The sequence below is a fragment of the Staurois parvus genome, unplaced genomic scaffold, assembly GCF_062004578.1.
Source record: "Staurois parvus isolate SC_StPar_1 unplaced genomic scaffold, SC_StPar_1.0 ptg000017l, whole genome shotgun sequence".
Taxonomy (NCBI): Eukaryota; Metazoa; Chordata; class Amphibia; order Anura; family Ranidae; genus Staurois; species Staurois parvus.
This window is the reverse complement of record NW_028317813.1, coordinates 16,609,660-16,727,327: the sequence shown is the minus strand read 5'-3', so window position 1 is coordinate 16,727,327 and position 117,668 is coordinate 16,609,660. Positions and strand designations below refer to the sequence as shown.

General features: G+C 43.2%; 2 protein-coding genes across 51 annotated transcripts; both read left to right on the top strand.

Moving 5' to 3' along the window:
• The first annotated feature begins 10,706 nt into the window (after positions 1-10,706).
• NACA (nascent polypeptide associated complex subunit alpha) lies at positions 10,707-60,568 on the top strand. Of its 50 annotated transcripts, none has more exons than XM_089680490.1 (53): positions 10,707-10,802; positions 13,799-13,870; positions 14,923-15,078; positions 16,478-16,537; positions 20,517-20,567; positions 20,651-20,701; positions 21,116-21,166; positions 21,294-21,344; positions 21,459-21,509; positions 21,635-21,685; positions 21,806-21,856; positions 21,980-22,030; positions 22,797-22,847; positions 22,975-23,025; positions 23,140-23,190; positions 23,316-23,366; positions 23,487-23,537; positions 23,628-23,678; positions 23,806-23,856; positions 23,977-24,027; positions 24,139-24,189; positions 26,065-26,115; positions 26,242-26,292; positions 26,412-26,462; positions 26,557-26,607; positions 26,700-26,750; positions 28,278-28,328; positions 28,455-28,505; positions 28,628-28,678; positions 28,798-28,848; positions 28,963-29,013; positions 29,139-29,189; positions 29,310-29,360; positions 29,484-29,534; positions 29,995-30,045; positions 30,168-30,209; positions 30,660-30,710; positions 30,828-30,878; positions 31,627-31,692; positions 31,779-31,844; positions 34,160-34,216; positions 34,333-34,368; positions 38,612-38,677; positions 38,793-38,828; positions 39,083-39,136; positions 44,203-44,238; positions 52,216-52,548; positions 54,413-54,495; positions 56,369-56,446; positions 58,673-58,819; positions 58,953-59,081; positions 59,805-59,927; positions 60,438-60,568. In XM_089680490.1, the coding sequence occupies exons 2-53, from the start codon at positions 13,801-13,803 to the stop codon at positions 60,450-60,452; spliced, it is 3,336 nt and encodes a 1,111-aa protein (XP_089536616.1). In that variant the 5' UTR covers positions 10,707-10,802; positions 13,799-13,800; the 3' UTR covers positions 60,453-60,568. The 50 variants fall into 50 exon arrangements, with proteins under 50 accessions (XP_089536616.1, XP_089536679.1, XP_089536670.1 ...); XM_089680492.1 differs by having other exon boundaries at positions 10,708-10,802; positions 52,216-52,536; XM_089680553.1 differs by lacking the exon at positions 20,651-20,701.
• LOC149473368 (uncharacterized) lies at positions 44,252-52,211 on the top strand (the record flags this gene model as incomplete). Its single annotated transcript, XM_089681421.1, has 1 exon — positions 44,252-52,211. A coding segment is annotated over exon 1 (3,492 nt), but the record flags the coding sequence as incomplete, so codon positions are not given.
• Positions 60,569-117,668: the final 57,100 nt, after the last annotated feature.

Genomic DNA, 117,668 nt, shown 5'->3' with positions numbered 1-117,668 from the left:
AGAGCAAATTGGATCATGCTTTGCTGGGTTTTTTCCCTTCCTCTGGATTAACTGGGTATAGGATTATAACTTTTTTTTTTAAATGGTTAAACTGCATGAAATTTTGTCTTTCAGCCAGGCTAACTATGTAACTATAAATAACATGTCTTACCTGCTCTGTGCAATGTTCTTGCACAGAGCAGCCCTGATCCTTCTCCAGTCTTCCGTCTCTATTCCAGGCCTCTCTCTTCTACTCAGTGCCCTCAGAGCAAGAGACACACAGAGTGTGGCTAGGCCCTGATCCCTCACTGACTGAGATTGACAGCACTGTGTCTTACCCAGTGAGGCAATTGAGACCCAGGAGAGCTTCTGCTCTCATGCACATCGCTGGATAGGGCTCAGGTAAGTGCTTTGTGTTCTGTGAATAGACAGGGTAAGAGAAGGGGAAGGCAAATGACAGGACAGTTGAAGACTCGGGCCACATCTATTACTCCAATGAAGGAGCTGGTGCCCTCCTGTTATTGTGCATGCTGTTCTGAAACTTGCTGCTGGTACTATCACAGTCTTCAGCACTTACAGGTTCAGTGCTGGTGTGTTAAAGCGGTTCCTAATTACCTGATCGATAATTTCATGTATAAGGACTAGAAATGCCCTGTTTCGTTCTTTCATTTCATTCCCTATCTAATTAATTACTTTATCTTCTGGTGTATGATATTGTTATGGAATGGTCTATGCCCCTAGCAGTAGACCCCCCTGGTTTCTCGATTAAACAAGGTGTCTTCCTTTCAAGGGCCCACAGATAAGACTCAAACACCCTGTCCTGGTCTGTTTGCACTCTGGTTTTGATATAGAGCTTGTACTGATTTTGGTGCTCTTGGCACAGACTCTTGCCAACTGGTCCAAATCCTATTAGTCTACTCCTGTGTCAGCCAAATTATCCTAACAGATGGTGAATCACACAGCTCATGTGGATCTCGTGCTCATTTCCATGCGCGAAGCTGGATGCGTCAGCCATTTGCTTCTGCACGCTAGCCTCATGTCTTTATGGCATTTGTGGTTCGTTGTCTTTAATATTGGGGTAAGAGTACCCATCTCCCTTTTCGAGTCAGAAAAGCAAGAACTAGCCTTGATAACCTGGCTCTGAAAGACCACTGATGCCTCCTGAACCTGCAGAAGTCTTTGACAACCACTGCATCATCTGGTTGATCTGGAGCAAGTCTAGATACAGTGGATATAAAAAGTCTACACACCCCTGTTAAAATGTCAGGTTTCTGTGATGTAAAAAAAAAAAAGAGACAATTGGCAATCAGTTCAGAATTTTTTCCACCTTTAATGTGACCCATAAACTGTACAACTTAATTGAAAAACAAACAAATCTTTTAGGGGAGAAGTAAACATAAAAAAATAAAATAATGTGGTTGCATAAGGGTGCACACCTTCTTCTAACTTCTGATGTAGCTGTGTTCAGAATTAAGCAAACGCATTCAAAATCTTGTTAAATAGGAGTCAGTACACACCTGCCATCATTTAAAGTGCCTTTGATTAACCCCAAATAAAGTTCAGCTGTTCTAGTAGGTCTTTCATGACATTTTCTTATCCTACAGCAAATGCCATGGTCCGCAGAAAGCTTCCAAAGCATCTGGGGGATCTCAATGTTAAAAAGGTATCAGTCAGGAGAAGGGTACAAAATAATTTCCAAGGCATTAGATATACCATGGAACACAGTGAAGACAGTCTTCAAGTGGAGAAAATATGGAGCAACAGTGACATTACCAAGAACTGGACATCTCTCCAAAATTGATGAAGAGAGAAGAAAACTGGTCTGTGAGGCTGCCAAGAGGCCTCCAGCAACATTAAAGGAGCTTCAGGAATATCTGTCAAGTACTGGCTGTGTGGTACATGTTAAAACAATCTCCCGTACTCTTCATATGTCTGGGCTATGGGGTAGAGTGGCAAGACGGAAGCCTTTTCTTACGAAGAAAAACATCCAAGCCTGGCTAAATTTTGCAAAAAACACATCTGAAGTCTCCCAAATGCATGTGGGGAAATGTGTTATGGTCTGATGAAAGCAAGGTTGAACTTTTTGGCCATAATTCCAAAAGCTATGTTTGGCACAAAAACAACACTTCACACTGTCCCCCCTGCTACTGTACAGCGCTGAGCATACCATTTGGCGCTATATAAATACTGTATAATAATAATCACCAAAAGAACACCATACCCACAGGGAAGCATGGTGGTGGCAGCATCATGCTTTGGGGCTGTTTTTCTTCAGCTGGAACTGGGGCCTTAGTCAAGGTAGAAGGAATTCTGAACAGTTCCAAATACCAGTCAATATTGGCACAAAACCTTCAGGTTTCTGCTAGAAAGCTGAACATGAAGAAGAACTTCATCTTTCAGCATGACAACGACCCAAAGCATACATCCAAATCAACAAAGGAATGGCTTCACCAGAAGAAGATTTTAGTTTTGGAATGACCCAGCCCTGAATCCAATCGAAAATCTGTGGGGTGATCAGAAGAGGGCTGTGCACAGGAGATGCCCTCGCAATCTGACAGATTTGGAGTGTTTTTGCAAGGAAGAGTGGGCAAATATTGCCAAGCCAAGATGTGCCATGCTGATAGACTCATACCTAAAATGAGTGCTGTAATCTAATCAAAAGGTGCTTCAACAAAGTATTAGTTTAAGGGTGTGCACACTTATGCAACCATACTATTTTAGTGTTTTAATTTCTATCCACCTAAAAGATTTCAGTTTGTTGTTCAACTGAGTTGTACAATTTATAGGTTACATTAAAAGTTGAAAAAGTTCTGCAGTGATTTATCTTTCTCTCTTTTTTTCTTATTTTTTTTACATCACAGAAACCTTACATTTTTTAACAGGGGTGTGTAGACTTTTTATATCTACTGTAGTTCTACTAAGCACTTGAGCTCTAGATGGTTTTACCCTCTTCATGACCAGAACTTTATTTTTGCTATTCAGCACTGCACTACTTTAACTGCCAATTGTGTGGTCTTGCAACACTACGCAAAAATAATTATCGTTTTGGGTTTTTTTTTTTCCCCACACAAATAGAGCTTTCTTTTGGGGGTATTTGACCACCACTGGGTTTTTTTGGGGGGAGGGGTGGTTTGCAATGTTTTGAGGGAAAAAAAACAATCTTTTCTACTTTTTGTTATAAAACACATCCAATTAAGAAAAAATAATATTCCTCATAAATTTAGGTAAAAATATATTGTCATTGGTAGAAAAAAAAAATCCCAATAAGTGTATATTAACTTGTTTGCATGACAGTTATAGCATCTATGAACCATGGTGTATATATACACTAGAATTTACACAGCTACGACATTATACTGGTAATGGTGGTGATCGGTGACTTATAGTGGGACTGTGCTAATCTAGCAGGCAATCTGGCACTACCGGATGCTGACTGGGAGGTAAACTAATTGACACTGACAATAGTGACACTATTACAGTGACTGGTGCTATTACTGTCACTGTACTAATAACACTGGCTGGGAATGGGTCAACATCTAGGGGAAATCAAAGGGTTAACTGTGTGCCTAACAATGTGTAATATGTGCTGTTTCAACTTCACCGTTTTTCTCCCTGCTTTGCAGGGAGAAGAAACAGCCAGATCAGTGTATACAGAACTGTGTGTGATTGACCACTGGTGCTATTCAGAGATTGCTTTGCATTTACTCAATGAATGTAATGATTTCTTTGATTGGGGAAGACGGGGAGGTGATATCAAACTGGACAAATGTAACAAAATATCCATGCCCTGAATTCTTCATAAAAGCTGTACTAAGTGCTACAAAATACTCACCTCCAACTACTGGTGATGCCAGCGGCCAGCTGTTACATCCTCTTCTCCTGGGGTTACTTCCAGGTGCTGAGTTTGTGGTCTTTTGATCAGCCAGCTGAGGAAGTTCTCATCCTGCATATGTACACAGGAGTCAGTCATTCCGGAACAGCGATGCCAGGAATCCGTGTGCACAGACTACAAGCAGGCAGCTAGATATGTCTTATTGTAGAAGAGACATAGCTAGGGAGATTTACTAAAACTGGAGCACTCAGAATGTGGGCAGCTGTGCATAGTAGCCAACCAGCTTCCGTTAGCTTGTTCAGTTAAAGGATAAGTTCACCGTTTAACAAACGCACTTTTTTCTTTTTTGCAAGTAAAAAAATTTGCATTTATTATATTTTATGTTTCTGGAGCCACTAAGGCATTGCACCAGCGATCAGGAGATCGCAGGTGCAATGCAGGTCTCCTGCAGACCTGTCAGTATATCTGTGTGCCCGTACACCTTGTACAGGGAAGCAGATACCTACTGACAGGAAGACTTAATGAACTACCACAGCGCCATGGTCGTTTATTAAGAACTACAAGCAGACAGCTACAAAGGCTGTCAGGACTTGTAGTTCATTCCTTCACAGGAATGAGCTTGTTCTCTAATTCAAACCTCCACACATGCTCTCCCTCCCCCCTGATGCAGTAACTCTGAGCTCAACATTTGAGAGCTCTCTCCTGTGATGGAGGAGGTGAGCAGTAATAGTTGGGCCTCTCTTGGCAACCTCCTGCGAGTTTTCCTCTAAGGCTTCATGAGGTATGTAAATGGAGTTCACCTATAACATGGGCATTATTCAACTTTAGTCAGCGCTGCACAGTTTGTTTTTTTTATCTACAGACACCCATTATCTGCATAGACAGGTTTATGATAAAGGTGAACTAACCCTTTAACTACTTGTCCACCTGAGAATTTACCCCCCTTCCTGACCAGGCCATTTTTTGCGTTACGGCGCTGCATTACTTCAACTGACAATTGGGCGGTCATGCAACGCTGCACCCAGAGGAAATTTACGTCCTTTATTTTTCCCATGAATTGAGCTTTTTTTTCGGTGGTATTTGATCGCCTGTTTGTTTGTTTTTTTATTTTTTGCACTATATAAAAAAAATGACTGACAATTTGGAGAAAAAAAAACTCTTTTTGACTTTTTGCTATTAAACATGTCTAGTTAAAGCAGGGGTGTCAAAATGGTGGCCCTCCAGTCAGTGGTGTATTTTGGTTTTGTGCTGCCCTAGGCAAGGCTAAAATCGGGCACCCCCCCCGCATCTAAATTTATCCCACCCCTTCCTGTTTAAGATCAACCCCTTCATCTGTAAACTCCACCCCTTCCTCTTTAGGCTCCACCTCTTCCTATTAGAGCTCCGCCTACTGACAATGATGGGGTACTATTCCTTTCAATGAACCAACGGTTGGGCACTATTCCTCTCACTGACAACAACGATGGGGCACTATTCCTCGCACTGATAACAACGATGGGGTACTATTCTTTCCAATGACACCAACGGTTGGGCACTATTTTTCTCACTGACAACAACGATGGGGCACTATTGCTCCCACTGACAACAAAGGTGGGGCACTATTCCTTCCATACTGACACCAAGGTTGGGGCACTATTCCTTCCACTGACACCAACGATGGTGCCCCATCATTAGTGTCAGTGAGAGGAATAATGCCACATCATTGGTGTCAGTGTGGGAGGAATAGTGCCCCATTAGTGGGAGGAAAAATGCCCCCTCATTGGTGTCAGTAGGAGGAATAGTGCCCCATCATTGGTGTCAGTGGGAGGAAAAGTGCCCCCTCATTGGTGTCAGTGACACCAATGATGGGGCACTATTCCTCCCACATTGACACTAATGAGGGTGCACTATTCCTCCCAATGATACCAATAATGGGCACTATTCTTCCCACCGACACCAATGATGGGGCACTATTCCTCCCACTGACACCAATGATGCTTACATTGCTGTGCTGACACCTGCTCCAGCCCGGGCTCCCTCCCTCTCCCATCCACAGCCTGCATACCCGGCTGTAGCAGCACCATCGGCTCTGCCCAGATCCTGGCCGCACGGCACAGATACCGATCAGCTGTCTTCCTTCTCCTGCCGCTCTCCTCCTCTTTACCGGCTCCGGCTGGTCCCTCAATTGATCTTCTTTGATCTTCACGCTACCGCTTGGCTCCTCCTCTCCAAGCTCCGCCTCCTCGCTGGTGATTAGCTGCCTGTGTGCCTTTCCTGAGCTACAGATCCAGCGACCAATCACCAGTGAGGAGACGGAGCTTGCAGAGAGAGGGATAGGCTGCCCAGTGATCCCGGGGGTGTGGCCAGATGAGAGGGGCGGCATGTCATCCCGCCCACATTGCAATCACGATCCAGGGAGATGAAGACACCAGACGGACACCCTCTCTACCCCTCCTCCAGCAGTGGCTCGTGGATTGGATTGAAGTGGGACACAGAGTTGCCGACACAGGTAAGACACAGAAGCCCCTGTCCCTTTCCCACAGAAGTGTCCCTTCCATGGGAAAAGAGGGGGGGACGGCGCCACCTCCCCTGAAAAGTGTCGCCCTATGTTTGCCTTGCAGCAAATATGCCCCTGTCTCCAGTTGTTGCCAATCTACAAATCTCATGAGACATTGCAAAGCTAACAGTTACAAGCATGACTCCCAAAAACAGCGGCATTATGGAACTTGTAGTTTTGCAACAGCTGGAAGGCTGCCAGTTTGACACCCCTGCTTTGAAGGTCTGCCAGGAGGTGGCATAAAAGAGTTAAGGAGATTGTACAGTATATGGCCTTAATAAAAGATATATAAATTGTATGGTCAACTTTAAATCGGAACTACACTGCATCTAAGCACCATAAAGCAAAAATGCTGTTTAATTTTTAATATTCAAAGCAAACTCACCCATCCATCCATGTCTCCATGCTTTATTTTGCAGAGAAATCACTTTGAAAAACAACCCTCTAGCATTTCTGGCTGTGGCCATCTTGAGTAAGGGCAGTTGATTCATGTAGTATTGACTTCCTGGAATCATCTGCCCTTAGTTGAGGCACACAAGCAGGAGGGTGTGCTTAGCTGAGAAAACTCCTCCTGAAGACTCCTGGGATGTATGGCATCATTTGCCTAGGCAGGAAACCAGGAAGTAATTGAAAAATGTGAAAAAAAAGTTTAAAACAAGTAAATATGATATGTTTTCCTATTTGTTTACTAATGCTAGCAGCATAAGGATTAAAAATAGTCCATGCTAATTGAGAGAGGCTTGGTTTGCGCATGATCACATCTAGGGTAGGGTAGCCCATTCATTTAATTGAGAAATGCAGGAAAAGAAGTGCACAAACATTTTTTTTTTTAACTTGGGCCCCAACCGAGTCTCTTGCGAAAATGTGTGGTTGGGGCCATTAAGAAATATTGGTACTCCTTGTCTCTGCTAAAGTGCCCCATGTTTCTCTATACGCTGGGAGCATGTGCAATGCCACACATGTCCACCACCTGCAGAGATGTGAAAAAGAAATTAAAGAGTAACTCCACTTTTGTTGTGAAAAAAACATTGCCCGCTGGATGATCTATATATGGTGCAGGGATTTTAACAAACTTTGTTGCAGATATCTACTTTTTGTTATTCTGATGTAATAGCTGTTTGTTTGTTTGTCTGTGTCCATGTCAGTGGCGTATTTAGGTTTTGTGCTTCCCTAAGCAACACAAAAATCGACTGCTGCTGTCACCCCCCCCCCCCCCATTTCCCTGCTCCAGTGGTGCCACCTCACAGTAAATATGCTCCTGCTCTCCACCAAGTATAGACCCCCCTCCCAACCAGGTATAGTCCCCCCTCAGTACAGAACGCATTCCCTTCTAAGTATAGATCCCCCCCTCCCTCAGTATAGAACACCCTCCCACTAAGTACAGACTTTTCTCCATCATTATAGACCCCTCCTCTTTCAGTACAGACCCCCCTCCAAAACCAACTTCTAGCATAGATCCTCTCCCCTCCCAAAGTGCCCCCCCCCCAGTACATATCCTCTTAACCCTCCCAATCACTATATTTATAACTTGCCCCCCCTTCCCAGTCACTCTGCCCAGAAACAATATAAGGAAATCGGTACAGACCTCAGATCATTACAGACATGCAGAGCGGTGTCTTTCCTCCTCCCGTGTACATGTAGACAGTGGAGGAGAGGAAGGTGGTTTCAGTGCGCTCTGCTGGGAGCCAGCCGGGGGACCGAGCTGCGGATCAGTGTCGTTTGTGCAGTGTCAGCTTCGGTGCCCAACAATAGACCCTTCTTCGGTCCGCCTTCCCATTGCACACACAATGAGCAGTGCTGAGCGCTGGACACTTCCAGTTCCAGTACTTGGATCACTCTGTGTCACCTCTGCCAGGGGAAGGGGGGCGCGACACCCCCCTGAAAAATGCCACCCTAGGCAACTGCCTTGTTTGCCTTGCGGTAAGTACACCCCTGGTCCATGTGCAGAGTGAATTGGTATGGGAGTGATTTTATAATTATCAGTCAACTGCTGCTCCTGCAGGGCTCTAATGAGGAAAGTGCTAAAGTGTGCAGCCCTTTAGATATTATTATTACATCGAGTTTATATAGCGCCAAAGGGTTTGCTCAGAGCTGTACAATAGAGGGGGGGACAATACATGGCACAGTACAACAATAACAAACAGCACACAAGGGGTTAGAGGGCCCTACTCTTTCGAGCTTACAATCCAGCCCAATGGCTGTGGGGGATGGAGTGGTAGGAGGAATGAAGGAGAACGGCTGTTAGGTGAGGGTGGGGTAGGCTTCCCTGAAGAGGTGGGTTTTCAGGGAGCACCTGAAGGTGAGGAGGGAAGGTGACAGTCTGATGGATTGGGGTAGTGAGTTCCAGAGGATGGGGGAGGACCTGGAGAAGTCTTGCAGTCGTGCGTGGGAGGAGGAGACCAGGGAGCAAGATAGAAGGAGGTCCTGTGAAGAGCGAAGGGTACGGGTAGGGTGGTACCTGGGAATCAGGTTGGTGAGGTAGTTAGGAGCAGTGTTGTGAATGGCTTTGTAGGTCAGAGTGAGTAGTTTGAATTTGATGCATTGGGCAATCAGGAGCCAGTGGAGGGATAGGCAGAGGGGGGTGGCAGAGGTGGAGCGGTTGGTGAGGTGGATGAGTCTAGCCACTGAGCTCAGGAGTGTCTGAAGCGGGGAGAGCCTGCACTGGGGTAGGCCAGTGAGGAGGGAGTTGCAGTAGTCAAGGTGTGAGATAATCAGGGATATGATTTCCATTTGGGAGTATCTCACCAAAAATGACATTTTTGTTGGAGGGGATGCCAAAAATCTGACTTGTATCTTAGTGCAGACTACACAAGCAGAAAATGGCCTTTTTAGGGGCATTCTGTAAATCATCTTTGTACAGAACACCTCCAGGTAGCCACGTTGCATTGAATTTTACAGAATATTACAGTGCTGCAGACTGAAAAGGAAACAGTTTTAACCATTTGCTGACCGCCCTGTAACAGATATACTGCTACAGGGTGGCTGCGCTTTGTAAAATCATGTATACAAACGTGATTCTGCACTTCCTGGCTGCGGGCACGCGCATGTGTTGCTTCTGCTGTAATTTGTTACGGCAGAAGTCAATCAGCGGTTGCCAACCAATGGATAAATGCTGGCACACGTTGATTGTCTAAGACAGAGGTCTCTAAACTTTTCAAAGGGCCAGTATACTGTCCTTCAGACTTTAGGAGGGATGGATTAAGGCCAGCGAGGATAGAAAATGTACTGGCCCCAGCTTCAGTGAGAATAAATATGGCCGCAGGGTTGATGTTCAGTAGGAGGAGTAGTGTTCCATCATTGGTATTAGTGGGAAGAATAGTGCCACATCATTGGTATTAGTGGGAAGAATAGTGCCCCATCGTTGGTTTCAATGGAAGAAGTACTGCCCCATTGTTGGTCTCAGTGGGAGGAATAGTGCCCCAAGGGCCAGAGAAAGGCTGTACTGTTCTGACATTCTTGGACCTCAAGAAATTAGATTGGCTGTCAGTACTTCAGGATTGTTCAATATTTAGATCTATACCATAGTTTGTGAACTCTATAACTTTCCTACAAACTAAATAATACATCCTAATTTGGGTTATTTTCACCAAAGACATGTAGCAGAATACATCTTGGCCTAAATTTATGAAGAACAATTATTTGCAAACTTTTATAACAGAAACAAAGAAAAACGTTTTTTGTTTTCAAAATTTTCAATCTTTTTTTGTTAATTTAGCAAAAAATAAAAACCCCAGCGGTGATTAAATACCACCAAAAGAAAGCTCTAGTTGTGTGAAGAAAATGATAAAATTTTAGTTTGGGTACAATATTGTATGACCGCGCAATTGTCATTCAAAGTGTGAGAGGGCTGAAACCTGAAAATTGGCCTGGGCAGGAAGGTGTAAAATTGCCCGGTATTGAATTGGTTAATAACAAAAAGTTTCTCAAACTTGTCGGGCTTTTTTTTTTATAGCTCAAAAAATAAAAACCGTACAGGAGATCAAATACCACCGAAAGAAAGCTCTATTTGGGGGGGGGGGGCACAAATTTAGTTTGGGTACAGTGTGGCATGACCGTGCAATTGTCAGTTTAAGTACCGCAGCACCTTAATGCAAAAAATGGCCTGGTCAGGAAGGGAGGGGGGGTAAATCCTCTGGAGGGCAAGCAGTTAACACAATGTGTATCTCTTGAAGAACGGCAAGGCTGTATGCAGTATTATCCTGTAATGGAAGATCCCTGTTCTGGCCCAATTGGAAGTAAGCATTGTGGAGACCGGGCGCCTGTTGTATCCACGGTAAAGGACGAGCACAGCTGCAGCCACGTCCAAATATAGCTCATAGCACGTGTTCCAGGCAGCAGGTGGAACCTCCTGCAGCGTCTGACCCGGAAGGACTCCCCCTCCTCACTGCACATCCCGGAAGTAGTCGGACCTGAGCGTTCTTTCTTCAGCCATCTTGGACCTGAACTCCTCACACAGTAAGTGTCTCTTTTTGTATCCGTTCTCATCCTGCGTGCTGACAAAGTAAATAATCCCCGGGAGGCCATGTAGGGCTTGAGGAGGGAGCGAGGTGTGGGATGGTGGTCGTATGTCTGTGGTGGAGGAGAAAGAGGACGGGGACGAGGCCGGTGCCGGGAAGTTTATGGAGAGGAGGGTGCTGTGCTATGTACGGGGCAGGCCTGCTCCGTGTGAGGAGTCCGTACTGGCAGGGACCCCAGTGGTAGCTGTGCCCCCTTCTCTCCCCTATCTCTGGCTGTCCTGTTCTCTTCGGTCTCCAGCGTGCCCCTGGTGATGTGCCAGGTCCGTGTGCCTGCCTTGTATGGATCTCCTTCCTAGCCGAGCCTTGTGTGCGGTCTGTGCTCTCACCAGGCCAGGATCCTTCTGTCCGAGCTCACCACCCCTTACAGTCTCCTTTTAGGTCTGCCTTGTAGTGCCAGGGCCTGGCAGGATACATGGATTGGATAGTCTGGGTAGAGGGGCTCACACAGTTTTGGTGGTCCTCCAGTATCTAGTCCAGATATTGTGTGTACTGTGTATGGTGAGGCCCAGCTGACCTCCAGAGCAGTTTTCTGACTTGACTACAACTTGTCCTGAAGTTTGGTTCAGTTGAAGGAAAGATTACAGTTTGATCTTACAGCTAATAAAAGTTTTACCTTGACTTATTACTTCCTGTATTTATACAATACTGGCGTGACACAATTCTCCATTACACTCATCTGTTTACATCAGTCTGTGCCCACTGACGTCCCTACGTCATACAGGCGCGCTTATGCCCTCTGAGGAGAGGTGAGAATCTGGAGTACCAATTCCAGGAGAGGTGAGAATCTGGAGTACCTGGAAATACATATGTGTATGGAATATCAGAAGGAACAGTTTTTTTGCCCCCTACCTTTTGGTCTGTTAAATTTACCATTGGATGTAGTTTGTATAATTGCAAACAATTCCTGTTGATCCTGACAAATTTTTTTTTTTTTGAGCTAAGTCATCAGAGAGCACAGGGAGTTACGTTATATTGCCGAAAGTATTGGGACCCCCCCCCCCCCTTCCAAATCATTGGATTCAGGTGTTCTAATTGCCTCCATGGCCACAGCTGTAAAAAATCAAACGCAAATGCTCCTGCGCTTGGGGATGGACTCGATGCAGGCTACAACCACATAAGGAATGTCCTGAAACATGCACACCTTGCTGCCCTCAAATGGACTGGGGAAATCCAAATATACTGAATGAGGAAAGAAAAAACAGAGGGCGCACAGGCCTAGTGCATTACCATAAAAAATAAAGTATGTGTTGTACTCACAAACGACAATATAGTCAAGGCACATCATAAAGAACAGCTGGGTCAACACCGTGCTGAGTAACAGTCCGTAATAGGGAGTATAGACATCCAAAAGGCTGACGCGTTTTGAGGACTTGCCTCTTCCTCAGAGTTCATGTGTGTGTAAAGGCATGCGTCCCAATACTTTTGGCTTTATAGTGTATCAGCATTGTTTTCAGTTCTCTGTGTAGAACAGACATTCTCAACCAGGGTTCAACAGGTTGCTAGATGTTCCTTGAGCTGTATCTGATTCACCTCCCATCTATAGTTCCCTCTATAGTGGTCCCTGCATAGATCTGGGTCCATCCCCATTCTGTAAAGCCAGCAGCATGATACTGATGATCTTTTTACCTGTCTGTAGGAGGGATATTCTTCCCATTGCTCCCCAATGTAAGGGACATTCTCCCCACTGATCCCTCATAAATTGAACTCAGAAGAGTCCCCTTGAGACCTGAAAAAAAAAAGGGGGATAAGCTGAGAGGTTGTTGTAGACTTGAACTCCACCCCTCAGGCATTCTCCTCCATGGTTACAGTGAGTGAATGTTGTTGCCATAGAACAGGAAGTGTTACTGGCAGGATCACCAATTGAATATAAAGGGTGGTAAAAAACTAATGCAGCCAAATACACTTAAAGGATAAGTTCATCTTTTGAACAAAAAAGTAAACGCACATTTTTATATATATATATATATATATATATATAAAAAAATTTTTGTAAGTAAAAATGTGCATTTACTATTTTTTGTTTTAGGACTCTGGAAAGCATTGTACCAGCAGATCACTTGTGCCATGCAGGTCTCTTGCAGACTGTCAGTGTGATCTGTCTGCTTGTTCGAGCAGACAGTTTTACACCGACAGGAAAAATCCATAAACTACCACAGTGCTCAACAGCGTTGTGGTAGTTCATAGAGAACTACAAGAGGACAGCTGCAAAGGCTGTCAGGACTTGTCTCCCATTCACAGAACTCTGTGACAGAATGATGCGGCTGGGCGGAGACCTGCACAGCCATGTTTTTAAAAATTGTGATAGCTAGCAGAGTAGAGGGGAGATCCCTGCTAGCTATCGCACAGGGGATTGGGGTGGAGGGTGCAGGGGCCTGTCATATAGTTACATGCCCTGAATATGGGTGTAACACGTTACAAAAGGTCAACTTGTCCTTTAAATATCCTGTTAAGTATCTGAAGCATAAAGGAAGCATTTGGTTGATTTTATTTTTCAAGAAACAGTCCATCCCAGATGTGTGTAGTGGGTGGATGGATTGATTCTGGTTTACACCTCTAAAGGGCTACCAGTTGCCAAAGACTCTGTGTTCCATCCACTTCTGTTAGATTTTATATGGTAGGGATATTGCAGTGGATAGCTGAAATCCCTTGTAGTGGCTACAGCAGAAGTGCAGAAATCTATCCACAGAACGTACCACAATTGAGAAATATCAGTGTTCCTTGATTGACCCCTTAATGCAAGCCAAAGTAGATACAAAAGACCAGTCTGTCCAGTCTTGGAGTTTGTAAACATGTATTTCCATTGATAGCACAAAGTGACTGGCACATGTATCAGACCTTTATGTATTTCTAAATTGATAATATATTGAAAATAGCAGGTTTGGATTTCAGATATTACCCACAGGGTCTAAAGAGTGTAATTTTCTTTTCCTTTAGAAATGCCTGGTGAAGCCACAGAAACTGTCCCAGTTGCGGAACACGAACTCCACCAGCCACAGGCTGAGACGGGTAAGCTCCTGAGTGCACCTCAAGTCTTTTGACGTTTCCCTGTGCTCATTCTTCAAGAATCCACTCCTACAGCCAGTATACAATGCTATCCTCAATTGTATTCAGCAAGAAGACCAAAGTCTTGGCTTTAATTTCCAAGAGGGTATTATTGTGCTAGTGTCCATACACATGGAATAAAGGAAAAGGAGTGGTGGTGACGAATGATGGGAAATTGCTGAGTTTGTGGCTTGAGTCCACGTGAAAGCTTTAACACTGGAATGCTTCACTCTCACTGATTCTTTTTTGGTTTTTAAGTTGTGGTTGTTTCTTGTTGCACTCTCACTGGATTATTTGACTTTTCTCTTTGGTGTGGCTTGGTGTACTGTATGCTCAGTAGGTGCCTAGTGAGCAAACCACTCCTGGCTTCTGGAGCTTGGAAAGAGTATTATTAATGCAATCTGTTCGTGCTAACATTTAACAAATAACTGAAGGATTGTCTTCTATAATACTGTCATGGATTCTCAAACCTTAACATAGTTGCTGGGTTTGAATATGACTCAGATTGCATGTAAATGTGGCAACATTTGCCTTCCTTTTCCATGTACTGGCTGCTACTAAGCTAGGTGGGCCTGCTTGTTTCCATGTTGGGCTGTAATTTACTAACAGTGGAGAGGAAGAAACAAAGGGTTTGGAGGTTATCATTGAATGGCAAAAGTTGCTAATGATAGCCTTATGGGTAAAAATGCACAAAGTTGGGAAATTTCCAGTAAACATATAGTGATGTTCCAGGTTTTAGTGGTTTTTTTTGTTTTTTCCTCTGCATAAATACATAATTCTTTTTGGGTTACGTTTGTATATTCACAAGCCATTCTGAAAGGAATATCAAACAGTGAAACAGCTAGTGCTCACCTGTTCATTAACTTGAGTGTTAGTACTACTTTAAGGTCACGCTTTTATGCTTGCGTCTTGGTTCTCACTTAACTTTAAGGGCTTGTGTGTGTTTACAAGCATGTGGTTATGGGAATCATATGGTGTCTTAAACTCATTTTATTCACGTGCTGCTGATATTACAGTAACGTCTCCTTCAACTTCTGGGGAGGAGACTACTGCTGCTGCACCCACAGAAGTGGCGGTAGCAGCTAAGGAGACTGTCACCCAGAATCCCGAGATGGTTAGTGAGGCTTCTCAGACGGCGGCAGCACAGGCTGAAGCAGCTGTGGAATCTTCAGGTGGGTTTCAAACCATGAATTGCTCAGGACAAACACATTTTAAGTAAGGCTGTAAAAGCTCAATTCTTTAAACCTGGATGCTGTTGGTGTTGTTTTTTTTTTTTTTTCTCCCTGAAACAAAACTTACCTAGGTAGTTTAAGGCTACGTTCACACTAGCCTTGTGTGCAGGCGGCAGAGAGGCGTTTGGTAAGCGTTTTTACCGCTTCCCAAACGCCTCTGCCAATTCTGCACATTACAGCACATGGTGCTGTTCTAACGGGAGCGTTTGCGTCGCGTTGCGTCGCGGCAAAACGGACGCCTCTGGACGAGTCAGGAGGCTTTGAAGCCTCCTATTCTCGTCTATGGTGCCGCTCCGCAAACGCCCGGCCGGCGTTTGCGGTGCGGTTGCGACGCGGTTGCTTGCCAAACGCTATAGGGGCGTTTGGCAAGCGTTGGCAAAACAGCCTAGTGTGAACGAGCCCTAACTGACATTTGTAGCATCACAACAGGTTGATGGTTGAACTCTTAACATTTTGTCCATGTTCTGTCTCTGGTGGGGATTTCATATGCATTAAGTAGGGAAACAAAACAGAAGCCCAAGTGGAACAGCTGCCTACTCCGTTTGTTTCAGTATTACACAATCTGATTGCTATACAGATTTTCTACGTTTGCTCCAGTTTTTGTGAATCCACTAGCTTTAGCATTTGTTGATTCTTCCACAAATAGTGACATATTGCAATAATCGGGCCACCGTACTTGGTAACTATAAAGACCCTAAATTAGTTCTAATTTACTGCTCATTAGCCGACTGCCTGATATTTGCAGTCTAATAGTAAGCCCCTGTGGATGTTAAAAGTACAGAGGCTCTGACATGTTCTGTGATGTGCTAGGTATGCTTTCCATGTTCTATTGCAAAGAATACTTAATCCCTTTCCTAAACTGCAGTGTATTTTGTCATAAACTTGTCTTTTCTTTGTGAACTATATACATATGAAATCTTATAATGTAAATTACCATCATGAATACTCTCACGGACTCCACCCATGCCTGCTAATCTGCACTGTGGAAAAGTGCTGAGCCAGTGTTTCAATTGAAGTCGCTTGTTCAGTGCACGGTCTGCTGAGTCCACTTTTCTGAGTGGTTTTGCACTCCTTTGATGTTTTAAATTTTCATGTGTCAAAAAATTTTAGTCCTTTCATTCTAGACAGGTTCAGGTAAATCTCACAAAAGTCACTAAAACACTTTTCCATACTCTCTAGTATATTAGCTAGTTCAAAATACAAACATTTGTACAGTGGTCTCAGGTTCATGTATACTTACGATAGAAAAAAGAAATTCTTATTCCGAGAAATGGCTAATGTCTGCTTGGTTCATGTTGTAAGTTAAGCTTTGTATCATATATGCTATATTACTGTTCAGCTCCAGAGGCTAACCCCCCTCCCTCCGATGCCCCACCAGCTGCGGAAACTCGCCCTGCAGGTATGAAGACTGCGCTATTCCTGCATCACTAACTGTGTGTGGTGTGCATTTTGGCTCTAACCTATTCTAGGATGTAGATTTGGCTTTTAGTAATGGTGCTGAATGCATCTTGGCACTGAATGACTTTATTTTGTATATCACGGTGCAGTGTAAGACCTACAGTTTTGCTTGATGGTACCTAATTACCAATCCAGCTTGTCATTCGTTGTCACTAATGATGTGTTGATTTTGCTGATCTTGATGTATAAAACCTTGCACAGAATTATTCCACCACTTTTATATTACATTATTTTCTAAAAAGAACACATTCCTCACTCGGTAAGGAAGTATGAGGCCTTTTCATAATATTTATGAATTCAGATCTAGAACCTGTATTTACTTCTGTGGTCTACTAGGGATGGTTTGAGCAGAGTGCAGTATTCTATGCAGGCAACATTACAAGCAGGATATGATGTTTCCTGGCATTCAGCTTTAGGGCTCATTTACACCTGTATGTGGTTGCAGATGTTTTACCGCACTGTAAAATGTTTGTCACCATAGGGACACAGGATAATTGTTTTCTGTGTATCCCATTTACACTGCAACGCAGCCTAGTGCTGCGCTGCGGAAAAATTCAGACATGTTGCTCTTTATTGAAGCGCACCGTGCAAAATCTCACTGCAGTGTAAGGTAACGCATCACACTGCCCTATGTACACTTGGTGTAAATTTTATTTAATAAAAAAAAAGTTTGTGATTGGCTGAATAGTCAGTGGAGCTCTATATACTGACTGCAGTTCTATACTGGGTGTTAAGGTTGTTAGTCGCAAAATGCACCACTTAGAAAGTCAGAAGAGGGACTTGCCCCTTCCCTGTCTGTCTGTAAAATGATCAGTTCGGGACAGTCTGCAAGTCAGCAGCTTTGAAAGCCCACAGTGCTTTGCATGTACTGTGTAATGTACGCACACCTCTTTTAAATGTTTTTAAAATGACTATTTTCAATTCCATTACATAAAAATGGATTATGAAATTTCGTTTTCAAAAAAATAAAATTAACAGGAACAGTTACTTTTTTAGCAAATGTGATCACCTGAAAAGAGAGAGCTTTGAGGCAATCAGAAAATATACAGGTGAAACTTGAAAAATTAGAATATCGTGCAAAAGTTCATTTATTTCAGTTATGCAACTTAAAAGGTGAAACTACTAATATATGAGATAGACTCATTACATGCAAAGCAAGATAGTTCAAGCTGTGATTTGTCATAATTGTGATGATTATGGCTTACAGCTCATGAGAACCCCAAATCCACAATCTCAGAAAATTAGAATCTTACATGCAGTCAATAAAACAAGGATTGTACATAGAACAATATCGGACCTCTGAAACGTATAAGCATGCATATGTACTTGGTTTGGGCCCCTTTTGCAGCAATTACTGCCTCAGTGCGGCGTGGCATGGAAGCTATCAGCCTGTAGCACTGCTGAGGTGTTATGGAAGACCAGAATGCTTCAATAGCGGCCTTCAGCTCTTCTGCATTGTTTAGTCTCATGTCTCTCATCTTTCTCTTGGCAATGCCCCATAGATTCTCTACGGGGTTCGGGTCAGGTGAGTTTGCTGTCCAATCAAGCACAGTAATCCCACGGTCATTGAACCAGGTTTTGGTGCTTTTGGCAGTGTGGGCAGGTGCCAAGTCCTGCTGGAAAATGAAGTCGGCATCCCCACAAAGCTCGTCTGCGGAAGGAAGCATGAAATGCTCCAAAATCTCCTGGTAGACGGCTGCCTTGACCCTGGACTTAATGAAGCACAGTGGACCAACACCAGCAGTTGACATGGCTCCCCAAATCAACACAGACTGTGGAAACTTCACACTGGACTCAGTCCACTCCTTGTGAAAGTCCCCAATACTTTTGAATGGCCTTTTCCTGACAATCCTCTCCAGGCTGCGGTCATCCCTGCTGCTTGTGCACATTTTTCTTCCACACTTTTCCCTTCCGCATATCTTTCTATTAATGTGCTTTGATACAGCACTTTGGGAACATCCAACTTCTTTTGCAATTACTTTTTGAGGCTTTCCCTCCTTATGGAGGGTGTCAATGATGGTTTTCTGCACAACTGTCAGGTCAGCAGTTTTTCCCATGATTGTGATTCCTACTGAACCAGACTGAGAGACCATTTAAAGGCTCAGGAACCGTTTGCAGGTGTTATGGCTTAATTAGCTGATTAGAGTGGGACACTTTGAGCCTAGAATATTGCACCTTTTCACAATAATTTTAAATTTTCTGAAATTGCGGATTTGGGGTTTTCATGAGCTGTAAGCCATAAGCATCACAATTATGACAAATCACAGCTTGAACTATCTTGCTTTGCATGTAATGAGTCTATCTCACATATTAGTTTCACCTTTTAAGTTGCATTACTGAAATAAATTAACTTTTGCAAGATATTCTAATTTTTCGAGTTTCACCTGTAGTAGCAGGCTACAAAAAATGGTTGCTTCACCTTCTCACAGGTGGTATTTCACCCCTCATGCCAATAATGGCAGCGATCAGCCATGTCATGGGACTGTCGGAGTGCGGTGGGCAATCTTACACTAACTGCTAGTGACAGCGATAATACTATACACAATCGCTTTACTAATGACTCTGGGAATGGGTTAACATCTAGGGTGATCAAGGGGTTAAATGTGTTCCTAACTATCTGTAAAGTGTGCTGCTTTTACTAAACAATCTGAATTTCTCATCCCTGCAAAGCAGCAATGAGAAACTTACAGATCTCTCTCTGTACAGAGCAACTTATAGATCTCTCTCTGTACAGAGCTCTGTGTCTTTTAACAACACTGAGCTCTGGGCTGTGATCCTAAATCAGCAGGTACCAGCTGTAAATCATTGTCTGGGACTTGCTACGCCACTTTGCTTACAGTGGCCACCTGTCTGCAGTAAATGGTGGGCGTAAAGTGGTTAACCTCTTCACGCCGGCAGCACACAAATGTGCGGCCTCCCGGCGTCTGGGCCTAGACGCCGAGCGGTCGCACATTTGCGTGCAATTAAAAAAAAAAGAGTGCTGAGAGCGCGCACCCTGTGTGCTCCCAGCACACATGTCCGGTACTCACGGAAAGGTCCCTGTCTGCTCTTTCGATCTGGACCTTTCCCGATCATGTGACCACTGTGATGATGCGTCACGGCGGTCACATGATCCCTAAACCCTGCCTCCCGGCTTCTGAAACTCTAAAAGGGCCGGGAGGCGCTGGCGAGAATGGGTTAAGCGAACTAAAGCTAGGTTTTATAGTCATGCTGTAGTGTTGACATACCTTTTTTTTATGATGTAGAAGCTGCAAAAACAGAAGCCCAAGTCATTAAAGTGTTACTAAACGCAGTACCCTGCGTTCGCTATATCTGATCCCCCACAGTACACAGAACATGGAAATGCAGTTATTTTAGTAAATATAAACTGCTAAATACCTTTTCTCATCAGCAGTTAGAGCAGTCTTGGGACTTCAGCTTAGCACTGGTTAAAGCTTGTCGGAGGAATTTTCTTTATGCTCTAGGAGGATGCAAAACCCCTGACCTCTGTCTGGACAGTGCTGATTGGCCCTGTGCTGATCACATGCACTCTCCTGAGGAAAAAAAAAACATCTCTAGCAATACACACTAAACTGAGCATTTGCAAAAGGGCTACCGGTTCAGTCTGTTTTATCAGCCTGGACATTTGAACAAAAGGAGGGGCAGAAAAGTCAGGATCAAACTGCCTTTTTACACAATGCAGAGGATTAACCCCTTAGAATCCACAGTGAGTATAACAAGCATGCTTTACTGCATATACAGACTGGCTTTACTGTTGTGGGTTTAGTAACACTTTAATGTTGCAATTACTGAAGCTCCAGGTAATGATTGTCTTTCATAGATTTTGGCAAACTAATTTGAGTTACAGTTTACCATAATGTGTTGAAATGTAGACTTCATTGGACAATACAGTAGCATGAGTGTTCTTGGTTTTTGTTCAGCATTGAAGAAAGAGGCCATGCCCACCACTGTTGCAGTTACTGAAGCTCCAGGTATTGATTGCATGTTTGGCTTCCACTGGTTTTAGCAGTTAATTGTATGAAGCAGTGGAGTAAGTGGTCTTATTTTTGTTTAGCACCAAAGAAAGAGACCCCTCCTGCCAGTATTGCAGTTATTGAAGCTCCAGGTATTGATTGCATGGTTGCATTTTTCCGGTTTCATGGAACTATTTAGTTTGCTTTCATGTGCTGATATGTAGATGCTATTGCATGCTGCATTGGAAAAACGTTCTTTTATGTAGCACCAAAGAGTGCAGCTCCTCCTACCAGTCATGTAGTCGCTGAAGCTCCAGGTATTGCATGATTGTCTCCTACTGGTTTCAGCAAACTAATATGACTCGGCTTTCACTGTTGTGTTGTAATATAGAGATAATTACATAATGCAGTTGAGTGTGTATGTTGCAGTTATTAAACCTCCAGGTTTTATTGCATTGATGTCTCCCATTGGTTTCAGCAAACAATTTGGATTTTCACTGTTGTATGCTGTACTGTAAACATTTTTGTATGATGCAGTAAAATAAGTGTTCCTAATTTTTGTTTAGCACCAAAGAAAGAGGCCCCAGCCACCAGTGTTGCAGTTACTGAAGCTCCAGGTATCAATTGCATGTGGGCTCCCAGTAGTTTCAGCAATATAATCTGAGCCTGCTTTCACCATTGTGTTTTGTAGCGGTAGACATAATTGTATGAAGCAGAGGAGTAAGTGGTCTTATTTTTGTTTAGCACCAAAGAAAGAGGCCCCAGTCAGCAATGTTGCAGTTACTAAATCTAAAGGTATTATTGCATGGATGTGTCCCATTGGTTTCAGGAAACTGAGCTTTTTGTTCTATTGTACTGTAGACATAATTGTATAATGTAGTAGAGTAAGTGTTCTTAATTTCTGTTTAGCGCCAAAGAAAGAGGCCCCAGCCACCAGTGTTGCAGTTACTGAAGCTCCAGGTATTGATTGCATGTTGGCCCCGATTGTTTCAGTAAATCAATTCAAGTTGACTATTGCCATTGTATGCTGTTGTGTACAGCTATTTGTATGAAGCAGAGGAGTAAGTGCTCTTATTTATGTTTAGCACCAAAGAAAGAGGCCCCTCCTGCCAACGTTGCAGTTATTGAAGCTCCAGGTATTGATTGCATGGTTTTTTCACAGATTTAGGCAAACTAATCTGAGTTGGCTTTCACTCTGTTATAATATTGTCATATTTATATAATGCGGAGGAGTAAGTGGACTCATTTTTGTTTAGCACCAAAGAAAGAGGTCTCAGCCGCCAATGCTGCAGTTACTGAAACTCCAGGTATTGCATGGATGTCTCCTATTGGTTTTAGCAAACTGATCTGATTTAGTTTCCTCTGCCATGTGCTGTAGCGTAGACACCGTTCTACAATGCCGTGCAGTAATTGGTCTTATTTTTCTTTAGCATCAAAGAAAAAGGCTCCAGCCACTAGTGTTGCAGTTACTGAAGCTCCAGGTATTAGCTGCATGGCTTTCTCCTACAGGTTTCAGCACAAACGTGATTTAAGCAGACTATGCAAGAGTAGAATTTTGTTCAAAAATCTTTGTTTTAAGAGTTTGTTTTTATAATCCTTAGTGGGATTAAATCTGTGTTCGTTTTCAACTTCCATGATGGTAGTTTCAAAGGAGCAGGGTGGAAGATTTTTTTTTTTTTATGAATTTCTAACCGTTTATGTAGTTATAGTGCAGGGTAGTTCATTCATTTTAAAATTAAATGTTAAAAGCAAATTTTCCTTTGACATTTTGAAGTACTGTTCAAGTCACATTCGTCATTGAATGTTCTGAATGCTGCAATGGAAAAAAACGTTTTTGTTTAGCACCAAAAAGTGCAGCTTCTCCTACTGGTTTGAGCAAACTAATATGACTCGGCTTTCACTGTTGTGTTGTAATATAGAGATAATTACATAATGCAGTTGAGTGTGTATGTTGCAGTTATTATTATTATTATACAGTATTTATAAAGTGACGATAGTTCGCTCAGCGCTGTACATTACAAAGGGAGACAGAACATGTGACAGAACAATACCAATACAATGCAAAACATGAGGGAATCAAGGGCCCTGCTCTTTCGAGCTTACAATCTAGGAATTAAACCTCCAGGTTTTATTGCATTGATGTCTCCCATTGGTTTCAGCAAACAATTTGGATTTTCACTGTTGTATGCTGTACTGTAGACATTTTTGTATGATGCAGTAAAATAAGTGTTCCTAATTTTTGTTTAGCACCAAAGAAAGAGGCCCCAGCCACCAGTGTTGCAGTTACTGAAGCTCCAGGTATCAATTGCATGTGGGCTCCCAGTAGTTTCAGCAATATAATCTGAGCCTGCTTTCACCATTGTGTTTTGTAGCGGTAGACTTAATTGTATGAAGCAGAGGAGTAAGTGGTCTTATTTTTGTTTAGCACCAAAGAAAGAGGCCCCAGTCAGCAATGTTGCAGTTACTAAATCTAAAGGTATTATTGCATGGATGTGTCCCATTGGTTTCAGGAAACTGAGCTTTTTGTTCTATTGTACTGTAGACATAATTGTATAATGTAGTAGAGTAAGTGTTCTTAATTTCTGTTTAGCGCCAAAGAAAGAGGCCCCAGCCACCATTATTGCAGTTACTGAAGCTCCAGGTATTGATTGCATGTTGGCCCTGTTTGTTTCAGTAAATCAATCCAAGTTGGCTATTGCCATTGTATGCTGTTGTGTACAGTTATTTGTATGAAGCAGAGGAGTAAGTGCTCTTATTTATGTTTAGCACCAAAGAAAGAGGCCCCTCCTGCCAACGTTGCAGTTATTGAAGCTCCAGGTATTGATTGCATGGTTTTTTCACAGATTTAGGCAAACTAATCTGAGTTGGCTTTCACTCTGTTATAATATTGTCATATTTATATAATGCAGAGGAGTAAGTGGTCTCATTTTTGTTTAGCACCAAAGAAAGAGGTCTCAGCCGCCAATGCTGCAGTTACTGAAACTCCAGGTATTGCATGGATGTCTCCTATTGGTTTTAGCAAACCGAGTCAGCTTTCACCATGATGCAGTAATATAAGTGTTCCTAATTTTTGTTTAGAACCAAAGAAAGAGGCCCCAGCCACCAGTGTTGCAGTTACTGAAACTCCAGGTATCAATTGCATGTGGGCTTCCAGTAGTTTCAGCAAATTAATCTGAGCCTGCTTTCACCATTGTGTTGTGTAGCGGTAGACTTAATTGTATGAAGCAGAGGAGTAAGTGGTCTTATTTTTGTTTAGCACCAAAGAAAGAGGCCCCATTCAGCAATGTTGCAGTTACTAAAGCTCCAGGTATTATTGCATGGATGTCTCCCGTTGGTTTCAGGAAATTTAAGTTTTTTGTTTTCTTTTTTCTGTGCTCTACTGTAGACGTGTAATGCAATAAAGTAAGTGTTCCTAATTTTTGTTTAGCACCAAAGAAAGAGGCCCCCCCTGCCAACATTGCAATTACTGAAGCTCCAGGTATGGATTGCATGGTTGTTTTGCACAGGTTTAGGGAAACTAATTTGAGTTGGTTTTTCACTGTGTTATATTTTATAATGCAGTGGGGTAAGCGGTCTCATTTTTGTTTAGCACCAAAGAAAGATGCACCAGCCAGCAATGTTGCAGTTACTAAAGCACCAGGTATTTATTGCAGGAATGTTTCCCATTGGTTTCAGGAAACTGAGAAAACTGTTTTTTTCTGTTATGTGCTGTACTGTAGACATCATTGTAGGATGCAGTAGAGTGTTTTTACAGTGGTATTAAACCCAAAAGCAATTATTTATAATATTGCAGCTTACCAATTCTTAGATGAGGTGGCTGTAATAGTTTAACTTTTTAGGCTTTTTTCTATTTCCATCTAGTGATCCAGCCAGTAAGTCTGCTGTTTTTCAAAAGAACAAGCTCAGATGTACCCATTAAGTGTTGAGACAAACCATTTACACTGATGAGTGCCTACAGTGATCGGCTTTTATTTATTTATGTAAAACATTTATCCCAAAGGGAAAAAAATGTTTGCTGTAACTGCGTATATAGTGTTAGCTGGAGTTTGGCTTCAAATTTTTAGTGTATTTAAATCTTCTAGAACATCTAACACTCACCTCCCCCCCAGACTATCAGTGCTGCTTCCCAAATGTGCACCTTCATTCAGAGTGGGGGCAATCTAATACAGGTGGTGTGTTATTGGCTAGATCACCAGGTGAGCACCGAAGGCGGACCTAATAAAATAAAATGAATGCAGCCACTGCATCTTATAATTGGTAAGCCGAAATTGTACATTTTTGGTTTGGGGTTTAAGTTTAATGTCGCTTTAATTTTACTTTGCACCAAAGAAAGAAACCTCAGTCACCAGCAGTTACTGAAGCTCCAATCATTGATTGCATGGTTGGGCAATCAAACTCGGCAAATGAATCTAAGTAGGATTTCATCGTTTTGTGCGTAGTGTAGACCTACACTGTGTGCACACATAAGGAAAGTTTTATGTTAGAGGATTAATTTCATTATTGAACAACTACAGTGCTCTTGGTCAATCCAAAATGTTAATAAACCTCAAACGTAAATACCTGAGAGAGTAAAAGTGAGGTTTTGGCTTTCTTAGGAGAATGTGTGCAAAATTATTGGGCAACTATTAGTGTGAAAAATTATTATGCAACTAAATGAAAAACGAAATGTTTCCCATCTCACTTGTTTGTTTTCATCTGTTAAAGTGAGAATAATAACCAAATTAAAATTTTCAAATATTTCTGACATTTCAAAAAATACATCAGTGACCAGAATAGCCACCCTTCTTTTTTAATAGTCAATAAGCATTCATAGAGTCTGTAAGTTTCTAAATCTGTTGACGATCAACTTTTTGTGCAGCAGCAACCACGGCCTCCCAGATACTGTTCATAAAGGTGTACTGTTTACCTTCACTGTAAATCTCCCGTTTTAGGAAGGGTCCTCAAGGTCAGGTGTGGAAGGGGGCCATGTCATTATCCTTTCATCTTTAAGGCCATTACTGGCTAGCCACGCTGTGGAGTACTTTGATGCATGCAATGGAGCGTTGTCCTGTATACATATCATGGTCTTCTTGAAAGATGCAGAATAAAAACTGGTAGTAGGTTTGTGAGTTGATTGTGAGTCCATCTTCAACCTGAAAAGGTCCAACTAGCTCATCTTTAATAATACCAGGCCATATCAGTACCCCACCTCCACTTTGCTGGCGTCTGATTGAAGTGGTGCTCTGTGCCCGTTACTGATCCAGCAACAAGCCCATTCATGATTTGGTCAAAATCACTTGCCCAATAATTGTGCACACAGTGTAATTGTATGAAGCAGTGGAGTGAGTGGTCTTCATTTTCTTTAAGAAAGCAGCCCCTCCTGCCAACGTTGCAGTTATTGAAGTTCCAGGTATTGATTGCATGGCTGTATTTTCAGGTTTCCGTAACCTAATTTGAGTTTGCGTTTTATCTTAGCGTTTTGAAATATAGACAGTTTTGTATGCTGCAATGGAAAGTGTTCTTTCTTTTTTTTAAGCTCCAAAGACAGAGGTCCCAGCAACCAGTGGTGCAGGTACTGAAGCGCCAGGTATTGATTGCATGTTGGCTCTCTTTGGTTTCAGGAAATTAATCTGAATTGGCTTTTGCCATTTTGTGTTGTAGTGTACACCTAACTGTATGAAACGGCAGACTAAGTGGTCGTTTTTTTGTTTAGCTCCAAAGAAAAAGACCCCACCCGTCAACGTTGTAGTTACTGAAACTCCAGGTATTGATTGCATGGTTGTTTTTCACAGGTTTAGGCAAACAAAGTTGGCTTTCTCCCTGTGTTAACATATTGACATAATTATATAATGCAATGGAGTAAATGGTCTTTTATTTGTTTAGCACCAAAGAAAGAGGCGCCAGTCAGCAATGTTGCAGTTACTAAAGCTCCAGGTATCATTGCATGGATGTCTCCCATTGGTTTCAGGAAACTGAGTTTATGTGCTGTACTGTAGCAGTAGAGTAAGTTTTCTTAATTTCTGTTTAGCACCAAAGAAAGAGGCTCCAGCCACCAGTGTTGCAGTTACTGAAGCTCCAGGTATTGATTGCAAGTTGGTTTTTGCTTTTTGTGCTCATGGTTACAACTGTTTTGTATAAAACAGTGGAGTAAGTGATCTTATTTTTGTTTAGCACCAAAGAAAGAGGACCCTCCTGTCAGCATTGCAGTTGTTGAAACTACAGGTATTGCTTGCATGGTTGTGTTTTGTTTTAGGTTTCAGCAAGCTGTTTGCGATCTTCTTAGGCTAGGTTCACATTATATACAAGTGCAGGACTGCGTGTAATCACACGCTTTCCCTTACCTGCATCAAAAATGTGTTGCTGTGAGCAGAGGTGCAGCGGTGCCATTAAAGCAGAGCTCCACCCAAAAGGGGAAGTTCCGCTTTAACGACTGCTCCCCATTAAGGATTCTCACATTGGGGGAGCGGGTATCCGAATTTGACAGGTACCGCGGCGATCGGAAACAGAGGGTGTCCTCCCTCCCTGTAGTCTTTTGGGACACGTGACAGGTCCCAGAAGACTACAGGACCATTCACGAAGCACAGCGCTACTCGCGCATGCACAGTGGGTTACCCGGCTGTGAAGCCGCAAGCTATCACAGCCGGGTGCCCACACTGAAGATGCCGGCCTCCTGGAATCCAGGACGGCCAGTGAAACGAGCTGCAGGGGACACACCACGGGACCGAGGGACAGGTAAATGGCTGTTTTTAAAAAGTCAGCAGCTGCAGTTTTTGTAGTTGCTGACTTTTTTTTTTTTTAAAGGTCGAGTGGAACTCCGCTTTAACCACTTTTAGGCCAGGCCTTTTCTTACACTTTTTTGTTTGTAAAAATCAGCTTTTTTGGTTGAAAATTACTTAGAACCCCCAAACAGTATTTTTTTTAAGCAGAGGTCCTAGAGAATAAAACTCTGGATTTTGCAATTATTTTGTCATACAGTATTTGCACAGCGGTTTTTCAAACGCAATTTTTTGGGGGGGTAAATATACACTTTAATGAAATTTAATGCTCACAGACACAATGTAATACCGGATTTTTTAATAAAATAGTAAAGATCGTGTTGTGGCAAGTAAATGGATACCCAACATGCCACGCTTTAAAATTGTGCACAGTGACAAAATGCTTGTTGCTTTCGGTTTCCTATACCATAGAGATTATCGGGGACATTCTTGTCACCTCTGTGGTAAGCCGGCAGAACTGCTGGCTTCGATGCTAGGCTCCCCGCCCGGGATGGGAGAGGCCGGAGAGATGCCACATATTAAAGCAATCCAGTGGCTAATTAGCGGCTAGGATTGCTTTTCCAAAAAAAAAAAACAAATTGCCCACAGAAAAAGACCAATACCGGGGTGATGCCTGTAACAGCAGGCATCATCCTGGTATACCACTTGAAACTGTCGTCATACATGTACGTTAGGCGGTCTTCAAGTGGTTATTTCCTAATGGCACTTCCACACACAGGAAAATGCAGCATGGTTTTTCACATAGCACTATGCAGTTTCACTGCGGCTACGATTTTGAATAAGGTGCAGGAACTTTTTCCCTCTGTTTCGGTCCATGTAGACATGGCCACCAGGAAAGCGGCATAGTGTGAACTTTGGGCTACATTCACAATGGCAATGTAAAGCCAATGTGAATGTAACCCGATCCTTACTATGTTGAAATATAGACAGTATTGTATGCTGCAATGGAAAGTGTTCTTTCATTTTTTTTAAGCTCCAAAGACAGAGGTCCCAGCAACCAGTGGTGCAGGTACTGAAGCGCCAGGTATTGATTGCATGTTGGCTCTCTTTGGTTTCAGGAAATTAATCTGAATTGGCTTTTGCCATTTTGTGTTGTAGTGTACACCTAACTGTATGAAACAGCAAACTAAGTGGTCGTCTTTTTGTTTAGCTCCAAAGAAAAAGACCCCACCCGCCAACGTTGTAGTTACTGAAACTCCAGGTATTGATTGCATGGTTGATTTTCACAGGTTTAGGCAAACAAATCTGAGTTGGCTTTCTTCCTGTGTTAACATATTGACATAATTATATAATGCAATGGAGTAAATGGTCTTATTTGTTTAGAACCAAAGAAAGAGGCCCCAGTCAGCAATGTTGCAGTTACTAAAGCTCCAGGTATTATTGCATGGATGTCTCCCATTGGTTTCAGGAAACTGAGCTTTTTGTTATACAGTATTGTACTGTAGACATGATTGTATAATGCAGTAGAGTAAGTGTTCTTAATTTTTATTTAGCGCCAAAGAAAGAGGCCCCAGTCAGCAATGTTGCAGTTACTAAATCTAAAGGTATTATTGCATGGATGTGTCCCATTGGTTTCAGGAAACTGAGCTTTTTGTTCTATTGTACTGTAGACATAATTGTATAATGTAGTAGAGTAAGTGTTCTTAATTTCTGTTTAGCGCCAAAGAAAGAGGCTCCAGCCACCATTGTTGCAGTTACTGAAGCTCCAGGTATTGATTGCATGTTGGCCCCGATTGTTTCAGTAAATCAATCCAAGTTGACTATTGCCATTGTATGCTGTTGTGTACAGCTATTTGTATGAAGCAGAGGAGTAAGTGCTCTTATTTATGTTTAGCACCAAAGAAAGAGGCCCCTCCTGCCAACGTTGCAGTTATTGAAGCTCCAGGTATTGATTGCATGGTTTTTTCACAGATTTAGGCAAACTAATCTGAGTTGGCTTTCACTCTGTTATAATATTGTCATATTTATATAATGCAGAGGAGTAAGTGGTCTCATTTTTGTTTAGCACCAAAGAAAGAGGTCTCAGCCACCAATGCTGCAGTTACTGAAACTCCAGGTATTGCATGGATGTCTCCTATTGTTTTTAGCAAACCGATCTGATTTTGTTTTCACCGCCATGTGCTGTAGCGTAGACACCGTTCTACAATGCCGTGCAGTAATTGGTCTTATTTTTCTTTAGCATCAAAGAAAAAGGCTCCAGCCACTAGTGTTGCAGTTACTGAAGCTCCAGGTATTAGCTGCATGGCTTTCTCCTACAGGTTTCAGCACAAACGTGATTTAAGCAGACTATGTAAGAGTAGAATTTTGTTCAAAAATCTTAGTTTTAAGAGTTTGTTTTTATAATCTTTTACAATCATTAATGAGATAAAATCTTTGTTCGTTTTCAACTTCCATGATGAAAGTTTCGAAGGAGCAGGATGGAAGATTTTTTTTAATGAATTTCTAACAGTTTATGTAGTTATAGTTCAGGGTCGTTCATTCATTTTAAAATTAAATGTTAAAATCAAATTGAAAATTTGAAGTACTTTTCAAGTGACATTTGTTGTTGAATGTTCTAAGACATTTTAGTACAAATGTTCATTCAAAAATTTACTGTATGTGGCCAGCTTTAGTTTTCACCTTTTATGCGCTGTGGTTTAGACATACAGTTGAATAATGCTATAAAGTAAGTGGTCCTTTTTTTTGTTTAGCACCAAAGAAAGACCCATCAGCCACCAATGCTGCAGTTACTGAACCTCAAGGTATTGTGTGGTTGTCTCCCATTGGTTTCAGCAAACGAATCTGTTTAAGTTGTCGCTGTTAGTGCTGTAGTGTGGACACAGTTGTATGATGCAGTAGAGTAAGTGGTCTTATTTTTCTTTAGTGCCAAAGAAAGAGGCCCCAGCTGCTGTTACTGAAGCTCCAGGTATTAAACGCATGGCTGTCTACCACTGGTTTCAGCAGACTAATCTGATTTAGGGTCCATTAACATCAGTTGTATCACAGCGGATGGTGTGCGTTTTGTGTAAGCAGTGCTGATGTGGCAGTCCCAGCACGTCGAACTGTTCATGTGGGATTGCACTGGAATAGCCACCCATTACAGTCACACGCTGCACCTGGTATAAATGTATCCTTAGTTTTCCCCCTTGTGCTCTGTAGTTTGACCATAATTACATAACAAAGTGGAATAAGAGTTCCTATTTTTGCGTAGCACCAAAGAAAGACCCTAACCACCGATGCTGCAGTTACTGATGCCCCTGTTATCGCATGGTTGTGTCCCATTGGTTTAAGCAAGCTAAACTGATTTAATTTTCACTGTTGAGTGCTTTTGTGTGGACACAATTGTCTGATTCAGTATAAGTCATCTTACTTTTAGCATCGAAGAAAGAGGCCACGGCTACAAGTGCTGCAGTTACTGAACCTCCAGGTATTGCATGGTTGTCTGTCACTGGTTTCAGCAAACTAATCTGCCTACATCCTAATTTTCTGTGATCTAGGCATAAATGTATAATGCAATAAAGTTAGTGGTCTCATTTTTGTTTAGCTCCAAAGATAGAGGCCCTGCCCACCCTTGTTACAGCAACTGAAGCTCAAGGTATTGATTGCATGGTCATCTCAGATTTTTATGTACACACAGTTGTATGTTCTGCATTTGCATTCCACTTTCTATTATGAATTTAAATGCAGTGTGAACTGCAAAGTTTAACATCCACTAAACAGACTTGATTTTTGCATGCACCTTTAATTGAAACCTGTCATTGTAGATCTTTCCTTCTGTAAGTGGTAGTTGCCTGGCTATAATACTGACCCTCTAGTATGACTCCTAGTCAGTATGTAGATTACCATATTCAGGGTGTCATCAGTGGCAGCCTATATGTGGGCATACAGATGCAAGAGGACATACAGGGTCCAGTGCCTCCTTTAAAAACGCTCCTTGGACCTGCAGTTGCTGCATAAGGCCCTCCATAGATAGCGATCTAAAAGATGCAGCTATATACAAAATTGGGACAGTCGGTGTTCCGAGCATATGCCCCTGTGTGTACTTTAGGCAACCCCTGGCACATAATCTTGTATGGTCACATCTTCTAATTGCTGGCTATGGGTGGCTGTGCTCTGCAACTGCGGGTCCCGGGAATGTTTTGGCAGAGGCTCTGGATGCTTTACAGGATGCATGAGCCCTATTTCTCCCATAACAGGTCAGCTGTACTTTGCTTTTGTTTATGGTAGAGCTCAACTCTGAATTCACCGAGGACAAATGTGCAGCAGTGTGGTGGAAAGACAGTTGTGTGCACATTAGGCCTATTCATAAAGTATTGTATTGAAGGGAAATTTCTTTCATGTAGACTCAAAAACAAAGTTGCCACCTGTAGATGTCCCTAAAGTTCCTGTTGCTACTTCCAAGGCTCAAGGTATGGAGAACATTAACTGCTATTTTCCAATTTTATGTAACAAACGTTATGTGGGAGAATCAATATGAACATCTGTACTTATTTAGCCCGAAAGAAGAAGCCTCCACCTGTTGATGCCACTAAACCTTTTGTTACCAAAACCAAAGCATCAGGTATTGTGGCTGCCTGACCTTTTGTGCTTATCTACTTTGTAGTGGCAGTGTTTCGCCAACCTGATATTAGTCATGTTTACGCAACCTTGGCAAATGTTGTGCCCGCTTTCTATATCTGTGCATTGGTAGTCTGATTTTCTCTGCACACTGGAAGACTTTTACAAAGAGTTCCAATCTGTAAAGGAATAAGACTTTTTTTTTTTTTTTTCCATGTAATGTAGAATTGCTGTTGTAAATTGAGTACAAAAAGAGAAAATACCAAAACACTTATTTTTTTTTACCATTGGGTGAAAAAAAACAGGGAGTAGTACTGACTCACTACCCAGCTCTTTGTAAATCTTGCCTATTAAGCTAACTGTTTTTGCACTTGAGGATTCAGCAAATTAATTTGAGTTTCTCATCCTAGGCTAATGCAGGCCATATACGGGTTGAAAATTGGCCGCTTTTTTTTTTTTTTTGATAGAAACACCCCCCCCCCGAAACATTGGTCATTTGGTCGGCCGACGTTACCACCAATGGTAAAAAAAATCAGCCAACAAAATCAAAAGTTCACCCTATAACTTCTGTCCCTTGCAGGTCACGGCTCATGCACTGATTTTTTTATCTGTAAAACGATGGGCCGATTTGCCCATCATTGCTGGGAAAATCGGCGGATCATCAAAATTTTCCAACATGACCAGTTAAAAAAAAAAAGTGCAAAAACCCCAAAAAACGGCCGACCAATTACCCCACCCAACAGTGAGAAAATCGGCCAATATTTATTTATTTTTTTTTTTTTGACCCGTCTATGGCCGGCATTAGTTCACACTGTATGGGGTTTGGGACTGTCTGTAATCACAGTTTCCCACATCCGCATCAAAAACGCTCTACTGTTAGCAGACTCGTGGGGCAGCAGGTTTTCCTGTGCTGAGAATAGCATAGAACTCTGCAGTTTCCCTGCAGCTGCGATTTTGGAAAAGGTTCTTGGACCTTTTTCTGTAGGTACTGCACCCTATTCAAATGAATGGGCTGCTCTGAATGCCAGGAAACTGGCATAGTGTGAAGGACAGCTGCAGAGCCCAACACTGAATTTAAAGCTGCAGGGGTTTTTTTTTTTTAATTTTTTTTTTTTATACGAACTGCATGGCTTTGCTATGGTTATCTATTACTATACCATTCTAGTGGCCTGGTACATACCAATGCATAGCATTTCACACTTTAGTTTTACAAGCAGTATGTTTAGGATCCTTTCACATGAGTGTTTTTTTTTTCTCAGTTTACATCCGTGGGTTTTTTTCATCCGTTTACATCCAGGTTTGTTTTCATCCGTTTACATCCGGGGTTTTTTGTGTGGTTTTTTCATCAGTTTACATCCGTTTTTTTTCCATCTGTTCGTTTTTTCTTTACGGAAGCAAAATAGGGTTTTCTTGCATTAAAAAAAAAAACGATACGGACATTAATGGATGTAAACGGATCCATTTACAGGCGTTAGTCCATAGAAATACATGGGTGTCCGTTTTTTTTTTTTTTCATCTGTAAATGACAGATGAAAAATGGACATACGAAATGCCCATGTGAAAGAGGCCTTATACTTTTTTTATGTTAATGCAGCTACAATGAAACAGCCAGTGAATTTAGAAGTCCATGTTACCTTGCTGTCAATATTCTGCTAGCAGTGAGTGTATCGTACACTGATGCACAGTTGGTAGTCCTACTTGATTAAGGTTTTGGAAGCTCAAGTGTAGCATAAGCAGATGAATAATGAAGTGGAATAAATATTTTCTCTAGCACTTAAGACAGAGGGTCTGTTTGCCATTATTCCTGTTACGGAAGCTCCAGGTATTAAATGCACAATTCTTCTTTTTCTGGTGAAGCTTTAGCACTCTGGATCTGATGTATTCCTGCAGAGACCTTCCGTTCCAGTATTGACAGAGCAGTGCATCTGTCCACAGCCTACATTTACTCTTCTAGTAAACTGCCTGTAAAACACATGAAACCTGCGATCATGCAGAGCTCATTTTATGCAGAATAGCTGCTCACCAAAACGTTAAATAAAATGTGTGCTGGGACAGTGTTCTCATGTTTAACAGCCTGTATTCATTTGTAGAGTAAGAGCAGGCTTGTCTGTTGCTGAGATAGTAAGTACATTTATGGGACTGCAAAGACGCGTGCAAGGCCCTTTGCCAAGGAAATCCCAGCGCCTGCAATGTTTCTGTTGTATGAAATACAGTATTTCTCAAATATTTCCAAGCTAGTTTTTATGTAAGTAAACACTGCACTAGGCTCAGTTTTTGTCCACCCTTTTTGTCCTCTCTAAGTAAAGCTATTTTTTTTAGCTCCAAAAACTGCAACTGAGGCATCTGTAGAGCCTAATGCTGAATCTAAAGCTGCAGGTATTTACTGCATGATTGTGCTGTGGGTATTTCTTGGTATGTACGTGTTCAATTTTTTTTTTTCTTCGATTTGAATTTGGTATGTGGTAGTCAAGTGTGCTTTTATTTTGCTGCAGCCTCAAAGACACCAGCCAGTGAAGTAAAAACTCCAGGTATAGCCTTTTTAATATTTCAAGATGCTGATTTTTGTATTTTGCCGATTTTCATACGCACTTGACAACTTTATTGCATTATTGAAGTAGAATAGGTCGGCTTTTTGCTTTTTTTTTCCTTCCTAAAGTATATCTAAACAGAAGAACACCTTACCATTCCTTAAATGGAGTAGCTGCATTCATTTGTCGCTTTTTAGGCTTTTTACCCTTCACCTGGTGTCTGTCAATAAACCTTTTTGTCCCCGGGGTGCAAACACAACTTGTCTGTATCTCTGAAGGAGCAGTTTGTGGCAAAAGGCTGCTTGCTCCTTATTTGAACTGTAGCCGCTTACTACTGATTAGCTGAAAATGTAGCCTTATAAGAAGCATATATCAGTTTGAAAGCCTTGAATTGTTATCCAGGCATTGCTTTAGATTGTAATTTATCAAAACTGGGGCAGACAAACTGTATCAGCTGTGTATGGCAACCAATCAGCTTCTGTCTTCAGTTTATTCAGGTAAACTTTGAAAATGAAAGGTAGAATCTGATTGGTTGCCATATACAACTGCTCCAGTTGCCAGATTCTGACTGCTCCAGTTAGTGATAAATCCCCATCATTGAACCCAGTGTAGTTTTTTTGCTTCTGTGCGCTGCCTTATTATTATTATACAGGATTTATATAGCGCCAACAGTTTGCTCAGCACTTTACAATATAACGGGAGACAATACAGCAACAATACAGTTCAATACAAGAGGGTTAGGTGGGCCCTGCTCCTTGGAGCTTACAATCTAAGAGGGATTACCACCTTAATCAGCTACAGAACCTGTGTATTTAATATGTGTTTGGTTTTAAAGAGATGAGGCGGCAACCCTATCTTTACAATGGTAGAAGCAATGCACCTGTGTGAATATGTGCTGAGGCTGGCCATACATTCTACAATTTTCTTGTACAATTTTCATTTAGATTAACCAAAACAATATAATATGAGGTCAAAACTAAACATTTTCAATTTGTATGCAATCAGGAAGGCCCTTGCACTACATAGTTGAAGGTAAATCTAAAGAAAATTGAACAAGAAAACTAGATAATGTATGGCCAGCTTAAGACGGGAATTCCCTCCCTTTGTAGAGATTTCCTGTCACTTCCTGTGAGAAGAATTAGTCCTCATGCACACTGAACATTTTTACAGCGGCTGTTTTTGGCTTTTGATGTTTTTTTTTCTGCAGCCAGTAAACTGCCCAGCATGTTATCCTATGTGTCCATGTACACATAGACTGGAATCAACGTTTTATATGGCAACAAGAGGATTAGGAGGGCCCTGCTCCTCGGAGCCTTACTAAGATAATACATGTCTGGTTTTCAGTGCAGTTTCTGTTCTCTTTTTTTTTTTTTTTTTTTTTTTTTTTTTTTTTTTCTTTTTTTATACTTACTTGCTGTTCTTAGCTGCATAAGAAGCTCAGAGAACTGGGGGAGGAGAAACAACAGTACACTGGTCTTCTCGGTGACCGGCTGTTTGGAGGGAGGGAAGGGGTTGTATCAACAGAAGTCTGATCATTGGATAGCATTCGGAGTTCCCAGTACAGCCAAAAAACTGACCATGCTGTGCTCTCATGCCCAGTGCGGTCAGTTTTTAATGGAGCAGAGGGATTGGCAGGAACAGGGATTTCACACAAAGGAAGCAATACAAAGAGAATAGTATACTTTTTCATACAAGTACATGGTACAGCAGGGACAGATACAGCACTTTATTTTGTGAAAGTTTGTCCCACATTTTGGGATTCACAGTCGTCACCGTTCCTTCACCAAATATTCTGGCATATATAAAGCCTGTTGGTTACATTTTCTTGTGAGGATCTTGATCTCGTTTATAGGGGTTAACTTTTATTTTATACATATCTTGTTTTCACATCATTATTATTAGTCCATTTGGACTTAGTTCAGTTTCACTACTTTTCTTCCTTGTGTTTATGCATTTTTTACTTTTAGATCAGCTTAAGGATCATTTTACTTTGATTATATTTATTCACCTTATATATATCTTTATGATTTGTCACTTTCTAAGTGTTTTTCAGTTTTGTTATTGGGTTTATATGATTGATATTTAAGTTTATTTAGGGTAGCGTTGCACCAATACATCAATTATTGTTTTCTTATTATCCATTTGGTATATGGTTGGGTGTTAGCTGCCCCTCTCTGTTCTATACTATTGGGTACATAGTAGCGGATGAGGTTTCCACTATTCTTATTTGTATTTAAGCCCTTGATAATGCATTCATTCTGGCCAAAGGAATAAATGCCCAAATGCTTGAAGCGCTTAAACACAGCTTTTTAAGCTGCTTTTCTCCTGCTAGTGCACATGCGCCGGTGACGTCACCAGCTGCAAAACATGCAATATATCCTAAATAGTGTACATTTAGGAGATTTTAACTACAGGTAAGCTTTATTTTACACTTGTAGGTAAAAGTGACAAAGTGGAGTTTGCTACCACTTTAACCACTTGCCGTTAAAGTGCCCTTCATGACGACCATTTTTTGGTATGCAGCACTGTGCAACTTTATTTGAAAATTACACGGTTATGCAATGCTTTACCTAAATTAAATTTTTTTTTTTTTTTTCTCACAAATAGAGCTTTCTTTTGGTGGTATTTGATCACCACTTTTGTGGTGTCTTTTATTCGTTTATATATTTTAAACAACAAACCATTTTTTAAGGGGAAAAAACCCAGTATTTTTTACTTTCCGTTATAAAAAATATCCCATAAAAAATCTAATCTCTTAATACTTTTTTGCCAAAATAAATACCGTATTTTTTGCTCCATAAGACGCACCTGACCATAAGACGCACCTAGGTTTTAGAGGCGAAAAACAACCAGAGACTGCGGACACGGTACAGGGGATGACCAGAGACTGCGGACATGGTACAGGGAATGACCAGAGACTGCGGACATGGTACAGGGGATGACCAGAGACTGCGGGATGACCAGAGACTGCGGGATGACCAGAGACTGCGGGATGACCAGAGACTGCGGGATGACCAGAGACTGCGGGATGACCAGAGACTGCGGGATGACCAGAGACTGCGGGATGACCAGAGACTGCGGGATGACCAGAGACTGCGGACACGGTACAGGGGATGACCAGAGACTGCGGACACGGTACAGGGGATGACCAGAGACTGCTGACCTTTGGGGAGGGAGGGGGAGCGGGTACCTTAATTTGACAGGTACCCGCTCCCACTTTCGCGGAATTGTCCTTCCCTCTTCTTCCCGCGCTGGCTTCTGTGACAGCCGGGTGTCCACTGCGCATGCGCAGTGGGCACCCGGTTGTCACAGAAGCCAGCGCGGGAAGACTGTACAGCGCTGGAGCGAGGAACAGGTAAGGCCCTGCAGGACAGAAGAGCTGAATGGCCGGCCCGGTATTCTGACTTGGTGGCGGCAGAAATACCGGACCGACCACTTTACATTCGCTCCATAAGACGCACTGACATTCCCCCCCCTTTTTTGGGGGGAAAAAAGTGCGACTTATGGAGCAAAAAATACGGTATATTCTGTTACATTTTTGATTGGTTTGTGTGAGTTATAGGGTCTACAAACTATGGGATATATACTGGAATTTTTGTTTACTATTACACTAGTGATGGCATTGATCAGCGACTTATAACGGGACTGCGATAGTGCTGCGAGCAGTCTGACACTGACGCTGGGGGAGGATTAAATGCCACTGGCATCACCAGTGACATTATTACAGTGATCAGTGCTAATATGCACTGTCATTGTACTAATGACACTGGGAAGGAAGGGGTTAACGTCTAAGGCGATCAAGTGGTTAAATGTGTATCTTACAAGTGTTTGTACTGTGTGCTGCTTTTACTGGGGGTCTAGTTGTTTTCATTCCCTGCTTAGAGGGGAATGAACAAACAGTGGGATTCCCTGTCACTGAACACAGCTCTGTGTTTACATCCACAGATCTGTGTTCGGTGAAGCTCAGAGCCAATTACTGTGTGCCAGCGGTCAATCATTGGCCGAGACACTGTGATCAGCATGTGCTGCTACGAATCACAACACAGACGGGAGTGCGTGGATCATGTACTAGGTACGTGATCCAGTGCAGGGAGGCCGCTCTGCCGCCGTATAAAGAAGTCGGAGGCATATTTAGTTATGTCATTGCTACATGAATGAAGCATCTGAGTAAACGGTATACCTGTTTCTGGTTTCGTATGCTTGTTTATCTACCCCCATATTTAGCAAAGTTGTTTTTGTTTAGCTCCAAAGAAAGCACCCGCTTTACCTGAGACAACTATGAAGCCTATTAATGAATCTAAAGCTCCAGGTATTTTATACATTGCATGGCTTTGCAGTGAAAATGTAATACTTTGCCCATGTGCAATATGTAGAAATTAACTGTTCTGATAATGCTATTGGGTTTTGATTCTGTGTTGTTGCAGCTTTAAAGAAACCAGCCAGTGATGTTAAAAGTGCAGGTATAGTCTTTACAACATTATGCTGTTAAAGTACGACACACATGGCAGTTATATGCCAATGCCAAAATTTGTAGCAAACAGCAATTGCACATTAAATACAATGATCATTTTCACAAGCACACAAGCTGTTGTAATTGCATAAGTGTACTGATGGCATATACTTAATAGATTTGTTTTTTAAAAATCTATAGTGCATCCATACAGCTCAGATTTAGTTGTTTGGCTCACTTGGTGACCTTGTTTCTTTACTTTAGCTCCAAAGAAGAAGCCACCTACTAAGGTGCCTGTTGCTGACATCAAAGCTGCAGGTATTGACTGTGTGACTTCATATGTGCACTGTAGATGTGTTGAAGTCTATACAATATGTATGTTTCACTATTTTTGCAGTTATACTGGGGCCTAAGGTTTTAATTCTCTACCATTGCCTATTTTGATTTTACACTGGCCATTGTTTAGCTTGGAGATCAGTCAGCGAGGGTCTTCTGTCATTGAACCTTGTACCTGCAGAAATATATTCAGATTTTTAGTCACAGTAGATATGTCAAGTTATCACACCAGCATGAGTTTCTTTATTTCCCCTGTGGCATTGATCTTTTGTATCCACTCACCCCCCTTCCTGACCAGGCCATCATATGAGTTACGGCGCTGCGTTACTTTAACTGACAATTGCGCGGTCATGCAACACAGCACCCAAATGAAATTTACGTGTGTCCCCCCCGCCCCCCCCCCCCCCCCCCCCATGAATTGAGATTTCTTTCGGTGGTATTTGATCACTTGTGCGTTTTTTTTTATTTTTTCGCTATAAAAAAATTACTGACAATTTTGAGGAAAAAAAACAATATGTTTGACTTTTTGCTATTAATCTCCTTGGCAGTATTCCCGAGTGTAGCTTGGGGGAAAATTTCAGTACCAAAAGCGGTAACCCCGAGCTATACTCGGGCAAACCATGCGGTGTTGCTCAGGGATTCCCTGCAGCGCTTACCTTGTCCTTCACTCCTGCGTGCATCCCCTGCAGTGTCCCCAGCCATCTCCTCCGGCCGATGCCGGTATCCGGCTTCTGCGTTCCAGTCCCTGCGAGCGCCGGGACGTACGGGGGCCGTAACCGGCGGAAAATTTAAACATTTTAGAAACCGGCATTTTCTAATAAACAAATATGACATAGTAAAACATTACTGTTTCAAAGCATTTAACATACATTTTGTCCCTACTGCTTTGTCCTGTGCCCTGCCTGCATTTTGACTGTTCTTTCTGCCTGGAAATTTAGAAAAGTCCATGGCGTCCAAAAAGTGTCCCTTTTACAGTTGCAAGAAAAAGTATGTGAACCCCTTTGGATTACGTGGAGTTTTGCATGAATTGGGCATAAAATGTGCTCTGAACGTCATCTTAAGTCACAACAATAGAAGAACACAGTCTGCTGAACATAATACTTCACAAACATTAGATGTTGCCATGGTTTAATTGCACATAACATGTAAACATTCACAGTGCAGGGAGGAAAAAGTATGTGAGGCCCTAGCTTAATGACTTCTCCCAGAGCTAATTGGAGCCAGGAGTGAGCCAACCTTGACTCCAATCAGTGTGATGATATTGGATGTGTTGCTGACAGCTGTCCTGCCCTTAAAAAACACACCTGTTTTGGGTTTACTGGTTTCAAGAAGCACTGTCTGATGTGAACCATGCCTCGCAGAAAAGAGCTCTCAGTAGACCTACGATCAAGAATTGTTGACTTACATGAAGCTGGAAAAGGTTACAAAAGTATCTCCAAAAGCCTTGATGTTCATGTGTTCACGTTAAGACAGACTGTCTACAAATGGAGAAAGTTTAGCACTGTTGCTACTCTCCCTAGGCGCGGTTGTCCTGTAAAAATGACTGCAAGAGCACACCGTAGAATGCTGCATGAGGTAAAGAAGAATCCCAGATTGTCAGCTAAAGACCTACAGAAATCTCTGGCACATGCTAACATTTTTGTTGACACATCTACAATAAGGAAAACATTAAACAAGAATGGAGTACATGGGAGGACACCACGGAGGAAGCCATTGCTGTCCAAAAAGAATATTGCAGCACGTTTGAAGTTTGCAAAAGAGTACCTGGATGTTCCACAGCACTACTGGCAATATATACTGTGGACAGATGAAGCCAAGAATGAGTTGTTTGGGAAGAACACACAACACTGTGTGGAGAAAAAAAGGCACAGCACACCAACATCAAAACCTCATCCCCACTGTAAAACATGGCGGAGGGAGCATCATGGTTTGGGGCTGCTTTGCTGCCTCAGGGCCTGGACGAATTGTCATTGATGGGAAAATGAATTCCAGAGTTTATCAAGACATTTTTCAGGAAAACGTACGACCATCTGTCCGCCAACTGAAGCTTCGCAGAGGATGGGTGATGCAACAGGACAATGACCCAAAGCATACAAGTAATTCAACAAAACAATGGCTGCAACAGCACAGAATACGCCTTCTGGAGTGGCCCAGTCAGAGTCCTGACCTCAACCCAATTGAAATGCTGTGGCATGACATTAAGAGAGCGATTCACACCAGACATCCCAAGAATATTGCTACACTGAAACAGTTTTGTGAAGAGGAGTGGTCCAAAATTACTCCAGATCGTTGTGCAGGTCTGATCTGCAACTACAGGAAACGTTTGGTTGAGGTTATTGCTGCCAAAGGAGGGTCAACCAGTTAAGTTCAAAGGTTCACATACTTTTTCCTCCCTGCACTGTGAATGTTTACATGTTATGTGCAATTAAACCATGGCAACATCTAATGTTTGTGTAGTATTATGTTCAGCAGACTGTGTTCTTCTATTGTTGTGACTTAGATGACATTCACAGCACATTTTATGCCCAATTCATGCAAAACTCCCAAGGGATTCACATACTTTTTCTTGCAACTGTAGGTCAAAAGCTGTTTTAGACCAGCTAGAGAACAGCGATAGTAAATCAGAACCACTTGCAGAATTGAGTGATAATGATTCGTGGGGAAATTCGTCATCAGAAACTGAAAACGATTTTGCAACTTTGCTCAGTGATGTGCAAACTTGGCGCTATATTTCAAATTTCATTGTTTTTGGTTTCATTATATTATTGAATTAAATTTATTATTATATTATTATTTTTTATGATTATTTTTTAAATTATAATTTATGATTTCAAGTTTTATCCTACCCAGGATGTTTACTAGACTCTTGTTCGGACAGATTTCAGTGAGTTATTCCTAAAAATTACAATAAAAAAAAAAAAAATTTCCCTACAAAAAAAGTACCACTTTTAGCACAGAAATATGGACATAATCATACCGCAAGGAAGGTTAAACATGTCCAATAAAAAAATTTAAATCAAATTTTGTCGTAAATTTAGGCCAAAATGTATTTTGCTACATGTCATTGCTAAAAAAAAAAAACAACAATCCCAATACGTGTAAATTAATTGGTTTACGTGAAAGTTATAGCGTTTACAAATGGCGGTGTGTATGTGTAAAATGTGTGTATATGTGTTAGGGAGTTTTTTTTTTTTTTCTACTAGTAATGGCGATCAGCAACTTATAGCGGGACTGTGGCGGGCATTCTGACATGGGGGAACTGATTTGGTGTCACGGATATCCCCGGTGACCCCAATACAGTGATCAGTGCTAATAAAAAAAAAAAAAAAAAAGTACTGATGCTGTACTAATGGCACTGGGCAAGAAGAGGTTAACATGAGAGGCAGTCAAAGGGTTAACTGTGCTGGGAGTAGTTTACTAGAGGTCTGTGTCAGTGAGCTTCACTCTAAGCCATCCAGAGCAGTGTGACTGAGCCGCCAGGGAGGAGGACTGTTGGTAAACAAAGCAGGCCTCCTCCCCGTCGAAGATCCTCTGTGATCACTGGCTGGGACCCAGTGATTGACAGCTGTGGTGGCGTTCCCCCTACCCGAAGATACGAAAACACACACACTATTTGATTTTGTGGACCCCTGCCGCCCTGTAGCAGTATATCTGCTATAGGGTGGCCAGGAAGAGGTTAATAGCTTTGTTCTAGTCCGTTTCTTGAATAATTTCTGAATAATAAAAAAAATTGCCATTAACTGCAGCAGTGAGCTATTTTACGACTGAAAACAGCATCATATGGTAACCTACTTCTCAAAACTTGATCAAGGGGTTTGCACTAGTTTCTGAATGGTTATTGTACAATGCTTTTGCCACTATAAAAAATGCAGTGATTATATGGTGAATGTCAAATTCACTGCTTTTATAGCTTTAAACATAGGAGCTATGTTTTTGTAGTGATATGATATGCTGGTGTTGAGCATAGGCACAATAGCTCTGAAATTGCAATTGGAAGAGCCAGCAACTAAAGTGTTAACTATTGGTATAGTAGTATCCATGCTTCTCCCATTGGAGCATGTGTTTTTATTCTAGACCACTCCCAATCCTAATCACACACACTTACTGTATCGCAAAAGGCAGTGAGGTATAATATTCCAGCCAATTCTATTTAAATACGCCCAATATAATCGACCAGCCACAGGCATGCTGTTTGAGTCTCTGGAAAGAGAGTACCCTAATCTCATGCCTACAGCTTGCTCTCACACCAGCCGGCCTTCACTGCTTTGGGAATCCCCAATCGTTATAAGCCACAAGTTACTTTAACATTTATTTGAATATTTATGAATTCAAACTTGCATACACAATATAAATAGAAGTAGAAATGATAGAGAAATGACTTAACGTCTGAAAACACAATAATACAAAGCAAATAAAAAATTCTAATCTTTTTAACGAGAGAGGAGCAGTGGCCCAATATTACCTACAGTTGTACAAGGATGCTTCAGTTAAAGGTGAAGCTGGGAAAGGTACATTACACAGTGGCAGCATATAGGTAAGGGAAGAAGAATTCCACTTACAAGTTTCATTCGGCTCCACATTCCTGTATGAAATGTTTATCTTGTACTTATGGACCACTGACCTCCTGTTAGGTGACTTTTAAATGCTAAGTGTACCTTCACCACCTCAATACAGCATGTTTCTTTCTTAAAAAAAATGACCTTGTCCACTTTCCAAAAAGAGGTTAGTTTTGGGGGTGCTTGCAATATCTTTGCATTTTTTATTTAATCGTTTTCTAAGCAAACATAATAGAAATGTGTTTTTATTACAAATTGTTTAAGCTTTTTTCTTTTTACGTTCTGTTGTATTTCACAGGTTGGCTATTATATGTGCATCTTTAATCCGATATGTGGTTTGGTACACATATTAGTACTGCATTAGAAATGGACGTTTCTCTTCTCCTTTTGATATTTGACAAAATTCAAATTCTAGGGGGTTTTTTCTTGGTGTTTATAAAACCTGCCTTTTAGATTTAGCTCCATTTTCCATTTATTCTGTTGATCTTGCAGATACCAAGGTCCCTGTTTCTGATCTGCAGACTTCAGGTATCATCTGCATAGCTGTGTTTTTTTTTGTTTGTTTTTTGACACTAACACACATTCTGTGCAGCTTGGTTCATAGATGCTTTCTCACTTGAATGTTGATTTTAATAGCATTTCTAGTGTTTTGCATGTTGTATAGATAGTGAATACTAATATGGTGAGTTAAACTGATTTCTGCTGTCCAGTACAGTATGCAGTTCTATAACAATACAGTGTTTTCTGCAATGATTGCATGTTAAATAAGAAGACATGGCTCAGTGACTGACCTAAACTGGAACAAATTGCAGATCCCCTAGTGTCAGGCTAAAATGTATTTGTCCTTAAGATTACACTTAAAGCGGAGTTCCACTCAAAAGGGGCAGTTCCGCTTTAAAGATTGGTCCCCCGCTCCCCATTAAGGATTGACACCTTTGGGGAACGGGTACCCAAATTTGACAGGTACCCGCTCCCACTTCCGCTGTGATCGCCTAGGTGATCGGAAACGGAAGTTGTCCTCCTACCCTGCCTCCCCAAAGTCTTGTGAGATACATGACAGGTCCTAGAAGACGACGGGGTTATTCAGGAAGCGCAGCGCTACTCGCTGCCATAAGTTGTCACAGCCGGGTGCCCACACCGAAGATGCCGGCCTCCTGGAATACAGGACGGCCAGTGAAATGGGCTGCGGCATGGGCAACGCAGGTTCATGGGATAGGTGAGTGGCTGTTTTTTTAAAAGTCAGCAGCTACAGTTTTTGTAGCAGCTGACTTTTATTTTTTTACAGAGTGAGTGGAACTCCGCTTTAATCTTTGTAATATCTATTACATATGTTATGTACAATAAAGTTGTCCTCTCCTTCACCTTTTTCACAGAATTGAGTACAAATTGTTTTCTTTTTCATTTCAGGGAAACCATCATTTGTACCCCTTTTACAACCTTAGTTTGTTCAAAAATGGAGCATAGTAAAGTTTCCATACAGAATATGTAATTTTACTGTGACATCTATCCAATAAGATAATCTGTTTACTGGCAGATGTTGCTCTTGACATAGCTTGGTCCTTGGGGGTGGGGGGCTTGGGGAATTATAAGAAACAAAACAAGCATGTACTTTAACCACTTGCCCTCCAGAAGATTTACCCCCCCTTCATGACCAGGCCATTTGTAGCTGTTTGGCACTGCACTATTTCAACTGCTAATTGCGCGGTCGTGCAATGCTGCACCCAAACAAAATTTATGTCCTTTTTTCACACAGCTTTCTTTTGGTGGTATATGATTACCTCTGCGGTTTTTACTTTTTGCGCTGTAATCAAAAAAAGACTGAAAATTTTGAAAAAACTATATTTTTTCACCGTGCTTGCACGTAGTAGTGAACACATATGTAGGCCACTCCCACATATGTAAACGGTGTTCAAACTGCCCATTTCAGTTTTCAGCCAAGTGCATCCTGAATTTTCGGATTCTGTACCAGATTTTTAATTTCGGTGCACCACTAAAAGAAATATTTGTTTTACAAAAAAAATTAAAAAAATTTAAGACTTTAGAATCGTTTTAAGCATAGCGTAGGGGAGAGGAATAAACACACTGCATTCCCCTGCAGAGAGGATTTCTGTAAGTTAACCACTTGACCTCCGAAAGATTTACCCCTATATCTGAACGGGCCACTTTTATGTAATACTGCACTGCATTATTTTAACTGAAAATTGCACGGTCATGCAATGCTGTACATTAAATTTTGTCATTTTTCCCCACAAATAGACTTTTCTTTTGGTGGTACTTGATCACCTCTGGATTTTTTTTTTTTTTTTTTTTTGCGCTATAAATGAAAAATAAAATATTTACTTTCTGCTATAAAACATATACAATAAAAAAAAATAAATTGCTTCATAAATTTAGGCCAATATGTATTCTGCTACATACACTATATTGCCAAAAGTATTGATGTCTGTTTTTACACGCACATGAACTTTAATGGCATCCCAGCCTTAGTCCGTAGGGTTCAATATTGAGTTGGCCCACCCTTTGCAGCTATACCAGCTTTACCTCTTCTGGGAAGGTTGTCCACAAGGTTTAGGAGTGTGTCTATGGGAATGTTTGACCATTCTTCCAGAAGCACATTTGTGAGGTCAGGCACTTGATGTAGGACGAGAAGGCCTGGCTTGCAGTCTCCAGTCTAATTCGTCCCAAAGGTGTTCTATCGGGTTGAGATCAGGACTCCAGCTAATGTTAGAATGGGAAAGGGCCATCCCCAAACTGTTCCCACAAAGTTGGAAGCATGAAATTGTCCAAAATGTCTTGGTATGCTGACGTCTTAACCGTTCCCTTCACTGGAACTAAGGTGCCAAGGCCAACCCATGAACAACAACCCCACACAATAATCCCCCCCACCACCAACTTTACACAGGTAAGTACCGTTTTCCTGGCAACTGTCAAACTCTGACATGTCCATTGGATTGCCAGAAAGACAAGTGTGATTTGTCTCTCTAGTGAACATGTCTCCACTGCTCCAATGGTGGCGTGCTTTACACCACTGCATCCGATGCTTTGCATTGCACTTGGTGATGTAAGGCTTGAATGCAGCTGCTCTGCCATGGAAACCCATTCTTTGAAGCTCTCTGCACTGTTGTGCTAATCTGAAGGCCACACAAAGTTTGGAGGTCTCTAGCTATTGACTCTGCAGACGGTAGGCATGCGCTGACCCTACTCTGTCATTTTACGTGGTCTACCATTTTGTGGCTGAGTTGCTGCTGTTCCCAGTTGCTTCAACTTTGTTATAATACCAATGACAGTTGACTGTGGAATATTTAGTAGCAAGGTAATTTCACGGATGGACTTATTGCACAGGGAGCAACCTATCACGGTACCACGCTTGAATTCACTGAGCTCCTGAGAGCGACCCATTCTTTCACAAATGTTTGTAGGAGGAGTCTGCATGCTTAGGTACTTGATTTTATACTCCTATGGTCATGGAGGTGATTGGAACACCTGAATCCAATGGTTTGGAGGGGGTGTCCCAATACTTTTGGCAATATTGTATATTTTTGGTATAAAAAAATAAATCCCAGTAGCCGTATGTTGATTGGTTTTCACTAAACTTATAGCATCTACAAACTGTGGGATATATACTGGAATTTTTATTTTATTTTTTAGTACTAAAATACTAGTAATGGCGAACAGTGACTTATAGCAGGACTGCGATATTGTGGCAGACAATATGACACTTAACTGGTGCTTTGTGGGAACCAGTGACACTAATACAGTGATCATTGTTAAAAATATGCACGGACACTGGCTGGAAAGGGGTTAAACATCTAGGGTGATCAGTGGGTTAACTGTGTGCCTAGCCATGTGTAATGTTTACTGTGTGTGCTGTTTTTACTGGGTTATGTGCTTGATTCTATTCCCTACTTGCATGGAAAGAGAATCCAGCACATTGCTGCTGACAGGACACAGCTCTGCCTTGCTTATGTAGGCAGAGCTGTGTTCTGTCAGTCTTGTAGACGATCGGCGGGTGCCGGCACTCATCCATTGGCCAGCACCCGCTGATCGGCTTCTGCTTTGACTTCTCACAACAGAAGCATCACGCACATGCACCACAACCAGGAAGTGCCAAATCATGTTTATATATGTGATTCTGCACAGCATGGCTGCCCTGTAGCAGTATATCAGCTATGGGGTGGTTGGCAGATGGTAACTTACTAGATATTTTTTATTAAAGGATTCATTCACCTTTTCCAGAAAAATATATAAAGGTGAACAAATACCAGTTCCCCTCAGGGGCGGGTATATGGGCAGAGCTGACCAATCAGAATTAATCTAGTCTGGGCTAGAATCTCTGGTGAATAAAAAAATTTAGAAGTCACCTATTTCAGTAGTATTTTACTTAGAAGGTACATTTTTCAAACGAAACCAAGCAACTATATTTAATGTGTTTTGTCATGTTTTGCATGGACATAATTAACTTTTCCTCCCCAATTTTTTTCTCTGCTTATGAATTTGATGTTGCGCTTTATTAACTTGCCTTTCTGTTTCCACTGGATTTTAAAGCTGATGTAGTTAATAGTGCTATAGGCCAGCCTGAGTTTGAAAGTCCCTCTGCACTGCTTGCCTCTAACCTCATCCATCAAAAATGTGATGATTTGTGTGTGGCATATGTAGTAGCTCCTTTTATCTCTCCTGAGGACACTGTAGTTATTCCTCCAGAAACCTCAGAGTCAGAGATCATTCTACCAGCAGATGTGGCCAGTGACTTGAAACAGCCTAATATTACAGATGCAGCTGATTGTCTGGAAGTAAAAGTGGAATGTGAAAATTCCAAATCCAGTCCTGTTACTGAAACAATTAAGATTCCAGAAAATAAGGCAAAGTCTCTTGGAAATTTAACATCTAACACAATTCCAGGATCTCACTCCAAACATTTAATTCTGAATGCATTAAGAACTGAAGATGGCTTGTCCCCAGAGATCAAAACTCTATTCGAAGATTCAGTTGTTTGTTTTCAAGTTAACCCCATGCATTTGGATGAGTTTGCTGTTGCTGAAGATGACACAAGTAATTGGATTAGGACATGTGAATTGTTTTCGAATGTATCAGATACATGCATTGATAACAGAAACCCTGATATCCTTGATGCACCTAGTCCTGCACTTGACATGATATCTGGGACTTCCAGTCTGCCAGAAGTTAATACATTTGTTGTCACTTCTGGAGCTTCTAAAGAAGTAATTTTGGAAGCCAGATTGAATCCTCTCCCTGAATGTGTGCTTGATTACACTTTTGAAGTACCTCCTCAGTTAGCTAAGGAGTTCTCTGCAGCCTCACAGATGCTGCCCAAAGATGAAGATCTTGTGTTGGAATATAATATACTAGAAGAATTGCATATGGCAGATTCTATGTTGCCACTGGAAGAAAAAATGCCTGTGGATGAATTAATAATACCATATGAGGGAGAAGTACCTAAGTCTCTATGTCTGTTACCACCTAAAACTGAGCTTGCAGAGAACTCTGTGACTTTGGATAATTCATTGTGCGTTGTAGCCTCTAAGAAGACCCCTTTAGAAATGTATATACAAGGTTGTGAAGCTCAAATGTCAACTGAAGAGTTGCAAGCTGCCAAAACCATTTTACCATCAGTGGTTGAAACACCTGTTGTCTGTAAAATAAGTACATTCGTTATAGAGGAGTTACCTGCAGTGTACACTGAAGGTGAGGCTTCTGATATAAAACCTGATGCTGAATCTATCTCTCAAGAATTGCCTGCAAAAGGAATGCCTGTTGCAGATTCGGAATCCACAAAACTAGCAGAAGAGATGGAGATACTAGTCAAATCTGAAGAGCTGAGTAATGAGGAAGCTGCTGCAGACATTGAAACCTATTCACTGATGGGGAAAGAGAACATGTCTGCTGTGTCTGTAATTACGGCTTTAGGTGCGGTGTATGAAGACAAGTCCACTGCTGATTATGCAGCCAAAGAACAGACTAAAAATGTTGAGATACCTGTTCCTGCCTTTAAAATAGAGGACACCCCTTTGATTGACACAGAATCCAAGGTATCAAAGAAAAATGTGCTCTCTGCTAGTTCTGTAACCAAGTTACTAACAAAAGAGGTAACTTCCCTTGCTGACTCTGAAGCCAATGCGCCAAAAGAGTTGGCAGCTGCCTTCTCCGAAGCTGAGAAACAGGCAGGAGAGGTGCTTATTAGCTCTAGTCCAATAGTAGAGGAATCTCCTGCCAGATCTGAGGTTGTGACGCTAACTAAAGAGAAGGCACAGGCTGCCAACTTAAAAGCCAGCTCACTAACTGAAGATAAGACTCTGGATGTTGACTTGAAATCTGCCACACCACTAGCTTCAGAAGTGGCTTTGACTGTCAACACTGAATTTGCTGTGATGCCCAAGGAGGCAGCTTCAGCTGATGACGTTGAAGCGGCCACATGCCCAGAGGAGAAATTTGTGGCTGTTGTACCAACTGATAAAAAGGCTATGGCTTCCCATTCGGAAACTCCCATCCAGATGGAGAAAGTGGCTCAGTCGGCTTCTTCGACTGAGGAAGATTCCCTGTCTGCTGACTATAAAGCTGCCTCACTGACTAAGGAGGTGTTTCTGGCCTATGACTATGAAGCCCCTGCTCAGACCAATGAAGAGGCTCCAGATGCTGACTTTAAAGCTGCAGAAGAGGGGGCTGTAGCTGCTAACTCTGAGACTGACATGTTCACCAAAGAAAAAGTGGCCCCGGCCGCCGCCGCCCCTGAGGCTGCTGAGGATGAGGCCCCGGCTGCCGCCGCTCCTGGAGCTGCCAAGGATGAAGCCCCGGCCGCCGCTGCTGCCCCTGAAGCTGCCGAGGTGGAGGCGGCACCTTTGGCTGCTGCCACTAAGAAGATGGCTATGGCCGCTGGCCCTGAAGCTGTTGAAGAAGAGGCCCCGGCCGCCAGCTCTGAAGCTGCCAAGGAGGAGGCGGCGGCAGCTCCGGCTGCTGTCACTGAAAAGTTGGCTATGGCCAAAGAGGCTCCAGATGCTGACTTTGAAGCTGCAGAAGAGGGGGCTGTAGCTGCTAACTCTGAGACTGACATGTTCACTGAAGAAAAAGTGGCCCTGGCCGCCGGCTCTGAAGCTGCCGAGGATGAGGCCCCGGCCGCCGCTTCTGAAGATGAGGCCGCCGCCCCTGAAGCTGCCGAGGATGAGGCCCCGGCCGCCGTCGCCCCTGAAACTGCCAAGGATGAGGCCCCGGTCGCCCCTGAAGCTGCCGAGGATGAGGCCCCGGCCGCCGCCGCCCCTGAAGCTGCCGAGGATGAGGCCCCGGCCGCCGCCGCCCCTGAAGCTGCCGAGGATGAGGCCCCGGCCGCCGCCGCCCCTGAAGCTGCCGAGGATGAGGCCCCGGCCGCCGCCGCCCCTGAAGCTGCCGAGGATGAGGCCCCGGCCGCCGCCGCCCCTGAAGCTGCCGAGGATGAGGCCCCGGCCGCCGCCGCCCCTGAAGCTGCCGAGGATGAGGCCCCGGCCGCCGCCGCCCCTGAAGCTGCCGAGGATGAGGCCCCGGCCGCCGCCGCCCCTGAAGCTGCCGAGGATGAGGCCCCGGCCGCCGCCGCCCCTGAAGCTGCCGAGGATGAGGCCCCGGCCGCCGCCGCCCCTGAAGCTGCCGAGGATGAGGCCCCGGCCGCCGCCGCCCCTGAAGCTGCCGAGGATGAGGCCCCGGCCGCCGCCGCCCCTGAAGCTGCCGAGGATGAGGCCCCGGCCGCCGCCGCCCCTGAAGCTGCCGAGGATGAGGCCCCGGCCGCCGCCGCCCCTGAAGCTGCCGAGGATGAGGCCCCGGCCGCCGCCACCCCTGAAGCTGCCGAGGAAGAGGCCCCGGCCGCCGGCTCTGAAGCTGCTGAGGAAGAGACCCTGGCTGCTGGCTCTGAAGCTGCTGAGTTGGAGGTGGCACCTCTGGTTGATGCCGCTAAGAAGATGGCTATGGCCGCCGACCCTGAAGCTGCCAAGGAAGAGGCCACTGGCCCTGAAGCTGCCAAGGAGGCAGCTCCGGGCACCGGCTCTAAAGCTGTCCAGAAGGAGGCTCTGACCGCTCACATTGAAACTGCAGTGTCAACTGTGGAAGCTCTTGCTGCCGACTCTAAAGCCACTGAGCAGAGTGAGGAGGCATCTGTGGCTGCTGATGAGAAAGTGATGGAGGATATATTTAAAGCAAAATCTAAGGCTCTACCAATAGAATCTGACCCTATATCTGAACAAGCACTTGTTCACTTCCATACCACTGATTCAAACCTGCATGATGCACCCTTTGCAAATACTTATCATTTTGAGCCAAAGCATGCCTATTCCAGTATTTCAGTGCCTTCTGATGTTTCACTGAAATCCTCTTTTAATGACACCATTAACTCTGACTCCCTACTGATGGTTTGCACCACCTCTCTACTCATGCCTGCTTCTGCTGCACCTGTCATCAGCAATGATTTGACCCTATCTACTGATCATTCTTTTTCTGCTTCTTTTAATGTGTTTTCTTCTCCTCTTCTAGCTAGTAAAGCTGAGAGTGTTTCCTCTCCTACACAGCCTACTCCAGAGCTAGATGCAGCAAGTCCTGCCAAAGAGCTAACCCTTCCTGCTGCTTTGCCTTCTTTAGAGCCTGTGTCTACTGTTCCCATTTCTTCTATTTCTCCTCTTGCCTCTGAAACTGTCCCACCTGCACCTCCGGCTGAAGATGAGGAAATGCCACCCCTAATTCCTCCAGAGATTCCTGCTGAGGAGACGGTCTTCCAACCTGTTGTGGTAAACATCGCTCCTCCCAAACTTCCTGTAGCCCCCATTCTGAAGGAGCCCGTGCTGAAGAATGACAAGGGTATTTTACCTGGTATTTTTTTAGAACGTTGTTGCAATGCATGGTGTTGGGCGTAATGCCATTAAAATATTACTAACACAGTGTGTGGCATTTATTAGAAATATGGGTGGTTTTCTTTCCTCTTAAATTTGTAAGATGTCATGAAATAGATATGGCAAACAATTTGTTCTCCTTTAAATTCTCATGGGCCTTACAATCATTAGATTTTCTCTTTCCTTGTGGGGTTCTTGCTAATACTATTTATACCAATTATTGTACCTTAAATTACAACCTTTATGTAGTGTTACATCACTTTTAACTTATATAGTTACATCATTTTTGAAATTTATTTATTACAGGTACTTGTATAACACCAATTTATGTGGTGCTTTTTATATAACACTCACATCAGTCCCTAACATTCAAGGAGTGTGAAACCTAAGGTCCCTAACACACATTCATACATACACATACTCGGGCCGATTTGGGCAGGATCCAAGTAACCTACCAGCATGTCTTTGGAGTGTGGGAGGAAACCAAAGTACCTGGAGGAAATCCACGCAAGCACTATGGGTCGCACTGAGGGTGAACATGAAAACTCCAGGCAGGTGGTGCCGTGGTTGGGATTCAAACCAATGACCCTAGAGCTTCCAGGTGGAAGTGCTAACCATTTAGCCGCTGTGATGTCCTGAAAGTAAAGTTCACTTACACAAGTGCAGTATTCTCTGAGTCGCATTGAGGCAGCAGACATTTCTGAAATATGATTGTTACCTATTTTGTTGTTTGAGGTAAATCTAATGAAAGGTGCTCGGAGTATTGCAGTGAGGTCTATTTTGTGTGAAGTTCTCTCCTTTAGGTGATCGCTACCCTAAATATTATAGTTAAAATCTGAGAAACCTCTCCATTAGTTAGCATAAGCTTGGTAAAGCCCGGAAGGAAAACAACCCAAAATTTTAGAAATTTTTTTCTTTTGCTAACATTTATTGGGACATTTAAGGGCTGACGCATAAAAACTAGAGCAAGGAAATCTACAGATTTTGTAAAACAATTTCCTATAACAACCAGTCGGATTCATTGTTTCATTTCTTAGTAAGTGAAATTCGAATTTAGGCAAGGATTTCCTTGCTTTTTTTGTACAGCAGCCCAAAATAACTACATTGAATAGATGAAAGTGTATGTTGTATCGAGTTCTCTGGTCTTGGCCATCTTGCCTGATGTCTCCAGAATTATTGTCTGTGCTAGTTTGTCTACATTAGCCTGGTGTAATCTTTGTCACCCTGTTCTATTGTCTAGTAGATGGTGTGTGCAAATAAGCCATACTTCACAGTGGCCATATATTTTTTATCATGTTCACCATGCTATAACAAAGCTAGGCCTCTACTAGTAATATAGTCATTTTAGAATATACAGTGCTTAATCCAGTTACACTTCTGAATTCTGCATCCAATTTCTCTGACACAGCATCAGTAAGTGTGTGTTTTAAGAACAACTTTAATTTATGTCAACCTACATTTTAAAAGGCTAAATTGTGAAGTTTGATAAACTGGCAAAGCACACTTGGTCTAGTGTTCTCTTATTGTGATCCAAGTGTTGCACCAAAGGCAGTCTTGTCCTTGTAATGTGTAAGATTCTCAGTTTTGTGTTAATTGCATGGAGTTTGGACAGTTACATCTGCACAGTGAATTTTGGATTTGTGAACATTTCAAGAGTTTAGGTGAATGTTACTAAATCTATCAAGGATATTTGAATTTTAGTTTTTTTTTGCTTGTGTGATATTAATATGTACCTTAATCTAACTAAGCTTTTACCTCCATTGTAGGTTTGTTGCAGTAATGCGAGTCCCAATTCATCATCTGGTAGAACAGAAGTCTAATTATGATTATTTGACTTTTCATAGGGTCAGGAACAGAGTCAGACAGCGATGATTCTCCTCCAGAGTTGGAACAGGACTCAACACAAACTTCCACACAGCAGGCACAGGTAAAGTGTTTACTAAATTACTTTTCTCTCACTGGCAAGATTAATTGGGATAAATATCTGTATTTTCTGCTATGTGACTACTTTGCAAAATGTTTTGGACTTCCCTGAAAACTTTTTCACACCTTTTTAAAATAAGAATCCTCATCTGGTTTGCTTTCTGACTTGCATCCGTTGCGTGTTAAACTTGTAAAAGCACATCCCTAGTGGCATTCTTTTCTCCTTTCTTCTACCATCCTATTTTTTAAATGCAATTGCTCCATAGACCGTAGATGTCCAAAATGCAAGCATTAAAGTGCACTTCTGCGCAAAAATAAAAAGCATTCAGCACATCTTTGCAGTACATACACAATTCCACATAGTTTATACTTTTACAATTGCAAGTATAGGAACAATATCTGCTGTTCCTTTCATAAATATAGTAACCTCCTGTATACTTTGCCGTTGCTGCACTAAAATCTCAAAAAATGGTGTCCAGTTTACCTATGGACTGTAGAACACCTCCCCTTATGTTATGTTCGGTAGTCTCTTAGGAGAACCTGGCAGTGCTGAAACAACTGTTTAAAGGCTAAGTTCACATTTTGAAAATAGAGGCACATACTTTTTGCATGGAAAAAAATTGCATTTATTTTTCCCACAGGGGCATGCAGAGCATTGTACCCTTGATCAGTGGGTCACAGGTGTAGTGTCAGGCTCCTGCAGACACTTACCCCAGCTTTCTTGCCCATACCGCTTTACAGGCTTTCTATTTAAAGCTGAAGGAAGTGTCAATGGACTACAAAGGTGCTCATTAGCACTCTCGCAGTCCATTGACAACTCCAAGCTGTCTGCCGCAGTAGAAGATGGGACTTGTGTTTTCTTCATTCACAGATTACGTGCATGAATGATGGGACTGTGCGGGCTGGTTAATATGTGACAGAAGGAAAAGTCACCAGGGTGGGGGTCGCTTTGAACATGTTACGTGGGGGGGGGGGGGTATCTTTTAAACCTGTTGCACCCTAGATATGGGTGTAACATGTAACCTGTTCAAAAGGTAAACCTATCCTTTTAAGACTTGAATGCAGTAAAGACAGTGTTATCAGCCTAAATAGGAATTTGGGAGCTCACGGAAATTCCAACAAATCAAGTTTTATTCTGCATCTGCTTTGTTTTTCAATAAATGACAATGTGCATGTATTGCAGGCATCTACCAAAATGTTTTTATTTTATTGCTCAGACATACAATATCTTATTTTGCTTTACCCCATAATTCATACAAGACTAATTTAGTAGCTCTGCAACTCTATACTCGATAGACTAGGTTTTTTTTTCATGACTTTTTTTTTTCCTTTTATAGACCCTCCACCCCCACCCTTCCATACCTCTAGAATAGTTAAAAAAAAAAATTTGCAATGGTGCCCCAAAGAGTGGCACATCCTATGGGAGCACTCGTGTGGGCTCGCAGCAGAGCTGTTTGCATTTATTCAGACACACAGCCTGATTGACCCCACTCTCAACTCACTGATTTTGACTGACAGCAGCAGGATCCAGCGGCTGGAGAGGGACTATTGCAGCCGTGCACAGCGCTGGACTGAGATCAGGCTTGGGTAAGTATTTAGGGACTGCTGAGGGGGAAGAAGCATGTAAAATGATTTTTACCTTAATGCAGAGAATGCATTAAGGTGAAAAAATCTTTTACCTTTTTAACCACTTTAATAATTTACCAGAAGTTGCTTTTTCTCTCATAGCATCACTCTATCTGCCATATTGTCCTAAATGCCATATTTTCAAACCTGATCATTGAATGCAAAAATGTAATCTTTCCTAGTCTGAACATGTTTATAAGGCTTATGATAGGCTCGCCATACACGAACACCCTTTTGCACATCTCTTACAGCTTGCCGCAGCAGCAGAAATAGATGAGGAACCTGTCAGCAAAGCAAAACAAAGCAGGAGTGAGAAGAAAGCAAGAAAGGTAACTGGTCCCATATACAGAGGCAGCTTGTCATTACAAAATAAAAAATGTTCATAGATTTGCAAATCCACATTTTATTTTTACTATATTCTAATTTGGAGTAAATCATTATGGATTGTTAATGTTAATTATCCAAATTAATTTATTGAGTCCCATTATAAATTAACTATTGTTGCAGAGGAGTATTCTAGACCTGTCTTATTTGAATGAGAGTTCCTCCCTAGTTTTTTGTTTTAATTCCTCATACCATACCTCCCTCAACACTCTCCTCCTTTGACCTCACTACCACCGAAGAGGTCCTCAAGGTCTTCTCAGAAGCCCGCCTCACCACCTGCCCCCTGGACCCTGTCCCCTTGCAACTCCTTCGGTCACCCTCCTCCTCCATCCTATGCTCCCTCACATCTTCAATCTTTCCCTCTCTACAGGTGCCTTCCCCTCCCATACTTTAAAAAAAAAAAACCCTCCCCAGACCCCACCAACCTAAACAACTTAAGACCCATCTCCCTGCTGCCATTTACCTCTAAACTCCTAGAACGCTTAGTCTACAATCATCTGAGCTCCCACCTCACTGACTACAACCTTCTCAACCCTTTACAGTCTGGCTTTCGCCCTCTACACTCCACTGAAACTGCCCTACTAAAACTCTCCAATGACCTACTAACTGCAAAAACCAGCTGCCACTATTCAATACTTTTACTACTCAACCTCTCCGCGGCTTTTGAAACGGTTGACCATCCCCTCCTCCTGAAAAAACTACACTCTCTTGGCATCAGAGACTTCGCTCTCTCCTGGTTCCGCTCTCTCCTGGTTCTCCTATCTATCGCAGTGCTCCTTCAGGGTTATCTCTAACGCTGCCACCTCCTCTTCACTCCCTCTCTCTGTAGCAGTCCCTCAAGGTTCTGTCCTTGGACCCCTTCTCTTCTCCATCTACACCTCCTCCCTTGGTCACTTGATAAACTCTCACGGCTTCAAGTACCATCTCTATGCTGATGACACGCAAATCTATCTTTCTACCCCTCACCTCACCCCTTCAGTCTCCCACTCGCATCACTAGCCTACTAAGTAACATATCGGCTTGGTTGTCAATCCACTTCCTCAAACTCAACCTCTCCAAAACTGAGCTCTTAGTACTCCCCCCAGCCCATGCCCCCTCCCCTGACCTCACCATAAATATCGGTAACACAATCATCAGTCCATCCCCCCATGCCAGGGTACTAGGTGTAATCCTAGACTCCCATCTGTTATTCCAGCTCCAGATCCAATCGCTGATAAAATCATGCAGACTTCACCTCCGCAATATCTCCAAGATACGACCTTTCCTAACCCCGGACACCACTAAGCTACTTATTCACTCCCTTGTCATACCACGCCTCGACTATTGTAACTCCCTCCTCATTGGCCTACCTCATCGCAGGCTATCCCCACTCCAGCCTATAATGAATGCTGCCGCCAGGCTCATCCACCTTACGAACCGTTCTGTATCTGCCACCCCTCTCTGCCAATCCCTCCACTGGCTCCCAGTTGCCCAACGGATAAAATTCGAAACACTAACAACGACATATAAAGCCATCCACAACACTGCCGCAATTTACATATCAGATCTTATCTCTAAATATCACGCAACCCGTACACTCCGCTCCTCGCAAGACCTCCTACTCTCTAGCTCCCTTATCTCCTCCTCCCATGCTTGTCTCCAAGACTTCTCCGGGGCATCACCCATCCTCTGGAACTCCCTACCCCATTCTATCAGACTATCACCTACTGTACTTACCTTTAGGCGATCATTGAAAACCTATCTCTTCAGGGAAGCCTATCCCACCCTCTGCTAATACTGGTATCCTCTACGCTTCCAACCACTCCATCCCCCACAGTTTTACCTATTGTACCATTAACCCCTCCCTCCTAGATTGTAAGCTCTAAGGAGCAGGGCCCTCAACTCCCTCTTGTATTGTTACTGTATTGTCTCCCACTATAATGTAAAGCGCTGAGCAAACCGTTGGCGCTATATAAATTCAGTAATGATTTTGCAAATTACATGGGCATTGGTGGGTTGAACTGTCTGCAGAAATGTCTTTCTTTAAAAGAAAAAATAATGGTATAATTTCCCAAAAGGTAGTTTCTTAGGAAATTTTGTAGGAAAATGGTTCAATTTAGTGTAATTTAAATGAATCAACTAAGTAACTTTTATAGGCTTAACCCTGCTGTACCACATTTTTTCTTTCTTAGGCTATGTCAAAGCTGGGGCTTCGCCAGGTCACTGGGGTCACAAGAGTCACTATCCGAAAATCCAAAAACATCTTATTTGTCATTACAAAACCAGATGTATACAAGAGTCCAGCATCTGACACCTACATTGTTTTCGGAGAGGCTAAGGTATGTACCACAACTAGACAGTAATAATTTTATAGTATTGTCGAAACAGGATTCATTGCTATATATTGAAATATATTTTGTTGTGTGATTTAGCCTAAAGGCAAATTACAATTTGTTTTTTCAACACTGCTAGATTGAAGATCTCTCACAACAAGCCCAGCTTGCTGCTGCCGAAAAATTCAAGGTACAGGGAGAAGCAGTGTCAAACATACAGGAAAACACACAAACTCCCACAGTACAAGAGGAGAGCGAAGAGGAAGAGGTGAGAGCTTTTTTTTTCAGTTTACAGTAGATATACATGGTAAAATAAAACTGTTCAACATGGTTGCCTCAGTGATCTATACTATACATGGCTCTTTCAGTTTTGTTCCAGAACACTGCCTGTTAAAGGTAGGTCTGTACTATATAGAAACAGCAAATGTATCCAATCTCAAGTAAGAAGTTTTGTGAGGCCCCTTATAAACTGATCTTGTTGCATTCTCAATGTTGTAAAAGGGTCAATCCCGCCTTACTAAGCCTTGGGTTACAAGTCTCATCTACCCCCTCGAAATGCATATGATTGATACAAGTAAGGGTCACTCACACCAGATGTAGCGAGTTGCATTTGTGACTGCACTCCAACCGAAGAGACAGTCTAAAATTTGGGTTAGCCTGTGACCATAGTTTACACTATTGCAGTGCAGTGAAAAAAAGTACAGCAAGCTATATTTTCTGCACTGCAAATACACATAAACACACGCAAGGTGTGAAAATGCGTGGCACATTTAAGCCCAAAGGAGACAGAAATTGCCTCAAAGGAAATACAAGCTCAGGGAAAAAAAACACTGCAAATGTACATAATATAGTGCTCCAAATGCACGTTGCTGCAGTAAGCGTGTAGTTTCTGGTGTGAATGGGCCTTAAGTGTTGTGATTTGAATGGTTTAATGTTTTCCATGAATAGATTGTGTTACATGTATCTAACTTTTTTGCTTTTTTGATCTTAGGTTGACGAGACTGGTGTAGAAGTGAAGGACATTGAGCTTGTAATGTCACAGGCAAACGTGTCTAGGGCGAAGGCTGTGCGCGCTCTGAAGAACAACAGCAACGATATAGTAAATGCTATCATGGTACGTACATATTCCAAATGTGTAAGGAGTAGCTCACACCTGGCCATGAAACAACTTTTGATTCAATTGTCCAGTTACTTTTGGTCCCTTGAAAAAGAGGGGATGACTATTTAAGAGCTGTAATTCCTAAATCCTTCCTCCAATTTGGATGTACATACCCTCAAATTAAATCTGAGAGTATGCAATTTCAGCCCATATCCATTCTATAACTATAGCTTGAATATGTTTTGGTAAATACCTGAAAAAAATAAACTAAAATTGTGCCTGTGTCAAAATATATATGGACCTAACTGTAAATAAACAAACAAAACAGAAACACTAATCTGAATACTGGACCATAAGGACATAAAAATGTGGGTTTTTTTTTAAAATGCAAAATTTATTACAGCTCCCTCATAAAAAATGACAGTGAATGTAATTTGCAGCTATGAAAACCATGGTTGTTGAGGGAGATTAATTAATGAGGGAAATTAATTTTGTGCTTTAACTCTGCTTCTCCTGTCTTTGTAGGAGTTGACGATGTGAGGATCCCTCAGACTGATCTCCTTTCGTCTTGCTCTTGGGTCGGTGCAGCTGGAATTGAGATTTATACTATTTCTATTGATTTAATAAACTTGTGGCTTATTGGTGACTTCGTGAAATATTGTCTTTGTATTATTAAGCATTACCCTTTCTCTTTTGATTACTAGAATACACTGTTAATTTATATTTATTCAGTGATTGTGTGAAGTTGTGTTAAATGGTTATGATGGGGAGGTAGGCGCGTTAGGTGTGTATAATGGGCAAACCTTTTCATTACCAGTAATAGCCATGTGAGGTATTGGAGCATTTGCCTTACTCAAACCCACTTGCTCACCACTTGTGCCTTGCCACATGCCAATAATTTTTGGCTACTAGCTTTTTTCAGAAATTATTGTGTGGAAATGTAAATTCAGATTGGTCTCCAGGTTTAACATGCATGTAATTACAGTACTTGTTAATTTTTTTAAAGCCATCTTTATACAGCATATAAAGCCACTTGTAAACTCTTCTACTTAACCCCTCCACGCCTTAGGATAAAACAAATCCTTATGCAGAAGTAAAATTTTGCAACTTTGACGTGTTAGTAAAATCGTACATAACATCACAACTACTTTGTGTATCCAGATGGATTATACCTTTTAGCTGTTTGTTTTGTTACTACCATAACCTACCAACAAGGAAGAACCCAAAATAAATTTTCCAGCTCCTGACTATCACAGCGATAAAACATGTGCATGTTGTTTGTACCCGTAGTACAGCCCAGAAACAATAGTACACATTTTGCTTCCTTTTTTTTGTGTGTGTGTGTTCTACATAAAACACTTAAAGAAAAAAAAAAAGTTTGATCTAGGTCAGTGCTTTCTTATTAGTTTTTTTTTTTTTTTTTTTCCTTCACTCTGCAAGGAGAGAGAAATTCAATGGCTGCATATTTGTGTGACATTGTCGCCAAGGGGTTAATACTAGATTTTTTTTTTTTTTTTTTTTTAAATAAAAAAAAAAATTGAAAAAGTAAGGGTAAAGGGTGTCCCAAATAATTTGTCACAATGATGTTCTTGCTGTGCCGTCTTGTCTCTGCTAGTCTATTGGCTGCCATAATTGTTGACAAAATCTAAAAATCTGCCTTACATTTCAAAAGTAGGAAGTGCCACCTTCATTAAGCCATTGGTGTGTCATGGTTGGTGCAAATGGCTGCGTCACTGCTCTGTGATTTTCTTCTACCCCAGGAAATATGCAGTAGATAAGTTGCACTCCACAGTAAAATCAACTTATTGCATACATACTCCCCAAATGCTCTTCATGCATAACAAAATTGTCTAAAAGGATAAAACAGGAAAGATACAGGGAGTGGTGGGAGGTGAAAGATTTAACCACTTTAATACTGTGCACGTTCACCCCTTCCTGCCCAGGCCATATCTGAGATTTAACTCTGAAGTCACTTTTGCAGCAGTTTTCTTATTCTGTCACAATCCTGCACAATGTCCCTGTGTCTATCGGAAACTGCACATTTCGTGATAACCTTTGATAATGTACCTTGTGACATGGCAAATAAACTGGCAACTTCAGTTAGAGGCATCAGCTAAGTGGGCACCAATTATTTGCCCTCTTTGAGGCTCAGTAAGCTCAGACATGATTCCATATTACTAGCAGTGCACGCAGTGAATGACAAAAGTGAGGCTTCCCACCTGTTAGCTAGGTGTCTCATCAAACCGCGGAAGCAAAATAATGTTACATCACTTCTGCTTTCAATGAAGAACATGTCAATTTGACACCTGAAAATCATGTAGGGTTTCCATTTTTTTTTTAACCCCTGAACATTGGGGTTGATTTACTACCTCATGCCGTCTGTATCCTTTTACTGCAGAAGACATGCCTGATGGGCAGCAAAACAATTTGACTGGGATAAAAAACCTGGATGCAAAAAGGTTCTCACGCAACACGGTACCTTTTCTGGAGGGGTTTCGGTCCTTATTAACAAATCACTTCCAGGCGTCATAGAAGTTGTACATATGGACCCCCATGGTAAATGTGTAATTGTGGTACTGTCAATCTGGCAACAGAAATGTCATTGCAGCTCTGTACCCCCCCTTCTTTCTCCAATGGCCTCTTGTGCTGGATAGAGTGATCCCTTGCTAAACTACTGATCATGGGAGATTTTAATAACTTCTTTCCCTGGACCTAAACAAGCCTTTGCCCTATAGTCTGGACCATCTGGCATACTGGGCGCTGTCAGAAAATTTCTATAAACTGAAATTTGGTGGTGGAAGAAAGTCTCCTTAAAGCGGAGTTCCCGTTGAATAAAAAAAAAAAGCAGCTACAAAAACTGTAGCTGCTGACTTTTAAAATATGGACACTTACCTGTCCCTCGGTCCAGCAGCGTCCTCGCCACAGCTGGTTTCACCGGCCGTCTTCTCTCCCCGTTATCTTCAGTGTGGGCATAATAAATCAAAAGAAAGAGGCCAGAATGTGGACTTTAAAGGCACAGCAACAATAATTCATTAAAATCACTTATTATTGGAATATAAGCCATTACATAGCAATGTGTAAAAATACTCTGCTACGGATGCCTGACGCAGATGTTCCACACAAAATTAACCCCCCCCCCATAATCCCCGTATTGTAGCCCATAATTCAAGGTATATACAGAATTTGTACAAGTAACAATTGATTTTATAAATGTTATCTTTATATTCAATTTCTTATGTAGTAACTCCTAAAGAAGCGATATCCTCGCAAAACATGTTGAATAACTACTGTCGTTGACATCTGATTCATGTTCCTTGATACCCCTACCAGGACACGGTATACCTGTATCAATTTTAATTATCAAATGTAATCATGAGTATTGTAACTGCATAGAATACATCACCCCAGTTGGAGGTCTTGCATCCTTAGTGGAGTATTTTTACATATTGCTATGTAAATATGGTTGGCTCTCCAACTAGGAAATTCCCTCATATGCCTGATTACAACAGAAAAGGTCCTTACTGTCATAAGCTTTCCCAGAGGGTAAGGCTTCCAGCCCAGATGGCCACCCTGTAGAATTCTATAAACTCCATGGAGATGACATACTAGCCCTGAGATTGACCTTTTTTGTTCACCAAGTGTCTGGCTGCTGATTCTCTCCCATCCTCTATAAATGAAGCTCATCACTCTAATGCACAGAAACCCAAAGATCCAGCTTTTTGTGCCTCAAACCGACTCTTGCACTAATACATTTGGATTTTTAAATCCTCACCAGGCTTCTTACTGGCAGGCTCTTTAGTGTCCTCCATTAACTAATTGACCTAGATTAAACAGGCTACATGTCCGGCAAGTCCAAGGATATCGACTTATGTAGATTTACTAATACACACATCTCCACTCTCTCGATATTGAGAATGCATTTGATACTGTGGAGTGGCCAGGTTGAGAGGGAGTAGAGTACTCTAAAAGGGAACAAAGGGGTTCCCAAGGGCTTCCCTTTTCTTACTAGGCTATTGTAGTTCCCTAAATGGGAAGGGCTACCTGTTTGTACCCCAGATGGAGACGCTTTAACAGGCTGAGACCCGTGGGGGGGGGACTAACCTGAGGTCTGGCCCTGGGCATTATTCTGCTATATCCCTTCTGGCCTTGCACGGACTAGACTAGGAGGTCCTGGAGTCTGCCCCTTGCAGACAACTCACGGCTTTCGTCTCCCCAGGACGATTGTAGGGCTAAGATAGCGGCCCTTATCAGAAGTGACTTTTTCAAGATGGCGTTGGAACCGAAAGTCGAGGTATGGTGGCCATATTGGGAATGGTGAGGAAAATACGCCCAAGGTGAGGCGGCAAATATGGCACCTGAGCCAGAGCAGCTCTGTGTCCACCTTGAAAAGATTCTGGGCACAGAGGAAGCCCTGGACTTAATGGTGGATAAAACGGTTGCATATATAGCAGACGCACCAGCTGCAGACGGTAAGAATTGGGGCTCGTACCACGGGTTTTATTTACAAAGCCAGAAGAGCCTTATGGCTCAAGACTTGGGAAGGACTTTTTGTGTCCAAGAACAAGTTGTGTGGAATCCCATTTGATGGCAACCTCGTTTGGTCTTGAGTTAGAAAAAGTCCTTGAGAGATTAGCAGACAGGAATAAAGGGTGTCCTGTTGGAAAAAAAAAAAAAATCTACAGACAAGACAAAGAATTTTCCATCGTTACAGACAAGAACAGCAGCCGGAAAACAAAAAGAAAGTCCAGTGTAAATGGCTTTTCAACAAGGGAAAAGGAAAGCCTAGCTTCTTTCAAAATATACGCCCAACAACCAGCAAAACTCGAAAGAACCAGGGTGGGGGGGAAAGACTAAAAAACTTCCCACAATGGAGGCAGTTCTGCCAAAACCATTTTATCCTGCATATAATACAAGGTGGGTACGTCAAACCCTCTGCAGAAATTCCTGGTCTTCATTCCACCAAGAGACCCAGCAAAGAAGGATGCTTTTCAGGAGTCAATTTTGGAGGTACTACTTTCTCATCGGGTACGACTTCTACTTGCATGTGTTCCTTACTGTAAAACTGTCAGGGGAAGTACTGTCTAATCCTGAATAGTCATAACTTACAGAAAATTCAGGAAGGAAAGCATCTTCACGATAAGGTCCATTCTCCCGCAGTCAGCGTTTTATGGTAACGTTAAGACATAAGGGATGCTTATCTGCATGTGCCAATCCATCTTACATCAAAAGCACCTAAGGTTTGCAATAAAGGAAAGCACAAAGGTGTGACATTTCCAGTCAGTACAGAGCGCTCCTATTTGGCGTCGGCTCCTCGCATTTTCACCAAGATAATCGAAGTAATGCAAGAATTAAAGGTAAAAAGGGCTTCAATAATCCCATATTTGGACAATTTCTTTATATATGGCAGGACAGAAGTCATCCTGGACAACTCACAGAAATCAAGAATTCTTGGAAACTGAACTTGGAAAAGTCAAACTTAAACCCTTCACAGAGTGTGGTCTTTTTGTGCTACAGAATTGACACAACTTTTCAAAAATGTTTCTTTCCAGCAGAAAAGGTCACCAAATTACAAAAGACCATAAGTCAGGTGACAGAGGCATAATCAGTCTTGAAACATAGTGATGTTGCTCCTGGGCAAATGTCGGCCTCTATCTCAGCAATACAATGGACACAACTCCATATAAGGTCTCTCCAAGCCCGTCTGCTAAGTGATTGGGTTTGGCAAGTGGAGTCACTAGACTAGAGGAACCTACTGGCATTCTTTCAAGTCAAGGACTCTACGATGGTGGACACTGAAATGCAACCTTTTGGCAGGAAGGATCTGGACTCCTCAAATCCAAATATGTATTACCACAGATGCAAGTCCATCAGGGTGGGGGCTCGCCTGAACCAGGCAATTTGGCAAGGCATTTGGGGGACAGAGATGACTGCATCTTTCAACCTGAGAGAACGGACTACAGTTTACAAAGCTTTGCTAGCTTTCAAGGAGGAGATTAAGAATCTTCAGGTTTTGATACTCTCCGACAATGCCACTGCTGTAGCTTACATCAAACACCAGGGAAGCCCAGGTCAATAACCCTGATTCGCACTGCCTGTTAACATGAGCAGAGGCAAATCTGATATCCATCTCCACTATACATATAAAGGGCACAGAAAACATTTTGGTGGACTTTCTAAGCCAGAGGTGGCCAGGACCAACAGAATGGGAATTGAACCAGATCTTTACAAAGATAACAGTGAGATGGGGGACTTGGTCTGTAGATTCATTTCACAAGAAAGCAGAGAAAATATTTTCCCTGAAGAAAGAACCAGAGTCTCTAGTGATAGAACTGCTGGGGTTCCAGTGGGAATGCAACCTGGGCTATGCCTTTCCACCTATCCCACTGATACGCGGGAAGATACACATGGAACAAACAAGTGTCGTACTAATAGCCCCCTTTTGGCCAAAAAAAGGCCTGTTTTCTTGTTCTGGAGAATATGGCAGAAGAACCTCCCTGGATTCTCTCAGCAAGGGGAGACTTATTGACACAGCCAGGCATCTTCCATGAACATCCAAACATCCTGAAATTGGCAGCTTGGATCCTGAATGGTCAATTTTACTGAGCAAAGATTTCTCTACGAAGGTAGTGGATGCCTGGATAAATAGGAAACCGGTAACCAGGTAAATTTACACTACGATTTGGAATACTTAGTGACAACTTCAACTAACAAAAATCTGAGACAACTGGCTACTGTATTAGATTTTATACAGGATGGTGTGGAGGTGGGATTATCAGTAAGTACCCTCAAAGTCCACTCAGCAGCTCTGGCTGTTTATCTTGACTTCTATGGTTAAGAGGTTCTTCAAAGCCATTTCTAGAAATCGCCCCTGCAAATCTGTGATGGTGGTGTCTTGGAACTTATCAGTAGTATTAAGAGCCCTGACCAGGGATCCCTTTGAGCGTTTGGAAGAAATACTGGTAAAATTTCTAACACTCAAAGTGGCATTCCTCATTGCCATCACTTCAGCCAGGCGAGTCAGTGAGTTGCAGTTATTTGCCATTAAGGAGCCTTTCTAGCAATTTTTCCATACAAGCTCATTTTCAAGACAGATCCCCTATTTTTACCCTAGGTGGCATCACCATTCCATAGAAGTGATACTTCCATCCCTCTGTCAAAACCCTAGCAATCAAGGAGAAAAAATTTGCCTCCCTAGATGGCAGGAGATGCGTCCTTCAATATTTAGAAGCCACCAGAGAGTTCAAGGCATTACCTACGCTCTTCGTCCTGTTTGAAAGTGTTCACAAAGGGAAACCAGCTTCAAAACATTCCATAGCCATATGGATTAAGATGGTCATTGCTATGGCCTACGCTTCACAACATATTAGTTGCCCGTCAGGTATTAAGGCTCACTCCACTCGTGCAGTCGCTACCTCATGGGCTGAGACTTTTGTTGAACAGATCTGTAAAGCAGCCATTTGGACCAGCCACTCTACTTTTGCGAGGCACTATAGGATCAATTTGATCTCCACCCATGAGCTGGCCTTTGGGTAAAAGGTTCTTCAAGTGGTAGTCCTACCTTAGGTTTGTATCGTTGGGGTCTCATATGACCGTCCTGGAGGATGACTTGGGAAAGTCAGATATTACCTGATATATCCCTTTCCAGGAATCCTCTAGAACGGTGGATTCCTGCCCTGTTTTATGAGTGATATATTTTGTGAAATGAAGTCTATTTTTTTTTATTCTGTCCAATCTTTGTATAACTGAGGGGGCAGCCTCTTAGGCGTCCTTTTAAACCTGTCTGTGTTGTATTTCTTGTAGGAGAAGGAGCCTATCTTTCATGTGACCATCCTGGAGAAGTTATCAGGTAATAACTTAGCCTTTTAAAGGTTATGTACCATCGCATAAATTGGGCTAAGTCAACACTTTTCCTGATAGACCCAGCAGCACCAGCATTTACCCCTTCTGATTTACAGTGCAGTGGTTGGATCAATTCCAGTATTTGGGTGTTATCTCTCGCAATGCTACTTGCTACAATGCTAATTTGTTAATCTAAACTTGATGCCAGTTTTTTTACAATGTCAAGGTGAAACTTAATGTATGGGAGAATCTGCCATTGTTTTTTTTTTTTTATTAGGCTAAGCTTAAAATGAAGATTCTTCCCAAATTTAACTATGTAAAAACTCCTCCCATTGGATCCCAAAAATGTTTTTCACTAAGCTTAATCAACTGTTGTCCTTTTTGTTGGGCTGTGGTCCCCCCACACTTTAACTTAACCATCTTAATGAGATCCTCCCCCCAAGATGGTGTGGCTTTACCCAATTGCCATAAATTTCATCGCCTCCCAATTGGTAATTGCTCAGTAGTGGCTCTGACACATCTAACATTGCTACAGTCCTGGAGGCTGCTGTCTTATCTTCCCTAGAAGCCCTCCAGTCTCTCCAATTCCATGGCCCTAAAGCTCCCCACTCTGTAACCCCATCTATGCTCACCACCCTCAGGACCTGTAAGGTGGGCTTGGGTTTTGAATCTTGTACTCAACAGATGGTCTCTTCAGATATTTCCCTCTGGCTCAGTCCCAATTTACCACATCAGTACTCACTTCCTGGCCCTCACGTATGGACCAAATACAAGATCAAAATTATTTCCCATATAGTAAATCAAGGCAAATTGCTCTCCTTTTAGATATTGGCAACTATCACACACCGTTACAAAAAAATGAAAAGAATTTGGTAAAGTGTCCCCCATTTAGACTGTTTTTGCCAACATCCCAATGTATAAAGCCAAGAGAAAAAATAGTACTATTCTCCTGGGACTTTATATAACAAAAACTACAGTAAATATACAAAAGTATAACATGGTAATGTTTATTGCAAAGGATTATTATGATTAAAAACAAACCAATAACTTTGATAAAGTGAATTCCAATACAATGGTTCATAGTATACAGTACTATACACAAAATATGCACAACCTTACAGTCTGTAATACATCAACTGACAACAATGCGAACAGCTCAAAAGAACTCATACAGTGATGTTGTCCAGACAAATCCAATGTGTTTCGGAACTCATGTTTCGTTCAGGGAATAAGCATGTCAGGTCTAAAACATAACAGCGAATCAGAAAAAAGTAAACAACATAGTACATATTATTTTGAGACTACATGGGAAAGAACTGGTTACTCAAACACTTACAAATTACATTGCATCGCATATTGGATGATAGATACTCAAAGAATTGAATTGCAATACTCTCCCAGCGGCACGTCGGGGAAGATACAGTGAAGAAAATAAGTATTTGATCCCCTGCTGATTTTGAATGTTTGCCCACTCACAAAGAAATGATCAGTCTAAAAATCCAATGGTAGGTGTGTTTTAACACAGAGAATAGCAACAAAAAATTCAAAAGAAATTCATGTCTAACAAATTATGCACTGATTTGCATGTTCATGAGGGAAATAAGTATTTGATCCCCTATCATTCAGCAGGATTTCTGGCTACCAGGTGTCTTTCACACAGGTAACAACCTGAGATTAGAAGCAGTCTCTTAAAGGAAGTACTGCTAATCTCATTTTGTTACCTGTATAAAAGACACCTGTCCACAGGAGCAATCAAACAGATTACAAACTCTCCACTATGGCAAAGAGCTGTCCAAGGATGTCAGGGACAAGATTGTAAACCTACACAAGGCTGGACTGGGCTGCCAAACTATCGCCAAGCAGCTTGGTGAGAAGGTGACAACAGTTGGTGCAATGTTTAGCAAATGGAAGAAACGCAATCATTCTCCCTAGGTCTAGTGCACCATGCAACATCTCACCTTGTGGAGTGTCGATGATCATGAGAACATTGGGAAATCATCCCAGAACTACACGTGAGGATCTTGTCAATGATCTCCAGGCAGCTGGGACCACAGTCACCAAGAAAACAATTGGTAACACACTATGCCGACAAGGATTGAAATCCTGCAGGTCCCTCTGCTCAAGAAAGCACATGTCCAGGCCCATCTGAAGTTTGCCACTGAACATCTGAATGATGCAGAGGAGGACTGGTTGAAAGTGTTGTGGTCAGATGAGACCAAAATTGAGCTCTTTGGCATCAACTCAACTCGCCGTGTTTGGAGGAAGAGGAATGCTGCCTATGACCCCAAGAACACCATGCCAACTGTCAAACGTGGTGGAAACATTCTGCTTTGGGGATGTTTTTCTGCTAAGGGGACAGGACAACTGCACCGCATCAAAGAGACGATGGACAGGACAATGTACCATCAAATCTTGGGTGAGAACCTTCTTCCTTCAGCCAGGGCATTGAAAATGGGTCGTGGAAGGGTGTTCCAGCATGACAATGACCCAAAACACACAGCCAAGGCAACAAAGGAGTGGCTCAAGAAGAAGCACATTAAGGTCCTGGAGTGGCCTAGCCAGTCTCCAGACCTTAACCACTTCCTGTCCGGACACTTTTACCCCCTTCCTATCCAGGGCAATTTTCAGCTTTCAGCGCTATCACACTTTGAATGACAATTGCGCGGTCATGCAATACTGTACCCATATGAATTTTTTACCATTTTTTTGAGACAGATAAAGCTTTATTTTGGTGGTATTTATTCACCGCTGGGATTTTTATTTTTTTTACTATGTAAATGAAAAAGTCCAAAAATTTTGAAAAAAAGTTTTTTTTTATAAAATTTTGCAAATAAATAATATTTCATCCTAAATCTTGGCCAAAATTTATTCCGTTATTTTTTTAATAAAAAAAAATCCAAATTAGTTTATAACCAAACATAATTTTTAAACATTTTTTTTTACATTTTTATTTTATTTTTTTTATATTATTTTTTATTTTTACATACTGTCACCCTAGCAGTACAGTGTCACCATGGTGACACTGTACTACTTGTGGGGGGTGATGAAGATTTTTTTTTTTTTTTTTACACTGATTGCTTTTACACCCATATAGGATGTAAAAGCAATCATTTCTCTTTCTCTCTGTCTGCATTCTTGCAGTCATTGAGAAATACTGAGTGAGCTGTGATTGGTCACAGCTTGTCACATGGTACAAGGCTGTTGTGAATAGCCTTGTACCATGTGACCTCTGTGATCATTCACAGATTTCACACGTAGTAAGCAATGATGTCACAAGTGACATCTTGCTTACTACTTTGCATGTGATCACTGATTCGCCAATCAGTGATCACATGACCGGGACCTCGTACAGAGGTCCCGTCCGACGATCGGTGTTTCACTGTGTCCGGAGGACACAGCGGACACCGGATCGCGGTGGTGCGCGCTCCTAGGGAGCGCGCACAGCTAGAAAAGGCGGGTGCCGTTTAGGAACGGCAACCCGACCTTGGACTGCCACCGCCCTGCCGTTTATAAACAGCAGGCGGACGGCAAGAGGTTAATCCGATTGAAAATCTGTGGACGGAGCTGAAAGTTCGAGTTGACAAACGTCAGCCACCAAACCTTAATGACTTGGAGAGGATCTGCAAAGAGGAGTGGGCCAAAATTCCTTCTGAGATGTGTGCAAACCTGGTGGCCAACTACAGGAAATGTCTGACCTCTGTGATTGCCAACAAGAGATTTGCCACCAAGAGCTAAGTCATGTTTTGTGAAGGGGATCAAATACTTATTTCCCTCATGAACATGCAAATCAGTGCATAATTTGTTAGACATGCATTTCTTTTGAGTTTTTTGTTGCTATTCTGTCTCTGTGTTACAATACACCTACCATTCAATTTTCCGACTAATCATTTCTTTGTGAGTGGGTAAACATTCAAAATCAGCAGGGGATCAAATACTTATTTCCTTCACTGTACATTATTTTACATTTAGAAATATTGAACTGCAATTTCCTCTTTTTTGACCAATCTTCCAGCAATGCCAAATCATGGTCCATGTGACAGACACCTCCAGGGATATAAACCCTATTGCACACGTTTGAGTCATCAGCAAAAATACATACCTTACCCAACAAACCTTTAGTTATATCACTTACATATAGATTACATAGAGCAGGACCTAGTACAGAGCCTTGTAGTACACCATTAGTGACTGGTTTCTTTTTCGAGTGAACCACATTCTAGTATCCTTTAGTCAGCTGCATATCCACTGAACCACCCAAGGGCTAAGTCCTAGTTTGTACAACTTTTGCATTAGATCATTATGTGGAACTGTATCAAATGCCTTGCTGAAATCAGATAAGCTATGTCCACAGCACCGCCCTGGTCCAAACATTGGTAATATAGCCAAACAATTCAGATTAGTCTGACATGATCTTCCCTCAGTAAAGCCATGCTGCTTTGGTTCCAGCAAGTTGTGTGTGTTTAGGTCAGGGGTCTGCAACCTTTAAGACATAAAGAGCCACTTGGACCCGTTTCCGAGAGGGAAAAAAAGACTGGGAGCCGCAAAACCATTGCAACATTTAAAACAAATCCGACACTGCAAATATTGCAAAAAGCGCTCTGGTCATGAAGGGGGTTTAAGGGCCCAGTAAGCAAAGGGTTAATCAGGGCCACAGTGTATCGTCATAATCACAATCATAGCCTTAGGTCAGTGGTGGGCAACCTTTTCAACTGAGCCAAATCTCGCCAAAACCACGATTAAAATTTATTTTGAGAGCCACATTTTTAAAACTGAAAATACATCCCCCATATAGTAATTCATCCCCCCTATAGTAATTCATCCCCCCTATAGTAATTCATTCCCATATTGTGTCAATTCACTTACCTGTACTCCGCGCGTTCCTCTCGCCGTGTTCCCGCGCAGTTCTGGTCTTCAGGGCGGACTGTGAGAGGAGAGGAGTTCGTCACGCTGCCCCGCCTACATCCTGACAGCCAATGTTTGCCACGCTCCGCGGGCCGGTTATAAGGTCCGCCGGGCCGTAGTTTGCCCATTGCTAGGCTAGCTGCAGAGTCCTGACTTTTGGGGCGGCCGCCCAAGAGGAGGGAGGGGAGCGGGCGCCCGGCACACAGAAGAGCTGCATTAACCTCCCTGGCGGTATGACTCCTTCCGATTTTTTGTGCTGAAAGCGGTACCATTTTTTCGCATGGAAATAGTTTTTTATTGTAGGCTGTAATTTTTAGGAAAATTTCCCCACAAATCATTATCACTCAATTCTGCAAGTGGTTCTGATTTACTATCGCTGTTCTCTAGCCGGTCTAAAACCGCTTTTGACCTAAAGGGACGCTTTTTGGACGCCATGGACTTTTCTAAGTTTCCAGGCAGAAAGAACAGACAAAATGCAGGCAGGGCACAGGACAAATGGGATGAAACAGCAATGTTTTACTATTGAAAATTGAAAAAAAAAAAAAAGACATTTTTTAAATTTCCCGCCGCCGGCGGCGCCCGTACGTCCCGACGTCACGGGGACTGGAACACAGAAGCCGGATGCCGGCATCGGCCGGAGGAGATGGCCGGGGACGCTGCAGGGGACACATCGCGGGAACGAAGGACAAGGTAAGTGCTGCAGGGACCCCCAGAGCAGCGCCGCATGGTAAGCCCGAGTGTAGCTCGTGGTATAGAAATTCTACCACGAGCTACACTCGGGAAAACCGCCAGGGAGGTTAAAAGAGCCGCGGCTTGCCGACCACTGAGCTACGGCAACCCTATTGCCTGTCACCTGGTGGGCAGTGTGCTCCGGAGCCGCAGCAAAGGTGAAAAAGAGCCGCATGCGGCTCTGGAGCCGCGGGTTGCCGACACCCGGTTTAGGTGATCAATGATCCTTCTTTTCAAGAGTGAATTCATTAATTTGACTACAACCAATGTTAAACTCATTGGCCTGTAATTGCCAGCTTCTACCTTGCTGCCCGTCTTGTGGATAGGTACATTATTAGCTTTCTGCCAGTCATGGGGAACTTCTCTTGTTAGAAGAGATTGATTAAAAAGATTAGTTAATGGTCCAACAACTATACCTCGAAGTTCTCTTAGAACTCTGGGATGAATACCATCAGGGCCCATTGCTTTATTATTCTTTAATTGAGCCAGTTCCTCTGCTACCTCTTGTGATGGTCGCGGCATCAGACCCCAGCCTTTCTCACCAAACTCGTGACCAAAGGACTAGCCAATCTAAAACCGCACTGTCATGTACGTAACAATGCCATGCCCAGCTGCGCCCTGCCCAAAGATTTTCCAGCTAATGGACCACAATCTGTGTACTTGCAGCCTGGGAGTGATTGTTACTGGGTCAGGTTAATTACGCAATTAACCCTTCACACTGCCACCACCTCCTTTTTGTACAGAGAAAGGAAACTCGGCAATAACACTATGATGTTCGAATAATCGTTTGTATACACAATGTCACCGCACACAGATGTATGCAAACGTTTAAAACACACAGTAGCGCGCTTCAGAGACAGGGGTTCTTAGTTTGCATTAAAGAGCTTTAGCAACAGTTCAACACTTTCAGAAAGTAAAATTCATTACTAAAAGGTCAAAAGGGTGGAAATAAAAATATTTACAGAAAAAGATGTAGCCTATATATATATATAAATATACAGAGAGCAATAACACAGCAAAGAGATAACAGAAAGGAATTTAGAGAGATAAAGTACTTGCCAAAAGTCCTGGTTTAAGCAGCGTTCAAGTTTCAGAGAAAAAGGGCCATCTCCCAAAGTTGGTTTCGATGTTAAAAGGAAGAATCTTCAGCTTAGCTCAACTCAGCTTGCTCAGTTTCAAGCATAACAGCCTTTTTCTAGAAACTCAGCAGGGTGTCTCCTTAAAGCAGAGAACCAATCGCCTCATTTGGGGAGGGGTGTTGTAGGCGGGGAGCTTAGGCTATGACCAAATCCCTCCCAAATTATACTATGGTCAATAACTTTTCCTAGGTACATGTAACATTCTATCCATGAGTAGATTAATACGCAGAATCATCTGCTGAATGTCTAGCTATGAAATATGACATACCTGCTGCGACGGTTAAGGAGATGTAATTTTCTGCTCTCCTGTAGATGTCAGCTAGGGGGTGTAATATATCAAGCGGCTTGTATTAAAGTGAGCCATCCGAATATGTGCTCCACATTTATGTAATTATTTCCTATTTGAAGATATAAAATTATATGGAAAAGTGTGTTTTTAAATGTAAGTCTGTTTCACAGCTAGCTGGAATGTCTTTGAAGCTCTGGTGGACTTGGTTTATGGCTTTACGATCCTTTTCCAGCAAGAGTCTCACAGACATACGGGAGCCAGGCTAATTGGGGTTTATGACCATGAGCTCTCCCGCTGGGCCTTGATGCCTCTTTGAACTCAGCATCCAGGTACCACGTGTCACTCAACAGAGAGGGAGGGGGGCTGAGGGAAGCTGATTTGGGAGTAGAAAATGATAGAAGATGGAGGGCTTTGCCATAATGGAGGTTCGCATCCATCTCTGTGCGCACGATTGCTACACCTCCCCCCTGAGGTGGTTGCATGGGAGGGAACTGCAATTTCCCTCCTGACGCAACCAACACCTGCCACTGGTTTTCCTGACCAGGGCACAGACTCATTCTGCCCAGAGGTTCATCTTGCGGTGATCTGGTACCACTGCACTGCGGGAGAACCAGGTTCCTTCTGAGAAGGGTGCTGTTCTCCCCAGCAACACTGTTGTGCCAACCAAGTGAGTTGTCGGGTGAGCACCAGTCGGCTGTGAATATCCGGATATCGTGGTAACTGCCGTGGTGCCCACCTGTTCACAAAACACTTCTGTTCAGGGAGGTCATATGCTAACATATTGAGATGTAGCTTTTTGTCGATGTAGCGAATGAGATTTCCCTCTCCCATCTCCTTCCTCAGGCCCAGGACTACATCTGACCCGAAGGTAGTGGCACCTGTGTGTACCAGAACCGGACAGGCGAATTCTATAACTCGCCTCCCAGATGTGTCCACAGGTACCTTCGTCCAAGATGAACAGTCCTCTTTACATGCTAGCATCCAGAACACCATCTCCATCAGTTTCCTGTCTGCCAGGTCAGTCACAGGTTCAGCTGAGCCATGATAGTTGCACCCAGGCGTCTAACCGTAGCCAGCTGCACCCAAGATTGGCGTAACCTGCTTTCTGGCCTGGGGAGTAAGCCAGGCAATAACTGCCTCAGTCTCCCCATTCCCAGACCTCTGGAGGTCTCTTCCTACTGGTGGTTCCCAAGGCTGAGACACTAACATGCCCCTCTGACAGTTACCATTCTCGACTGTCAGACTAGGCACGGGCAGTTTGTTCCTGACTAGTGACCGGGGCCCAAGTTGCTCTTCCCAGACAGGGCCGAACACTGCAAGGTCCCTAAAGTCGGCAACTGCACACAGTTCCATTCCACATTGTAGGTCATTCCTGACCCCTGGGGAGGTGGTTGGGGCGTTCCCAACCCCAACTAGCTTTCCCGTGAATTCAGGCAAGCGACATGGGGTGGTGAAGGCTGACTCGTCCTGAGCCTCCTGGGTTAGTGATGGTGGCCCATACCCTCTGCTCAGGTCCATGATGGTTAGACAGCGGGCACCTGCTTCATTACCTCATGGCTCCTGGGCATGGGGTAGGCCACAGGGCTGGTGCTCAGTTTTCCACGGCCCTCACAAAGCCGGGTCATCTGATCCTGTTTGGGGACCGAGACTACTGGTGATGCCCAGACCCTGCCGGACCCCTGGATTCCTGACTGCGATATTCCCTCTGTCTCTTTGGCCCATTCAGTCTGCACCTCCTGTGAGGTGAGATGGGCCGAAGGCATGAGGGAAGGATACACCCTGCCGTCCAACTCATGAACAGCACGGTGAGCTCTCCCCAGGTTTCCCTGAACCCAGACACCATCTACCATAGGCCTGGCCAGCAGCTCCTGTACCTGAAGGGAAAGTTCCAAACCAGCTGTGCTGTCACTGCCCATGACATATGTTTGTCTGCCTGGTGTTTGGGGAGGGAATCTAAGCCAGAAATAGTTGGAGGTGACTTCCTCCCTAGCTTCAGATGTTCCCTGTACACTTTGACAGGCTAGATCAGGTAACACTCTTTCAGTCCCCAAGCCCCCTGCTGGTAGACCATTCATTTCACTATCACCGTCAAGCCTTTGTTTATCTTTCTCAGCAGGGACGCTCACAGCTAGCCTGTGGATGAATGCAACATTTTGGCCATTCTCCAGTGCTGCTTGGCCCTGGGACCACAAGTCCTAACCAGCTGTTGTTTACCTTTCTCAGCAGGGAAGCTCACAGCTAGCTTGCTGCTGAAGTCCACGTTTTGATCACTCTTCAGTGCTGCCTTGGCCGTGGGACTACAAGTACCAGCCGGCTGTTGTGTACCATGCAAGGACAACGGCTGGGCGGTTATCAAGGTAGAATCCTCTGAGCCAGACCAAGAAAGGGGCCTATCTGGATCATCCCTTTGCTCAGCACCCAGAGATTGTACCTCTGCCCACTTCATAGCACTGTGGGTGACCCCCAACAATGAAAATGCATCATTATTATCATCATGACCATCATCATCATTAGCATTATCAACATTATCATAAACATTATCAATGTCAGCATCATCATTATCATCAGTTACGTTTGTAATATCAATGACACATGAGTTCATTACCTCCCCATGCAAGGGGACTTCTCCAGCTAATGGAGAATCCTGTAGCCCCACTCTATTCCCAGCCCCCTCCCTCTGTCCATCCACAGGTTGCCCAGACATTACCCCAACATCTGCACACAGTACCTTGGCATGTCCAGAGAGTTACAAGGGGGCCTTCATGGTGTTCTTGGCAGGGGCATAATAGGACACAAGAGTACCCAAATTGGCACCCAGCAAAACAGGTGTGGGAATTTCTTCCGAGCCTTGCCTCATAGCCCTGGTGTCAGGTACCGAGCCCATTGTGCTTGGGGCAAATGGTGCTGACGGCAAGTTTTTTCAAATGACAGTAAATGTCAATGTCACTATCTTTTTCCATCACTGGGAACTTGGCTGCTGTACCCACGACCAGAGAGACGTCCCTGTGCTCTAGGGACCCGAGGTTCTGAACCTTTCGCTGCTGCTGGAGACTTGCCATCTCCAGTTCGTGCCGACGATCAGCTTCCCTCTGCGCCGCCTCTCAGTCCAGCTGGTGTTCCTCTCTGTCAGCCACTGCTTGGCGTTCCACAGCCTCTCTGTCAGCTGCTCTTTCAGCCTGGCGTTCAAGGAACTGCAAGTGTGCCCTAGGATCTGTCTCCATGATGCGTTTCAGGGCTTCCTGCATCTGAGGAGAGGCTCTGCTGGTTACAGGCACTCCGGTGCTGGCCTGCTCAGGCAGTAGCGTGAAGATAACATTTGATGATACTCCAGTGTCAGTCTCTGTATGCCCATGCTGCGAGGCCGTCTCTGAGCCACTGGGATCGGAGGTAGCAGGAACCCCTTCATGGTCAAGTTCCCCCGAGTTCTGGTCTGCTTGGCTATCATGCTCCAGTAGGTCACGAATCAAATCTTCACGAGATTTGCGACCGACGTCAATTCCTCGTGAGGTACATTCCGTACTCAAATCAGTTTTGCTCATTTTCCTGTATTCTGCGTCACCAGGCATAATTGCAATCAAAGGTAGAATAGAAAACAGAAAAAGGAAGGAGCTGTCGCTATATGTCTCTCTGTGTGTGTGTATATATATATATATATATATAATGCAACGCTTGTCTCTAAGGACTGTTTCCACAAGGGTTACAATCCTTCAGTGCAGAGCTAAGTCCTAACAATGCACTGAAGCTCTAATGCAAACTATCCCACGTACGCTGCCAGCCAATATGTGACGGTCGTGGCATCAGACCCCAGCCCTTCTCACCAAACCCGTGACCGAAGGACTAGCCAATCTAAAACTGCACTGTCATGTGTGTAACAATGTCACGCCCAGCTGCGCCCTGCACAAAGATTTTCCAGCTAATGGACCACAATCTGTGTACTTGCAGCCTGGGAGTGATTGTTACTGGGTCAGGTTAATTACGCAATTAACCCGTCACACTGCCACCACCTCCTTTTTGTACAGAGAAAGAGGAAACTCGGCAATATCAGCAATAACACTATGATGTTTGAATAATCATTTGGATACACAATGTCACCACAGACAGATGTATGCAAACGTTTAAAACACACAGTAGCGCGCTTCAGAGACAGGGGTTCTTAGTTTGCATTAAAGAGCTTTAGAAACAGTTCAACACTTTCAGAAAGTAAGATTCATTACTAAAAGGTCAAAAGGGTGCAAATAAAAATATTTACAGAAAAAGATGTAGCCAATATATATATATATATATATATATATATAAATATACAGAGCAATAACACAGCAAAGAGATAACAGAAAGGAATTTAGAGAGATAAAGTACTTGCCAAAAGTCCTGGTTTAAGCAGCGTTCAAGTTTCAGAGCAAAAGGGCCGTCTCCCAAAGTTGGTTTCGATGTTAAAAGGGAGAATCTTCAACTTAGCTCAACTCAGCTTCAAGCATAACAGCCTTTTTCTAGGAACTCAGCAGGGTGTCTCCTTAAAGCAGAGAACCAATCGCCTCATTTGGGGAGGGGTGTTGTAGGCAGGGAGCTCAGGCTATGACCAAATCCCTGCCAAATTATACTATGGTCAATAACTTTTCCTAGGTACATGTAACATTCTATCCACAGGTAGATTAATACGCAGAATCATCTGCTGAACGTCTAGATATGAAATATGACATACTTGCTGGGACCGTTAAGGAGATATCATTTTCTGCTCTCCTGTAGATGTCAGCAAGGGGGTGTAATAGATCAGGTGACTTGTATTAAAGTGAGCCATCCAAATATGTGCTCCATGTTTATGTAATTATTTCCTATTTAAAGATATAAAATTATATGGAAAAGTGGTATTTAAATGTAAGTCTGTTTCACAGCTAGCTGGAATGTCTTTGAAGCTCTGGTGGACTTGGTTTATGGCTCTATGGTCCTTTTCCAGCAAGAGTCTCGCAGACATACGGGGGCCAGGCTAATTGGGGTTTATGACTATGAGCTCTCCCGCTAGGCCTTGATGCCTTTTTGAACTCAGCATCCAGGGACCACGTGTCACTCAACAGAGAGGGAGGGGGGCTGAGGGAAGCTGATTTGGGAGTAGAAAATGATAGAAGATGAAGGCCTTTGCCAAAATGGAGGTTCACATCCATCTCTGTGCGCACGATTGCTACACCTCTGTCTCCAGAAATCCTAAAAATGAACCATCATTACTAGAACCAATATGATTTCCCAACTTATTATTATTAGTATTATTATTAATTTATCTCTGAGAAGACTGAACAAAAGTAATTGTTTAAGTGGTTTGCTTCATCCAGGTCTTCCTCAACAAAAGTGTTGTGCCCAGTTTTCATTTTAGTGATCCCATTGTATTTTTTCTTTCTACCACTAATGTACCTAAAAAAGGTTTTATCTCCTTTCTTAATAGATTTAGCAATTTTCTCCTCTTTCTGTGCTTTGGCAGCACTGATAGTGTGTTAGGCCTCCTTCAGTCTATTCTTATACTCTTCTCTGTCAGCTACACCTCCTGTTTCCTTGAATCTCCTATATTCTTATTTTTTTTCCTTTACTATCCTACTTATCTCTTTAGTGAACCATATTGTTTTTTTCCGTTTATTCTTACTAACTTGCCTGACATATAATCTAGTTGCCTCCAGAATGGTAGACTTTAACAGTGCCACTGATTACCGTACTTACTCCTGTTGGTTTACTCCAACCTTTCAATTCATTTTTTTAGAAATTCACCCATTTCAGCAACATTTTTTTAAATCTAAAACTTTTGTTTTTGTATATGATTTTTCAGTTCTTATTTTAATATCAAACCAAAGACATTGGTGATCACTAGAACCGAAATTTTCTCCCACCTCAACATTAGAAAGTCGATCCCCATTTGTCAGTACTAGGTCTAGAATATGATCACCTTGGGTTGGACTTTTTACTGTTTTAGAGAAAGCCCATTCAATGCTTTCATTATATCCCTGCTTGTAATAGTTAATGTCAGGCATGTTGAAGTCACCCATAATCAAAACCTCCCCCTTCATTGCTATTTGAGTTATAATCTTGAGTCTTTCCTGGGGGACTGTATATTACACCAATTCTAAGGGAAGATCCCTCTCTGGTTGGAAGGCAGACCCAGAGGGTTTTGATTATTTCATTTGTTTTCTGAACTGATGTTAGCCTTCTGCTATTTTTGACATATATGGCAACTCCACCTCTCCTCTTCCCTACTCTGTCTTTCCTGTATAGTGTATAGCCTGGTATAGTTATTTCCCAGTCATTTGAATCCTTGAACCACATCTCTGTAATTGCAATGTCCAAGTTGTCCCATAAGAGACATAAGAGCTGTCAGCTCACAAAGCTTGTCGCCTAAACTACGAGCATTAGTGCACATGACATGACAAATACTGCTCTCTACTGCTTTATTTTTACCACCAGAAACTAACTGAAGTGACCACCCCATCAGCCCAGTCCTTAGCAACACAAACCCTTACATTTGTTTCAACATGCTGGGGACAGAAACACACATTCTGGGACAAATAACTTGTGCCAAGGTGCATGATAACATTAACATTGCACTCTTCACTAGCTTTTTATGACAATTTTTTAAATACGTCTTTTTTCTCTCCTCAAAGTAGCACCAGGTAAACATCTAACTTCATTTGACACTTCCACATGATTTCCTAAAGAAACACCTCTTACAATTGAATCACCAACAAGAAAATGGCTCCTCCTTTTTTAGTCTTTTCCACAATGCTTGCCTAGAATGGAACCTCAGATATAACAATTACTTTTGGCAAAGCAGTTTTTTTCTCAGGGTCCTCCGTCCTATGGTCATAATCAGCGTTTTCAACCTTTGTATCTGCTTCTAGCTCAGAAAGAACACTATATGAGTTATTCAGTGTCACACCAAAAGCTACATGTTTATGGTCCACAGACCTCACTCTTCCTAACCCAACAGTTGTACACACTGCCCTTCTCTTGCGCAGTCTTTGAGGAAGAGGTGGCTTTTTTCAGGGCAGCTCAACAGAACAAATTGACTTAGACAGCCTCCTGATCTCAGACAGCAAGGCACCAACCAATGAATTTAAACAAGGAATGTCATCACATAGGCTTGAAATCTGCAAATGGGACAGCATCCTAGCTTTCAAAAAGCACCACGAAAAACAAATGCGAAACGAATACTGCACTGAACTAAACCAGACATTTAAAAAAAAAGATGTACTCACATTCAGACACAAGTACTAACCAAATATAGTTGGCTGTTTCCAAACTCCTGCTGGTTTCGAGCTACTGCTGTTCAAACTGGACTTTTGTTCTGCTGCACATCCAACAAGCAAAGGCTACAGAGTAAAATGTGTTAAATGTGCATGTGCATGTTGAAAGTGTTAAATGGGCATGTAATATTCAGACAAATCTGTTGGCTGTCTATGTGTTTTGAAAAACCTAGAGTTACCAACTTGTGCTCATTTGCTGTGGAGACTATGCATGAGCCAGTTAATCTAGACCTGTTTAGATCAGTGAAGTTGAAAGGCACTGCTGTCATGGGTATTGTTCCCGATTGGGGATGTAAGTGAGAACACACCCAACAGTTACTAGGGTTGCTTACAAATTTTAACATTTGGATGAAAGGGTTATTTTCCCATGTCTGTATTCTCAAGAACACCTGAAAAAGGAACATAATTTTTATTTCAAAGGTTATCATGAGTTCAGGATCTTCTTATGACTGGCTTGAATACAATTGGACTTTCTTTCCAACTTGATAGTGGAACCTGTACTCATAAGCACCAAATGTAGCCTGTCAATTTTTGGTTCTAGTGGCTATCTTATGTGTTGTCTGACCACCACCCAATCACCTTGTTGGATTCTTTGAACACTAGTTTTAACAGTCTAGATTGAGAGACCTTTTTATTTGCTGTTGCTTTTGCATTAGCCACTGGCCAGGCCTCAGGCCAACCTAAGAACATGTCAACACACTGGAGCATACTCATAAGTGTATTTTCTGGGCATCTGAATATAGTCTATTTTAATTTTTTGGAAAGGGTAATCTGGTTTAGAAGAATGTTTTTGGGAACTTGGGCAGGCCTCGTTGCAATGTACAGTGTACAGGTGAGACATGAAGTACAAAGCCTGGCTGCAAATACACTAATTCCAGGTGCTATCCAATAGCAGTCAGTAAGTGCCACCATCATGCCCTCAGCAAGATGACTGATGCCATGTGCAAGCTGTGCTACAACTGGGTACAAACTTCTGAGCAGACACCACCTGTTGTCAGTACCTGTTATCGTTACATTCAATCCATTTATCTTTTTCTTCGTCAGGCACCTGGTTCTGAAACTGAATTAAAGTTTCTCTATCCCACTGCTCTTGCTGAAGGGAGTCTATCCCCACTACCTTGTTGACCCCTACAGTGGTTGTAGTTTCAAGTGTCATAAGGGCAGCATCCCTAATGGTTTGGTCTCCTAAAAATATCCTCTGGCTGTCATATAATTTCCTCTTGCATGCCTTTTTACCTTCCAGATAGCAGCTTCTGCTGGTTTCTGAAAGGCCTCAAAAGCCACTCTATAATTTTTCTTTAAATTATTTATTTTACGTCATACAGGGATAATCGGGGACTGCAGGCTCCCACAAACATGGTACACATACAGAAATAAATTAGCTCCCTTCGCCCAAGGACCCCTGATGAACTTATATCCTGTATAACTTTTTCAATATGAATGGAAAAAGACTAAAAGATCTAAAGAAAGGGAAAGTAAGGAGGAAGGACAGAGCCAGATAACCCTGGACTCGAACCTTTCCTTTCTACCTCACGTCCAATTACTATCAAGATCATGCAGGCTCCACCTCCGCAACATCTCCAAGATACGTACATTCCTCACCCCAGACACTACTAAGCAACTCGTACACATCCTCATCATCTCACGCCTGGACTACTGCAACTCCCTCCTCACTGACCTTCCCAACGAACGCTATCCATATTCCAGTCTATCCTGAACTCAGCGGCTAGACTCATCCACCTCACCAACTGCTCCACATCTGCCACCCCCCTCTGCCAATCCCTTCACTGGCTCCCGATTGCCCAACGCATTAAATTCAAACTACTAACACAGACAAACAAAGCCATTCACAACGCTGCCCCAAACTACCTAACCGACCTGATACCCAAATACTACCCTACCCCTGCCCTTCGCTCCTCACAGGACCTCCTACTCTCTAGCTCCCTTATCTCCTCCTCCCACGCCCGATTGCAGGATTTCTCCAGGACTTCCCCCATCCTCTAGAACTCCCTACCCCAATCCATCAGACTGTCACCTACCCTCCTCACCTTCCGGCGCACCCTGAAAACCCACCTCTTCAGGGAAGCCTACCCACCCTCACCTAACAACTGACCTCCTCCACTCCTCCCACCACTCCATCCCCCACAGCCATTTCCTCCTGTACCACTTTCCCCTCTCTCCTAGATTGTAAGCTAGAAAGAGCAGGGCCCTCGAACCCCTCGTGTATTGTATTGTTTCTGTATTGTCTCATGTTCTGTCCCCCTTGCTATTGTACAGCGCTGAGCAAACCCTTTGGAGCTATATAAATACTGTATAATAATAATAATAATGACTCCCACAGGCAGAGACATGATGGGACTTGCAAGAGCTGGAGGGCCACCAGTTTGATACCCCTGATTTAAAGTAACACATTGTTTGATTGGCAAATTTGGATGAGCAGAAATAGCAGACTGATACTTGTCAAGTCTACTAGCAGACACAAGTCTTGTATTTACTTGATTTCCTGTACTGCATGTGGCACTTACAGTGTTAGAGCAGAGACTAGCACAAGCTCAGTAACTTGGTCTAGCAACAAAGTGCAGGCTGCTATAGCATGCACACAACCAGGGGAGCCTTTGATCTCAGGGTCTAATGAGGTTGAAACGTACATCACAGATCACAGGCCTCTGTCTCCATGCAGCTGGATGAGTATACCAGCACTATATTTTTTGACTTCATAAAAAACGGCTTAGTATAGTCAGAAAGCTGGAGCTTCTGATAGAATTATAAAAAGCTCCTTCATCTGCAATTCATTGTCCTATGTTAGTTTGAAAGGGTTTGTTGTGGTGGCCTCATGATGAAGAGCCATCGGTTCTGATGTATTTGGTGTCCAGTCCCTGTAATATCCTACTACCCCAGGAAGGCATGTAATTGCTGTACATTTTTTGGCTTTTCTCATTTTTGCAGTTTTAACTCGATCTGGGGTTAGATGATAGATTCCATGTGAAATGCAGTGACCCAGGAAGATCACTTTTTCTTAGCAGTATTGTATCTTAAGTATACAAAATTTGCGGTTACTGTTGTACAGAAACATGAGAAGGCTTACGGTTTTCCTTGCTACATACAGTATGTCCTCTGATTCAGAGAAAACAAGCAAGTTGTCTGTGTACAAAACTGTGCTTGGGTGTGAAAGTGACCAGCTGACCAACACGTGCTTTAATGCAGTAATATATTTGGAAGGGCTGCTTACGTACCCCTGGGTTTACCTTGTCTATATTGACTGTTTACCCTCGAATATGAATGCAAAAAAAAGTGCCAGCAATCTGGGTTAAGGGTGAAAAAAGCATTCACAAAATCAATCCCTATAAACCAGGTGCTGGAGGCAGGTATTCCACTTAGTAAAGTGTGGGGGTTGGGCACTATAGAGGTGTCTGCCTCAATTATATTGTTAATGGCTCTTAAATCATGTACCATGCGGTATGTTACTGGTAGGTCCCACGGCTTTAATCTGGTTTCTTTGCAATTGGGAACAGGTATGTATTGGCTTGTGACGTAAATGGCACAGCCGTTGCTGCTTTACTTTAGTGTGGATTTACACATGTGCGGTGGAACTGAAGCTTAGGTTTCACAGTTAATTGACACAGTAGTTCAGCGGTTCGAATCTGCATGTGTGTAAACAGGCAAGGAGTGATAATTTATGCCCTCAATCTGGGCAATGCTCAGTAGATACTCTCTAATCTGTGGGAGATAGGCTCTTGGTTTGAATTTTATTATCACTGGGGTGCAAACCAGCAGAACTACATCATATTCACCCATATATCAGTGGAAATCATTCCCAATTCTGGAGGAAGAGGCAGAGTCTTGGATTAAAAATACCCCACAGGCAGAATTTAAAACTTCTTACTACAGACTGATGAGAACTTGGACTCATGTAGGAGTGTAATCTATGTTTGCTAGAAATTTGGCTCATAATGTCAGCTCCTAAGAGATTAGTAGGAGCTGTGTCTGAAGCTAACGCTATAGTGACATATTCCATTTGCTGTCCGAGTGTGAGTTTAAGTGGTCACAACCAAATCAGTAGAGGTCCTGGTTAGGCCAACGCCACAAATGAAATTTTCAAATAACAATCTTGGAGGTAAATCCTCTATATTGAAAGCTGATTGGCTTGTGCCAATGTCTATTAAACAGGTTAATTCTGTTTCTCCCCCAGGAAAGGGGAATTTTTGTAACAATACTTTGACTCTGACCTCAGGACAATTTTCTCCCCTATTTAGTATAATTGATGCTGGCTTGCCATTTTCCTAGGCCTGATCCCATGCATTTGGCAGAGATGTTTGATCAGCATGAGGTACCTCTGAGCTCTATTGCAGGCTGCGGTCATGAAGATGACAGTATTGTGGCTGCTATGATTCCTGAAATTGCCTCTGACTTTTCCCCTCCGCTTCCCCAGGTACATATTTTTGGGATGACTCTTTTTGGTTAACCCTGTTTTCTATGGATAACAATATAGACAGGAGGCCTTGAAAAGACATATTACCTTCATCAGGTCTTGCCGTAAACAACTTTTCTTTCAACTGGGGTATTAAACCATCAAGAAACCTTTGTATCGCCTGTTTTGTAAAGCAGTGTGTTTCAACCTTTTTTCAGCCAGGGCACCCTTTAGAATTGTGCACAATCCCAGGGCATGCCAGTGTGAGGGCTCATTCACACTGGGAGGTGCATCCAAGCACGCGTGCTTTGTTGCACATTCCTGAAAGTCACATTTTTTTAATGGAAAACATGCAAAAAAGTGCTAGCATGATTTTTTTTTGCTAGCTGCATGGAGGTGTCATTAAGAATTAATGGCGCTCATGTGCCTCTGCAAAAGGCAGCACATTGTTGTGCAGTACGGGAAAACAATAGATTTTGCATGCTAACTGGGGTGAACTAACCCTAAAATGTCTGAGGCAGAGTTCAGTGATCTGCAGATTGCATGGGGGGGTTGACCATGGGGGGGTGTTCCTGTACCTGCCCACAGGATGTTCTGGGTGTTGACCTGCCGAAGGTCAATCGGGCCAAGACTGGCTTGAAAAACCAAGTCGGGGATTGGATTTCCAACACCAGCGCATCAGTCCGATCGCGACAGTACCAAACACCATTCGACTGTTGCCATCCAGTGCCACCTAACCATGCATTTTCCTGGCCTTCTGCCTAAACCACAAATATAATTTTTAGTTCGGATGTAGCCTACAGAATGCCCTACAAGAAGGGAGCATGTTCATCTCTCTGCAACTAATATTTTAGCTTTTATGAGAGATTAAACATACCCCTTTTGATGTATGGATGAAGCCGGAATGTCTGGGGCCACTTCCTTTAAACTGGTTTCACCAGAAGGTGACAACCTTATTAACACAAAAGGTGTCACATCCCCGAAGCTGGGCTTTTCAGCCTAATTGATGCTACTTGTACCTCATTTCCCCAATGACAAGGACTGAATATACAGTTGTGTTCAAAATAATAGCAGTCAGACATCACTAACCTGATCAATCACTGTTTTGGTAGAAATTATATTTCTACATGGCAAATAATTTACTAGCAGGTGTAGTAGAGTAATAGAAATCCAACAGACCCAACAGTCATGACATGCATGCTGCTGATTCTGTGTAATTTAATCACTAATTGAAAGGGGCATGTTCAAAATAATAGCAGTGTGGATTTCTATTAGTGAGGTCATTCATTCTTTGAAAAACAGGTGGCAATTATTGCCCTTATTTAAGGAAGGAAGGCAGCAAATGTTGTACATGCTGGTTACAGTGCATTTCTCTCTGAAATTCTGAGGAAAATGGGTCGTTCTAGACATTGTTCAGAAGAACAGCGTACCTTGATTAAAAAGTTGATTGGAGAGGGGAAAACATATAAAGAAGTGCAGAAAATGATAGGCTGCTCAGCTAAAATGATTGCAAATGCTTTAAAATGGCAACCAAAACCTGAAAGACATGGAAGAAAGCGAAAAACTACCATTCGAATGGATAATAGAATAGCCAAAATGGCAAGGACTCAGCCAACAATCAGCTCCAGGAAGATCAAAGAAGGTCTAAAGTTACCTGGGAGTACTGTTACAATTAGAAGACGCCTATGTGAAGCCAAGCTATCTGCACGAAGCCCCCGCAAAGTCCTACTGTTGAAAAAAGACATGTGCTGAAGAGGTTACAATTTGCTAAAGCACATTGACTGGCCTAAAGAGAAATGGCGCAACATTTTGTGGACTGATGAAAGTAAGATTGTTCTTTTTGGGTCTAGTGGCCGGAGACAGTTTGTCAGACGACCCCCAAACACTGAATTCAAGCCACAGTACACTGTGAAGACAGTGAAGCATGGTTGCGCAAGCATCATGATATGGGGATGTTTCTTATACTACAGTGTTGGGTCTATTTATCGCATACCAGGGATCATGGATCAATTTTAATACATCAGAATACTTGAAGAGGTCATGCTGCCTTATGCTGAAGAGGAAATGCCATTGAAATGGGTGTTCCAACAAGACAACGACCCCAAACACACCAGTAAATGTGCAACATCTTGGTTCCAGACCAACAAGATTGACGTTATGGAGTGGCCAGCCCAATCCCCGGATCTTAATCCAATAGAAAACTTGTGGGGTGAGGCAAAACCAAGAAATAGAGAAGAACTGTGGAATGTAGTCCAATCATCCTGGGCTGGAATACCTGTTCACAGGTGCCAGAAGTTGGTTGACTCCATGCAACACAGATGTGCAGCAGTTTTCAGAAACAGTGCTTATACAACTAAATATTAATTAAGTGATTTAAAGAAAGCAAAATCTTCAAACATTTTTCAGTTAATATAGTGAATGTTTGAGTTTGTAAAGAAGAATACAAACACTGCTATTTTTTTGAACAGTCTAATATTCACTTTTCTTCAATTTTTTTAGAGGAACAACACAAATTTGATATATTTTTCTTCATGTTTTGATTTTGAATAGAATGTGTAGTGTTCCCAATGCATTTGTGTGTATGGAAATAAAAGCTATTAGAACGATTTTGAGCTTTATTCACTTTTTTCAATGCACTGCTATTATTTTGAACACAACTGTATATCCTTAATGACAATGGAATGTCCCTACAGAATATACATCTGGGGCCACTTCCTTAAAACTGGTTTCACCAGAAGGTGACAACCTTATTAACACAAAAAGTGTCACATCCCAGAAGCCAGGATTTTCAGCCTAATTGATGCCAATTGTACCTCATTTCCTCAATGACAAGGACTGAATACACATCCTTAATGACAATGGAATGTCCCTACAGAATATACATCCTTAATGACAATGGAATGTCCCTACAGTTACGATTACATATTGCTACTGATCACATCCTATCTACTAAAATCTGTACATTTATGTCACATGTACGTTACAGCAGACACAGTACAGGAGATGACCAGAGACTGCGGACACAGTACAGGAGATGACCAGAGACTGTGGACACAGTACAGGAGATGACCAGAGACTGCGAACACAGTACAGATGACCAGAGACTGCAGACAGTACAGGGGATGACCAGAGACTGCAGACAGTACAGGGGATGACCAAGAGACTGCAGACCTTTGGGGAGGGAGGGGGAGCGGGTACCTGAATTTGACAGGTACCCGCTCCCACGTCCGCAGAGTTGTCCTCCCTTTAGTGTGGGCACCCGGCTGTGACAGCCGGGTGCCCACTGCGCATGCGCAAGAAGTGCTGCACTTTGTGAATGGCCCAGTGTCTTCTGGGAGATGTCATGTGTCCCAGAAGATGCTGGACCATTCACAAAGCGTAGCGCTTCTCGCGCATGCGCAGTGGGCACCCGGCTGTAACAGCCGGGTGCCCACACTAAAGATACTGGCGTGGGAAGACTGTACAGCGCTGGACCGAGGAACAGGTAAGGTCCTGCTGCAGAGAAGAACTGAGCGGCCGGCCCAGTATTCTGACACGGTGGCAGTGGCGGAAATACCGGACCGGTCGAGCCAAATGACGCACTGACATTTTCCCCCCTTTTTTTGGGGGGGGGAAAGTGCGTCTTATGAAGCGAAAAATACCGTATGTGTTTGCAATTAATTAGCAGTTACCCTTGTCAAAATTATTACTTATAGCCCTAGAAGTATAACTGACCATTCACCCTTAGTGGTCCAGCTACATATTAGGCCTGGGTCAACCCTCACTCGGGTCCTGTGGAAGTTAAATGCCTTCTGGTTGAAATTGATTCCTTCTCATGACACGGTGACACAACAGATTGATAACTTCTTCCAACATAATGACCTTCACACTGACCCTCTACTTATTTGGGAAGCATTTAAAGCATTCCTCTGAGGAGTATTTATGTCCAAAATTTCCACAATTAAAACTAAAAAGAGGATGTTTGAGGCTCAGGTTACCCAACAGGCACAACTAATGGAGTGTGCGTATATAGATGACCCCACTGAATCTAATAAGCAGGCGTGGGTGTCAGCGTAGGAGGTGCTCCTGCGTCTGACCAACTCACAGGCTGAGAAGCGATGTTTCTTTGCCAAACAATCAATCATTCTATGAAGACGGTGAGCAGACAGGACACTTGTTGGCAAAACTGATTTAAACTCAGCGTTCAGTGCAACCAAATGGGTCATTGATTACTTCAACGGGTAAATTAGTGAATACCCCATCTGATATTATGGAATAACTAGTTCACTATTAAACTGATCTCTACTCTTCTAAATCCTCATTTACACCAGAGGCCCTAGATCAGTGGTTCTTAACCTTTTTGGAGGTACTGAACCCCACCAGTTTCATATGCGCATTCACCGAACCCTTCTTAATTGGAAAAATAAAATATGATTTTTAAAATTCAAAACATAGGTATATATTTATACATAGGTGCACAAAATGAACAAAACCATTAAGAACAAAGAACAAAACCATTAAAACATGATTTTCACACAAAAACAAAATAATGAATATTTACCGCAAATCAGTGTGACTTCTGCTGTTGTCTTTCAGAGGCCAGTTCAGAAATGCGAGGCATTAACTTGGCAAGTGCCACTCTCATGTCATTTTCGCAACAAAGTCTGTTCCTTTTCTTCGTCTTTATGTCCAGCATCCTCGAAAAGGATTGCTCGCAAAGATATGTTGTAACAAACGGTATGAAAATTCATCCCCCATAGTAATTCATCCCCCATATAGTAATTCATCCCCCATATAGTAATACATCCCCCATATAGTAATTCATCCCCCATATAATAATTCATCCCCCATATAGTAATTCATCCCCCATAGTAATACATCCCCCATATAGTAATTCATCCCCCATATAGTAATTCATCCCCCATATAGTAATACATCCCCCATATAGTAATTCATCCCCCATATAATAATTCATCCCCCATATAGTAATTCATCCCCCATATAGTAATTCATTCCCCATATTAATTCATCCCCCATATTAAGTCCCCAAGTCCCCCCTGTGTCAATTCACTTACCTTTGCTCCGCGCGTTCCTCTCGCTGTATTCCCACGCCGTTCCGGTCTTCAGGGCGGACTGTGAGAGGAGCCTAGCTCCTCTCACGTTCGTCACGCTGCCCCGCCTACACACATCCTGACAGCCAATCACTGGCTATCAGGATGTGAGTGGCAGCGAGACTGGCCAATCATTGCATTTGAGTCCCTGCCGCCCGAGAGGAGGGAGGGGAGCGGGCGCCCGGCACACAAGAGCCGCGGCTTGCCGACCACTGGGCTAAGCGATGTTGCGTGACCACCTGCAGCCAATGATGGACAAGCGGGGCATGTCATCACAAATCATATGAGTCGGGTGTGGGTCACCTCCGCCGAACCCCCGAGACTGACTCACCGAACCCCTGGGGTTCGATCGAACCCAGGTTAAGAACCACTGCCCTAGATGAATATGTTCAAGATACTCCTTTACCTAAACTCACTCCTACTCATAAATCATATTTAGACTAACCTATTACAAGAGATGAGCTGGTTAAGGCAACCAGTCTGTTCCCTAATAACAAAGCTCCGGGGGAGGACGGTATCTGATGGAGGTTTATAAAATATATGCTGAATCCATGCTACCATGACTCTTAACAGTGTTTCAGACGGCCTATGACAGATGCCCTTTACCTGCCTCTATGACCAAAGCCACAGTGGTATTGCTACTTAAACCAGACAAGGTGGCTACCGACCCTAATTTCTATAGACCTATATCCCTATTACAGTCTGATGTAAAGATCCTGGTGAAAGTATTAGCATTTAGATTAAATAAAATTATCACCACTATAGTAAGCCCTGATCAGGCCGGTTTCATGCCACAGACATCCACCGTGGTCAATTTATGCAGATTGTTTATCAATATGCAAACACCAGCTCACAACATGGGCTCCAGAGCACTTTTGTCGCTAGATGCTACTAAGGCGATTTATAGCATAGAATGAGAATATTTATGGAAGATTCTAGAGAAATACAGCTTTGGAGACCAGTTTATAAACTGGGTAAAGCATCTATATCACTCTCCCTGTGCCGTTATCAGATAAGACAGAGCAACTTCCTTAACTTTTCAACTAGCCAGGGGCACCCGTCAAGGATGCCCCTTTTCCCTGCCTTTGTTTGCACTGGCCATGGAGCCTTTGGCGGCACGAATTAGGGCTAGTGCGGATGTTGAGTGTTTCTGATATGGTAATCACCAAGAGAAAATATTGCTATATGCAGATGATGTATTGCTTTTGCTTGGTGATACAGGATCATCTTTGCATACAATCATGCATGTAATCTCACAGTTTGGACATTATTCAGGGCTAATAATTAACTGCATGGGGTTACCGATCCAGCGGTGCCTACTTTTTGTCCGGTTATGATAACAACTTCCTTTAAGTACCTGGGTATTCTCATTAGAGCCGATTTACTAGATTGTCGATTGAATGTGGCTCCATTGTTGATCCAATTTAAAGATAACTTTAAGATATGGTCTAAATTCTGGTTATCTTTGGCAGGTAGAGCGAATCTTATGAAAATTATATTTATGCACCAATTGTACTTTCTTCATAACTCGGCAGTCATGATTCTCAACCTTTTCAAATCATAAATACCATTTTTCGCTCATTGCTTTGGGGGGCTGTCCCCCTCAGATATAAATGGAACACTTGCAATGTCCCAAGGATAGAGGGGGGATAGCTTTGCCCAACCCCTGGTTGTACTACTTAGCCAGCCAACTGCAGCATCTATATAAAAGGTATTGCAGAAAGAGGAGCTGACTGTGCTCCAGTTGATGACTCTACGCTAAATGTGATGCTGCATTGTACAGCCTCTAGCTCCTTACCGGAGGGTTTCGAGGCTCAATCTTCTTGTAAACCAAATAAATCCTTTCCTACATATCGCCTAATGCATAACATTTGGATTAAGGTTAAGCAGTTGCAGCAGATTACAGGCCATACTGCCTATAGTCCCATATGAAATTAAGTGACATTACCTGAACTAGCCAAACTACAATATGTCTCTAAATGGAGAGTTTATGGGATAACTCACTTAAAGCATATATTTAACAATGGTCAACTTATCTCCTTTGATATATTGAAGTCCAATTATAATTTACCATCTACAATGTTATTTTACTACATGCAGTTAAAACATACAATCACTGCTCAAAGCTCATCAACCTTATGGCACTCCTCTCCTACCCCTATTTTTAATTACTTGCACTCTGCTAAAATGACCAGGGGGCTCATCTCTCACTGCTATAACATGCTTCTGACAGACTATCTTGAAAAATACCCAAAAAGGGCTAGTGGGCAATGGGAGTGAGATGTTGAGACTTTTGAGGATGACCAGTGGGAAGCTGCATTGCAGTCAATCCATCTTAGTTCGTTGACAGTCTACCATCGCATTTCTCAATTTTATATTGTACTTAGAGCTCATTACACTCCAGGAAAATTGTGTACGATGGGGCTACGCCAGGACCCCCTATGTGGCAGATGTAAGCGGGACCAAGGCGACCTGATTCATATGCTATGGCGATGCCCAAAACTTCATAGGTATTGGGAGGAGGTGGTTACTACTCTTAATTTGGTGTTTCAAACTAGTCTAATTCTAGATCCTAAGCAATGCCTCTTGGGTATCTTAGAGTCTGTAACGCAGGATACATTTATATCAGAAGCCCTTTCCAAGGCCTTGTTCCAGATGCGCAAGGCGATTCTTGTGAGCTGGAACGCAGATACTCCTCCCACTGTAGATGACTGGAAGCAAAATATGGGAATCATTCTACGATATGATCGTTTAATTTACCAACATCGTGGATGATTGGGTAAATTTGAGAAACTTTGGGACGCATGGTTGGCCACTCCAAGTTTAGCCCCTTTTGATCTGATAATGCATAGGCTGCTGTAATTGTTTTCAAATATAATCTGATTGTTACTTTATAATGCCATCCTATGACCCTTCTGAATTGATTGGTGGGGGGAAGGGTGCTCTCTGTTCCCCGTGGGTCCATTGTAGTGGGGATACTCTGAATGTTCTGAATGTGTGCAAATTATTATTTGATCTGACCACATAATAACACTGTAAATTTGCAGAAACTCCTGGATTTAATGCATACTGGTAACACTGAAAAGTTTCCTTTCTTACATTGTTCTTTTTGTTAATGAATCATTCTTTGGTACCATTCTTTATGTGATCCTTTATTTTGATATTTGTATGACTTAAACATTAATAAACGTTATTCCTGATTTAAAAAAAAAAAATCTCTATTACATTTTAGTCGAGTAAAATCTCCAGTACTCTATTGGCAAGCTGTATTGGTTGAGAGACGTAGGCTCCCTCTGTCTGCCTGCTGCCTGGGAGTTCTGGAACAATGCCCTGCAAACCACAGAAGAGGAACTCCCCCATCCGATTTGTTTCTGTCTGAATGTGATGTGGTGTTTCCCCTCCCAGCAAGGTAGCGGTGCTTAGCACTGTGTAAACTAACAGCCTCCCCAGACAGTCCAGTTCTCTGCCCTGTGCGCACTCCCTCATTCCTATTTACTTCCCCATCTCCACTTGCAGGTCACCTCCCCATCCCCAAAGTAAAATGCATCCTGCTCTGTGCACTCCCTCCCTCCCATTTACTTCCCCATCCCCATTTGCAGACTGCCATTACAGCCAATAGAGCTTTCATTTTTAGGTTTAATTTGTTATATCTTAAAGTTACACTTCTGTTTCTCAAAAAGCAATATTTTTGTTTGTTTTTTGAAACCTTGTGAATTTTTTTTTAAAGATATTTTATTGTTGCTAAACAACAGATGAAAACATGCCATACATATTTTGTTACAATACTAAAGCCATAAAAGCCATGTTACAGAAAATAAGCAAGTAAAACTTGTATTGATAAGAAGCATACCGTCAGAGAGGAGCCCATAGCACAAATATGCATGTCATCCTAGCAAAACATTTTGAAATTTTAACCCTCAACCACAGCAAGAGTCGATACTAACTGTGACAGTGTGGCGATCTGTCACCCAGGATTCTCAACAAGGCAGGTTGAGGGGCTCCGGGGTACGTGTTTGATACAGAGGAAAGTGGATTTTCACTTTTCTCATTTATTTGTAAGGTCCAGTTTGGGACCTGGAGCCTGGAGATTTCAAAGCGATTTGGGAGGGATGAAATCTCCAATCCTGGGACCAGGTTTTGGGAATGGCCAGCACAGTGATTGCTCAGGTGTGCATGGCTCTTTTGTAGAGTCAGGACCAGGGTTCTGGGCTCCACCCCGGCAGATAGGAGTCAGGAGGGCTTCCCCCTGGCAGAAAGGAGGTCTTTGCCTTGGAGTCAGGAGGACTTCACCCAGGAGAGGCGGAAGCCAGACTAGCTGTGTGCTACTGACTAGCTGTGTGCTCGTGGCCAGCTGTGTGCGAGAGCCATATTTTGGAAAGAGTCTGTAGGAGACAGATATAAAACCTGTATACAAGCCAGGAGGCTGAGTTTTCATTTGCATGTGTTTGGTGGTGGATACCCCTGCGTGGGAAGATTTATGTGACGGGACATTTTCTTTAAATAAAAGTGGGCTAAAAAGCCTTAAAAAAGAAAGCGAGTTGCTGTGTGTGTTTAACAAAGCTCTACCATTTGAAGCGAGTTCCCACGTAACAGATAAAAAAAAACAAAAGTTTGTATAGGAACAATACAAGGTCCTCTGAATGTGTTTTCCTATCTAATGTTCTACAAAAGAACCCTTCCACTCCCATCATCCCCTACCAGGTTGACTCATTTAGTCGTTTCCTCATCCAGAGTTGCTGAGGAATCTTCCCAGCGGAACCAAACCAAAATTATTTTGGGCAACCACGGGCTTCATATGTCATCCTATAAAGTGGAAGGGCAGTGTCAGGGCTCCAGGTATGACCAGAGGTGTGTGGACCGACACAGGGAAACACAGACTTCAGGTATAGCGTGTAACACAATATAATTTATTAAAGACAACACAAACATAAACGCAGTGCAAACAATCAAACTCAACACTTACATAAATATGTGCAACCAGGTGCAATAAACCTTAAACGAATAGGTACCAGTGCAGTCAGGGCTGGAGAGGTGGAGCGGTCAGGCAGGCCGAGCCCACAGCACGGATTTCCTCAGGGCGCGGGGTCTAAGTCCCAGCCTGCTATTCACCAGGGCCCCTGATGGTGGGGATGGAATTGGTGCAGACTGGAACCAAGTCGCGACCCCTGAATGCGTCCGGCTGTGGTAGCGAGTACTGGCAGGGGAGTGCAGGAACGGAGTCTGATGGGAAGAGGCAGGCAGACTTACTAGAGGTGATCCGTGCGGGATGGATGGATCGTCGGGTGAAGTAAGCGTAGTCAGACAGGCCGGGTCGGTATCGTGCAGGCAGCGTGGTACAGGACGATCAAGCAGAGAATGGTCGGGGTCACAAGCCAGGTTCAGCAGGTAGCGGGCAGCGCGGTACCGAGGATCAGGCAGAAGGATGGTCAGGCAAGCCAGGGGTTCAACAGGAGACGGTCAGCAGAGGTCAGGATCAAGCAGGGTCAGCAACGACGCAGGAACACAGGATACCAGGTACATGGGCTCATGGGAAACATACACCAAGGCCCAGATCACAGGCCTGGTCATTCCTTAAATACACCTCCTGCAATCAGCCCAGGTGTTGGCTGACTACAGGAGTGAGCTTCTGGCTGCTGAGAGCACCCGCTGGTCAGCCCTGGTACTGCAGCCCACACGGCAGGTGAGTCCCACCACCAGTGCTGAGTCCATTCCTGACAGGCAGAGTTAACCAGCTGCTTCCACACTGCTAAAGTTATAGACTTGTCGTAAATCCACCTCCTAGCAACGAGCTTACGAATGTAGAAGAGGAGGAATCTAAGAAATTATTTTGTTGTACCACTAATCTCTTGGTCTTCAATGACTCCCAGGAGACATTAGAGAGGCCAAAATTACCGGCTATAAACTCCATCACCCCATAGAGCATGTTAATACCATAAATAATAACTTTATTACATTTTTTACTCCAGGAACATACAAGGTGGTATCAAAATGTTTCGAGACTAGTTTTGTAACACGCCAACAGATGGCAGCACGAGACTTTCATAAGTCAGTGTGCCAAAAGACATCGTCCTGTGTACATCAGGAGCTGTTCAACTGGTGCTATTCTGACCACGTGCATTACCATGTCTCCTATTTCATCATGGACAGCAAGTTAGAACAAAGAGCAAATGTGAAATTCTGCGTGAAACTGGGCAAATCTGCCACATAGACATCTGACATGATTTGGCAAGATTATGGTAATGCTGCAATGAGATGCTTGAGGTGTTTTTTGTGGCGCGCATGCTTCAAGAGTGGAAGAACATCATTGGAAGACCTTCAATGAGCTCAACCCCTGAAAATGCCCTCTTCCAGAAGATGAAGATCCAGCTTAAAGGTCACCATTTTGATGACTTGGGGAGATCCAGCGATTTGCCCAGTTTTACTGCATAACAAGGTAATGGAACTTTTTAAAGATGGAAAATGATATAAAGATATCCAGAGCCTTGAACATGCCAGTCAGTATTGTTCCATCACTTATTAAGAAAATTCTGGGATCTCTTGATACCAAGCCAAGGTCAGATAGACCAAAAAAGATTGCAGCCACAACTACCAGAAGAATTGTTCGGGTTACAAATTAAAACTCACAGGTAACCTCAGGAAAAATATGGGCTGCTCTGGAAAAGGATGGTGTGGTTGCTTCAAGGATACTTGAACGATACTTGAACAAAAATTTGCTGCAGGGTTGAGTTGCCAGGAAGAAACCTTTATGTGCCAATGCCACAAAAATGTTCAGTTACAATACGTCCAACAGCATCTTAACACACCTCACAGCAAAAGCTCATGTCAGGGGAATCTGAGAAAGAGCTGACTCCTATGATGGTGAACAGTAACCGCTAGACTTCTCTTAGTAACGTCCTAGGTGTTTTCCAGTCAGGCTTCATAAGCTACATACATGGCTTACACCTTAAGAAAGTGAATTATCTAACTTTGGTCAAAGCAGCCCAGCTTGATTTTATATACAGATGTCTCTCATCAGCATAGGCAGTTTTTTTTTGTTAACCACTTGCCTACTGGGCACTTTTACCCCCTTCCTGTCCAGGCCAATTTTCAACTTTCAGCAAAGTCTCACTTTGAATGACAATTGCGTGGTCATGTGACACTCTACCTATATGAAATTATCATAATTGTTTTTCACACAAATAGAGCTTTCTTTTGGTCGTTGTGACGGAGGTGTAGGCGGGACAGAATGCACACGGAGAGCAGTGAGCACACAAGGATTTTATTGAGGGATTTGGGACACTTGATCGGGGCAACAAGGGTTAAGTCCAGGGCACACAGCAGGGGGCAGTGAAGGCAAAGAGAGTCTGGGCACAGCAGAGGGCAGTTCAGGCAGGCAAGGGGCAATCCGGGCACACAGCAAGGGGCAGTGGAGGCAAAGAGAGTCCGGGCACAGCAGAGGGCAGTTCAGGCAGGCAAGGGGCAATCCGGGCACACAGCAGGCAGGCTTGCAGGGACACTCACAGCAGGCAGGCAGGCTTGCAGGGACACTCAGCAGCAGGCGGTTTCCAGGGACACTCAGCAGCAGGCGGCTTGCAGGGACACTCAGCAGCAGGCGGCTTGCAGGGTCTGGTAGGGTCTTGGCTGTGGGGTCTGGTTGCAACTCAGACCTCAACACTCTGTCACACGAGCAGGGAAAGATCAGGGCACACAGCAGAAGGTAGCTCTGGCAGGCAGGAGGTCCGGGCACTCAGCAGAGGGCAGTTCACAGGGTAGCGATGCAGGGACTCACCAGCCAGCAGAGGAAGTCTAGGTAGATAGGCACCAATTCCTCACGGGTCTTCAGAGGGCTGTGTGTCTTGGCCGCAGCTTCCAGACTACACAGGCAATATAGGAACACAAGTCCCAGCAGTGCACAAAGCAAAGCACAGTTCAATGCATCTCGAAGTTAGGTTTCAGCCATGAACGGCTCTGTCCATCCTGGCTCAAGCTCTCCCATTCTAAGAATCTTTTCTTCCCACATAGGAGAGTATATGGCCCTCTCAACTGACCAAGCCCCAAGCTCCTGGTGCCGAATCGTCTGGCCTTTTACAGCCATAAGACACCATGCTGTCTGCGCTCCCTACTGGGATTACTCTCACCTCCCACCCCTTGCGGGGCACAGGAACTGCAAATTCTAAACAAAGCAGACAAGCTGACTGTTGGCCGTGTTAACAAAACAACACAAAAATTAAAGAATATTTTTGCTGTCCATCACAGTCGTATTTAATCACCACTGGGTTTTTTATTTATTGCACTATAAACAAAAATTGTGAAAAAAATCCAAGTTAGACTAACTTGTTTTCTATTAGTCTTTCAGGACAGCACATGAGAGAATGCAGCTCCTCCTTCTCTCACAGGAAACACACACCCACAAAGACTTCAAATTGGAGGCCTCTCCCCACAGTCCTCAGTTGTTGAAGAGTACCTTCGGCTCATCTGAAAAACATAAGCACAACAGCATAAACAATATCACAGCGGGCAATTATTGCTGTCCTGAAAGACTACTTGTCATAATTCACATGACTGTCATATGCCTTTAAGTGTTCTTTGTATTTTGTCTCTGCTTCTTCCTTTACTTTGGTTTAGTTCTTGCTGTATAGATAGCCCACCCTTTTTCCCAGTAATGCATTTCAGCTTCAAGCCTCACATCATGAAGCAGATCACATTATGATCTTTTGACCTATCCGATGTTCATTGTTGTAAGATTCTCTCAGTTTATGGAATAAACTTCACAAGATCTACAAGGTGTCGTCTGGATCGAGTCACTGCCTGTGTTATTCAACTAGGATGTTATTCATCACAACTGCAAGTTACAGAGCTCACAGTTTCAATGCTTAGATTGGAGAGACAGAACACTACTAGAAAACAAGTAACCGATAAGTTTAACTTGAATTTGCTCAAAACCTCTTTCAGGACAGCACATGAGAGGATAAACGAGAACTTACCCCCTTAGGGCGGGACCATATAAGACCATCCTACCGAAGACTTGCTATCCCACTGACAACAAATCCAGCCTGTAATGGTGTACAAAGGTAGACATGCTTGACCATGTCGCTGACTTACATATTTGTTATGGGGTAGCACTGGCCTTTTCTGCCCATGTGGCTACTAGAGCTCAAGTGGAATGAGCATGAAGCGCCCAGTGGTGGAACGAGATCAGAAAGTTCATAAGCTGATTTGATTGTCATTTTCAGCCATCTGCCAATGGATGCTTTAGAGCAGGGGTACTGAATTAAAATTCTTGGAGGTCCAGTTGGTAACATTTTCTTTCTGCAGAGGTCCAAATCTAATTTGTCTTCTATTACTCAGGTCTTTCACATCACAGCCCCTAATTAATGTCCTCAGTCCCTCTTTTGCCATCACAGCCCCCCTTACATCACAACTCCCTTTCACGTCAGAGCCCCCCCAACATTATAGCCCCGCTTACATCAAAGCCCCCTGTCACGATCGCGGTGTCAGACCCCAGACCTTCTTACCAAACTCGTGATCGAAGGACTGGCCGATCCAAACCGCGATGTGATGTGCGTAACAATACCACGCCCAGCTGCACCCTGCACAAAGATTTTGCAGCTAATGGACTACAATCTATGTACCTGCAACCTGAGCGATTGTTACGGGGTCGGGTTAATTACGCAACTAACCCTCCACACTGCCACCACCTCCTTTTTGGACAGAGAAAGAGGAAACTCGCGTTATCAGTTATAACACTATAATGATTGAAATAATCATCTGTATAAAACGGTCCGCAGGCCAGTTATACAGAGGTTTAAACAAACAGTAGTGTCTCTTCAAAGGCAGGGATTTGTAAATTGCAATTAGGCGCTGTAGAAACAGTTCAACACTTTCAGAAAGAAAGATTTATTACTAAAAGGGTCAAACAGGTGCAGTAAAAATATTTACAGATGTAACTAAGATATATATAATAATATACAGAGAACCATAGCACAGTAAAGAGATATCAGAGAGAGGTGAAAGGGTTAAAGTACTTGCCAAAGTCCTGGGTTTAGCAGATCCAAGTCAGAGCAGGAGGGTGCTTTGATCTCTCTATGTTATGATGGAAAAATGGGAGAATTCTTCAACTCTCTTCTCTTAGGCATGACAGCCTGCTTTAAAGTTTCCCAGCAGGGGGTGGTTCTGAGTAACTGACCAATACTCTGTTTAGGGAGGGATCAGCAGGCAGAACCCAAAATTGGAACCAACATCTTTCATAATTCATATTCTGGTCTATAACTTCCCAGCTGCACACGCGACAATTTACCCGCGGGTATATTATTATGCAGACAAGTCTGAGGATTATCTAGATATGAATTATGAAATTATATGTTGCACGGTTCACGAGTTCTATGTTTCGGCTCCCCTGATGGGCCGAGATAATTCGAATGACCCATCAAACAGTTTGCCTACTCCTAGCCAGTCTGATGGGATGTCTGGTTTTTATGTAAGTCTCTCATATTCCAAGATATGAGACATAGTGGAAAAATGGAGTTTAACAGAGTTTATCTGATTCTGTCACCTCCACTGAGTTCGGCTCATCAGGTCAGCATTTCTTTCAACTTCTTGGAAGGCTCCTTATCTGTTTTACGAGGTGTGAAACTACACAGGCATGTTGGTCAGTGAGGCTCCAATTCTCTTGGGAACACTGGCCTTATCCTGGCCTAGGTGAGAAAGGCTACACTTTCGCAGACCGCTCGGCCCCAAACTAGGGATGCCTTGCCCTGCCAGTGACCCCTACACAGTACACATACACTGGCCAAATGTCTCCCAGGAAGGAAGGGGGGAGAAAAGGGAGAAATGAGAGAAACAATATATACTCTTAACAAGATGTGTGTTGCGCATGTTTGCGACACCCCCCTTTACATCACAGTCCCCCTTGCAATCACAACCTCCCACATCAGTTTCCCCCCTCCTGACATCACAGACCCTTCTTATCACAGCTCCCTCTTCTCACATCACAGCCCCGCATATCACAGCTCCCCCTCTAACATCACAGTTCCCCCATATCACAGCTCTCACATCACAGCCCCCCATATCACAGCTCTCCTTCTCACATCACAGCTCCCTCAATATTACAGATCCCCCCTGTCACATCACAACTCCCCCCATCACAGCCCCCATTTCACAGCTCCCCCCACCCTCACTTCACAGCTCCCCCCTCTTGCTTAACAGCCCCCCATATTACAGTTGCACTCTCACCGCCCCCCCCCCATTTCACAGCTCCCCCTCACTTCACAGCCCCCCATATCACAGCTCCCTGTCTCACTTAACAGCCCCCCATATCACAGCTCCCTCCTCTCACCTCACAGCCCCCATATCACAGCTTCCCCCTCTCACAGTCCTCCTACATCACAGATCCCCCCCCTCTGACATCACAACCCCCTCCCCACATAATATTCCCCCTACCTTAACTCAGCATTGTGGAGGGCAGGAGGAAAGGCATGTACTTGCCTGCTGCCAACATCGTCGCCACTGCTGTTGAAGTCACAGCAGGGAAGAGGGCGGAAGAAATGGAAGGAGGGATTCCTCTTCTGAATGTACCAACTTTCCACCACCACTGAACTCAGAGCAGGGAGGAGGGAAGAAGGCTCAGAAGGTCTACATGAAAGCGTGAGCTGCCCAACTCTTCTTCTTAAAAGACGAGTGACCCGCTTGTTAAATATGAAAGGTTGGTTCTCCTGCCCCACTCCCCCTGTAGACTTGCAGTGCCTCCTGCCCTCCTCCCTGCTTCAGCGGTGGCGGCAGCAAGCTGGTACATTCAGAAGAAGAGTCCTTCCTTCCATTCCTCCCGCCCTCTTCCATGTTATGACTTCAACAGCAGTGGCGACTACGGCGGTGGCAGGCGAGTACATACAGAATAGAAGTCCACCCTGCCATTCCTCCCCATTTCTAACAGCTTCAGCGGCGGCAGGAGAGGAGTCCACTCAGGCTGCTAAGTGGTGTGGCCGTGGTCAGAACAGGACTGTCACGTGGTCTGCCATTTAGTGATGCCTGCTTTAGAGGCTTTTTGCCCTTTTTTTGTCTCCGCAAACAAAATTTAAAAAAAAGATTCAGAACTCCTAAAATCCTTAGTTACTTCTAAATAATGTAAAACGATTCTTCTCACATCTAACAAATGAAAATGTCCTTCCTTCTCCCCTTAAAGGTTAGGACAAAAGTTTGGCAAAATAATGTCTTGAGAATGGTGATAAACCGACGCTACCTTTGGGAAGAAGGCTGGATTTGTTTTTATTACAGTCCTATCTGGATAGAAAATTAGAAAGGGATCTCTGACTGATAATGCCTGTAGATCACTAATTCTACGAGCAGAGCTGATCGCAATTGATATATCTGTCTTCAGCGTGATATCCTTCAAGGACGCCAAATCCAAAGGCTCAAAAGGGAGATTTGGCTAGAGCTTGCAGGACCAGAGAAAGATCCCATTTAGGGAAAGGCTTTGCTTTAATAGGTCTGGATTGAGACAAGGCCTTGAAGAATCTGATAACTAGGGGATCCAAGGAGATTGAGCGCTCCAGAAAGACCCCCTAAGCTGCCACCTGGACTTTAGCATGCTGATTGCTAACTTCTTGTCAGCTCCTTGTTGAAGAAAGTCCAGGACTGAGGTGAGATCTTCCAAGGACCTTGATTTGGTTAGGCACCAAGAATGACATATCTTCCAGACTTTTCCGTAATAGCTCTAGTGACCCTCTTACGACTTGCTAGGAGAGTGTCTACTAAGCGTTTTGAGAAACTTTTCTTTTCTAGTAGTTGCCTTTCAGAAACCACGGCATGAGGCGTAGATTTTCTGATAACAGAGAGGACCATGTAGTAGCAGGTACTTCCTGACTGAAAGAAGCATAGCACAGCTGGAAGCTCCACCTTTGAGTGAGAACATCCCTACTGCTCCATCTTCCTTTTTCAGAGAAAAGAACGGACTGGTTTTGGTATTATGACATTTCGTAAACAGGTCCATTTGCAGATGACCCCATTCCTGAACTAAGCTGAGGAAAACTTCCTGGTTTAGGCACCATCTGCCCTACTTCAGCTGGCGTCTGCTTAGGAAGTCAGCTACCAGGTTCAGCGAGCCTTTGAGATGGACTGCTGACAAGGATGCCAAACTAACTTCTGCCCAAGTCACAATTTATTCCTCTAGACTTTGAAGACTTCTGCTTCTTGTGCTGCCTTGCTTGTTTAGATAGGCTACTGCTGTGGTGTTGCCCGTGCAGACCTGCACGTGCCAACCCTGGAACTCCTGAGAGAAAACCACACGAGCCAAAGCAATCGCCTTTAATTCCCTTCAGTCTGAGGAGTTTGATCTCTGCCGCCTTGGCCACTGCCCCTCTGCGAGCTGACCTCCCAGGTGTGCCCCCTAGCCCCAGGAGCTGGCATCCATGGTGAGGATCCTTTCCACCAGAAAGGACCAGGCTAGACTGAGAACCTCCTGCCACCTCCACCACCAGAGGGATCTCTTCACCCTAGAGGGGACCCTCAGCTTCTTGTCCAGCGAGACCAAGTCCCCATTCCAAACTATTAAGATGAATGGTTGAAGGGACCTGAAGGGTAATCTTGCCCACTGGACCGCCAGGATAGAAGCTGCCAACAGGCCCAGAGCTGACATCAGAAACCTGATTGACACCTGGTGGTTGTCTTGAAGAGTCAAAGCCGTCTGTATTTTCTGCATCTTCTCTTATGGCAAAAAACCTTTCTGTTCCACTGAACAGATGCAAAACCCCAGAAAAAAAAAACCTTTTTGGACAGAGTCAGATTGGCTTTCTGCACATTGATGATTCAGCCCAGACTTTCCAGATGACTGCAGGCTACCTGGCAGTCCTTTCTCAACTGCTCCTCTGAACTTGCCAAGAACAGAAGATCATCAAGGTAGGCAATTACCATCACACCTCCGAGCCTCAAGGGAGCTAAGGCTTCCGCCATCACATTGGTGAAGATGCGGGGAGACGATGACAGCTCGGAAGGCAATTCCCTGAATTGCAGGTGCTGAACCTCGTGTCCTGACCTCAAAGCTAGCCTCAAGAATCTTTGGGAGCACTCTCTGATTGGGATGTGCAGATAGGCATCCCTTAGATCAATTGATGCCATGAAGCAATCTGGAAACAGCAGGTTTCTGACAAAAAAGATCAAATCTATTCAGAACCACTTGTATTACACTGCTTTGTTCAGGGGTTTCAAGTTGAGGATCAACCAAAATTTTCCTGATGGTTTTCCCACCAAAAATATATGGGAATAAAACCCCATCTGTTATTCTACAGACGAGACTGGAACCACCACTCTTTGGAATATCAGATCCTGAACCAGGTTCTTCATAGCAAGAGCTTTTACCAGATTCTTCGGAATATCCGTAACAAAATTCCTTTCTACGGGGAGCTCTGCAAACTCTCACAACCCCAGCTGATCAGATTTCGGATATACAGGCTCAACATTACCTTCTCCTATTGTGGAAGGAATGCCTATAGTCCTCCTCCCACCAGAGGCAGTGGGTCAATGGGATTTTTCAGGCTGTGCAGGAGTACAAAAAAGGACTCCTCCTTTTTCTCTTTCTGCGATGCCCAGACTTTTTTCTTTCCTTGAGACTTCTCCCCTTGCAAGCTTCTCTGTGGATGAAAAAAAGTTTTTGAACTTGTATTTTCTTCTTTACAGGAAAACACTTTTTCCTGTCCATTGCGCGATCCAAAATTGATTCCAAGTCTGGCCCAAAGAGTAGATCATCTGAAAGAGGGATTCCACACAGCCTAACTTTTGCTGTAGAGTCCCCCTGCCATGTTTTTAACCATAAGGTCGTTCTTGCCAAATTAGACAAGCCGAGCCGAGCAAGCTATCATTCATATGGAGTCCACGGACACATCTGCTATATACCCTACAGCTCTTGAGATTGTAGGGAAGGAATCTAAAATCTCATCCTTTGAGGTCCCCGCATTCTTCTATCCATAGCCTCTTTCAGGCTCCCCATGTCTTCAAAATCTAAGTCTGTGCTTTTTGAGACTTGGGAAAACGCAGCGTATACCTTAGGCATTTTGTCCCATACTGATAAGGAGTCCTCTTCAAGTGAGAATTGTCTCTTGTGGGATATCGACAAAAACGGTTTCCTTTCCAGATCTTACCATTCTTTTTTTCTCATGTCTGAGATGGCCGAATGTACAGAAAAACATCTCCCTTTTGGTTCACTGAGACCCTGGTACATTTTATCATTGAGAGAGATGTTGCTTTCCTCCTATTTAATGCCTAAGGTGGCATGAATCGCTTTAAGTAGATATTTCACATCCTCCAGCAACAGCTTATATTTAAATGCTTATGAATCCTCTGGCTCTTCCCCATCATCCTCTGAATCTTCCTCTGACCGTGGAGGAGAGACAGCCATCTGTGCACAAGGTATCCCTGACCCTACTTCTAAGGAAGCTGATGATTGTGGTGTGGAAGTAGGCTCAGAAGCACTCTGGGAGGAAGACTCCAACATATTTCTGAAAGACTGCAAGATTGCACTTTCTCAGCCTTCATGGAAGCCAGAAAATCACTGGAAGTTGATGCGGTCTCCTCTCTCACTAAAGCAGAAATGCACTCCTTGCATAAAGGCTTTTTCCAAGCATCTGACAATTTACACTTACATAAAGGACATTTCCTCTTGCTAGACTCCTTTTCACTGCTCTTAGCCTAAGACAAAGCACAAGGAACATAGCCACTTAGCCATTGACTATCCTTAAATGCACACAAAATGTTCCCAGTCAGGGGCGGACTGACAACTCATGGGGCCCCCGGGCAATAGGGGATCATGGGGCCCTTGTGTCCTTGCCCAAACTCAAAAAAGCCTATGAAAAAGGTACCAGGGGCATCTCATGGGGCCCCCTACTGACCCCAGGCCCTCGGGCAGTGCCCGAGTTTCCAAATGGTCAGTCCGCCCCTGCCCCCAGTGCAACCAGAGCCCAAACCTCCACACCACTAGTGCTCTGACCCCACAAACCAAGGATCCAGAGCACAAGACAGGCCCTAGGCCATAAGGGGGAAAAGACACCACAGTGCCCTGCAAAGAAAAGCAGCATAATATAGTCTGCCCATAGGAAGCCCTCTCCTACCTGGGCTTTGCTGGTGCCTCCGCCTGTCCCTGGAGCTGCAGTCACTCCTGATTCCTCCATAGGAGAGCCTTCAGCAGTCCACGTGGCTGTGCTTCCTGGTCCTGGCATCCTGGAAAACTGCTGCGCCAGCATAGGACCGAAAATAGGCACTGACTGGGTCCTGCCCCCTCCCCCCATCCAGAATGGATGCCGCCCGCCCAGAAGCTCCAACCCTGCCCGGAAGGGACCTTACGGGCATGCCAAGATGCTGCTGGACACCAAAAACATGGCCGCCGCCACCATTGTCCACACAGGGGCATAAGGGGTACAGGCTACACGGTGGTACTGGCTCTCCAGGAGCATTGAGAGGGGAGAGAGGAACCAGGAACAGTCCCCCCCCACTTGGAGGACCTCTGCTGCAAAAAGGTAAGAGAAAAAACAGAGACCTCTCTCAGGAAACCCCTAGGAGAATCCAGTCCCCACAGTTCCTGTGTGTTCCTACCTGGCTGGAGGAAACACGATTACTGAGGACTGTGGGGAGAGGCCTCCAATTTGATGTCTTTGTGGGTGTGTTTCCTGCAAGAGAAGGAGGAGCTGTGTTCTCTCATGTTGTGTCCTGAAAGACATTTTGAGACTGGGTGGCACTGATGGGCATTGATGATGAGGCACTGATGAGCGACACTGATGGGCACTAATAGGCAGCACTATTGGGCACTTTTGGGACTGCACTGATAATCAGTGCCTGGATTACCAGTGCATATGTCTCCTTTCACAGTTGCCGATTATTGGCAGTACTTTCCTGATTTAAGTACAGCCAATAACCAGCAAGTGTATTTACATGGTGATCAGCTGAGATTGGACACAGCTGATCACGTGGTAAAAGGTCGCTGTGATTGGCCCTTTACCATGTCCTGTGATCAGTTGTGTCCAAAGGACACAGCGATCACAGAAAGCGCTGGGTGTGCACCTCTGTGGGATGACCGCACTATATCCGTAATTCGGCTATAGCGTGGTCAAGAAGGTGCCTGGAAGGCATTATTATGCACGTTTATTATAGACATAAGGTGTTTTGAAGCATGCAGGCATAAACTCATTCTGTTGGCTAAAATATTACTTATTTTGTCACTGGAATTTGTTTACATGCATATATTATGCCAGTAAAAGCTCTTCTCTGCCTGCATGTTTGGCCTTGAACACAAAATCTAAAACACAAATCTAAACACCACACTGTGCATAGACAGACTGGCTAAAATAGGACTGCGTTCAGAAGCTTTCAAAAAAGGCCTCATGCATACAGAGCTTTAAAAATATCGCTGTTACAAGCATTGAACGCTTTATTTTCAGTCTTTAAAAGCACCTCTATGTAAGCCTATGCACATATAGGCATTTACAGGCTTATTAGAAGAGGAGTGTTTACAGGCAGAAAAATAACCCCACCAAAGAGCTGAAGAGGAGATGAGCTGAAGAGGAGAAAAAAAACTTGGAAAGTGCCTAAACACATAGTGTATGAGCATTAAGAGCTGATTCACACATATGTGGTGTGAACAGAAGATCAGGTTTCACAGCTAATTGATACAGTAGCTTTTCACAGGTTTACATCAAGTTTACATCAGGTTCAGGACAGGATTAATTCAGGATCTTATCCTGTTCACACATATGCAGTTTAGGAAGGGTTCCCATAGAAGTCAATAGCCTATAATCTGCACCTGAACCTGAAGCCACTGCTCAGAAATCGGACATGACTCTTTTTAAAACAGGACAGAATCCGCACTGGCCATGCACCGGACATATGTGAAAAAGCACCATAAGAAGAAATATCACGTCATGCGGATTGGATGCGGTTCAAAGTCCTTTCAATTAAGTCCCCCTGAAAAAAAAAAAAAGGACACACGGACCTGATTGGAAAGCCTGTGTGAAAAGGCCCTTGGGCAGTGTTTGCTAGCAGAACACACTACTTTTTACTGCTCCGTTCACCTACCTATCTTTTTTCATTAGTCCTTCCATGGTGGTGGAAGAAGCCTCTCTCTGATGGGCATCTAACAACAGTTCTAAGCCTTGTACCACAACAATCAGACCTAAAGCCCACAAGGCTTTAAAAAGAATGCTTTAATAGTTTTTTTTGTCAGGCTATAAAAGCACCTCTATGTAAGCCTATGGCCCTGATTTACTAAGAATAGTGTCCAACAACAGACGCTGAACATTCAGCCAGACTCAATTAAATCTGTGTTTGTTGCTTTTATTGTTGCCTCTTAATTTTCTTGCCTTTTTTTTCTTCAAAAATGATCATCCAACTAATACATTTCCTAATGAATTAAGTAAAAAGTGCAGCGCTAGAAAATAAAAAGATAAAAATAAAAAATAAATAGTCAGTATGCTTGATAGGTACTCCAAAGTCAATACAAAGTCCCAAAAGGAATGATGTATATACTGTGGTAAAGATGTAGTTGAAGATAGGTAGATGTGATCCCCGAATCAGTGAAGATCCCCAGGTCTAAGAGGCATACGTTCCCAAGATGAAATAAGGAAGCAGTCACAGCTATATCGGAGGGAACCACCACTCCTTCACTTTACATCCACGGTATCTAAGAGGAGAAACTCCTCACAAAAAAGAAATGCCCATAGTAAGGTATAATATATGACATTTATTAGAGTAAAACGCAGGATGCATCCAGATTAGGTAAAATCATAACACCGCCAACAAATATTAGCATTAGCAGCCAAAGCAAACAGGACTAACCGTCCTGTCAGATGTAGTGGCCGCCGGAGCTCCCCAGTGCTCCGACCGCGTGGCGTCAAGGCGTAACCTACGTACGCCTTGACGCCACGCCGTCGGAGCACTGGGGAGCTCCGGCGGCCACTACATCTGACAGGACGGTTAGTCCTGTTTGCTTTGGCTGCTAATGCTAATATTTGTTGGCGGTGTTATGATTTTACCTAATCTGGATGCATCCTGCGTTTTACTCTAATAAATGTCATATATTATACCTTACTATGGGCATTTCTTTTTTGTGAGGAGTTTCTCCTCTTAGATACCGTGGATGTAAAGTGAAGGAGTGGTGGTTCCCTCCGATATAGCTGTGACTGCTTCCTTATTTCATCTTGGGAACGTATGCCTCTTAGACCTGGGGATCTTCACTGATTCGGGGATCACATCTACCTATCTTCAACTACATCTTTACCACAGTATATACATCATTCCTTTTGGGACTTTGTATTGACTTTGGAGTACCTATCAAGCATACTGACTATTTATTTTTTATTTTTATCTTTTTATTTTCTAGCGCTGCACTTTTTACTTAGTTCCATGTGAGGATTTTTTGGTTGTCCTGTGTGTTCTAGCTGCTCGTCTTTAGAAAGCGCTCACTTTCATTCATTGTTTCATATTTCCTAATGAATGTTGCAAAGTCATACATTCTATTTTCGAATGTCAAACATTTTCAAACTTATATCTCAATCTAATTACATGCATACTTTGGTTTACAATTTAAAAAAATAATGTAAAAAAAACGGCGTGGGGTCCACCCTCCCATCCATACCAAGCCCTTCGGGTCTGCTATGGATTTTGGGGGGGCCTCAACGCCATTTTTATTTTAATTTTGGTGTGGGAATTCCCCTAAAAATCCATACCAGACCCGAAGGGCTTGGTATAGATGGGAGGGGGGAACCCACGCCGTTTTTTTTTAAATTCGTAAACCGAAGTATGCCGGACAGATCTGAGTATTGGCCCCGTTGCCGGTACCATGTGATCTGCTGTGACCAATCACAGCAGGTCACATGACAGTTGTATACAATGGATGGCTTCATTCATGCCATCCATTGTATACTAGTGTCTAGCTGTGAATGGTCACAGCTAATCACATGCACATGTCATGTGAGTAGCTGTGGCCAAATCACAGCTAAGCACAAAAAAAAAAAAAACCTGAATGAATCGATGTCATTCAGGTAAATGCTTGCTTATAGCAAAGTAATTCTTTGCTATAAGCAAATTGTGTAAAAAAAAAATAAAAATAAAAATACTGATCACTTCCTCAAAGTAGTACAATGTTACTATGGTAACATTGTACTACTTTGGACATAGTGAAATATGAAAAAAAAAATCTTAAAAAAAAGAAAAAAAATTTAATAAATTTAAAATAATAAAAACAATTAAAAAAAAAATTTAAAAAAAAATATTTTTTTTGTCACACTGTCACCAGTCAGTGTCCCTGATCACGCCATGCAAGTTATATGATGACGCTGTACTGCACTGGTGACAGTATGTAAAAAAAAATAGTGAAAATAATTTTTTTTATTTTTTCATTTTCCGAAAAATTATGACAAAAAAAATACAACTTCAAAAAACTCGCCATGCCTCTTATGAAGTACGTCGGACTGTCTACACTGCAAAAAGGGGTCATTTGGGGAATATCTGTACTATTTTGACATTCTTGGACCTCAAGAAATTAGATTGGCTGTCAGTACTTCAGGATTGATCAATATTCAGATCTATACCATAGTTTGTGAACTCTATAACTTTCCTACAAACTAAAAAATACATCCTAATTTGGGTTATTTTCATGTAGCAGAATACATCTCGGCCTAAATTTATGAAGAATAATTATTTATTTGCAAACTTTTATAACAGAAACAAAGAAAAACTTGTTTTTTTCAAAATTTTCGGTCTTTTTTTGTTAATTTAGCAAAAAATAAAAACCTTGGCGATGATTAAATACCACCAAAAGAAAGCTCTAGTTGTATGAAGAAAATGATAAAATTTTAGTTTGGGTACAGTGTTGTATGACCACGCAATTGCCATTCAAAGTGTGAGAGCGCTGAAACCTGAAAAATGGCCCGGGCAGGAAGGTGTAAAATTGCCCGGTAATGAATTGGTTAAAAAAATGTCTGCTTCGAATTTTGAGGGAAACTCCCACACCACAATTTTTTAAAAAATGGCGTGGGGTCCTCCCCAAAATCCATACCAGACCTTTATTTGATTATGCAGCCCGGCAGGTCAGCAAAGGGGGGGGACGAGCAAGCACCCCCCCACCTAAACCATACCAGGCCACCTGCCCTCAACATGGGGGGGTGCTTTGGGAAAGGGGGGCTCCACCCCCCCAAAGCACCTTATTCCCATGCTGATGGGGACAAGGTTTTCTTCCCCACAACCCTGGCCGCCGCCAACCTGAAAAAAGAATTTAAGAAAAAAGGCTTCGCTCCCGACGATGACTCTCGGCCGTCTGCCTCTGAGCTGGCTTGACAGTTCTTAAATACGTAAGTGGCGGGGCCACCCATTGATATCATGCATGTGGCCCCACCTCCTAGTGACATCATTGACCCAGCATGCCCCGGTTGATGACGCCACAAGGAGGTGGGGCCACACGCGTGATGTCATTGGGTGGCCCCGCCCCTTACATATTTAAGAACTGTCAAGCCAGCGGAGCAGGCAGACAGCCAGGAGCGGAGGACATCGTGATTGATGTTGGATCTACTTCGGGGGACATTCTTTTATTTTTCTTCGTTTAACCAGTTGCTGGCCGCAGATAGCCAAAATTATGGCTACACTGCGGCCAGCCAGTTCTGGGAGGGCGTCATATGACGTCCTCACAGAACGCGCTCTCCTGCGTGCCCCCTGGGGCGCGCACCCGGCGATCTCCGTGATCGCTGTGTCCTATGGACACAGCTGATCGGGTGATGTGGTAAAAGACCAATCACAGCGGCTTTTTACCACGTGATCAGCAGTGTCCAGTGACATGCTGATCACAGGGAAATGCAATTGCCGGTTCTCAGCTGCACTTTCCTCACGCTGTCAGAACGTGGGGAAAGTACTGCAGAGAACCGGCAGTTGTAAGAGCAGGGATCGGCACTGATGATCAGTGCCCAGCAGTGTCACCCACCAGTTCCACCCACCTGTGCTCAGCAGTGCTGCCCACCAGTGCCCAGTGCCAACCACCTGTGCCCATCAGTGCCACCCACCTGTGCCCATCAGTGCCACCCACCTGTGTCACCCACCTGTGCCCATCAGTGCCACCCACCTCTGCCCATCTGTGCCACCCACCTGTGCCCAGTGCCACCCACCTGTGTCACCCACCTGTGCCCATTAGTGCCACCCACCTGTGTCCATCAGTGCAGCCCAGCAGTGCTGCCAGTCAGTGCCCAGCAGTTGTGCCAGTCAGTGCCCAGCAGTGCCGCCAGTCAGTGCCGCCTATCAGTACCCATCATCAGTGCCACCTATCAGTGCTGCCTATCCGTGCCACCTCATTAGTGCTGCCTATCAGTGCCGCCTATCAGTGCCCTTCAGTGCAGCCTCATCAACGCACATCAGTAAAGGAGAAAAATTACCTGTTTGCAAAATGTTATAATAGAAACAAAGAAACCTTTTTTTTTCAAAATTTTTTTTCTTTTTTGTTTATAGCGCAAAAAATAAAACTCCCAGCGGCAAGTAAATACCACCAAAAAAAGCTCTATTTATGAGAAAAAAATGATAAAAATTTCATATGGGTACAATGTTGAATGACCATGCATTTGTCATTCAAAGTGCGACAGCGCTGAAAGCTGAAAAATGGCCTGGTAAGGAAAGGGGTATAAGTGCCCGGTAGGCAAGTGGTTAATAAAAGGACTTGTCAAAGACTGTCTGTCTTTTTTCACACAACACTTTTTTTTGTGAATAGGTAACGGTACCATGTACCACATACTCATTCACATGGGCTGGGATCTGGGGGATCTTGCTAAAGGGGCTTCAAGATTCCAATAAGCCCCCTGCCTGCAGATCCCCACAACCACAGGCCAGGGTTTTGGGGAAGAGGCCCTTGTCCCCATCAACATGGGAACAAGGTGCTTTAGCGGGGAGCCCCCCTGCCCCAAAGCACAGCCCCGTGTTGAGGGCATGTGGCCTGGTATGGTTAAGGAGGGGGGGGCCTAGCTCGTCCTCTTCGCTTTCCTGACCTGCCAGGCTGCATGCTCAGATAAGGGTCTGGTATGGTATGGATTTTGGGGGGGATTAATATGCTGCCGGTTTTTAAATGTAATTACCGCTTTTTTATTCTTCACTATAGCTCAGAGATTCAGCTGCCACTTTCCCCCAGTTAAAAGAAAGTTTCCTTTTAGTTTATTTCCCCAAGTTAAAAGAAACAATGTTTCCTTTTAGTTTTTGAAAAGAAACAAATTTCCTTTAACTCCACGGAAAGTGACAGCTAATCCTGTGAGTTATAGTGAAGAAAAAAAAAAAAGCCGGAAATTGCATTTAAAAATTCATATTGCGAAAAAAATTTGTAAAAAGTTTGTACACCGAGGCATTATTTTCAATGGATTTTCATTCCTAAACCAAAAATTATGTTATACACCTGTACTGTATATATCTTCATTCTCTTTAATCATGCTACTATTCTACATTCTAGCTCAAACTCTGTTACAGTGGCTTAGTGGTTAGCACTCAGGGCTTGTAGGAGTTGGGTCATGGGTTCTAATCCCAGTCATGGCTACACCTGTCTGGAATTTGCATGCTTTCTCTGTGTAGGTGTGTTTCTGACAACACTCCAAAGACATGCTGTTAGGTTAATTGGGCCTAGTATATGTAGGCATTTGTGGCCTTAGATTGTAAGATCCTTGACGTTACAGATTATTGTGAAGGCCCAAAATATGGAGATAAATTTCCAGGGTTCTATCAGTGCCAGGAATATTGATCAATCAAGATTTTGGCTACTGACTAGAAAGTGGAGAGGGAGTAGAAGAGCTGACTGATGTATGCAGTCTTTTCTCTCCCCCAGACTGCTGATCCCTTTCTATTCACTGCTACAAACATCTCCTTATACAACTTGGTCCCCTCCTGTCATCACCTGTTCCATCTGCAAATCTATGTATCACTTCCCAACTCTTTTCGTTTAACTATTTATTTACTGATCTAGTTAATGTGTCTCATTTCCTATCACCTACAGCTCAGCTCTAGCATTATTATACCTTAGATTGTATGCCCCTTGAGGGTTAGGGACTGATGTGATTGTATTATATATATGTAAAGCGCTGCATAAATTGACAGCGCTATATAAGTGCCTGAAATAAATAAATAAATTATACGATTCCTAATTGTAGCTCACCACTAGTCTGATTGAATTCACAATTCCTGGTCAGTCCCGTTACCTTACCTATAATAACCTTTCACGCTACATGCATTTCATTAGCTTTTTTCTGCATCCAAAAATGCACAAAAAGGTTATATGGTAATCAATGTCATAGTTCACATCAGTGCTTGCATTTCCATCGCGTTCCGGGTGCAGCAAAAAAAGTAGAACAGGCTGAATTGTTTCTGCACAGAACTGTACTGGAACGTGGTAAAATGCACCAAAAATGCACCGGAATGCACTGGAACGCACATGTCCCTAATTAAATTGAAAAAGAGAGGTGAAAAAATTTACTAGAATGCATAAAAAATGCACTGGAACGCATCACAAACGCACTGGAACACGATAAACATGTGTCAAAAAAGCACATGCAAAAATGCACCTGGATCACATCTAGACTGCGTTTCTAGAGTGTGAACCAGCCCTTAGGACTATTTCACACCATTTCTGGTGCAGAAACGCATGCAAGAGCATGCATTTTTCTACACAGCAAAGAAATGCAATGCCCTTTGCAGGTGTGCGCAGGTACCATGATGAAAATTTAATTGCACCTCCACTCATCTAGTAAACACAGATGCATTCACAGCCACCAAAACACAAGGCATCACACTACTGTGCGGTTAGGTGCAACACACTTTTAAATTAATATGCCTGCAGTATTTTTGCATGTTCCCACACAATGATAGGCAGCCCATTAAAAGTAATAAGCTGAGGAAAAAAAAAAAAAGTCAAAAATACCACATTCACACAGGTCCTCTGGCCTGTACAGCATAAATAAGTGGGTTTTTTCACTTGGCCAGACCCTCCTGTTACGCTATGAGGACACAGCAGCTGTATGAACACAGGTTTTAACCTGACAGGTGTGGGGAAGTGGCCCTGAATGCTCATTGTCTGTGTTCAGGGATGTACACCTGCACCTATATGCCTGTCAAATTAGGACCTGCAGCATTTCCATAGTGTAACATAGGTTGCTTGCAAACGGCTCCGAGCGGCGACATCCACAAAAACAAACCACTGATTCACACTCTACAGGTCACAGCACCCATGTGAATGAGCCCCAAGACCTCAATTACACACAGAGCTTTATTTATTAACCCAGTACAGTTTTATCACTTAGATTTAACAGGAATTTTGTTGGGATTGTGTACATTAATAAAGTTTTTTATGTATTTTTACCATAAACATAATTTTGATATTATCACTGGTGGTGGTGGGGGTGGGCTGTCAGGTAGGCTTTATGGGGCCCTGTTATATCTAACAGCGGCCCTGGGTGTGTGCCTGTGTCTATGCCATCTGTATAGTTAGGAAGAACAAGAACTTCTTCTATGGAATATCTTGAACCTCTGATATGTATCTAGGAATCGCCACTGACAGCTGAATCTAAAAAGAAAAAAAAAAAGGGTCAGCAATTAAGAAGTGTTAAAAACAACAAAAAAAACAGCATGGGGTCCCCCGTCCATCCATACCAAGCCCTTCGAGTCTGGTATGGATTTTCAGGGGAAGCCTCACACCAAAATAAAAAAAATAAAAAAATAGCGTGGGGTCCCCCCCAAAATCCATGCCAGACCCTTACCCGAGCATGCAGCCCGGCAGGTCAGGAAAAGGGGGGGGGATGAGTGCAGTGTGAAAAAAAGACAGGTGTCAGTGTGACGATCACGGCGTCAGATCCCTGACCTTCTCACCAAACTCGTGACCAAAGGAATAGCCAATCCAAAACCGTGATGTCGCATGCGTAACAATGCCATGCCCAGCTGCACCCTGCACACCGATTTTCCAGCTAATGAGACCACAATCGATGTACCGACAGCCTGGGAGTGATTGTTACTGGATCAGGTTAACTATGCAATTAACCCTTCACACTGCCACCACCTCCTTTTTGTACAGAGAAAGAGGAAACTCAGCAATACACTAGGATGATTGGATAATCGTCTGTATACC

Coding starts and splice junctions, on each gene's coding strand:
- NACA (XM_089680490.1), top strand. CDS start 13,801: ATGCCTGGTGAAGCCACAGAAACTGTCCCAGTTGCGGAACACGAACTC. Junction 29,190..29,309: donor TGCAGTTATTGAAGCTCCAG/GTATTGATTGCA, acceptor ATTTTTGTTTAG/CACCAAAGAAAGAGGTCTCA. Junction 31,845..34,159: donor TACCAAAACCAAAGCATCAG/GTATTGTGGCTG, acceptor TATTTTTTTTAG/CTCCAAAAACTGCAACTGAG.